A 137,424-nucleotide genomic window follows, 5' to 3' on the forward strand; every position below is an offset into this window, starting at 1 on the left:
TACCATGTGGACGCTTCCGCGGGCAGATGCGAACGAATCTGGATGGCTCCATGTCATTTCTATACACCAAGAAACGAAAGGAGCAAAATATAGACACATTCAGAAAAACATATGGATGAATATATAATGGAGAGGGAAAGCATAAAGAACAGAGGCACGAGCTACTATAGAAATATGGAAGAAAGATAGATGCATATAAGCAAGCACTGAATAACTGGACATAATATGATATATCTAACAGCAACAAAGTGGGAAATCATCAAGAGCTGAACCAGGAGCTCTCGGATGCTTAGACTGGAACATACAAATATTTGAAAATGCGTTTACGAAAATGGTAAAACACCAAAGACATAACCACATTGAAAGGCTAACCCAAACATATAACTGTATAAGGTCCAGCAAAGGAAGAAACAGATGGGCGCCGAACGAAATCAACTGGCAACAACACAAGCGATTGAAAAACAGCCAAGAATATATATCACAGTGGAACAATGTAAAACAAAGTAATCGGTAATTGAAGGAGGGAAAAAAAGAGGAGCGAATATATATCATAGCGGAACAATGTAAAACAAAGCAATTGGTAACTGAAGGAGGGAAAAAAGAGGAGCACCATATATACGAAATCCACCGAGCAGCTATACTGGAGACAAAAGCATCTCAGTTTATACATATCGCAGCATCGTATATGTAAAATGAACTAAACATGTATCCCACATAAGCGATAAAAAAACCAACCTATAAAAGAATATATAACATAGCAGGACAATAGAAAAATGAAATAATGTAAATATATGCCAAAGCACAGCTAATTAGCAATCCAAGGGAAAAAAAACAGAGGAGCACCATATATGCGAAATCAAGCAAACAGGTATTTGCTGACATAATCATCTCAGTTTATCCATATACCACAGCTCCACACATATGTAATGAACTCAATACCCATCCCAGTGATAAAACAATGTGATCTTGTACTAAATACCTTAGCGAGCAGTAGCTGACGAAGGCAAAGATGCCCCCCTCCCTCCCCCCAAAAGAAGATGCGATGTGTGGGAGAGACGCCAATTGGAGCCCGCAACCTGGAAGGCAGAGAAAAAAAACACACTGAGCACACGCATGGATGGAACAATGTCGGCATCGCAATGGGGAAATCGACAGCGAGACACGGCAGGAAAGATGAAAAACGAAATAACATAAATATATGCCAAATCGTAGCTAATCAGGAATCCAATGAAAAAAAACAGAGGGGAACCATATATGCGAAATGAAGTGAACAAACATCCAGTGACATAATCATCTCAGTTTACCCATATACCACAGCACCACACATACGTACTGAACTGAACAGGCATCCCCGTGATAAAACCAGGTGATCTTATACTAAATACCTTAGCGAAAAGTAGCTGAGGGAGGCAAAGATGCCCCCCTCCCTCCCCCCAAAGCAAGACGTGATGTGGGAGAGACACCAATCCGAGAGCGCAGCCTGGAAGGCATAAAATAGGGAAAAAACAGTGAGCACAAGTATGGCTGGCACAACATCGGCACTGCAATGGGGAAATCGAGAGCGAGCATAGCAGGAACGGTCGGACCACATGAGACGATGCGGTGAGGGAAACCACCGAGCTGGAAATCCCCAAGAACTAAGCGGGAGGAGCAGCAAATAGAACCAGCTCCATATATGGAAGAAAAAAGGGAGTGGAAGAAAGAAGGAGCGATGCAGATTACCTCCCCTAGTCCTCATAGGGCTCTCCGCGTAGTGGAGCAGCAGCTGTAGCCAACCCCGTCGTCGCCGTACGCCCATGGCAGAGCACTATCGTTGCTCCGTCGCTAATGGTCAGATAGGGGATGGAGAAGGGGCACGCTTCGAGAGGATAGCGGCGACCGACGGATGATCCAGCGCACAGGAAAACCAGGACGGAGCAAGGTCACGGCACCGATGCCGCGATGGGCCGCTGAGCACTAAAAGGCTGCCGTGCATTGGGCCAAAAAATCAGCTGGCCCATAGAAGCGCTAACCTGGCTTGGCAGCTGATCAACTATAACAAAACAACGTGTCACGATTGTATTGGATAACGGCTGGCTCAATCGCCCGGAAGGCAGCTAATCCAGCACCTTTAAGATATTTAATATTAGGGAAGCGTTATATCTGTTTTGTAATTTTGTAATATTAGGGAAGCGTTATATCTAGAATTGCAGTTTAGTGATGATTTTAAAATTCGAGGACAAGAAAAAGGGACCTCAAGTGAACTTTTTTCCTTCTTCATCAAATTTAGGATTCCTGCATAGGCCGATTTATTCCTTGAAAACTCAACAATTCACAAGAAGGGCTTTTAGGGCCAAATCACCACATAATTTGCTCGTGGCCCATAAATAAATCTACATCTATATACCTAATTAAAAATATGTAAGGCTTCGAGAAGGATTTTCATCCGTCCCTCCTCACGTCGGTCAAGGCGGCACGACTCCTCCTTCCCTCCCGCGTGCACCTCCCCCTCCCCCTCCCCCACTCCCTCCCTCCTAACGGACTTCATCTCTCCCTCACGATCCTGACAATCCCCCTTTCCCTCGCAGCCCCTCTCCTATGTCGTTACCATTTCTCTCTCTGCCAGGACCACTTGTTGTTGTTCCCGCTATTCTGGTTTTCTTCATTACCAACCGCCACCATTTATGGACGAGTCACGTCGTGGGATACGTCCGGCCACCTTACTCACCACCGTTTGGTTCCCATATGACCGATGCTCATCTTCCCTTCTCTTTTGTTTCTTGTTTCGGCTAGGGAAGGCGATGGAAAATGTTAGTCTTTTTTTCCATCTTTCATTCTTAATGCGTATTCAAGGAAGACGGAACCCTCTTGTTAGGGAATACGTTTTGACACACTCATCCAGACATCCAGTCATGTTCACCACCAGAGCTCGCCATTGTCATTTCTCTTTCTATCGTACCACATTGTTGCTAGTCGCATGCATGTTTATTGATTTTCTTCTTAGCCAACCCCCACCATCTATGGACCACTCATATAATATTGAAACCATAGGAATATGAATAAAACATGAAAATTCGAATTTATGTTAATAAAACAGGACCTATTCAGAACTAATAGATCGGATTTTCATCTATATGTTAAAATAAGCTTTTTTTAAAAAAAAATTCTAGTTAATTTCAGTTGTTTTTCCATTTCCATTTTTAATTTTAGCACTATTTGATCCACTAAAAATTGTTGTAACTTATAATATTGAATTGTTTGTAGCTAAATAAAAAAGTAATTTATTGATATATTTTTTTGATATTAAGTTATCGTTCCGGCCAAAGTTATTTGTAGTTTCATGTTGATATTTCTATGATTATATTTTCTTCAGTCCAATTGTGATATATGGTTTAAGATTTTAGTTTAATCATATTTCTTTCATTCCAATTGTGTTATATGGTTTGTAATTTTAATTATGTCAGTGTTATTTAGAATTCGTTGCAACGCATGAGTATTATGCTAGTTAATTAGTAATGAGTAAATTTCATTAGCGGTACATAAACTTGTCAGGTGGGTGCAATTTAGTGTATAAACTTGTAAATTACTCGTTTTGGTGTATGAACTTGTCTGGTATGTGCAAACTAATACTAAAATGGCACGACAATACCGATTTTTCTACGATGAACATAATAAATTACATATTAGTAGATGTCGTGCTTATACATAGTAGAAATGTTATATTTATAAACTTAGGTTCCAATTTATCTTTCTTTGTTTCTGTGCCATGCATCATTGCTCGGATGTTTTTTTTTTTATGCAATCATTATACCTTATTATATATTTATCCTTCTTAGACACATGTTTACATAGAATTTAACCTTGCCGTGCGGTTTTGACCTTGTTCACACTCACCAAACAAGTTTTTTACTAAAACGAGTGTTTTACAAGTTCATGTATTAGATTGCACCCACCTAACAAGTTTGTGTACCGCTGATGCAATTTACTTATTAGTCATTTATAAGAGAGGAATTAACTAATATATTTCCACGTGGGTGATTTGACTATACGGAAGCAAAGGCCAACTAATTAAACATTTTCTTGTATAAGAATGATTTCTCTCGTATTCCAGGAATGCGAATCGGTGAATTTGAAGACTAATAAAGAGAGAAGACGACTTATGCATGGCTTCTAAATTTTGCTAACCGTGACTTTGTGGACTAATAATTTCGTCACATGGTTATTCTTTAAATATATCGTCTCTGTGCCCCAGCTGTTTTACTTTATTTTGTTGGAGTCGATCCGTGGAAATAACTGTGGCTTGAAGTTATAGTAAACCTTTACCCTCGTGCATGGTTCATGATTGAAGTCTCACCGAACGTTTTGTCACAACGTTATAGAAATCGACCCCAGAACGGCTCAGCAGGAAAGAGGCACGTCCAAATGCGCACGACCGAGACAGAAACACCATAGTTCTGCCACCGAACCCAAACAGTGCGTCTGTGCGTGCAGCGACACCAGTGTTGCCACCGTATGCGGAATCGCAGTTACCTGTACCGTGGAAATCCCTTCGTGTAGCCATGAATAGTACTGGCATAGGTACGTAATTTCAGTACTAGGCTCTCATCGGTTGCCCATTTGATCTAAAATGGCTTATTTGACTTATTAGAAAATTAAAATTAATTTATAAGTAAAACTTTTATAGATTTGTTCATAGCGACTTAAAAGCCAACATTAACAAAAAAAAAAAATACGTTAAAAGTATTTTAAAATCAACTTTAAAATTAAGTTCAAAAATTCAAATTTTAGCTTATTTTTTAGTTGTCTAGACCAAACGATGGGGCTACTAGTGTTTCCGGCCCGATCTGCTCTGACTTTCTGGAGCGAGCCATCGTGCTTGTGATCACGTCGTCTCCGGCGAGTCACCTCACTCGTGGTTAGTACTGCCACTATCTGAGGTAACCACCAGCACAGTACATCCACTGATCGAGAGAACGGAAAGGGCCTATTCATTCATCCCCAGCGGTCGGCGCCGCGGAAGTCCGTGCCAAATTCTCCCCCACGCTGATCGAGATCTGAACGGTGGTGACGACTCACGCCTCGTCAGTCGTCAGTGCCCGCCTCGGCGCCTCGGCTGCCCGCACTTTCGGCGCGTGCGTACGCCGGCGCAGACGCCAGATGCAATTCACCTCTCCGGGTCCGGGCGGCAACGCAGCGTGCGCGGGCGTGACGAGCCCGAGGGGGGGCGGCGGCGGCAGATCTCGTCTCGGCATGGTGCCACGGCGCCACGCACCCTCGTCTTTCCGCATAGCTTTTCTCCAGGTTCACCTCCCCTTGCTGCCCCCACCAACGTGGCCACGCCAGCGCCCAACCACCGCCCCCGCCCGCCCGCCCGTCCGGCCGCCTGCCCCCACGGCCCCACCCACGCAAGCGCCCCTTCCACGCGTCACGCCGTGCGGCGACCGACCACCCTCCCACTGATTGCGACCGCCCCCTCACCACGTGTCCCTCCCACGTCGTCCCCACGCCCGCCCTCACACACCCCGCGCCACTGTAGACACTGTCGTGTGGAGCCCATTGGCTCTGTCCCCACCGGTCAGTGAGGGGTTGGTGGACGACTATCCAGTCGTGACTCGTAAGGGCCCAGGGTAAATAGGTAGGCCTGATATTTGTGGGTCGCCCATGAGAGAGACCCCATGTGGGGTGGGCCCCACCAGGCATCAATAAATAACCTGTCTGAAGGCGGGCTGGCGCCACGTGTTGGCAGCACGGGGTTAGGCGATAACACCGGCGTCGTGATCGCCGTTAACATCAACCGCCTGGTGGACCCTACCGCGGGTGGGCCCCGGCGCACGGATACCTTCCACGTGTTGCGGGCCGGGCCGGGGCGTGGCCACGCGTCGAGATCAGGTGGAGATGGACGGCTCAGATTCCCCGGAACGGGAGCACGTCACAACAACTGGACCTGTCGGGCGCTGCCCGTGACGGCGACGGGCACCTGCCCTCCTTCCCCTCCTCCTCCTCTCCTCCCCCCTACCTTCTCTTCTACTCCCCCCACCACCCCCGCCTTCGTGCTTGCGTGTCGTCGCCTCACCTCGCGCCTCCGCTACTACTGCTTGTCTGCTGCTGCAGCTGCTGTTATTACCATACCGCGGGAGAAGGGGGGCCGAACCCGAAGGCGTGCGAGAGGGAGGGGAGGTGAGGTGGAGCCGTGGAGGCGCTTGTTTCGCGTGCGAGACGGTGCTTCGTTTCGCCTCACGTTTTCCGAGGGCTACGGCGACTTGGTGGGAGCGCGGAGAAAATCTAGCGAGCCGTCGGAGTTGGGTGGCGCGCGGCCGGCTGTGCTTCTGAAGGAGGAGTAATTGGAGTAGTTGCTTGCCATGGCCGAGATCTGCTGCGAGGAGGCCATGTCGCCGCCGGCCACTGCCACGGCTGCTGTCGCGGCAGCGGTCTCCGCCTCGGCCGCCGCAGCCGTCTCCTCGGCGATAGACAGGCGGCGCCGCAGGATGGAGATGAGGCGCATCCGCATCGCAAGTGATCTCGAGCTGCAGGCCGGAGAGGATGGGCGCCCTGGAAAGCGGCAGAGGCTGGCGCGCACGGCGTCTGGCGCCCCGCGTCCTGACGAGGATTCGGCGTCTGAGCGGCCGAGTTGGGGCCGTACGGAGGAGTTCCCGAGGTATGGGGTCACCGCTGTGTGCGGCCGCCGTCGCGAGATGGAAGATGCCGTGTCCATCAGACCGGACTTCTTGCCGGCATCCGGCAAGTTCCATTTTTACGGCGTCTTCGACGGCCATGGCTGCTCCCATGTAAGTGTTTGCTGATGTCTAAATGTGCGAACCGGATAGTGATCTGTGCACATGTAATTCAGCGTGCTAATTCGAGTTCTATGAATATTAGGTTGCGACGACGTGCCAGGACAGGATGCACGAGATTGTCGCCGAGGAGCACAACAAGGGGGCCTCCGGCGAAGTGGCGCCTTGGAGGGATGTGATGGAGAAGAGCTTCGCGCGGATGGATGGGGAGGTCGGTAACCGGGCGTCCACCCGCAGCGACGACGAGCCCGCCTGCCCGTGCGAGCAGCAGACGCCTTCGCGTCGCGACCACGCGGGTTCCACCGCCGTCGTCGCCGTCGTTAGCCCAACACAGGTCGTCGTCGCCAACGCCGGCGACTCCCGCGCCGTCATCTCCCGTGCCGGCGTCCCCGTCGCACTATCCGTTGACCACAAAGTACGTATATGCTCGCATCACAGGGCCGGCTGAGCCTTTCCCGTCCATCTGCAAAAAATCGTTAGTTTCTTGTCCATGAGCGTGTGCCTGACATGGTTGCTACTTGCTACCTCGGAACGGTTCAGCCCGATCGGCCCGACGAGCTGGAACGAATCGAGGCGGCGGGCGGCCGCGTCATTTACTGGGACGGCGCCCGGGTGCTCGGCGTCCTCGCCATGTCTCGAGCCATCGGTGAGCTGATCTAGTTTTACCTTCTTCTCTCGTCGTCTCAAGAATTTTGATTTGGCACCCGGATCCGAAACTCACCTGCGTATGGGCGCGCAGGGGATGGGTACCTTAAGCCGTACGTGACGTCGGAGCCGGAGGTGACCGTGACGGAGCGCACCGACGACGATGAATGCCTGATCCTGGCCAGCGACGGGCTATGGGACGTCGTGACCAACGAGATGGCGTGTGAGGTCGTGAGGGCGTGCTTCCACAACAACGGTCCGCCGGCACCGGCCGCGCGGCCGAGCGGCGTGCCCTCCTCGGCCGAGGCGGCGGAAACCGAGAACGGAGGAGCCGCATCGGTGAAGGGGATAAGCAAGGCGGAGTCCTCCGACAAGGCGTGCTCCGACGCGGCCATGCTGCTGACGAAGTTGGCGCTGGCGCGGCGGAGCGCGGACAATGTCAGCGTCGTCGTCGTAGATCTCCGCCGGGGATTGTGATTCTTGGCGCAATATTCTATGCTCCATGATTGCTTTCTTTCTTCTTCTTTTTTTTTATTCTAAGTTAATTTTTCCCTTCAAATTTCTTCCTTATTTCTCTGTTTAGTTTTAGTTTTACTACTAGCTCCTACCAAGATAAATGAATATAATAGCCTTTTTTTTTCGCACAAACACGAACCAGACAGATATAACAGGAGAGTGATCGTAGGCGTAAGATTTCGGAATCAAGAATCAATGCGCACATCTTTAATCCTGCCGTAGTTAATCGTTATTCGATCCTAATGTCTCTGCAAGTCTGCATCCATACGGGTAAAATTGGATCCATGGGATGCTAGGTTCCGTTGACACTACCAAAATTAGAGCATCTTCATGAAGGAAGCATGAAAAAGCTCACCACTCGTGTGAGTGCTAGCAACACGTCCATCGTGCATCCTAGAAAAGGAGAAAAGGAGAGGAAAAAAATAGGGAAACCCAAAAAAAAAACGTCCCATCGTGTGAGGCTATTTCGGTGGCCATCCTAGGATGAGGACAGACAGCAGAGCATAGAAATTGATGCTGATCCATGCGTGGGGGCCGCCCCCATGGTGGTGAGCTGAACTCGGACGAGATTCTCCTGCTCCACCGCTTTCTGTGTGGAAATGTATGGTGTTTCTTGTGATAAAGTTTTGAGCCCCAATGATGCGACCCACGAGCAAATAGCTGGGGTCCGCGTGTCCAGCCTCGTCCCCCTTTCCCTTTCTCCCCGTCCTCGATGCCCCTTTGCGTTGGCGACGGAGCACCGAGCCACCGAGAGGCGGGAGAGCACTGTCCCTTCGCCGCGAGTTAGGCGCCGCAACATTATTGGGGGCTGCACGCTCTCGACGCACCCCGGGGCGTTTCCGCAACAGAACATGACACGACGCGACCGGGAGCAAAAGGGAACCAGCTGTCGCGATACAGCAGGTGGGAGGAGTAGCGACCACCAAAATTTAAGGCAGCGTCGTGGTGGTGACTCCGTGCTGACTCGACCGTGCGTGCCGAATCGTTCGACTGGATTCCCGGCCAACCCCTCCTAAAAATAGGCGTCGGGGGGCAACGTGGCGCAACGCGCGCCGAGAGGTGGGGTGTGTGTCACTCACGCCGCGCGCTGGGGACGACGGGACGATGAGGCGTGTGCGTGTTTCCCCCGATGTGCCCGGCAGGACACCTCGCCCCGCGTAGAGTTGACACACGGGAGGGCGCGTCGCCGTCGCGGATCCAGCAAAGGAAGATATGGCGCGATCCATCGGCGGCAAGGCCGGGGGAGGCAACAGACGAAAGGCGTGCGCGATCGCGATGGGACGCCATGCGTTTTTTTGTGCGATGGGAGATGAGGACGACGGGACAGGTTACGGAGCACGGGAGCAGCGGCGAGTCGTGATCCGGCTGCAATCCAACGTCGGTGGCATACTGACATCAGAGGAAGGGCGGGGAAGCAACGGCCAGTCCAGCTCCAGGGCTCCAATCGTGCATGATCTGATTGACGATAGGCGTATCCGCATAGGATGCTTGCTGTTTCTGTGTTCTGCCGACTGACGTCGCATGCGTGAAATAGCCAAACAGGGAACTATACTTGCAACAGAAAGAGAGGGGCATGTAGCTGCGCCACATCTACCTATTTGGAACTCATCCCTTATTACTACTCACTACTACAAAATCTATTTTTCATGGCATCACTTTTTTTTTCTTTGGCGGTTATACGCAGAAACCGCCAGAAAAAAATAGGGGGGGGGGGGGGGGCTATGGGCCGCCAGCGAAAATGAATCTTCGCTAGCAGCTCACTTAGATAACCACCAGCAATTTTCGCCAGCGGGTGCTTAGGAGCACCATCTGAGAAAATAAATTCGAGATATAAATCCTATCCACCTCTCTCCGCGCTTTCGTGGCCTCTCCCACCCAACCCAACTTTCTCCGCCTCTCTCCCACCTTTCTCGATACCTCTGGCCTCCCCCCTCTCTCTCCACCTTTCTCGATCTTCCTCCAGCCTCCCTCCTCTCTCCATCGTCGTCGACTGCCGTCGCTTTCACCGCCGCCGCATCCGTCCTGGGGAAGGCGAGAGCGAGGAGGACGGATCCGCCGCCTCTCGTGGCCTCTCCACCCAACCCAACTTTCTCCGCTCTCTCCCACCTTTCTCGATACCTCCGGCATCCCTCCTCTCTCCGCCTCCGGGCCTCCCTCCTCTCTGCACCGCCGTCGGCTGCCGTCGCTTCCACCGCCGCCGGTTGCCTTCACTTCCATCGTCGCCACGGCATCCGTCCTCGGGAACACGAGGGCGAGGAGGAGGGATCCGTCGTGGCCTGGCTGTGGGAGCATGCATCCGCCGCCGTCAGGCCGCGGGGAGGATGGATCCGCTGCCGCCAGCACGCGGGGAGCACAAAGCTGTCGGCGGTATCTGCGGGGCCTCGTCGTGTCGCGGATCTCATCGTCATGGTTGCCGCCATCGGGCCGTGGGGAGCGCGGTTCCGCCGCCTCCGGCCGTGGGGCCTCGTTGTCGGTTGCGGCGCAGATCTCGTCGTCATGACCGTTGCCGCCGGGCGCGGGGAGCGCGGAGCTGACGCTGGTGGGCCGCGGGTAGGGATGGCAATCGGGCGCGACGGGCACAGGTAGTGCCTACCCATACCCGTGCCCATGAGATTATTTGTGCCCGTGGGTATACCCATTACTACATGACGGGTAAGGATGGTTGCCCATGCCCATTGCCCACGGGCGCCTTGTGCCCGCGGGTGTGTGCCCGTTTACCCGCTACAACAAAAGCAGTGGAACAAAAAGTCTACAAGCTTCTAAGTTCGAATCGAACTTTAAACATCAAATATTCTTCGCCTCGATGTGGTGTCTCTCCTCTGGCGGCGATAGAGTAAGGGGAAGAGAAATAATAAGGGAAATAAAAGGGAAACCGTAGAAAACAAAGAACGTGGCTAATGTATTCTAGTGGATTTTGCTCCTCGCCTACATGTAAATTAGACTTTACGGGTAAATGGGCAAAGCGGGCATGGGTAGTGATTACCCATACCCATACCCATTTACCCATCGGGCATAGCTTTTGACCCAATAAGATACCCATGGGTATAAAATGGAGAACAAACCCAACCCTAATAGAGTTTTTACCCACGGATAAACGGGCAAACGGGCACAATTGCCATCCCTAGCCGCGGGCGGTGGTGCTCGGCCGGTGGTCGTTCGACGACAGCGACAACAAGCGGTAGCGGCTTAAAGTTTCTTTGGATTTGTGCAACGATCCGATCCGGTTAATGTGTTTGGAGATGGGAATGGAAATTGGTGTGATTCTGAATGAAAATTTTTTTACCATAAATTATTGATGCAAATTGCTGTGGATTTGTGAATCGAGTGGATTTGGGAATAATTTGAACTGGTGTTGACGAAGGTGGACAGAGCGATGTTGCTCCGTCATTTTTTTTTAGCCTTGGCCAGTATTAACACTGGCGGCTGGTATAGTGTACCGCCTATGAAAAATGGATCGTGTGGTATTCAAGTTTCGCAGGCGGTTAGCTTACGAAAACCGTCAGAGAAAATGGATCTACGCTGGCGGTCAGCTACCGCCGGCAAAAATACTGTATTACCATTGGCCTTTAGTCACTGGCGGTGCTGTCAGCCACCAGCAAAATTTTATTTTGGCAAAAAAAATAATGATTTTTCTAGCCGTGACTGCATTTAATTTGTTCCAAAATGGTACGGCGGTGATTCCAAATTTATGATGTGTTTAGTTCACACTAAAATTAAAAGTTTGATTGAAATTGGAACGATGTGACGGAAAAGTTGGAAGTTTATATGTGTAGAAAAGTTTTGATTTGATGAAAAAGTTAAAAGTTTAAAGAAAAAGTTGGGAACTAAACCAGGCCTTATAGTCTATAGCTATATTTTGAGATGGGTAGCTACGTTAATAGCTTGTCAACAATATATGTTAGTGTAGAATGTCAGTTAGCACTTGGAAGATTTGTTTATAATCTTCCCAGTTTAACACTATCAATCTTCCGCGCACAGTTGTTGTGATGATGGTCGAAACAAGTCGGTCGAACAAACGCATTCCACGTATGATGTAATATAGTAACTGTGCTATAAAATACAGTCTTTTATTCTCTCTGGAGAAGGTAGCATAAAATTAAGTTTTTCTGGAGGGTAACATAAATTCCAGTTGTTTGTGGCGCTCGCTAGTCGCTATCACAGAAATAGGCAATGGCTCGTCGAGTCGTTTTCCGTCTTCCATCCTGTCTTGTCCTAGAAAGGCCTTCAGTCCTTCACCCTTCAAGCCCTGCTTTTGTTTCCACCAAAGTCTCTAACTGGGCCTTCACCAAATACTTTCGCGAACATTGTACTACGATGGGGCTATTTTTCTGGGTCCACCAAAGAGGAAAATCTATTGTGTGGCCCGCGCAATACAAAAAGGGCTTGGGACACCCATGATCTGACTGGGCCGGGAGATCTGCCTTGGATCTGACTGTTTGAGAGTCTCTTCTTTCTTTCGCTAAAAAAAGGTCTCACCTTTCTTAGTCTCCCCTGCAAGAGATGTCATGACCAATATGCAATGAACATACTCGAGAGTAACGCATAGTCTAATATGATTGCAATCAACGATGCACTGTATTATTAGAGCAAGTTTTATGGAGGGGTGCTTGCTAGCCTTTAGTTTTGTTCACATCATCAACTAATTAATTAAGCGATAGTATATAAAATAGATTACCTCTAATACACTAGCTCCAGTATAATATAATTTTTTATTTGCATCCAATTTACACCGGTCTCTCGAGTCTCAATTTTCTCCCTTAGAGTTTGTTAAGAGGTTACCTTTTGTATGAGGAGTGGCCTTTTCTCTTTTTTCTTTGTCCTCTCCTTCAATTCACCTCATAATTTAGTCTTAGTATATGGCATCATGGGATCTGGCTTAGGTGTCCTTAATACTTAGGTGGTGTTTAGTCCCTCCCACCCAAACACCACCTTACTCTTATACTGGCATAATGCTCGCCAGGTTCTGAATGTGGTCTCCAATAGATATCTTTTATAATAAAGTAGAATAACACCAAAGTTGAGTGTACCTTTTTTGGAGTGTGTATGTGGTAAGCATATGCTTTTGTATTGTGTTTCTCAAATAATAAAATAAAATAAAGCAGAGTGACGTACATTAGATTGGTAAAACCAAACAAACAAGTCTAACGCGATCGCAATTGGTTTCGTTTGCTCATGTCAATCTATGGGTTTATGATTACGGGCCTGTTTAGACTATTGCCAAAACAACTTTTTCATAATTTAGCATACCCAAATTTTTTATAAGAGGCAACATCGCCATGTTTTGATAGGGTAAAGTTAATTTGGATATGTTTAGTTTGGTGCCCCCATATAGGATACCAAATGTTGGCAATATTCAAAGGATACCGGATTTTGGTATGTTACTATGGTATTGCCAAATTCCTGTAGTCATTGCTATTTGCTAATGTTTCTTAACAAACCGACCTACGTTTTGTATTCCACTTTAAAAAAAATAGCATGGTTTAAATTGTTAGAATCAATCCGAATAGGTCTTATGTCCACTTCACGAAATTCCTGCTGCTCGGGCGACTGGCCGGGGGCGGGGGGGGGGGGGGGGGGGAGAGAAAATCGGGCGCTCTCCATGTTCTACCCCTGGGGCCCCATCATGTGCCCCTGTTACCTGCCACGTGTCTCCACCGCATACTCCATTGCAACAAATCACCCACATATTTTGGAAACCCTCTATTAAGAGAATTCGTTTTATTTTTTTCCACAAAAAATGTTTCACCTAGTATACTCACGATGTTTCACTATGTATAGATCTAATGTTGCAGTAAATTGAAACATTCTTTTGCAACAAATTATCCACATATTATGGAAACCCTCTATTAAGGGAATTCGTTTCATTTTTTATTCCACGAAAAATGTTTCACTTAGTGTACTTATAATGTTTCACTATGTATGGATCAAATGTTGCAGTGAACTGAAACATTCTTTCGCTATTTGCTGAAACATTGTTTTTTATATAAGGTGAAACAACACCCGATTTAAACGATTGAAACATTTTCGATCTACTTAGTGAAACAATTCCAATATACTTGGTGGAACATCGTGCAATATTTAAAAATAATTCAATAATAAGCTAAAAAAGTTTCGCCGGAATATATCCATGTGTGATCTTGTTTTAAAGATTTAATTATAACGAATTTAATGGTGCAATCGGATTATGATTTGGACAAATAATTTAAGAGAAACAAATAGTTTAAAGTGATTTTGCACGTATGCGTCATGCTGACGTCAACGTCCGATTTCCCCCCCTCCCTGTCGGGAGCCCGACGCGTAGTCGTCTTCTCCACTTCATTTATCAAATGGAGCTGATTTTGGATAGGCATGGGATATGCCGGTCCAAATTTTAGGTGTTAGGGTGTGCTTTTAGAGCAATTTTAATAATAATATTGCCAATCACTAGTTTTAAAAATTGAAACATTATTTATAACCAATCTAATAGCTCATTTATATAATAGTTAATTATGGATATATACTGCATCATTAATGCCTAATATATTAATGATTAATACTGTGTGTAACAAGAACTCTCTTCCTTTTAATATATTGACGTACAATCTTTTTACGCACCTTTTATCTCTCCCTTCACATAAGCACAAATATAATGTGGTACTTCCTCCGTTCCACAGTATAAAACCTTCTAACATTATCCAAATTCATATAAATGTTAATGAATCTAGATACATATATAAAATATATATATTGATCAATGGATGAATCTAGATAAGTCCAAAAAGTCTTACGATATAAAACGGAGGGAGTGACTTGGACAATCTGTTACGTCATCTTATTATACTCACTCTTATATGGATAAGTATATAAATGTGTATATGCGTAAATATGTTTACTGTGTTTCTAATAAAATTACTACCACATTGTTTCGATTTTGAAGGGGTGGGTAGGAGAGAGGGGAAAAAGTTTCCTCCTAAAAAAACTAGAAAGAGGAGGTTGAGTCGAGGGACCGATCGAATCAGGGTATGTTTAGTTCCACGCTAAAATTAAAAGTTTGACTAAAATTGAAAATTTGAAGAAAAAAATTATAAGTTTACGTGTGTAGAAAATTTTGTTGTGATAAAAAAGTTAGAAGTTTGAAAAAAAAAAGTTAAAAAGGGTACCGCATAGTGCCAGATAGTACAGTAGCCACCAAAAAGCCCACATATCCGACTAGGAGTACGTTTTTACTTGCTTCCCCCATCGGTCTCCCTCTGGCGCGCCGCTTTGGCTTTTCCGAAAGGAAGCCAGTCATCCATCTCCCCCGATTTAACCCGACGCCGTGCCGCTAGTCTGATCCGCCACCGCCACGGTCTCCTCCTCGCCCCCGTGCCTCCGCCTCCTCCTCCTCCCGTCCAGCCCGTATCGACGAGACCAGCAAGGCGCCGCCGCGCGCGGAGCTCTCGACGCCCGCCGACGACCCGCCCGCCGTCAGATCCGCCTGCTGCATGCTTCCTCCAGGTTTAGATCGTTTCCAAAAATCCTCTGCTTCTCTTCAGTAATTCCACCCGCGTACGGGGTTTCTCGATCAGAGCGGGGGTTCCGTTTATGATCGGGTCAGGGTTTACCTATTCCTTGTGATTTGGGCGGCATGCGATTTTTGGATTATAGGTGACGTTTGGAGGATATGTAATATTATGGGTTTTCAGGAAATCGTTTGGATGCTGTAGTTACCAACCACAGCAGCATGCCTAGCAATTTGTGCAATTACTCGTTACTCTTAACAGCACTCACGCTGTCACGCGCGGTGTGGCACACTGTCAAAATTTGAGATACGTTGACACTTCATCATTGGTGGAATCTCGTGAAGGAATTATTTCAGCGGATGTGCATATGCTATAGTATGAGAACATCTATGGTATTATGTAGATACAACAATCACTAACCAGTCACGAGAAGAAGGTTTTTAGTTGTGATTCTATAATATATTTGAGAATCAAAACTAACTTTACAAGCTTATGTGGGTTTGACCCTTCAAAATTTCTTGGAGTTTTTTATAGTTCAACAAGCGTCAATGATTGCGATTCATATATATACATTGTTTACTAGTAATGGTTTGTGTGAGTTCTTGAGAAAAAAAAATATGTGGTTGACCATGCACCAAATGCATTGTTCCACCACTGCTTTTGGTTGTGATCATTTTCGCATAGATAGCGTCATGTCATGCTGCATTTTGATGGTGATGTTGTGATTCGTGAATGCAAGCAAAATAAACGCAATGGAAACATTTTTTTTGCAAGTCATATTTTTTGTTTGTTTCTAGTTCTCATCGTTATCTTCTTTTAATAAATGTGTCCCTTTGTTCTCTTAGAGCATTTTCCCCTCTCAGAAAATTGGAAACATTTAATAAGCATCAGAGTGATCAATCTTAGTGAATACTTCATAGAGAACATAATTCCATCAATGTTCTGTTCAGAGCAAATTTGTAGAAAAGAAAACCAGGCAAGCATTGACCTTCTGACTTGTGGTTAGAAAAATTATCTGGTTGAATCTCCATTCTCTTTGTTTTTAACAGTATTTTTATTTGTACCCATGTAACATCTTGTTTTTCCTTTTTGGTCCATTATATTTCGTTGTTGAACTGCAGGATTTCAGTATGACTGAACATATAAATTATGATGTGGTGGAGCAGTGTGTTAAAAACATCCTCTCTCTAATCAAACCAGTGGAGGATGACAGACGCAAACGACTATCTGCAATTCAGGAGTTATCAAATTCCATTCCTAAAGTTGCAGCCTTAAGAGGTGAGTTATCTCATATTTGATAATTTTTAAGTTTGTAACAATGTAATTTTTGATAAGCTAAATATGAAATGCAATGGCCACTGTGGACAGTTATGGTCAGTTATCCTTTTGGCACCTACAGCTGAGGCCCTTGGTCACTTCTCTTGTGATTTGTTGCTAGAATGGTGGGAACGGGCAACAAGTAGAATATCTAAGAAACAATGTCTTCCAGTGATAGCAGATAGGCCTGCAGGCTGCAGAAGGTGGTCACAAGTTGTCGGCGAATACAGATCTAGGCGACTTAAGTTTAGTCTCACGCATTGCATTCTTTTCAGTAGCTGTCAGTTTCGTATTAGGGAGAATCCTCCAGTCGTTTGTTGCCTTTTTTTTCCTTTTTGCTTCTAATTATCTGCATCATTTGATCTCTCAAGCCTTTTTGCATGCTGCTAAAAAGAAAATAAAGGCAATGGTGACCAGTGTTCAGTTTATTTTTTCACTACAGTCCTAATGCTGCATAATGTGGAACTATTAGGTGTTTGTTTTGCTATAATGGGGTCATGATCTCTTCAAATGGTATAGATTGTTCAATAACTTATTTTCCTTCATATACTTGCTTAGTCAATGCACAGGTTCTCTAATAAGTTTCCATGATGGCAAAATGAAATGTCAAAGGATTTAATGATGATATGATGGTGGTGATTTAGTGTTGCCTTATCTGAACTTTTAAATTTCTTTAACAGGTGCTGTTTTCAAACCTTTTGGATCCTTTGTATCAAATCTTTACTCAAATTCAGGTGATTTGGATATATCGGTTCAGCTCCCTAATAACTCAATCATAAGCAAGAAGAAAAAGCAATATGTCTTGAGGGAATTAATGAGAGTGCTACAAAATAGAGGTAAACCTTTTTTTCCATATTACATAATAAAGGAGCATGCAGACTTCTTCTCATTGCATGATCATTGTACCCATGAAATAATAACCATGGCTTTTGCGGTAAAACCGTAAAAGGATTCCATATTATGCAACCACACATTTACGCACATAGGATAGCAAAATCATGTAGGAGTACTAAATATGATGAACCGTGTATCTTTATTTCAAAGGAGAATTGGACTTGAAATTCACAACCTTGTGCTACTATATTGGGCAATTCTTTTTAGTCATACAGGTAGCTCTTATTTATATTATGATTTCGTTGGTTGAATTGTGTCAGGTGTTGCCGGATATGTGCAATTTATTCCTTTTGCAAGAGTTCCAGTTCTTCAGTATGTGAGCAACACCTTCGGAATTTCCTGCGATATATCTGTGAACAACTACCCTGGTCGAATTAAATCCAAAATCTTCTGCTGGATCAGTTCTTTAGATGTGCGTTTTGGTGATATGGTTTTACTGGTAAGACTAGGTAACTAGTAGAGAGTTTCTTGCTGCCCCATCATTTTGTTGGAAAGCCCAAGGTTCAAACTATGTTTTCTTGCAGATCAAAGAATGGGCGAAAGCTCAAAACATTAATGATCCCAAAACTGGGACCTTAAACTCCTATTCACTTTGCCTACTAGTCCTCTTCCATTTTCAGGTAATATTCATCTGTGGTATTTCAAGTTATACTGATACATGATTTTAGGAATATCCTTGTTACTGTCTTTACCTTATTCCAGACATGTGAGCCTGCAATCCTTCCACCTCTTAAGGAGATTTATGAAGGGAACATTGAAGAAGGTATTGCTGGTAAAATGAACTAATATTTTCTTTGATGATGATTGTCTAGCATATCTGTATCTGAATTCATTGCATTTACATACAGAAATGACGGTGTATGATGAGGAACATCTTGATGAGGTTTGCTCTGAAAATTTAGCAAAATTTCAAAGCAAGAACAAGGAACGAAGGAATGAAAGCTCTCTTTGCCATCTGCTTGCAACCTTTTTCCACAAAGTAATTAAACAGTATGCTCCGTTTCATTGGTAAAGTTAGTATGCTTCTTGTAAGGACATATTTGCTGTTCATGTCTTGGCGAAGCATGTCTTCATGTTTCTAGGAATATTTCCTATGCCATATTTTAGTAAGTTATATCGAGGTTGCTGGTGCTCATGTAGTTTAATAAGTTGAGTTATTTCAAAAGTCTTTGGCCCTTGCTTTTGTTCAGCATCGTGGCATCTTGTTAAACTCAAACATACCTTTTCTCTTTGTGTTTTGTATTTTTTAAACTAATTAACACTTGACAGACTCTTCCTTTTAGAGAAGTAAGACGATTTTTGTTATAACTCAACTCACCTTCCATGCTAGCCTTTGTTTTGCTCATTTTGTTATAAGTCCAATAAGATGATTTGTGTTCAAATCTAAGCTAAGTGAAATAGCTACTTATCTTCCTTTCATTAAACATAATTAAACAAATGAGCTAATCCCTCCTTTTTGTGGGGCTACTTAATTACTTTGCTCCATTAAACTATATTTTATCCCCATTAAAATAATGCTACTGTCACTGAAAGCATATTTAAGATTTAGATGCCATGCACATTTTTCATTCGTTACTTTTTGTAACTCATGAGATACGAGCTTTACCAGTAATCTTACATTGATTGCAGTTTTCCTCTATCGGCACCCTTTCGGGTGATGTGATATCCACTTACACGGGCCAGTTCAAACGAATAGAGGAGAACCCAAGTTGGATGGCCAGATCATACAGCTTATTTGTAAGGATTTCCTTTTATGGTTGCATTCAGCAGTCTTATTGAAATTTGGACTATTTACTAACACAATCTCGTTCGTTCATTATCTCCTTTTCAGGTCGAAGATCCAATTGAGAGACCTGATAATGCCGCTAGAGCGGTTGGTTTGAAAGGCCTTGAGCGGATTGCTGGGGCCTTCACCGCTGCTAATCGTAAGTTTGCATCTCTCCAACACGCCAAACGAAATGACTTACTGGAGATGCTGTGTACGCCTGCTGTTGGCTCAAAGCTTGGCATAAGAGTTAGCCAAGAAGTTATGGCTAACTCTTGCACAAATACTCCACGGAGGAACCGTCATCATGGTAGACCAACAGAACAAGTCTCAGCGAGGCCATCTGATAATCAAAATCACCGCGGGGCCAGAGAATTTACAGTTGGGAGACAAGTTCATAATCCCCCACGGGCGCGCCAATCAACTGGAGCGTACCATGCTCTTAACAGTCAGCATGTAATTCCTGCATTGAGCCAACCAGCAGGAATTTATCAAACAGTTGGCCCATACCAGAGTAATGGTCATCCACAGGTGTATACTAGAGATGTCCAAACAGTAGGGCACCAAAATTATAGGCATCCAATGGGACACACCACACAGCTCCAAACAGTGGAACCATATCAGAGTAATAATAGTCAACCACAGGTTCATGCTACCAGCATCCAAGCACCAAGACAATACCAGAATTATACTCGACAACGCCCGGCCAGAAACTACAATCACCAAGTGTTACATGCTACAGCGACCGAGACAACGGCCAGAAACTACAATCACCAATTGTTACATGCTGCAGCAACCGAGACAACGGCCAGAAACTATAATCACCAATCGTTACATGCTACAGCAACCGAGACAGAAGGATCATACCGGAATCAGCAGCAGAGACAACACACATCTGGCCGTCAAACAAATAGGAACGCTGTGAACACAAGGTACGTGCCTGTTGTTGGAAGGCCACAAAATGTAGCATGTGAATCACGAGCTCAAGACTCCTCAGGCAGGGGAACATGGCAACAAAGGGAGCCGCGAGCAGGATCAACCTACCAAAATAGATAGCAACGGATTATCTTCAGCTTTTGCATCGCAGTGTGTATGAGTTTTTGGTAGTTTGTGATAGCTTTCGTCAGCCAGCAGTTTGATCTCAGTGCCGCTGCAATGCAGCGAACTGTATTGGGTAAAATGCAGTTACAAGATTTTCTTTTGTGCAGATGTTGTCATGTTGCTACACGCGTGGCTACGATTGATTGCGCTGTAGCTGAGAACTGTTTAAAAAAAATGAAGAAAACACAGTTTTATTTTTATATGTATGATAAACTAATAAACGAGGTAATCTGCAGTATCAGCCGTTTAAAAGATTAAGGCTTTTGTAGTAGTTGGGAACTCATCCTTATTTACGAAAAAGAAGCAACAAATTAATATATAATTAATTAAGTATTAGCTATTTTTTAAAAAAAAGTTAATATGATTTTTAAAGTAACTTTCCTATTTTTTTTTTCAAAAAATGTACTGTAGCGTGCGAACCCAGCCTAAGGCCGAGAAAAGAAACCAACAACTTACATTTAAAGTAACTTTCAATACTTACGTTTTGGTTGTGGCTGATAACCCAACAAGCAGACAATTTTACTGAATATTTTTGCATCTGGCTATTCTAATTGTCTAGTTGTGAAGGAATAGGTAAATATAGGGTAGAAACTAAGTCAAAACTCATGTCACACCCCCAATCCCCCGAAAAAAAACATAAAAATCATATATAAGTTCCATATAAATTCATATAAAAAATCTCACGCGTAGATGATATGATGGTGGGCAACGTTTAGGTTCGACTTTCTTTGTGAGATGTGATTTTTCATAACTTATAAACAAAGTTCAATTTGGACAATATATCTCGGTGTCCACCATCATCTCATATATGGCCTTGTTTGGCATAGGTTTGGATCCAAGATTTTATGAAATTGGGTATCCCTAGCTTCACAAATTTATAGAAATGGATCTAAGATTTTATGAAATTGGGTATCCTAGCTGCATCAAACACTCTCATCTATGTTGGGGTTTTCACGATATATAGGAGAGGCTTGGATGCCAAATAGAGTGCATATCAGTTCTTGCTACCATACCCTCTTTTTTTTTCTCACAAAATCTATATGTTGCATTTGGAACACTACCGTTTCAAAAAAAAAAAATCAAAACTCATAAGGGAAAAAAAAACCACGTTTCAAACGGCTTCCTCTGTGGTTTCCCCAGAAACTGGATAAGCGTTCCCCTCGGGCCGGCTCCGACGTGCTACGGACTGGGCCTTCGCGCGCCGTCCCGTCCCCGCTCCCGAAGCGAAACCAACGCAACGCACGACTCCCTCCCACTCTACCCTCGTCTCGTGCGCGTGGACGACTCCCTTTGCCTAGCTTGACTCGTGCGCCGCCTACTTTCGCCAATCGCCATGGTGCAAGCCGCCTCAACCTCCTCGCGCTTTCTCCGCACAACCCGTCTCCACGGCTCCTCCACCTCCACCACGCCAGCGGAGCCCGCAGCCTCCGCGTAGCCGGCGGCGGCTCCTCCTCCTCTCATCGCGCTATCTCTCTCTCTCGGTAAACCCCTGGCCTCGGTTAGTATCTGAAGTGGATTTCTCGCTTGGTCTACTGGCGGGGTTCGCTCGATACTCCTCGAGTTAGGGTTTGGCGAATACGACCAACCCCGCGGATCGCGGTTGGATGGCGACTAGAGCGGCCGCGCTGCTCTGAGAATGCAATGTACCTTTCAAGGGTTCGGTATTTTAGTTCCTTGCTTGCTAGTTGCTACTACTGCGACAATCTCGCGGTTCGTTTGCGAAGAAATATAAAGAGGGTGCCTTGCTGTGGCTGTGCACTTCTCTCTCCTTTGTTTTCACCCGAAAGTTGTGATTTTGGTGTGGGGTTTTGATGTAGAGAAATTGATGAGTACCACGGGTATTGCCAGCCAAATATTAATTGCGGAATGTGGGGAATGGGGAAAGGGTGTTGCCTTCGACGTGGATTCGCCTGCTGCGACACATAAGCATGCATATATTCGTAGAGTGGAGCGGAATTCTGCTAGCATTCTGTAGTTACCCAGTTACGTTAACTACTGTAGTGCTAATGTTAGAGTTAAATGATTTATATGATGAAGTGATGAAGTATACTTTTGGCCTGCCGACTTCGTCTGGGGTTTAATTTACACAAAACTTCAATACCTTGTAAACTACACACCCAAATATCATGCATGCAAATCACATCCTAGGGGTGGTATTGCGGGTGTTTTGGTTGATGTGGCATGCAGGTGAACGTGGGGGCATGATGATTTAGGGAAAGAAAATTATGTGGGCCTTTTTCTCTTTCCTAGATGGGGTGTGGTATGGGTGGGAGTACTGCCATGTGTTAAAGAAATTGATGATGTGGTAGCCACATGACCCAATGGCCAACACCTCTAGTAACCTCTTTGGGTGTATTCTGCGCTGGAAACTGGTGGAGGGATGAAAATATATTAAATTGCAGGGTGTACATTAAACTAGAGCAAAGTTAAGAAACAATTGTAGGGTGTACGTAGGTCGTTGCACTGTTGGTTTGGACTTATGGAGCAAATATTTTACAATTTACATTAGAAAACCAGGACAACCATTATTCTTGTAACTGTAATGGGTTTGAATGCGGTTATATCTGGTTATGGTGCTTAGCGACGCCACTGTGTACCCATATAATCTCTTTTGATCATACGTCTATATCATTTGTTGCCCAGGATTTCAGGATGTCGATTTGGCGTGTCCCTAATTATGATGTGTTGGAGAAGTGTACAGAAGATATCCTCTCTCTAATCAAACCAGTGGAGGGTGACCGAAACAAACGAATATATGCAATTCAGGAGCTGGCAGATACAATCTATTCAGCTGGGGCCTTGAGAGGTAACTCACACCTAAAGTTACCACATAACCCCTGTATTATTTGAAAATCTTCCGTTGGGTTCCTTGTATTTATTGACGGTATGGTGTTGTGATGTTTCTACATCAAGCTTGGTTAGACTTATCTATGATCTTGAAGAGAAAATGTGTTTTCCACTTTATTGCTGTGAATGCTAGCTTGGGCATGGATTTCTGATAGATCTCTGAAAGAAAAGACCCAGTCTTATAGGTGTAAGGTGCCTCTGCGGTGCCTATCGTATTTCTTGTTATATTCATAAGGAACCTTAAGTTTTAAAGTTATCATCACACTTTGTCTGGGCAATAGTTTGAAAATACAATGAGTGACATATTTATGCAATCCATAGTACTTAAAAGTGATGTGTTTGTTTTGTGATCGATGCTAGAAAATGGTCTTCATGCTGCGATTGCTGTATGGCAATGGGAACTCTACGGCAGACCCATGAGGTTGCTAGCAGGCAACTGTTGACCTATGACAGTTCACAGTACACAGTAACCGTTAACCAACAATTTGTCATATCATGCCTGACAAATGACAATCACGATAAGCTTGTGTTGCTAGAATTAAGGGTGGGCATAATTACCTGAAACCAAAGAACCAATCCAAACTAACTGAGACCAAATACTTATGTCAGAGTTTCTAACTAACCGAATTTAATTTGGTTATAGGCCTTGGTTAACCGAATTGACCGAAATATAGTTAATAAGCGCAAAATCAACCTGTTAAGCCTATTAAGTATCATGTTTGAACAGTTGAATTTTGATGTTAAGTTGCAAGTGCTATCTTTGTGTTCTATATCATTTGTTGTTTATTTTGTGACTTTTTACTGTCAAACATGTCCTGAAACTGGGGAATTGCTGCCAAATTTTTTACTACCAAAACATGTCCTGAAATTGATCAATCAGTTCGGTCATGACCTAGGACCGAACCAAAATGACCAAAACCAAATAGCTTGGCCTTTATGATTTTGCATTGAATTTCGGTCTTGATTTTCGGATGGCCAAAATTCGAGAAGACCAAAGAATCAATCCGAATTAATTGTTCAAACCGAATGGTTACCCATAGCCAGAATGGAGCTGCTCAAATGTCACATAATGTTTTTACTGGATTTTTTTTTTTGGTTACATTCTCTTGTTATACAATGGATAGTGTCTTCCTCAATGCATATATTATTTATGAAGTTTGCATGTTGGAAAAGGGTAACTGTTAGAGAAGTCAGCAGTGCAATTATTTTAGTGTTTCTTTTTCTGAGTTCTTAACTTTCCTTTATAGGTGCTTCTGTAAAACCTTTTGGATCCTTCGTATCACAACTTTATGCAAAATCAGGTGATTTGGATGTGTCAGTTGAGCTGTTCAATGCCTTGAATCTCCCTATAAGTAAGAGAAAGAAGCAAGATACCCTGAGAGAAGTAAGGAGAGCTTTGCAAAAGCGAGGTAAACTTTCTTTTCGATTAATGAAAACAGCTTTAACCGAAATGATAGAAGTTTTGGTTGTGTGTTCTTTGTGATCAAACAAATAGTCACTATATGCATATACATGCACCAAGGAAAGCAATAAGTGGGCTTTGCGCGTCTTTGATGCAGCGGCCAGGTTATCCATTATCTAAAAAAAAAAGGAAAGCAATATATCTTGTGAGAGGTGAAGTCACTGTAATGAATAAGTTTTGATCAAGCTATTCACGATCTTCTTTTTGTTCCGTACTTCATTCAATGCAACCCTTTTTGTTGAATTTACAGGATATTCTTATCTGTTTTCATTCCTTATTTAGGTATTGCTAGACATATGGAGTTCATTCCTAATGCAAGAGTTCCAGTCCTTCAGTATGTGAGCAACCAATATGGTATTTCCTGTGATATATCCATTAGCAATTACCCTGGTCGAATTAAATCGAAAATCTTCTACTGGATCAATACTTTGGATGATCGCTTTGGTGATATGGTTTTATTGGTAAGCTCTGTGTAACCAAGAGAATTCTCTTTTTGCTACAATCTTCCTTTTTGTTAAGCCATGTTTTTTGGCAGGTCAAGGAATGGGCCAAAGCTCAAAACATTAATGATCCAAAAAATGGAACCCTGAATTCCTATTCACTTTGTCTACTTGTTCTCTTTCATTTTCAGGTGTTATTTCTTACTTTACAAGTTACCTCTATTTCTTATTTATTGTTCCATTAAAGTTATCTATATGCGTTCTTTATTCTGAGCCTTCCAGACATGTGAACCTGCAATATTACCACCGCTGAAGGAGATTTATGAAGGGAACATCATGGAGGACATTTCAGATAAGATTTCATTATGGGAATATGGCTTACCTGTGATGGATAGTGACTATCTATTTGTCAGTGCCTTGCTGTTTAACTGCTGCATTCACATACAGGGAGGGCGTACTATAATGAGAAACATCTTGATGAGGTTTGCTCCATAAATATAGAAAGATTCCGGCGCCAAAATATGGGGCAAAGAAATCAGAGCTCTCTTTCTCATCTACTTGCATCATTCTTTCACAAGGTAATTGAACTTATGGCCACTATATTGGCTAGTCAACCTTGTCTAAGAGAGTATGACTTCCTTCTAAGTACTGTAGTTCTGTTGTTCAAATACAGGTGTATGTTTTATTCTTGTCTTTAGGCATGTATCTCCACATTTTGTTCTTAACTATGTTAATGAATCAACACTGGCATTTTTAGGCCATATATGGTCTCTCTTGAGCTTGTTCAAACAAATTTGGTCTGCTTAATCTAACTCACTGGGGGTGTAAATCCAATGACGACGACTCATATGTAACCTTTTTAGTAACTAGTAGCTATCAAATTGTCAGTACATGAGCTAATCTCATCAGTGATTTCATGTTGCTTAACTCAAGATAGTCAGTAAAATACATTTAAAAGTTATCTGCAATTCAGCATTTGTAGTATGTCTACGCAATGAAATTTGGCCTGAAACTTCCCCAATACCAAGGTTCAAGGGCTAGTGTCAAAATTGTAGCCTTTAGTTTTCTTGCTTTGTATCTGGGATTATTGCATCTTTCTTTAGTTCTTTAACCTGAAGAGCTAGATGGGCTTAACCAGCAATTTATATTGCCTGCAGTTTTTCCGCATCGATGCCCTTTCGGATAAGGTTATATCGACTTACACTGGTCGGTTGGAGAGAATCCAGGACAATCCAAGATGGATGGACAAGTCATACAGCTTGTTTGTAAGGCTTTCCTTTTTGATGCTTTTGGTGGTTATGATGATTGATGTTGCTAAAAGTTTTAGCCCAAGTGCTGATATTCTATCTACTTGCTATTTATTATGTAGGTTGAAGATCCATTTGAGAAACCTGATAATGCTGCTAGAGCAGTCGGTTCCTTTGAGTTCCAAGATATTGTCAATGCCTTCAGCAACGCGAGCAATAAGTTTGTTTCTGATGCGCATGCGCTTACTGACCGAAATGGATTATTGTCACTGCTTTGCACACCTGATGTTGGATCAAAACTTGGTGGAAGAGCCAGTGCCAGCCGTTATACAAATACCTTAGTGAGTCCTCATGACAGATTTTTATGATATCTTGACTATGTGGCACCTAACCCATACGATGATCATCATCACCAGCCAGCCAGAGGAGGAAGCAGGTCAGGTCAGGTCAGAGTCCACATGGGTATACTACCAACCGGCAAACTGCAGTGCATTACCAGAACAATAATCATCCACAGGCATATAACACGCAGCGGCAAACAACAGTTCATCACCAGAACCAGAACAATCAACAGGTGTATGCTGCAGGGAGGCAAACAGGAGGTCAGTACCAGAATACCCAGCGTAGCAAGGAGAACACATCATATCGTCATTCAAATTGGCGAGCAGCAACTACATGGCACGAGCCAGTTTGTGGATGATTCTACAATGGAGAATGGCAGTAACACTCTCAGACCGGCCTCACCATCAGCATCAGTTGATCATAACTGATGGTCCTAGGACAGCAACAGATTATCTTTAGCTCTTGCCTGACAATATGTCAATATGCATCACATTTCGATTCCCTTAGGTCTCGACAAACAATATGTATGAGCTCATGAAATTTAGCGCAAGTTATTGCCAGCCAGCTCGTATGGTTGAGCGAGCCTGGGGCTTATGTGCATTTTGAGATCTAGAAGATGTATTGCTGAACATGCAGCTCTATCACTTCTGATGTTCAATATATAACTTTAGGCCATCTTCCTTCTCCATCTATCTCCCATGAGAAAGATTGCAATGGAATGTGTATTTCTGGAGCTCTCTTGATAGAATGCATGGTCATGTATGTACCAGTTGTGCTTCGCGTCTATGCATGCATGCCTCCATGGCCGCAGACGGAAACAAGAAATTGAATCAAGCAGGAACATCAACAATGCGCTCAACTTTAGCTGCAAATTTGACCATCACAGAACATCGGAACATGCATGTAACACGTCGACGAAACCGTGCGCTCTGAATGTTGAGCACAAACAGATCAGATAGAAACCGGAACTATATGACTTGCAACTTATATATGACTTATATGACTTGCAACTTACAAACCGTTCTTTCTCATTGCACTGAATTATATGACTTGCAACTTACGGAACTTGCATTTTCCACTTTCCAAATTTGCAATAGAGCTGTGCCAAATGTTCGCAGTGATCAGAGAAAACATTAGAGACACAACAACGCTGATCATGGACGATTGATCTATCTCATTACACACCTGCTCTGCAAGGTATGCCCACACGAGTACAGAACATAAGAGCAGATGTTGGGCATTGCATGCCGTGCCGAACTGCCGATGCAAGGTGACATGCTATGTACTCGTCGCCCAGTCGCCCCCACGCATATCGATCAATCTATCATGCAACGCATGTGTAAAACTTGTAAAACTTTTTTTAGAAATTTCACTATAATTAGTGCAAACCCGAGTTGAAACTTGTAAAACTTGTTAGAAATTAGAAGGGGCCGCGCGAACGCATACCACCCTACTCTCTCACTTGTGGGGAGATGGTAGGTTAACACTCCCTCCCATGTGCAATGGAGGCCGTTAAACTAGGCCATGAGCTTTCTTGATCGCTCATCGACCTCGTCCAGGTAAGAATTTCTCAACGTTGTACCCAGCCTTTGTTTTATACCTTCTCTCTGGCCCCTTCAACTCAAAAGGAGTGATGTGGTACTAAACTGAATCGTTAGGATTCAGTTCGGTTCACCTGTTGGGCTCTCAGGGGGCCGTTCCGTGTAAATTCAACCCAAATAAGTAGCTGGCTCCTATCATAGACAAGTACAAAATGATCTTACCCATCTGGCATACTGAATTATAATGTTTACAAGCTCATCGTATTCGTTCCTTTTACTACAAGGACGTTTGAGTCTTTGAGGTCTACAATTTGACGTGGATGGTACATGATAGCTGAACATAAAAGAAACGATGCACATACTAGTACAAGTCAAATAGAATTGAATTTAGTAAAGCCCTTTGGTTAAAAAAAAACTGAAATTAGTGTATCAATAAAATCATAAGTATTTCTTTGAGTATGGGGATTGTCTATCTATTTGTCAGGTGATTTCTAAGAAAAAATCACCCAGATTTGTTCTACCCTTAAATTTACATCCAACGGACTACAAAAGAAAATAAAAATGCATATTTAGTTACACAATACTTTTATCAAAATTACAATGCACTTACATGCCATATCAACTGAATTTACAAATGTAATTTTAGTTATATAGGATTGTAATTATATATATTAAAGAAAATAACAAATAGATATTTACTTACACAACATTGTTATCAAAATTACAGTGCACTTACATGTCATATCAATTGAATTTACAAATATAATTTTAGTTATATAGGACTGTAATTTTATATTTTAAAGAAAATAATAAATAGATATTTACTTATACAACATTGTTATCAAAATTACAATGCACTTACATGTCATATCAACTGAATTTACAAATGTAATTTTAGTTATATAAGACTGTAATTTTATATATTAAAAAAATAACAAATAAAAATTTACTTACACAACATTGTTATCAAAATTACAGTGCACTTACATGTCATATCAACTGAATTTACAAATGTAATTTTAGTTATATAGGACTGTAATTTTGTATTTTATTTTTATTTTAGTTTCAATTGAGAGAGAACGAGAGAGAACAGCGTGCATATCAATTTTTTAGGGGTGTAGCTATATTTATGGCGCCATATTTTTCATCAAAAAGTAGTTGGCATGTATTTACATTGTAAGTCCCTAAATTACATATGTAATTTTAGTGTATTTACAATGTAAGTCTCAAAATTACATATGTAAGTACTAAAATTACATATGTAAATTCGAAAATTACATACTAATTATATATGTAAGTGGGGTGTAAATGAAGTGTAACTACTGTGCAAGTGGCTAAAAAAAATCAACTGTAGCATATGGCGTCATATTTCTAGCAACTCCATTTTTTAGAGCGCAAAAAAAGAAATTAGCGCCTCTAACCGTCCGACTGAATCCTATGCGGATTCCCAGCGCACGCCTCTAACCGTCCGACTGAATCCTATGCGGATTCCCAGCGCTATATGTGCACGAATCTTGGTACTTATCGAACAGCCTAAAAAACGACAAATCCGAGAGAAAAAATCACACGACAAATCTATAGCAAAATTGTTGCTTTAAGTAATCTAGTTTTCCTCCTATTGTACCAAGTTCGTTCATCCTATACATTTCTACAATCAAACAGGGGTTATCAGTTGGACAATACAAGCGACATAATTCAGAATACAAAATCAATTTTTCTATCAAAGTTTAAAAAACGTTTTAAAATTTTAAATATTGGTAGGGGCCGCGCGAACGCGTACCCCCTCTGCCACATTATGACGTCCACTCTCCCACTTGGGGAGATGGTAGACGAGCGTTCCTCCTAAGTGCAATGGAGGCCACTAATCTAGGCCATGAGCCTTCTTGATCGCCCATTAACCCCGTCCAGGTAAGTATGTTCAAACGTAGCACCCAACCTTCGTTTTATACCCTTCTCCCAGGTACCTCCAACCCAAAAGAAGCGATGTGGTACTAATAAAACGTACTTCTATTAGTTCTCCTGTTTAGCCCACGAAAGGGGGCCAGACACCACCCTAACCACTCGACCACAGCGTCTACGATTCGGTTCAGTTCTCCTGTTGGGTTTTCTGAGAACCCATTGCCTCTCGAGTCCGTATATTTGGCCCATACAAGTAACAGCTTTCGCTTCAGCAGAAGCTCCGATCTGCAAGATGGAAGAAAGAAAGAGACAGTTGCCCGCTTTCATCAGACTATAGATGTCACTCAAAAACCTTCCTAACTCCTATTCATAATTACTGTTGTGTGGATGATACAACAAAAACAAGCCAATCGTTAGGGGCTACATCAGTCGTTGTACAAACGAATGACGAATCAAATTGATTAGTTACAACTTTGGCATTCACCTATCCCTATGTATTGAAACAGATGTCAATCTCCAGTCCGTAGTAGCTGTGGTAGTCAGTTCAAAAGGCTCCGGAAAACAAAACCAGGGCTCGCATCATTGCTCTGGACCAGCCTGATCGGCTAACGCACCATCGGCTTGTCGCACATCAAAACCTTCCTGCTAGCATACGGGCCTTCTGCGGTGTCACGCATGATGGATCGCCATCCCATGGCGGTTGTTATCTCTTTGACATCCTGTACAACTTGTTTTAGGTCACGAATGTAAGCCCTACCGCCTGGTCTGAGTATTCGATCCATCTCCAGCAAGATACTTGAGATGTTACATCTGGTAACAACAGAGATACTACAGTTAGACGCACTGTTTATCCAGAACTCAGTGGTATCTTTAGCAGCATAGTCAAGAACGTAGAAAGGAATGAGCATGAATACTATTTTTGTATCTTGCAATGTATCGATAAAGCATGAGATCACCTGTTCAGCTATTTTTATAGTCACATTGTTGGGGCACATAAGTGTGGATATTTCTTTAGGCACACAGGTGTTTGGGAGAAAAATAAACAGGAACATAACTCGAATTTAATTATCAAAAGAACTGTTACCTTTTCTGTTCCTTCGAGAATAGGCTAAACGCATGGAGCAGATCATATGTCCTTGGATATGTATCAAATGGTTCACACCTGTCGATAAGGAAGGCACAAAAATGGCAGCATGAGCAATATTTAAAGGTAAAATTTTGTAGATTTAGTTTAATAACACCAAGTATCTAATCACCACTGCTTAGAAACAAACAAGAAACTGATATCTAAATAAACAAGAAACACGTCAATGAGAAGCATTATAATCAAACTGTTGACCACTGGAGTTCAAGTTCGACAAGAACACGGGGCAAGGAGAAAGAAGATGCAAGTGACCACTATTCACTAGTATGCTCTATTAAGAACATTACGGGTTGCAGTACAATATAATTCAGGAGGAACATTTATAAATTATAAATAGAACAAAAACCCTAATAAGAGAGCCACAGAATATACAAATGCATACCAGTCATGAGCCACTCCAAGAAGTCCCCGGTCATAGATTACAGGTAGTGTGTTTGGCTCACTAACAGGAACAACATTCATCACCCAGCAATCAAGTTTACGATTAATCAATGCAGCTGCAAACCTGCATAAAAAATTAGCAAGCAAAATGAGATATTGCGCAAAACAGAATATATCACGCACCAAACAGAAAATAAGTCCAATTTATTTTGTCTTTGTGAGAACCTCTGTAACCTAGTATAGTAGTGTCAGAGCAGAAGGTTACTACGGTTGAAATAACTAAGTGGCATAGAATCTATGTACAATAAGTGTCCAAAGAAAACAGATGACATATTACTAATATCAACTTATCAACGACATAAGCAGATTTGTGATCCACTAGACCTCCAAGTCATTGTATATATTTTATCAACATCTGTACTTAAAGGCATGGAAATCGGATACTAATCAATGTCTGAGGTAATTTGAAATGGAAAGAGAATGGACAGAGTGAAGAAAAGGCCTTAAAGAAAGATAAAATACCCTCCAAATCCAGCCCTCATGTCCAATACATTCCGGAGTTTGAACTTTCTCCACTTAAAAACACGAATATAACCTTCAACAATGTCATCCCAAAATTTGGTTTCTGCTTTGAAAAGCTCCTTCTTTGATGAGTGTGCATCCATTTCAACACCTTCAAGCCTTTTTGGTGGCTCCATTAAACGTGCAGGCCATGGAAAGGGAGTCGGCCCATCACCGTTTTCAGGAAGCCGGCTGATACATGCTTTCAGATTGACATACCTGAAAGAGAAATAGAACATAAAGAATAGCACAAAAAAGATTAGTGCCAAATAAAACATAACAGCAGTACAACAGTCCAATCAAACAGTAGCTAAGGCCTCTGAATGATGTAGTATAATCTACATAACCAGAAAAATGAATAGCCATTATCACAGATTTTGTTGATAATATGCTTTGCATTTATGAGGTTTTAATGGTGAATGGTTTAACAGATCTAACCAATGATGATGCAAAAAGAAAACATTATTGCCATCTAGCCCATCATAAATCAATGATATTAAAATATTATATAGACAAACTGTAGTGAATGGTGATGTATTTTTATGGTCCAATAGCACATGTGACTGTTAAAATTTTATCCAATACGATTGCAGCCAGAAAGACATAGATTTAGAATGGTACATTGAGGTTTCATCAATAAAAACAGGACAAAATGAGGTCGAAACATACCAGACATCATCTGGATTATCATCAGGATCACAAAGTGCAGGTTTGACCCCAGGGTCACGGTTCATGTAGCATGAGCTATTTAATGGTTTCCTCCACATAGCAATATATCCCTCTTTCTTCACAAGCTCCCAACAGAGTCTTGCAGTGAGGTCTTCCATCTCTACACATAATTTTGTTCACAAGCAATTCTTTCAAAACAAACCAAAAAAAGCACTTCATTCAAAGTAAGCCTGTCAAACCAATATATTATGTAATCCTGATAAAAACCATGCAATACATTCATATTTCTAGACATGATACATCATAACAAGGAACTGTACAGTACATGCATATTTCTAGACATGATACATCATAACAAAAATCTGCAGCTTTAGTTGGTTTCTAGAAATGAAAAGAATTTGTAGTTTAGCTTTGCATTTACTTTACTTCACGTGGAAGAATGCCTCGGGCTTGCCATGGATTTAATCTGGAGATCCATGCATATTAAACATTTTGCATTATTTTTTTTCTTCAAATTACTGTGTATACATAACCATATGAATCACTCCAGATATCGTAAAATTTGACATATGTCATTCCAGACCATAATAGGAGGTTGATTCAAACTTCAAAGCATATGAAACATAATGCTGATACACAACACAATAAACAAGGAAAGAACGGCAATGCATGAATGAGGAATAAAAGAGCAGCTGTCATAAATCTAAAAATGCAAACGACAAGAACAAATATGAATTCGTCATGTGGGAAAATACCAACAGAATAAATGAAAGACTAGTGTGTTTCCCCCACAATGGAACAAAAATTACTAGGGGTACATAGGAAATAATGCATACCTTTCCATGCTTCTTGCTGAGCCTCTTCATGCTTATAAACAGGCTGTGCTGCCCAAGCAAAATAACCGCCGGCTCTGAGCATTCTATTAACCTCCAGAAGCAGGATTCCATCTTTAAAGTGGCAAATCATGGCAACAAAAGTTAAGCAAATTGGAAGTCAGGGTGCTAGAAAAAACAGTTATCTTTGTGTTGATATTTTGTTGAAAACAATCATTGGATGAAAAAGCGTCTTCACGTGCTAAAAATAACACACTATCTTTGCAATGTTTGAGTGCCTTGAGCATGTCTATTTTTCTAATAAAGGAACTTCCAGTCATTATTTGAATAAAATATTTTTCTTATGCCGTAGGAATGAATTCAGACTAGCTCCTTAAATACTCCTTAAATATGTTGCCTTTGCTCAAACGCATAACTAAGAAAAAAAAAGGTAGAACTTTACATCAAAGTGAGTGCTCACCATCGTGGGTCCAATTTATTCGGCAGCGTGAACAATGGATTAAGTCAAATGCTTGACTGGGATATAGTAATCGGTGTGTCGCAAATGCTGCTGCCATTGCAGGCACACCACGCTCAAGAGCAAACTGTATCTGATTCTCATGAACGTCTTTGGGAGCTATGGATAATGTCAACACATCACGTGAAAGTAAGTATGCACCAAAACTTGCTACTCCACAGCCAACATCCAGGGCAACTCTAGTGTGAGAGCCAAATGCAATATCTGGTACCATCTGGATGAACAGAGAGACAGGTGGTGCTACTGAGAGTCAGCAACATGATAAAATTTTCATCAGATAAAAGTACAATCAGCATACTTGAGAAATCTGATCCAGGTATTGATTTGCTCCATGGATAAATTGAGTTCCTCCTCCAGGAAATCTAAATTTATCCTTAGCTTTACTAATCCAATTCTGCCCTCCTTTGTCATCAACCAACCGCGTGTGAGGTACATTGCTAAACCATACCTGCAATTCATCAAAGTGTGTTATAGAAACTCCTTTACCTGAACCCAGAGGTCTTTGAAAAATTAAACCAAATCAGTTGGTTATACTCCCTCTATTTCATAATATAAGGCACAACTACTTTTTTCAGATATTTCATAATATGAGGTGTGCATGCATGCATGCAATTAAATAGCACCTCCTCTCTATTCAATTATTATATTTAAATCCTCCACACTCAAGATCTCTAATTCTATTGGGTGCATGCATTGCATTTGTTACGGTGATCCAAACTAGGAGGTGATCGTAATTGTTTCTTGGTCTTTGGGTTAAGGGTGGTTATGCCTTATATTTTGGAATTTTGGAATGGAGGGAGTATTTAATTTTGCATTAAATAAAATGCTGTACTTCAAATGCTGCTTCATCATGCTCTAGTTAATTTGAATTCATACTTCATACTGATGGCAGAATCAGAAGACATCTCCTCTACTTAGCAAACAGAAAACCCAGTATGAGCTTGCTACAATGCTAGTAATAACCCACAAAATCAAACACTACCCCATGTTCCACGTTCGGAAAATCCAAAGGCAATCCATCAATTTTTGAATACCTTGCATGTTATACTCGATGCCTAGTACTATAGGGCATAGAGTTATACACTGAAGAATTGTATGCATCACACTATCAAAACTTTTGTTTACAGCACACTGTCAAAATGTGAAAGAGAGAACACCAATGCGCACCTCATCTCTGCTCCGAGGCCAAGGAATGGGTGCCTTATACCCCTTGGGTGCCGGCACGAGGCAGCTCAGACCCTTGTCCTTGGCAGGGCAGTGCCGCTCGAACCGCTCGCCACGCTCCGTCGAGGGCAGCCTCCTGATCTCTTCCTCGTTGTCGAGGCAGGGTATGTACTCCCTCATGCTCTCAGGACAAACCGGGAACCTCCCAATCCGAACCCTGCTCCCGACGGCGGGGCCCGCGTCGGTCGGCTCCTGCGGCAGGGCCTCGTCGGTGGCGGCCAGATCGGTGTCGTTGGCGCCGCCGCCGCCGACGTCGAAGTCGTCGCGCATCGCGCCGTCCTCGCCGACGATGCCGAGGCGGGCGGGAGGGGGAGGGGGGCGGAGGGGAGGAGGAGGCGGCGGCAGCGAAGGTGGGGGCGAGGCATTGGCAGTAGGAGAAGCAGGCGGCGCGGAGGCGGCAGGGGTGGGGATCAGGGAGGGGTCGAAGGAGAGGTTGGCGTTGGGGGAGACGGCGACGGAAGGGGAGCCGGTGGAGAGGAGCGGCGAGGAGGAGGAGGAGGCGGTGGAGGAGAAGAAGAGCAGGCGCGGGGAGGAGTCGGACCAGTGGTAGCCGACGAGGAAGGCGGCGGCGCAGGCGAAGGCGAGGGCCGCAGCGCGGAGGACGCGCGGGCCGCAGAGCAGGTCGGCGCCGTGCGCGCCCAGGGGCTTCATGCTCGCCTCGCCTCGCCTCGCGTCGCGTCGCGTCGCGGTGCGGAGAGCGGTCGGCGCGGCGGTGCCTTGCCGATGCGGGAGGGATGGGATCGTGCACTGCCGGGGACTGAACTGAACTGAGGGGCACTGCTCTGTTATTTTTCACTTGAAAAATCTATCCCCTTCTTGGAGTACTACTGTATAATAATAATTCTTCCAAGTGGGTCCTCTTTGTCAGTGGACGCCCGGGACACCGGCGAATTGAAGTCGGCTTTGCCGTCGCTTCTACCGACCTCGCCGCCGTCGATCGTCGCCTCGTCGGTGAAGGATGGGAAAATGGGTATTTTGGGATCTGGGCTATGAAATTCTCGTTTTCTGCGAGAGAGAGTATTGCTCCTGAAATGGGTGAGCAGGCCTAGAAATGTTGGGCTGGGCAATGAGCAAGAATTTGGAAAAAGTAAACTGAAGGTCCCTCAACTTGTCATCGAGTTACAAAATTATCCTTGAACCACAAAATCGAATATAACGCATCCCTCAACTTACAAAACCAGTGCAAACTAGATCTCTCGATAGTTTTGACTCTGTGTTGTCCGACATGCGCTGACTCAGTGTGGGACCCACATCGGTCTCTTCTTCCCCTCCTCTCCAACTCGCTTCCTCTCCTCTCCTCATCCTCTCTCTTCTCTGTATCTATCCACTCTCTCCCATGGGAGCAGCCGAGCAGAGGGGAGCGGAGTAGGTGGAGCAGCGACGCACGAAGCCGGCAGGCGGAGTGGGGCGACGGTGGTGCGTGAAGCCGACGAGGCGGCGACGGGCGAAGAAGGCAGGTGAAATAGGGTGACGGCAGGCGGGTTAGGGCGGAGCGGGATGGCGGCAAGCGGAGCAGCCAGGCGAAGTGGGACAACGGCACACGAAGCTGACAGGGTGACGGTGGGCGAAGCAGGCAGGCGAAGTGGAGCAATCTGTCGCCGGTGCCGATCTCCACAGCTTCGGCACCCCCCCAACTCCCTCTGTCGTCATCATCGTGCCTCCTCCACCGAGCTCCACTCTCGCTGCGGCTGCCGTTCCCGCTTTCCCACCTGCTTCCCGCCGCCGCCAGACGACGACGATGGGTTCGACGAGGAAGAGGATGTGCACCACTTCTTCCTCTTTCCTGTCTCCTCCATCTTCGTGCCACCGTCTCTCGCCACATCCGCCGCTGCCGTATCATGCGGGCCCCTCCTCTTCTCCTCACTCCCGCCGCACGCCAAGCTCCTCACCCTCCCCTCCCCCCTTCCAACCGCTACACCCCTCCCGGCACGGCCTCTTCCACTTCGTCGACCTCGACTCCTTCTCGGGAGCGTTGCTCGTCGCGTCGTCCCCGCCCTTCTTGGCACCCTCCAACCTGCTCGCTGTCCTCTGCACCCCGTCTCTGCCGTCCTCCGCACCGCCCTCTGACCTCGACGGCGTCCTCACCAAGGGCAGCGGCTCGCCGTGCTATCCCCTCGCCATGGGCAGAGGAAATGGGACCCACTACCCGCGCCCAGCTGCTCCCCCGCTACTTGTGCCCGCCGGCCCCCACTCGCACGCAGCTGCTCCCTTCCCTCCCTCCCCCCAACCGCCCGTGGAGAGAAGAGGAGAGAGGAAGAGAGGTGGAGAGGGGAGGGGAAGAAGAGGCTAACATGCGGGGCCCACGCTGGGTGAGCTGCCACATCGGACAAAACCTGAGTCAAAACCGCAGAGGGATCTAGTTTGCACTGGTTTCGTAAGTTAGGGGACACGTTGTATCTGGTTTTACGGTTTAAGGATGATTTTGTAACTTGATGGCAAGTTGAGAGACCTTGGGTGTACTTTTTCCCAAGAATTTTGTGTTCCTTTGATCATACTGGACCTGAGTAAAGCTAAGCCTGCATGGACGTTTTTATGTTTGGGCTGTCCTTGAGGTTGGGTTTGGCCCGTTAAAAGAGCGGTATAATGGGCTTCCAGCTATGCAGTGACCACAATGCGAGTTCTGAATTCTGGATTGCTCCGTGAACTGAAGTACTACTGAACTGTGACTTGTCCTTGTGAGTTGTGAGAGATGCCTCCCACCGATTCCGATTATGTACATTGCTAACTTAACAATCCCTTGGTTTGAAGCGAAGAATATGGACAACACCGCTGATTTGCCAATTGTCATATACTATATTTTGCTGGTGGCAAACAACAGTTTTACGTGTTCCCTTTGTTACAACGCATCTTACTGAAAAGAGTGAACGCAGTCTTATTTTATGGCGGTCCTAATATCTTCCATTTTCTTGCCAAACATGCTTCTAAAGGAAGGCCTTTTTCCTATGTTATTGCAGTATTGCTACCTGAAGGATGGACACGTTTCCACGGTACATGAAGCACCACCCCATGTAGCATTCTAAAGGGAAAAGTTGCGATTTCTACGAGCAGTCTATCGGAAATTAAACAATCTCATGTAGCAAGAGTGCATGACGCATGTGGATGGTTACAAGAAATCAATAATGCGTCGTCGCATCCCGGGTCTCGCTATCGCGCGATGAATGAGAAAATCACAGGTGGTTGGTTGGTTGGTCGAGAAGCACGATACTAACAAACACAGCAACTCGACCACGGTGCGCCGTACGCTCACCACAGGAGAGGTATCACACGAACGATTTCATTCAGACACCGTGCGTGCACAACGGCTCATGATGGTTAGGCTCCCATATGGCGGGTGCGGGAGGCGAGTCAAGTCAAGTGCTCGAGCGAAAGCAAACGCGAACGGAGGAGGCAGTACACTGGCAGTGGCAGCAGAAGAACATCGTACGCCGGTCGCTTTCCCCTCCTCCCCCACCCGTCGCCGTCGCAGGAGAGGACAAGTGTGACCAACTGGTGACACCCACAGGCACGTTTACCTGTTACCGCAAGAGAGACGTTTTTTCCTCGCACGGCACGCGTGCGCGTGACGTTTTTCTCCCACAACTGCTCGACTCGATCAAGATGACGGGGCTGCTTGCTGCTACAGTGTTGTTGACGCGGCCCCCTTTTTTTCGCTGCTGATTGATGCTTGCGCGGGGCGGGAAACTGAGGCTTCGTGAAGCTTCGAGACGTTGGCCACAAAGCGTCGCATCGCACGCAACCTGGCCCCCGCCACGAAGTGGGCCGATGGCGTCTTGGCGCATCGGCTGGCTGGCGGCCGCCGCTCGTGAGTCTCGTGGCCCCTCGAGCGGTCAAGCCACGGAGGGAGATAAGAAACTCATGATGCGTAGACGAGGTTCGTCACCGGAGCGTGCAGGGCCGAATAATAAACGAGCGCGCACCAAAGCCAGTGCACGGCTGCACGCTGGTCACACGTTCTCACCGCGAGCCTGTGTGTTTACCATTCGATCGGGTCATGTGTGGAGCCAAAAAATGGTTTCGATATTTAGAATATTATTTTAAGGATTAGTTTTACATAAGCAGCTATCTTTTACATTCTAACCCTTTCGAAAAACATATTTCAGAAATGGACGCAAAACTCTACACTAGATATTGTTGACGCCGAAGTTAAACCGCCCACGAGACAACCCAACCTAGTCTGATTGGCATGGGTGAAAAATGTTGTGCGCATAACGAACTACAGTATCGTGTGGATTTCTATTAAAAATATCATGAAATTTATGTATTCCATACATATAAATCGCACATTAGTGCATATGCCTTTCAGATAAAACATGGTGTTATCAATCGGTGAATCTACTGCACGCCACAATTACGCTACTAAAAGTACTCTTTTATGTATTCTTTTTTTTTTTTTGCAACTGGATATAGTTGAACTATTTAAGTTTTTTTATGACAAAACCTACTTTCTCCGTTTCATATTATAAGACTTTATAGTATTTTTCACATTCATATATATATATGTTAATAAACCTAGACATATATGTATGTCAGATTCATTAACATCTATATAAATATGGATAATGCTAAAAAGTCTTATAACCTGAAACAGAGGTAGTACTAACTAGATCTAAATTTTAGGCTTAGCACGAATGCTCATGTATACATCAGTAGAGAGACAGTTATGGTAACTTCTTCAGTCTTAAGATATCCCAACCGTCTTCCTCGTACGGGTAAGGTAAGGTGGACGTACGTGCGTCTATAGGGATGAGAGGTAACTCTGTTAATTTCAATCATTTTTAAAATATGTTGGTCCAATTTTCAGAGATGCTCATATGCGTAGAACGTGTGTGCATGTTTATAGAGATGAGTGTGTACATGTGTGTCCGTATATAGGCCTGGTTTAGTTCTCAATTTTTTCTTCAAACTTTCAACTTTTCTACTACATCAAAACTTTCATACACACACAAATTTCCAACTTTTCCATCACATCATTTCAATTTCAATCAAACTTCCAATTTTAGCGTGTAATAAACACGCCCTCTCCCTTATGCCTTTTGTTTTTTTTTTCGTACGGTGTTTAAAATCACGATGGTCCAATGGTCCAGGATGTTCGAGCTACCAACATATTACATATAAGCATTTACTCCATTCAATAACCAGCTTTAGATGATATTGCATTCTTAAAAACTGCGAAATAAAACTCCCTACTAAAACTATCCTTATAATTATTTTCAACATTTATTCTATTATATACTCAACCAATCACAATAATTTTGTATTTGATTTATGTATATAACTTTTAACCTCAAATTAATCACTATTATTTATTATTTATAATTTTTTACCTCAAACAATCACAACTACTCGTATGTTTTTCTTATTTTAATTTTTTTTGAAAATTGATAAAAGTAGCTAGTATAATATACTCCCACCGTTTCATAGTGTAAGTCATTCTAACATTTCCCACATTCATATTGATGGAAGTAGACATACAGTTGTACTCCATCATATAGGAAAACAAATTGCCATTCCATCGGGAAGGCGGTTTAGAGCATGTACAATAGTCGGCTATAAGCCAGCTATAAACATATTTTAAAGAGATAAAGGAAGAGAGAGAAGAGCAGCGGGCTGCAGCACGGACTCCAAATCGTACAATGTGTATGACAGGTAGGACCATGTATTAATAGTGTAGTAAGCACTATTATATGAATTGGCTATAAATGATATGGAGTTAGTTGTTGGCTATACTATTAAACTTGCTCTTAGAGCAGGTACAATAGCAGGCTATAAGCTAGCTATAAACATATTTTAAAGAGATAAAGGAAGAGACAGAAGAGCAACGGGCTACAGATCTGTAGCCGGCTGTAGCACGGACTCCAAGACGTAATGTGTATATGACACAGGTGGGACCAGATATTAATATTATAGTAAGCAACTATTATATGAATTGGCTATTACATTGGCTATATATGATTTGAAGATATAGTGGCCTATACTATTAAACTTGAGCAATTCTACGGTCCTTAAAAATGTACCATGAGGTATCATTTTTTTCTAAAGTAAATTTGATACCTCTTGGTACCTAGATACTATGAGATACCAAAAATTTAGTATAAAATTTGATATCTCATAGTACCTCCCTAAGAACTGTGGAATTGCTCATTAAACTTACTCTTAGGCAGGCTACCAGCAAATTTAATTGGTGGATGCGGCGCCGGGGAGTCAAATTGCAGCCGGCCACGTTTTCCCTGGCCGCGTCTCCTGGCTCCGACCCGCACGACGTGGCCTCTCCCACGGGCCGACACGTAGCCCCTCCAAGCCCTGGGCCTCAAACCTTTCCAGAAGCTTCCGGCCGTTTCCTGGCCAGGAATTCGCCGTCCCGATCCAGCGGCCCGCCGAGCGCCACGTGTCCGGGGCCCAGCCACGTCGGCATCCGACGTGGCGCCCCCGGCCCCGGAGAAACTGATACGCCCAAATCTCGCGGCTCACAGCCTCACGCTCGGAAAGCAAGTGGCCGCCGCTTCCCCACCCCAACCAAACCAACGCCTTCTCCTCCTCCTCCCCCCCGTGGCCGCCGCGAGGCGAGAGCGATCGAGACGGAGGCGGCGACGACGGCGACGGAGAAGGTAGCGGAGGAATCGGCGGCGGATACGCGGAGGACGGGTGCTCCCGAGGAGATGAACGGCCGCGGCGGCGGCGGAGGCGGAGGCGTGGGGGTGGTGGGAGCGGGAGGCGAGGAGCAGATGGAGATGGAGGAGGACGGCGCCGGGCTTCGCGCGCGGGTTGCTGCGGGGAGGAAGGAGCGGGTGGTGCTTATGTGGGGGTACCTCCCCGGCGTCTCGCCGCAGCGCTCCCCGCTGCTCGGGCCCGTACCCGTGAGGCTACCGGCCGCGGCGGGCGGCGATGGGTGGAGGGACGTATGCGGAGGCGGCTGCCGCTTCGCCATGGCCATCTCAGGTGACGTCCCGTGACTCTCCTTCTCATTGCTGTTCCGCTCGTGCTCCGTTGCTCTCGATTCGTTGGGTTTTTCGGGGTGGGCTGTGGTAGATCTACTGGAGTTGTCGACTCTTACAATTACCGTGGTGGATTGATGATAGTAATAGGTAGTGAATTTGGCGAAAATTTGCGAACAGATAGTATAGGACGGGTTTACGGGGCATTAATACTCGTGACGATTTTTTTTTACAGCTTGCATTTATTGGGCACATTTGAATTAGTTGATTGTGATGTACTTACATTTCAAGTGGAGGTCCAGTTTTGCACGACTTGGTGCGGCAAGTTTGAGCTCGGACTTGTCCTCTTGTTCCGATTGTGCTTTAGTTACAACCATTTCATAGCTGTGGGTGAATGTGTGAAATGGGGATTTGTTTGTCGAGAGCTATATAGTGAAAGAAGATGAATACACAGCTGAAATTTGTTAAATTAAGTGTATTTCTGAATTTTCTGAGACCTTATTCGTGTGATACCCAGAAACAACGATAAAAAATCGTGTGATCGAGGAGAGGTGAAAGAAGAACGTCATATCATGTTCTTAGTTGCCTCTAACATGATCACACGAGGACCTTTTAATTCATTTTGTTCGGTTGACCGTGATGGGGAATTTGCATTCTTGTTGGCCGGCCCCACGAATTAATTTGATGTACCAAATCAGAGTGTTCGAATTAAAACTATTAGTTCAGGAGATTGTATGTGCTCAGACTCAACAATATGCCAATAGAAACGAGCTTTCTCTGAAAATTTCTGTAATCGGTTGCTCACCATGTTCAAGATAAATTTGATACTAAACTGGGGTTTTTATTTGGATCAGAGTCTGGTAAACTCCTCACTTGGGGTTCTGCTGATGATATGGGCCAAAGCTATGTGACTGCCGGGAAGCATGAGGTAAAAATGCTACCCGTATCTGTATTGATGCTTTATGCTCTCATCACTCGGAGATATTTCTAAGGACAATTTTGTACTTCTCAGGAAACTCCAGAAGCTTTTCCACTTCCTAGTGACGTGGCAATAGTGAGAGCTGATGCTGGATGGGCTCATTGTGTTGCAATAACTGGTATACTACTAGTTGAACACACATAGCGTACTTTAGGACAGCAAGAGCTCATAATTTTTGTGTTACTAGTAATTTTGTAAATGTTATACTGGACCAGATGAAGGGGATGTCTATACATGGGGTTGGAAAGAATGTGTTCCAACAGGAAGGGTCATTTCTGACCAATCTTCAGGTGGAACTTTGGAAAAAGATGAAAGACAGAGTGCGATTGCCGCTGACCAAGGTGGTGATGATTACTGCCTACCTTGTTTCATTTGCGCCTAAAAAGTATAAGCTTCTCTACATCAATTGTTTTCAGATATAACAAAGGCAACTCCATTACAGTGAGCCCCAGGTCGCAGGTGTCTAGGACAAGTAGCGGAGCAGCATCTGGTCCTTCTGAAAGTAGAGGTACTGATGATAGCACGAAGAGACGAAGGTTGTCTTCAACCAAACATGCACCCGAAAGTTCAACGTCCAGTGATGAAAACCTTTCAGCACCCCCTTGTGTAGTGACATTTAATACAGGAGTTAAAATAATGGCAGTAGCTGCTGGTGGTCGTCATACATTAGCACTATCAGGTAGCCTACATTTTGCACTAACACTATGGCACTACATTTGCTGGGCTAGGGAACTTTGCTGATTAAAACTAAATGTTTTCTCGAAAGCTTCAGATTTAGGCCAAGTATGGGGTTGGGGCTATGGAGGAGAAGGGCAACTAGGCCTGGGTTCTAGAATCCGGACTGTTTCCTCTCCACATCCTATCCCGTGCATTGAATCAGCATTGTACAGCAAAGATCGGCCAGCAGCTATGAAAGGAAACAAAAGTGCTGAAGCGCAGATTAGCAAAGTCATGGGAAATTGCGTGAAGGCCATTGCATGTGGGGGTCGCCACAGTGCTGTAGTAACAGGTAAGCCCTTTCTTTCAAGCTCACTCTGGGAACCTTTTATCCTACTTATTTAAAGTTGATGTCGATCATATATGATCTTAAGGTGGTATGTGTGAATACCTCAGTTGGGTCGGTTTTTTTCTTGTGGATGACAATACATACTTTCAAATTGGCAGTTCAGTTTGCTTTGGTACAGTATAAAGTAATGTTTTGTGATGTAGTATTACGAATTTACAAGAATGGACAACATGCTTTTTTTCATGTTTGTTTTCACATAGAAAATAGTTGGTGATTAGAGGCAACAAGGTGCATTGCTTGATTGGACCATATATTGTAGTTAACTTTTAAGTAACTACGATATTATGTATATGAGATTTTCTGTGTAAAATCACCAAAGAACATGTTCCAAAGAAGTTACTTTAAATCCAAGGATGTGCACAAAAGTCTAATAATCAAAACTGCAGATCTAGACGAGTTACTTCTAGGAGGAATTTCAATTCAAACCAAAATATTAGCAACTGTTCAGCTCTGTTCATATCTTCTAGTGAATTCCAACCTGCTTTTACAACACAACATGGAACCCTAAATTCTAGTAAAAATTTTGGCCCTGCACTTTTAACAGCTAGTTCTTTTGCAGATTCAGGAGCACTACTTACATTTGGATGGGGACTGTACGGACAGGTTAGTGCTTCTACCATAGCATATCAGTTGGACCAAGCTTGTGTGAGATTTCAAAGCATCATTTGCATGACTAAACACATCCAAGTAGCTAGGAAAAGAAATATGTATTCAAGGGATGGAGAAGTGTATGATTTGTTTTGGGTAATCCATCTATGTATTCAACAAGATTAGGCATTGAAGAGTTGTTTGTACTTGCTTTCCGACTGAACAAGTACACAGCAAACTTATGCTACAATTTAATTTGGTTTACATGTGATATGTAGTTTCATTGAAAGTCTCTCTCTCTCTCTCTCTGTTTTCAACTTTGACATCTTCCATAACAATGGTGATGACAGTTCTTGCTCACTCACTTGACACTATTTTGGCATGGTATATATTAGATTTTTCCCCCATTTTGAAACCTATGAGTAGGAGCAACAAAAGTTCTGTTGCACTAGTGCTCTTAATTATTGTATAATTTATTCTTCAGTGTGGACAAGGAAACACAGATGATGTTTTAAGTCCAACGTGTGTATCGTCTATCCTGGGAGTCAAGATGCAAGACATTGGTGCAGGGCTGTGGCACACTGTATGCACATCTGTAGATGGCGATGTCTATTCCTTCGGGGGAAACCAGTTTGGGCAGCTGGGCACTGGTTCTGATCAAGCTGAGGTACAAATTCTATTGAGTAAAGTGCATTGGCGGTCCTTAAACTTATAGGGTTGTGTCATATAGGTCCCTAAACTCTCAAAATGCATATCTAGGTCCCAGAACTTGTCAAAGTGTCCCAAATCGACACATCCCCTCTAAGATCTACGTGGCGCTGATGTGGCATGCCATATGGACGTGACATATCCTTTTCTTTTTTTCCTTTTCTTTTTTGTTTTCTTCTCATTCTTCTTTTTTTTCCCTTTCTTCTACTCGGGTCACAGAGAAAGGAGAAGAAAGGGAAAAAAGAGAAGAAAAAATAAAAAGGAAAAATTTTAAATGGGTCTCATTTGTCAATCAAAATGATGCCATGTCATGTTCGTGTGGCATGTCACATCAACGCCACGTAGGATACTGAAGAGTTTGTGGCGATTTGGGACCTAGATAACACACTATGACAAGTTCTGGGACTTGGATATGCATTTTGAGAGTTTAGGGACCTAGATGACACACCCCTACAAGTTTAAGGATCGTCCGTACACTTTACTCAATTCTATTCTTTTCGATGTTAATGGAGGTTAATTACATAAAGTAAGTTTAGGGAAAATAACTACAGTTAACATAATGATTGCCTCCCAAAATGGAGTTAGCTGTATGTGAGGTGCATGTTTACTCAGTAAGTGATAACCATAAGTATATTGCTTTTTTTTTTTATGCAGACTGTACCAAAACTGGTAGATGCCTCAAGCTTGGAGAATAAGAATGCACGAGCTGTTTCTTGTGGAGCTCGTCATAGTGCAATAATAACTGGTACCTTTGACTGTACTAGTATTTTTGCCCTAGAAGGAATTTGCTATCCTATCTGTCTAATATAACTGCATATTAATAAAATGCTCTTCTCATGCTCATTTAAATCAAGGAAATATTTCTGGCAAGGGTTTGTTGAATAAACCCAATTATCCAAACAAGACCTTTATGGTTTGTTGAAGAGGTAGAGATTATACTCGATCCCTTAGAAAGCCATGAGTATTTTAGTTTAATCTGTCTGCCAACCGAACGTACTGAGCCTAATCCCCATATAAGCAAGCCCTATTGAATCTTCCTAGATATTCTGATGTGTAATCATATTATGAGTCACTGTAGTTATTAGCGTATTATCAGTAACTTGTGCTTGGAAAGTTGGAATTCTACAATAAGCTGTTCCATGTGTGATTGAAGTACTTAAATTCTTGTTAATCTTTGGCCTCCCTGACAATTTGTTTAAACATGCCCGTAGAAAGTGGTGTTCCTGGTCTAACATCTACTGACAAAATGTGGTGACATTTATGCAGATGAAGGCGAGGTCTTCTGCTGGGGATGGAACAAGTACGGACAGGTGCGTATTTCAGCTCTGCACTTGGAGAAGAAAAACATTCACCGTTGCAGTTCTTTTTATAACTTTTGAGTTGCGCGTGCAGCTCGGTCTCGGCGATTCCATGGACAGAAACGTGCCTTGCAGTGTTCCTGTCGACGCATACCACCCACTGAATGTGTCGTGCGGTTGGTGGCACACCTTGGTGCTCGCGGAGTCCCCTACTTAAAACCTGACGGCGAACAAACTTCCCTAGTTGACAATTTTGTTAGGAGTTTGGTAGGCTTTCATCAAGGTGCGGCCGTGTTGCATTTCGTGTATATACATGGCAGTGCATGCAGATATGGTGTATTCATTCTTTCCGGTGCGCTCTTCAACGGGCAACGTACACAAGCTTGTATCGCACCGCGTATACAGTTGGGTAGGAATGGCTGTAAGGCCTGTGCTTGAAAGTGCATGCGGTGATGACTGTGTCCATGCTTCGTCTTCCATTTTCCAGTTGCTATATGCAGACGAAATTAACCGGTTGCTATATGCAGACGAAATTAACCGGAACGCTGATTACGCTAGAACAGGGACGATCATGTATGGGGCTGATGAGCTATACATTTCTGCTCCCGCCTCTGAAATCCTTCAGAATTTGACGGTCACTTCGTGTTAATTTTCCCTCAATCCTAAAATACAAGACAGACTTTATATAAGGCAGCTACTACTGACGCAAAGACTTTTCATTTGAATCACCTCAATAAATACAATATACAATGTACACATTTAAGATTAGAGACCCTCATTTAGATCATCCTTATAAACAATGTACACACCAGAATTAGAGATCTTCAGGATGACGGATTTAAAAAAACGAGCGCAATGGTACAGTTTAGGACCGCAAAGGCTGAATTGTATTGTGATCGGAGACATGCAAGACGCCCAATGACACGATATAATGACATTTTTTTTCTGATCTTTTAGATCAACTTATGAGTTGTAGCAAATACACGATACCATAATATGGGTTCTACATCTATATAGGAACAACAAGAACGAAAAGGGCTGCCCCGTTCGCAAAAAAACATTTATGTACAACGAGAGGGGTCAGCTACAGCGATCAACGAATACTTCTAATAAGGTTACACAAGAGCTCCTGGATGAGGCTGTCGCGAACAATCTGTCAGTCAGCAACTTCTTTCCTTTAAAGAACACAAGCATCCCACTTTTGCCCGTAGATGCTCATACATTTATTGTGCTTCCATTTGCTAGCAATCCTCAAGTTAGATACTAATTAATACCAAGCTGTATGTGAAATGTCCTAGAACCTGTACTGAAAACTTCAGATGATTAGAACGAGGATGTATTGTGGTATGAAAGAGTGAAAGATGAGAGCAACCATATTTTGTTTCAAAGTTCCATTTATATGGGAGGCGAGTATGTAATAGCTGATAATGATTATAATGGAAAAATGGCTTCACCATGGACGGGCAAAGCCTGATAGCTCGAGTGCCCGTAAATAATGCCCGGTTTACATAATCACTGTCAGCTGACTGAAGGGTATACCAGAAAGTTGACTAAGGTCTATGCATTGTTAATAAACATCCCAAGGCAATTGTGCAAAACTATTATTATGTTTATTACTAAAAGACATGCAAATTCCAACTGTAGTATCATCACAATTCTGATGAAGCAATGTTAAAGTAAGAAAAGGAATGATTCTATCTGCTGAACAGACTTACATGTAATTTCCCTTTTCCCTTGCACTGATGAGGAGGCATGATGCTTAGAAACGGGGCACTTTTGACAGAGGCCCCATTGTGGGCATTGGTGAAGGCTCAGCAACCGGAGGTCTTGTTTGATGGTTGGCAACTGAATTGTTAATTACCAATTTATTTCCTGTGCTTCTAATACCAGCAGCATCACATTCTGGTTGTTGAGGGTCCCCTGATACCTTTACCTGTTGCAGTTTATTGTTTTAAATAATCCAATCAAACTTTTGTTTGAGCTTATTGCTGAATAGCACAGCAGCAGTACATGCAATGCAAGATGCCCAGATGATGAGAATAAAGGCAATGGCAAAAATATAAGTGCTAGTTCTATTTCAAAATAACAAACAGACAACATTGCATTCTAAACTTTTATAACCAAACAAACAAAGGAAACAGGGAAAATTGCTGAATTAATGTTCCCTTTACTAAGTAAATTCTACTAGAAAGCACTAGACTATGGTACTTTGATAGCGATTACCCCCATACATTCAAAGTCATAAAACCTAAAACCCAAAAACAACAAAATGGCTACAATAGCCAGGTCAATTCCCTCAGAAGTTGGGTCCAGATGTCCAGTTGGCATATTGCATAACATGAGTGCACATGAACGAAGATTAAGAAAAACAGTTTCACAAAATATAATAAGTAATAGAATGGCATTTCTTAGTCTTACAGGATGTCTTTGCGGATTCTTGTCCTCCCTTAAGAAACCAGGAACAGATAAGTGCCAATTTTTTTCTGCATGAAAATATATTCAGATTTAATAAGAAAATAAAGTTGATTCTACCACATCAGAGAGGAGGGTTATCAACCTAGGTGCAGCAATACATCCTTGGCTTCCAGGACTGATGATTTCCTATGCTTCGCAAGGGTACACGCAAATGCAGTCACCTAGTAACAAATAAAAAAGGTCAGTTGATACAAGTTTTGTCCATCAGATAAAAGAAGCAAAATCAGAAGCTCAAGGTACTCAGATTCTGAATCACACGGAATCACATTTTTCAACCAAATAGAAATTCACTAAGAGCAAGTGTGCTGTAAAAGCATGATTTACAAACAACAAACACATTACCGAATCAATGAAGTCATCAGCAATCTCCAAAAGCAAATCTTCCACTTCTGGATCAACCTTGCCCAGGGGATCTACCTGTAAATAGGAGTTCACAATTCAAAGACAAAGCAAATTATTATTCAACCAAAAGAGTAAAGTATTATTCGACCAAAAGAGCAAAATATTATTATTCAACCAACAAAGAGAATATGCTTCTGAAAAATGGGAATGCGATTCTAATATTTCAAGAAAAATCTCAAAGATCATGATACGATCACATCATACCAGTGGTACAGAAGCTCATAAGAATGAACCCAGAAGGAGGTTATTTGTTACCTGTGAAACCAAATCTTGTATTTTTCTCTTCCCAAGAAGTTGATTAGTTACTTCTGCTCCTTGACTTGCACTTCCACCAGTCATAGTTCCACCTGATAAAGGAGTGCCCGGTTGTGATCCTGTCAGGTTCATGGACTTCTGGGAACCAGATGCTGATATCCTTGGAGATTGTTGTTGTTGCTGAAGTTGCTGTAGAATGTGTTGCTGCTGTAAAAGCTGGGTATTGAGATGAGGATGCTGTTGTTGGGTTTGTGCGATTTGGTGTTGATTCAATCCTGACTGCTGTTGAAGTTGATGTATTAATAGCATCCTTTGTTGATGCTGAAATTGTTGTGGAGAAACAGGCGATCCCAGCGATGATTGCATTTGTTTTAACCATGCTGCCTGCTGCTGTTTCTGAGGAAGGGACATTTGTGCCATCGGCCCATTTGTCGACGATCCAGGTAGCTGTGGATTTAATGCAGCAATCGATGCTGTTCTTGTCAAGCCTTGACCCACAACCTTCTGATAAATAAACCAAGATAGAAGTTATCCGCATAAACATGAGAGGTGCTAGAAAAATTGATGCACGCAACTGTCACAAGTTAAAAATAGAATATCCATGGTGCAAAGTTAATAAGCATAGTTCTGATTAATCCTAAAAGAAAAAGGGAAAAGGACACACAAATGCTTAACTCTCATGCAGTTTTAGTGGGTAAAAGCATAATTTTAGTAACTGTGTGTAAAGATACATCAGAAAGCTGCCAAGAGATTAATATTAGCTTCTTTGATCAGTACCTGTTAATATATGTTCTTTAAAAAGGACCTTGGCTATTTGCTGCGGCATGCATTCACATATAATAACAATAAGGCCATGAAAGATACATATGGTAAGGTAAGGACTAAGCAGGTGGGTGCTTGATAACCAAAGATAATTCTTTTGCTTACGGAAGTCAAGTACCTGTGGAGACAGTGTGCTTTGCTGTGATGTCTGCTGCGGCCTCAATTGTGCTTGTGCATGGGCAAAACGTTGCTGATTATATGGAATAGTTCCATTTCCTCTCATACCACCCATGACTCCCATGGACTGCATACCTTGTAATGCTTGAGCTGCATTGGCAGTATTAAATTGTGCACCTTGCACCATACCCTTCTGCCTTGGCTGCAGCAACAAGAAAAACCAATTATGCTAGTAATACAATCAGATGGTGATAGTTACTAGTTACCTTCAACTGAATTATTTTCCCCAATAATAATAATTTCTTAACATAGGCAAAACTAGTACGAATCACTCCTCTTAATGTGGTTTCCAATAAAAAAAAGCAGAGGGTGTTTCATTAAGCAATTCTAAATATAATACAGATATTCGAACAATTGTGGTTGCGCCTGCAAAGATTCCAACAACAGAAGGCTTCTTATCAGAGCTTATATTTGATTCTAAAAGAAATCACAAATATTTTACCAATGGAACATAGTACGAGAAATGTAGATTTCTAGTTTTTCTTTCTTGTGGTATGTACCATCACACCCAAGGAGTTATCTCCACTACTTAAATACCATGATGCTACAAGAAAAAAAAGTCAAAACTGTTTAAGAAATTTCAAGATTCTGGATCCACGATTCATTTCCTTTTGATTCACAATCAACTGGTAAATGCAAAGTTTCAGCCGGACCTGGCATTCTGATCAAATTGATCTAATTTTGTGTGTGTACCCTCCTAAAAATATTCAGCATAGATATTTGAGTCACCAATTCACTAAGCCATGTTACAAAACTGTTACCATATACGATACGCTACCCTGTTAAGCTGATAGAAAAACTCTAACCACAAGTAAACAAGTCTACAATCAAAAGAGTCTGTGTTTCCCACTTCCGTTAAAAGTGGAATTCATGATGATTAGATGCAAAATTCAGCTAACTCAAAGCGTGCCTGAGACCCCAAATTTACCTGCGCCATCATCTGTGACTGGAGACCATAGTGCGCCGCAGATGCTGCGTTCCCCTGCCCTTGCAGCATCCCAATCTGGCCTTGACTAAGCATGGCCGCGCGAGCAGCCAGCTGCTGCTGCTGCTGCTGCTGTTGTCCCACCTGTCCTCCACCTCCCGAGAAGTTCACCTGACTGCCGTACATCCTGGCCGCAGCAGCAGCGTACTGTGGAAGCTGGCCGACAGCGGCGAGGCGGGAGCCCGAGCCCGAGCGGTGGATCTGGCCGAAGCCTCCAGCCCCGGCCGCCGCCTGGCCGGGCGAAGGAGCCTGCATCTGCGGCGGCCGCGGGGGGTAGTCCATGGCCCCGCCGCCCGCCGCGGACGGGTCGAGCTGCGGGGACGAGATGGCGGAGAGGTCGGAGACGGTGGGCGACGGTGGGATTTGGGGGGAGAGGAGGGGGTTAGGGTTGGGGTTTTGCGGGGTGGAGACGGCGGCGGCGGCGAGCTGATCGGGCTGCGGCGAGGCGGTGGCGGCCGCGGACGGCGGATCCGCCATGGCGGGCTGGGGGCGGCGGGGCTCCGGCGGCGGTGGGCGGCGGCCGGAGACGACGCGGGGTGGACGATTGCGTCGGGGGGTGCGGGGGCAGGTACGGGTCCTGTGGGGTAGTTTGACGTGTGCGCGTAGTCTTTTCGTGGTTGAGTCAGGAGGGGGGTGGTTGCTGTCTTTAGGGTCACTGCCAGGTTGGCCCCACGGGATCATTTAGCGGATAAGAAGAATCCGCTCAGAGTTTGCTTCTCGTTGCCATCACTATGCTTGCTTGTACTCTCCTGGGTTGATCTAGGAACATGTTCGAGGCATTTGAGGTGTAACAATCATATTCAGGTTCCCTGCAAAAAAAAAAAACAATCATATTCAGGTGCAGTGACCGTCGAAAAAATAAGCCCAGACGCAGGAGAAACCAATGCTGTCTGGGCGATTGGAGACTAAATTAACAAGAGACGGTAATCACTCGCCGTTACACGTGCCTGCTGGCCGCTGCCAACGAGCAAAGCACGGCACGCTCGCATGGCCGTGTCTCAGCAGCTTACCTCCTGGAGACCGGCAGTCTCCCCTTCGATTTCTCTTTGATCCTTTCCGTGACCCGACCGGCTCCGAGTCGACGCGCTCCGCCCAGCTAGCGCTTGCCGTCTTTCTTGCTCTTTGCCGAGGCAGCGACGCCCGCTTGCCGAAACTCTCGCGGCTCGCGCTGACATCAACAGCAGCGGGGGGCAACGCGCATGCGCGATTGCGCGTGGCCGTGGGAGACAAGCCAAACACCGCCCGGCTCCGACTCGACGGGGCAACCGTCTCACTCGCGCGCGCGCGCGTCTTGGCGTTCGCAGTCGCCGCGCGCTTATCCTATGGGTCGCGAGGAGCCGAAATATTTCGCGTTCCAGTGGCTGCGAGTCTGCAACCTGCGACTACGCCTTTCTCCATTCCACTCCCGCTGGCCAAACTCGTCCGCACATACGCCAACAGAGAACACCCTTCTGCCTACGAATTACCCGCGCCCGCACGCGGGATATCTCTATGCTTTCCGCGGTCAGTTCTTGCTGCTATACACCTATATTCCTACGCTGCTGTCAAGTTCAAAAGCACATGATCAGTTTCAGACTTTCAGTTCCAGTGGACGAATGGCACCTAGGCACGCAGACGCAGAGAAGAAACGTCCATTCCTGTGCTGATCAACAGGGTTAGGCTGCGGGAGTGTGTGGGGTGTCTACATAGCGCTGATCGATCAGGTTGATTGCTTTATATTTTCCAGTGGATTAGTGCAATAATACTACAGTGAACGAAGCTGAAAGTTTCAACGGGACAACGACGTACCGGCATTGTCAAGATCAAGGTTTAAAAACGCTGTCTTATTTCTCCTCCCGTAGCAGGTACGCTAGATTATAGCATCATCAACTTCAAGAGCTGAAAAGGTCATCCACAGGTTTGCATCCTGATATGATTGCCGTCCAATCGGGAACGCGCCTTGTAAGACTGGCTAACCCCTCATTCCCTCCAAGTCTTCATGGATTACACTGGATTAATTATCCAAAAATTAATCCGCTGGCTGAAGAGAAAAACCACGGGGCTAGCTGCCGGTATATGATACATCCACGTCAGAGTAAAGCCGATCAAGATTGCCATTTCAACCTAATACAGTTAACTAGTAGTATTTGGGATTCCGATCGATCTTGTTTCAACGTCATTTTGCTGCGTCTGTTACAGTAGCTCGTGTCACTTTCTCGGCAACTTTACCTGCTCTTTTTATAGCCCCCATCAGTTCAAGCCTCACTCATCCTAATCCAGCATCAGTCCCAGCTCGATCTCCCTACAACTCGCAAGGAAAATCCTCTGAATCTCTCCCATGGAAGGCATCATCCCGTTCATCTTCAAGGTGGTAGCGCAGTACAAGGAGGGAGGGCACGTATCCCTCAGCGACATGATCTCCGACAAGCCGTCGCCGGCGTCGTACGTGCTCCTGCCGGGGGACTCTGACGGCCGACACGCCGATGACAAGACCCAGCCACTTCGTCTTCAGGCTTCCACCGGCTCCGAGGAGGAGGTCACCACCTGCACCGCCCGGGCGTCGCACCTCCGGTGCTCCACGCTGCGCCGGCGAGCTTAGGATGCCGTGAACTGCTACGCCGATCAAACTGCAGGTGCCAGTCGTTCAGACAATTTGAGGTTTGTGGTGCTTTGCTTGTGCAGTGCAGACAGTGAGAGATGTAAGGAGCCTAGTACTTTAGCTAGTTTGGGCTTTTCAGCCTATAGCATCTATAAGCGACCTTTACTTTTTTTTTTTTTTAGCTGTTTATGCTCTGTAACGAGGTGCAGGTCTCCAAAGGGAGGATTTGTGCGTCGAAGGGCGAAACGCTTTGTATCTTGAGAAAAACGAATTTGTAAAACAATACTGTGCGTGTAACTGTATAAATTTGGTGATAGGTTCTGTATGCAGAGAGGTACGCATATGCAAGTGCTATCTCGGTCACTGTGATTGATTTGCCTCTGAAGAAAAAATTCTCCTGTTACCTGATGCAGGACTGCCGTTTTTTTGGGTTGGGCTTTGCTGGGCGTAATTAGACAGTGGAAAAAGTACACTAAAAGTCCTTTGTCTTGTCGTTGAATTACAAAATCGTCGCTCAACCGAAAAACCAAACTATGTAACATCTCTCAACTTAAAAAAGGGATTACTTTAGATCCTTAGACGGTTTTGACCCCGATTTTATCCAACGTAGCAGTTGAATCAACATGGGACTCACATGGGCCCCACATGTCAGCGACTATTTCCCCTCCTCTCTTTCTCTTCATATTTCCCTCTCTACTCTTTCTCCTCGACACGAAGCATTTGACTAAGATGGAGGAGATGACCCCACCGCCGAGGAGTATCTTCAAGAGCACGTCAACTATGAAGACTTTTAGGGTTCCGAGCCTAGTTCCAAAACCGTGCCTATGGAATAAGTTAGTCGCTTAGGCGCTTAGCCTAGCGCTTAGTCGTTAAGTCGCCTTCCGTCGTTAGCTCCCGCTATGTTGTTTTCGCGTTATGTTGCTGTCTTTTGTGTTGCAGTGTTGTCTATATGGGATCTGTCCACGATGGCAAACTATGTAAGGACTACCCTAGTGATGTAATAATATTAGACTGCTTTGGATCACCGATGTTCCGTGTGTACCAGCTTGTGTATCCTAGGACTGGTACATGTTACACAAGTACAGTATCGTGGCCTCCGGACTTGCAAGGTTCGGGGCACTATAGTTGCCGGCGTTGCGGAGACGGTGCGCGGCAGCTGTTGGCAAGTGCCACTGCCCACCTGCCATTGCAGGCTTTCCGCTAATGAGCTGGCATGGGCGGCTGCGGCGTCACCGATGCGGCGGGAAGGAGGGCCAGCGCGACATGGGAGGAGTGCGGCGGAGAGGAGGGCCGGCGCGACAGACGGCGGCCGGCAAACGAGAGCAGGGCGGTGGCGTCAACGATGTAGCAGGAAGGAGGGGCTGATAGAGAGAAGTTGGGCATTGGCAGTGGTGGTGTCACCGACACGGCAGGGAGGAGGGCCGGCGAGCAGGCGCAGCTGGTGGCTGGCGGGGGAAGAGCGCGGCGGTGGCTCCCTGCCGACCGGCTCTCGAGCTCCTGATTCACGAGCTCAGCGACGCCGCCGCCGCGGAGCTCATCTACGCCGGCAGCCACTCTTCCCCAATGCCGCGCTGCCGCCGCACAGCCTTCGAGCTTCCTCCACTCTCTCTCTCTCTCTCTTTCCACTGTCACCGCCGCCAGCATTCTTGGGAGCCACCCGCCGCCGACCGCACTCGAATCTCCAGTGCCACCGCATCCTAGGACACCTCCGTCGCCGTCGAGGTCGCCCATAGCCATTGGAGTCGTGCGCCCTCCTCTGGCCTTCCTCCCTGTGCAGGAAAGAGAGGAAGAAGAGAGAAAGAGGGATCTGACATGCGGGTCCTACCTTTTATTATTTTATTATTTCCCCAGAAACTGCCACTTAAGCCCCACGTCAATCCCACGTGGGGTGAAGAACTAGTCAAAGAAGCTACGTAGGTGTCACGTCAATCAAAACTGGGGACAATACCACTGGGGGACCTCGTTTGCACTGTTTTTGTAAGTTGATGGATGAGTTGTAACTGGGTTTTTTTTTTAGGGACGATTTATAATTCGGTTACAAGACGAGGGATCTCTGGTGTACTTTTTCCTTAGACAGCCAGTAGCTTTTCCAAGATTCTGTTTTTTCAGGCCCAGTTCATCTGGCCACAGAGAGGCCCATCATCACGTAACGAAATGTAACCCGACTAGGCCTTATGGCCCAAAAAGTCGTAAGAACGGCTAAGCCTTATCCAAAATTCCGAAGCTTATCACGAAACGGACAATAAGGTATACACCCTAATCCCAAAAACCATTGAACTCAAAAGGGGAATAAAATATCGACTGGGAAGTTTTTTCTGACGGTTGTATCACAGGATCACACAGTATTACTAGTGTATTACTGCAGCGTTTTCAGATCATAAACAGATTCTGGCGGCACCATACACGAGAATACGAGATTAAGTAATCACAAGATCAGCTTGGAAGCAAGGAAGAAAAAGAAAAAGAGCACCGACACGGCATTTCTCTCGCATGCGCGTTTGCGTATCAGTGAGTGCGCATTTGGGTCCCGTCACTCGCAACCAAAGAAAGATTAGTCGAAGCAAGGTGCAGATATCTTGGATACCGGAGAGCCGGTTGACCCTAGAAAGAGGAGCCAAGATCATCAGATCTGCCGGGTTTCCGGACGCATCAGGATTAGCACATGGAATATCCTATGTTATGCGTGATTACAATGGGCAGCGCAATGCCTCGCCTTGGTTGGTTGCCTGCATCTACAGTCTGGACAGATGACAGTCCGAAGCTGCTTCATTGTGACAAAAAAGAAGCAATCTTTGGTTTCTTGGATCAGGGAAAGTGGAAAGCATAAACTGGAACAGAAGGCCAGGCGGAAATAAACTGGACAAGAAGAAAAGGCGTATGTAACGTACTAACGTGCATGTTTTTTTCCTCATTCAAAGATTTCCCCTCGACTTCTCATTCAAACAAAGCAAACATAGCGTTTTCTAAAATTTATTTATTTTAATAATATTCTCCCATGATTAGAAGGGGATTAAAAGAAAATCTCTTCCGTTGACAGAAACCACATCTCTACTGTAGTTATCTGAATTCTGAAAGCCTGAACCTCTCGTCGTGTCTCGTACTCTCGTTCCCCTCCCCTCGCGTCGCCTCTCCACTTCGTCTCTATAAAGTCCCACTCAATTCTCGATTCCCAATCCAGCGCAGCACAAAGCCCTCCTCCTTCCACCGCAGCTGCGCTACCTACCTCCAAGGGGGCTGGTCCGCTGGTCGTGGAGAAGGAAGAGAGATCTTCCAGGCTGATCCCTCCTATTGGTACGGAAGCCCTAAACTCATCGGAGCTTTGCCGCGGCCGCGAGCGATCAAATCGAAATCTTTCTTTCTTTGTTCTTTGATGCTCCAACCTAGTTTCGGATTTGATTTTGACTGTTGCAATGGCAGCTTTCCCCTTCCCGAGCCCGCTTGAGGATCCCCGCCGGAGTAGGGATTAGGGAGGGGAGAACAGGAGGCGGCGATTCACCATGAAGGCGCTCATTCTTGTTGGAGGCTTCGGCACTCGCCTTCGGCCTTTGACGCTCAGTTTCCCAAAGCCTCTTGTTGATTTCGCGAACAAGCCCATGATTCTGCATCAGGTAATAAGTGGTTTCGCTAGTACTCTGATGGAGTAATAAGAGTACTTATTTGCAGTGCCAATGGATGAATTGGGCACAAGTTAATTATAGTACAGTATTCTTTACCAACAGTCCAACAATTGCACTGGCCTCTCCATGAAAGGAGGGAGAGGGTGTTAAACTGGTCAGAGAACATTAATACTATTTGATTTGTTTATTACTCCCACATAAACATGGTGTAACAACTAAAAATCCATGGTAGGTGGCACTTGGATGTGATTGAATGCACATTTTTACTATTCAATTGTTTCTTTCCTTAGTTATCAATTTGGTTACATGATTTTGGAAAACTCTTTTGGTATCACACCAAATTTTCTCTGTCCTCGAAAATTCCAATCGGTTATCAAGAGTACTTGATTTATATCCAAAATGTTGGCTCCAGCAAACATGAGCATGAGGATTGAGGAGAGTAATGAGCTCTGAATTAAAAGTTTTCCGATTTATGCAGATTGAGGCCTTGAAAGAAGTTGGAGTAACAGAAGTTGTTTTAGCCATCAACTACCGCCCGGAGGTAAAAAGGAGATAATCTTTTACTGTTGTCTCATGGTATAAGTATAACTAACTTCACATTCTAATTGGTTTGCTCTGATCCGTCTTTTAGGTAATGCTCAATTTCCTGAAGGACTTTGAGGATAAGCTTGGCATCACAATCACGTGTTCCCAAGAGACTGAGCCCTTGGGAACTGCTGGCCCTCTTGCTCTAGCAAGGGACAAGCTTGTGGATGGATCTGGTGAGCCATTCTTTGTCCTCAACAGTGACGTCATAAGTGAATACCCTTTTGCTGAGCTCATAAAATTTCATAAGAGCCATGGTGGTGAGGCAACGATTATGGTCACCAAGGTAGATCCTTTCTTTGACCACTCTCTTGAATTGTAAACTTGTGTACTGTGTATACTGACTATTATTTCAATATAGGTGGACGAACCATCAAAATATGGTGTTGTGGTTATGGAGGAGGTCACTGGAATGGTGGAAAAATTTGTTGAGAAACCAAAAATATTTGTAGGCAACAAGATCAATGCGGGAATTTACTTGTTGAATCCATCTGTCCTGGACCGCATCGAGCTGAAGCCAACTTCAATTGAGAAAGAGGTCTTTCCTCGAATTGCATCTGATGCAAAGCTCTTTGCTCTGGTCCTTCCAGGTTTTTGGATGGATGTTGGCCAACCAAGGGATTACATTACAGGCTTGCGCCTTTATCTGGATTCACTTAGGAAGAGATCAACCAACAGGTTAGCCACTGGAGCACACATTGTTGGGAATGTGCTAGTTCACAAGAGTGCCAAGATTGGCGAAGGCTGTCTGATTGGTCCTGATGTTGCTATCGGTCCTGGATGCGTCGTGGAGGATGGTGTGAGGCTTTCCCGTTGCACCGTGATGCGTGGCGTGCACATTAAGAAGCATGCTTGCATATCAAACAGCATTATTGGATGGCACTCAACTGTTGGACAATGGGCACGGATAGAAAATATGACTATCCTGGGAGAGGACGTACATGTAGGTGATGAGGTCTATACCAACGGCGGTGTTGTTCTCCCGCACAAAGAGATCAAGTCAAGCATCCTGAAGCCTGAGATTGTCATGTGAACTAACCCTCCTTTTATGTTATGGTATACTCAAGTTCTTTTAATGCAGTATCTTTAGTTTATACCTGTGATCCTTCCAAGATGTTGACCTAGCATGTGTGTTACTCACATTCTGAAAACTGCTTCTCAATGAGAATTCAGTGTGCCATATTTGATTGTACCTTCATTTGGACCATCCAGTAAAGTTCTCAACCCTGCACCAAGAGGACCAGAAGAAACTCTTTTTCCTATAAAAGAAGAGGATCAGCCTTGTACTTTGTTCTTTTTGAAACAAATATATACTGCTATATGGAACAGACCCATGATGTATTGCACAATTTGTAGCAAATGATGCAAAGTGGATAATAATAAGGATCAGGCAGATCCATATAAACTATAGGCCAATTATTTGTACAAGCTCATCGCAAAAACTAGAAAAAGAAAAATAAAAGTAGAACTACTGGTATGTAAGTATGAAACGGCAATTTGCTCATGCTGCTGTGCTGAGCTTCGCAGTTGCGGTTGTGATTTGTGGTGGTGATTTCGATCTGTACTGGCAATTGAAGCCTTGTCATTTTCTGTATACCGATGAGTGATGGTTTATGGATCTGAAGTTCTTCAGTATCTCAATCAATAAACCAAATGAGCTAGTGGAGCAACTGAAGCCAACGAGATGAGAAACCATCCTAGGCCATGCTTCTTGTTCTTCCATCAGCCTCAGTCTTGCAAGCCATTGTGAGGACGAGAGTGTTCCATATTATTTTCTACTCCACAAAATAGCTCCCTGAAATGGGTAGCCATATACATATGGCCAAGAGAAACGTTGGAAGCGAATATGCATCGGACTTTTTCTTGGTTGGGACAAGACACAAGTGCCTATCATGTTGTCCTCTCAAAAAGAAAGAAAAAAAACTATCATGTGTTGCAATAAGGGCTGGGATGACTCAAAATCATGTGGACTGGAGGCTTAGTGAATTAAAAACCACGTCACTCTCGGATACAGTCCTTGTCGTTGGGTCATTTAGATAGAACATGTTTCATCTCAATGCGCCTATCTGATGACATTACAAGTTTACCCGTCCTTAATTCAGTTAACCATTGTTTCGGTAGAGAAAATTTCGTTTGTTTGGTGAAAATTATGCAGTAAAAAGCTCCATCTGTATCGTTTAGTAATTAATGTAGAAGTACAAGTTTAAGAGGTTATAGTGCCTCATTGCATTAAATTCAGAGAGGGGTTGGAAACAATCGACGATAACTTTGCACCAATGGAAACAAAAAAAAAAAAACAAACCCAAAAGAAAAATGACGATGAGAAGGAAACGTGCTTGAGCATATGGAACATAAATTTTCTGCAGATGTTCCATTCAATTAGTTTCTCGGAAATAGAGTTCATGGAGCTTGTATGACATTTCAGAACTTCTGTTGTGTTGTCGTCTTCAAAAATTAGTTCGTATACAGAGAAGGGATCAAACAGAGGGGAGCTACAGACAGAGGTTGTACAAATTTATTCACAATGAAGCGAGGAGCCAAAACATTACGAGAGCAGATGTGGCACTAAACGCCCAAGAAAGAAAAGCACATGCTATGGCTAGTTCAAATCTTCCACAAGGGAGTTGGGGATTCCTGCAAGCGTATATGTCCCTATCGAAGAGAACAACTACACCTGCTGCTGAGCATGATGCCGCGAACGACAGGATTGCTGTTACCTGCATCATGTACAACTGTTGCTTTAGTACATCAGAAAACACACTTTAAATGTTTAGATATGGCACAAAATGTTTTATGTTCTTTATGCCCCAAATTCAAATTGTGCGGTAAGATGGATTGGAAACTGTATAGTAATGCGAACGATTCGCAAGTCATGGAAATATTTATGTGCTTAAGCTAAGATTTTCGCATGAAATTGCCCATTTCCTGTAGGAATAGCGAAACCTCTTGTGTTTGAAACTTTATTTTCCAGTTTGTTAACTAACCATCCCAATTTATTGATGTTCCAGTCCTCACATAATTGGCGGTCCAAATTGCATACATTTATTTGATTTAGTTGGTAAGTGGAGAACTAGGACAAGTCAAGAGTTGGTCTCGCCCCACCTGGATCCTAATTCTACCTACAATCAGAATGTACTAAATGAAAATTAAGACAAATTCGATCTCAACAACATCCAGCTAATATTAATATTTGATACCATGTAGCTCAAGCTTTACTAGCCTGCATCATGCGAACGGAAGTCGATTAATTCTGTTGCCTGTCTCTTAACATGTGATGCAATTACAAATCCTAAAACAGAATGATCCAGGAATGCTAAATGTGGTTCAAAATACTGCAGAATATGGTTTTGATGTGCTAAAGCAAATCATTTCTAAGTGGATATTTTTATAAGGAGTTCTATCTGAGTATAATACTTATGTTTTGACAGGCCTGGCAGAGAAATTTTCAGAAATTTAAATTTTTACTTGATTTGTTTCTAAATATTTATCCATTTCAATGGTTGTGGGAACTACTGAGGTGAATAATACATGAGATGAAAAAAAATCATAAATAATTACCCAGTCGCCAACAACAAATAAGCTCAGGAGAACAGCACTGTGGAGATCTTTCTTGAATTTCAAGGCATAGCAATCAAGGCAAGCAAGTCCCAAGCTCCAGAGTGCCTGTAGTCCCATCGATGCAATCAAGTAACTGAAATTGAGAGTTCACCAAAAACTGGTTACTTAACAGGATACTATTCAATCTGCAAGTTCTGTCATAGTGCAGATCAAATGGTTTTGCTTTGATGGATGCATAGACGAATGTTCACATATGCAAACGACTGCCAGATTCCTTCCACAAAATGAACACACCAATCTTAACAGCACAGACAACACTGAGACTTCCTATGTCACTCATCAAATTAAATAGAGTAATAAATAGGACAAACAAACAAAGAACAGATTATCATGAATGATTGGCATGCCTACCCTACTTAAACAATGAATGTTGGATATGAGTAAAGCTGCTCAATGTTCCAGCAACATAAAAATTTTAAATTTCATTATATTGACTACCTTTGGTCTCTCCTAGTGCTTCAAACATTTAGATAACGGAATAACAACATCCCCGGCTGCTGCACCCGAAGATGAACAAAGCCATTCTACTGCTTGAAACAGATGCCTCAGTGACTGAATAGTTTTAACTGATTGTCAATTCTGAAGGAGTGTCTATTCAAATCTTACAGCTATCAGTGGCTACAAACTTAGACCAAAAGCCTAAGGCCAACTTATATTCAAAGCAACAGTGACAATATATTTACTTTGATGATCCAAATTGCACAAACTTGAATTACGAAATGAATCGTTCTGTCAATGAAATTGTGAATAATATAATGCACAAAGGAAACCTCATTGCCACAAAACTTCCATCCCCAATTACAGTAGCAGACGGCTCCAGGAAGCAAGCAGTCGGATATAGAATAAAGCCACAACAATGATTATCCAGCAACAAAGCTGCATATCAATCAGCAAATTGCAGGGCGGCGTGACATGCCGGCCAAATTTTAATAAGCTACTCTATCAATCAGTAAATTGGCCGACTCAATCATGATTGTTCAAGCGTGTATGATACTATGATGCCTATGATCCGCACTAAATCACTCTGCCCAAGCACGCGAAACGCCGTCACCAGAGCATCCCCAATCGATTTGCAAACGCATAAGGCACGCAGCGAGGGTTGCTCGTAGCAATCGAGCGACAGACTACTCGTCTACTCGTACGGGATGACGTCGAGACAAGGGCGGGGAGAAGAGGGGGCGGGACGGCACGCACCAGAAGGCGGTGTATGCGGCGAAGCCGAGGGCGGAGGCCGTGGCGCAGACGGACGCGGCGGCGAAGACGAGCTGCCCCACCCGCAGCGAGAGGCCGCTCCACGTCCCGGGGCTGCCGGCGAGCTCCCTCATCTCGATCGCCCTCCTCCGCTTCCGACCCGCGCCGCGCGCCGCGCGGGCGCCCTCTCAGACGCCGCCCCGGCGACCGGCGGCCATGCGGCGAAAGTTGGTGGGCGGTTTCCGTGCTGGGAGTTGAACTGGCGTTTCGGTTTTTCAAAGAAGCGTTGGGGGCTAAGCCGCTAGGGGGGAGACTTTTCGCGATGGGTGGACGGCGAAAGGTGGCGCGCGCTCTCTGACGAGAGAATTTTTGGTGGAATTGGTGCGCGGTGACGACGCCGGGTTGGGGTTGGGGTCGCGTTGCGCGGCGTCGGGTGCGGTGGGGCAAGCCAGGACGCGGTCGCTTGCGTGCGTTTGCTTGCAAAGACGGCGAAAATTGGTGGGCTTTGGTGTTGGTGGGCACTGCACACAGAAATTTGTGATTATTGATTAAGGCCAAGTTTTTTTTTCTCAACTCCAAATTTTAACTTTCTCTTTTTTTTCATTAGCATGATTTTTAAGCGGTACGTTTTCTAAAAATAATAATAGAAGTTGTTTGAAAAATTCAAATAAACTATTTTTAAAATTTTAATTATTAATGCTTAATTAATCATATGTTAATGAGGTTTCTCGTTTTAGGTGTATTAAAAATATGCCTTCAAAATTGACGATCGATCGCAGCGAGTCGTGCTTCTATGCTTCTAAAGAAAAGAACGCACGAAAATTGAAGTGCATAAATGGCTCGGATTAAAAGTTACTCCAGTTTACATGACAAACATCATTAGAGAGGGGCATTTTCGTCCATGGAAAATTTTTTCGCGAACACAAATGAGACCAATCTAGAAAGGACTAGATTGATTTTGAATTAAGAAGGGGGTGAGGCTCAAACCCGGACCGGCTAGCTCGCAGCTTGTGTTGTTAGTCGGGAAGACCCCGGACCTTTCTCCATGGGAAAATTCAGTCCATCTCTAGCCATGCCCGTCCTGGCGCCAGGAGCTCGCGTTGCTCGAGGCGAGGCGAGCGGCGGTGGGAGCTCGAGGCGAGGCGAGGTGGCAGTGGCGGCGGAGGAGGCAAGCGCGACGGGCGACGCCATGCGCGACAACCAGTCCCAGCCCGCGGCCGCACCCGCGATGAAGCGGAGGAACAGATGGGACCAATCGCGTCGCTTGTCGTCGTCGCTCGCGCCGCGCGCCGTCGCCATCTCCCCTCGAGCCCCGCCCGTGCCGCGCGCCGTCGTTCGTCGCCCGTCGCCGTCGTCGCCGTCGTCGCCTCGAGCCTCGTTCGTGCGCCGTCGCCCTGCGCCGCCGCCTCGCCTCGCCTCGCCTCGAGCAACGCGAACTCCCGCCGCCGCTCACCTCCTCCACTGCCCTGCCCCGCCGCCCTACCACCTAGTCCTCGCGCGCCGCCGGCCACCGCGCGCCCACGACGAGGAGGAGCCCGCGGTGGCGGTGGTGTCCCACCACGTGTCCCCATGCGCCCACGATGAGGAGGCGCCCGCCGCGTGTCCCCGCACGCCCGGTCAGCCTCCGCCTCCGTCGCCACTCCCCTCCGTCGCCTCTGCCGCCTCCGTCTCCGCGTCGACATTCGAGCCGTCCTCGCTAACCATCCTCGCCGTGCACGCTGCATGAGCCGCGAGAGAGAAAAGAACAAGAGAGAGAGAATAGAAAGAGAGAGGAAGAGGAGTATGGCAGGCGGGTCTCACAATTTTTTATTAAAAAAACGCTGACTGGATTGTCACGTGTGCGCCACGTTGGACAAAACCCCTCTGAATTGGTTCGAAGGGGATAATTCGCCCGGTTTGCATAGTTGGGGGTGAAGAATATCCATTTTTTTGGTTTAGGGGTAATTCGAACGACCGCAAAAGTTTGGGGAGGTAATTCGTGCTTTTTTTTCCCTACAAACTATGCCCCGTCCACTCGACACAACCTGCCACCATCACGGTGAACCTGAAGCCTCCCGTGGTCTCGTGGCCGCGCCGGACTGCCGGGACAACCTAGCCGAGCGCTCCCGCTGGCCGCTGCCTACAGTAAAGCAGCGCGCTGCGCCCGCCTCGCCGCCGCCTCCGCAGGGTCCCCGTGCCTTCTCGCACCGGCGGCACCGCTCGATCTCTGCGTGACGGCGTGTGAGGCTGTGGGGTGGTAGTAGGGGCGGGCGGAGATGGCGAAGCATTTCGTGCTCAACACCGGCGCCAAGATCCCCTCGGTGGGGCTCGGCACCTGGCAGTCCGACCCGGGCGTCGTCGGCGACGCCGTCTACGCCGCTGTCAAGGTCCCCCACTCGCGGCGTCTCCTCCTCTCCTCTTCATCACCTTTTTCGTTTCGTTTTTTTTTCTCTCTCTACTTTGTGATGGATGATGATGGCAAACCGATATAAGGTTGTTTTCGGATTGTGCAGGCGGGGTACCGGCACATCGATTGCGCCAGAATGTACAAAAATGAAAATGAGGTAACTTGGTTGGTCCAAAACTTTGAATCATTCCCGCATTACTGGGGTATCACTGCAGAATTCTGTAGGCATGGTCCTCCTAGTTCTCGTCTATGTTTTTGTTTGAAACGATTCGTGTATCAATTTTGCATTAACAGCATTAGTGAAAACAGATCAGCGGCACAAAACAGATGATTTCCGTTCTTGATTCAATTGGGCAACCTACTGTTATGGAAACTTGTATGATATTCCTCCATTTTATATGGACTGATAGTGAACTACTCGTTTAGATAATAAGTTGATGATCTTCCACCTTCTCAAAAAAAGAAAAAAGAAAAAAAGTTTACATAGTAAAAGACAAATCTGCACTACTCAGGGCCATGCGCTGGCAATCAGAACTCAAAACTAGCACTTACCTGTCTTTCTTACTACTATATGCTTTACACTAGACCCCAATTTTATCTTGTTTCAAGATGAGTAACAATTAATAAACGCATTTTGGGTTTTCAGGTGGGGATAGCTCTGAAGAAGCTATTTGAAGAAGGTGTTGTCAAGCGTGAAGATTTATTTATCACATCTAAGCTATGGTAACCTTTTGCGTGATTGTCCTGTAAATATGTCTTGTCTTTGCAGTTGAATTGGATTACCTAGTGCCTGCTTGAGCTTTTACTTAAACTGATTGGTGCTGATGGGTATGTTTGTCAGGTGTGATTGTCATGCCCCAGAGGATGTGCCTGAGTCACTAGACAAAACTCTGAGTGACTTACAGCTTGAGTACCTGGATCTTTACCTTGTATTTATCTTATTTTCTTAAGAATTTGGATCAATACGTGACTTGCTAGATTCTGTACTTTCCATCGTCAAAGTCTTGCTTTGGAACCATTGGCATCAATCTATACAACTATCTCTACATGCTGCAGAATAAGCCTCCTGATCAGTTGATGCACATTGATAAACTGTTACATTATCCAGCAAAATTTCTGCGAGCTTTTATGGATTAGCCCTGAGACATCCAATCATAATCATCATGTGCTAGACTGTAGTCCATTGCACGAGAACTTCCTTTTATCATTCATTGGGTCTGTAGGAAGATATTCCTTTAGTCCTGCCACGCAACCACAATAAATAAATTAATATAGAATTATGTTGTTCATATCAGTTCACCTTCTTTCCTTGAATTATGGTGGATTTTTTTTTCATCCTAAGGTTTCTTCTGGGATCATTACATATACCTATATGGTTAATGACTTTGATAACCTTGACAATATTATTCAGACAAATTTGCAATAGTAACATAATATATTGAACTTGAAGAAGTCTTTTCTCCACATAAATGGGAGGATACCTATGGTTAACCTTTGACTTAATAGGTTCCTTGTTAAAATAGTTTCAGCATGTTGTTACACTAATAATAAAAAATTCCTGATCACCATTACGTTTATGCAGATTCATTGGCCATTCAGAGTCAAGAAGGGCTCAGGCATTAGTAACACTGAAGACTACATACCACCTGACATCCCATCTACCTGGGGAGCAATGGAGAAGCTATATGATTCTGGTAAATCTCGTGCCATTGGTGTAAGTAACTTCTCATCAAAAAAACTGGGTGACCTGCTTGCTGTAGCCCATGTACCTCCAGCTGTTGATCAGGTAGAATGCCATCCTGGTTGGCAGCAAACGAAGCTACATAACTTCTGCCAGTCAACTGGCGTTCATCTTTCTGTAAGTCTGTGGTACTTATATAATTACTCTGAGTCAATGCTCTTGTTAATGAGTCCCGTGGTTTTTAATTTTCTGAATACTGCTAATCCTTTTCTTCCTCTTCTTTTTAGGCATACTCGCCTCTAGGTTCACCTGGTTCAACATGGATGAACAGTAACGTCCTTAAGGAATCCGTCATCATCTCAATTGCAGAGAAGCTCGGCAAAACTCCTGCGCAAGTGGCACTGCACTGGAACATTCAGATGGGTCACAGTGTACTCCCAAAAAGTGTGACCGAAGAAAGGATAAAGCAGAACATAGATGTTTATGACTGGTCTATTCCAGAGGACTTGCTTGTTAAGTTCTCTGAGATTAAGCAGGTTAGTTCAACATCCTTTGATCACCTATATTTAATTGCCAATGTTTTCAAACATCTCTACAGACTTTTTCTTAACAACCAGTATCTGCATATGATTTGGACAAACTTACATTGATACCTGCTAACAATTGGTAGAAGGCTATATAGAGGAAATTAAAGTTGCAAAGGTCATCCATAAAATGTTTCTAATTTCCATATGGCGACCTTTACTTTTGGAAAATAAATCGTTTGCGAATACTCTCAAAGAAATTTGTTTTCCTTGAAGCATGCTACATTTGGCGGTAATTAAGTAAATGAGGCGGTATACTGTATGTAGCTTCTACTCCCTCCGTCCCAAAATATAAGGGATTTTGGACGGTTGGGACACTTTCTAGTACAATGAATCTGGACTACAATGAATCTGGACATGAGTGTCCAGATTCATTGTACTAGAAAGTGGATTTTGGACGGATGGGACACTTTCTAGCATCCAGATTCATTGTACTAGAAAGTGTCCCATCCGTCCAAAATCCCTTATATTTTGGGACGGAGGGAGTACTTGGTTTGGAACGTCAATACCAGGATACTCATAGAAACATTATTTTATCCCTTATTAGACCTGTTCAGGGAAGCACGTGCGCAGCAACAAACATCCATTATATAGGTCAAGAATATAACATCACACTTTGTGGTTGTATACACCCCCGTTGGTGTAGAAACCGGGTTTTATAAATTCCCATTATCTAAAATAATAATAATATAACAACACACAATATAATGAAATGGATATGTAGGTTCAAGGCTATTGTAATTTGTAATATCTCAGCAATGCTATTATTCACCTTTGATCTCTGGTTATTATGTTGCCTGTCTCATTTCTCATTACATGTGCTATAATTATATTCATCTATTGTCACGTGATCTTGTTTGGTTTTTATGTCGCAACCACTGGCCTTATCAGGACAATTTTGTACATCTTATGCCATGAGCTATTTTATTTGCCATCAAGGCATCAATCAAGTATCTCATTATCTTGAACCCCTTCTACTAACTCATAACAGTGCACCAGTTATTTCTGATGTTCTTGTTTTATGATGTTCAGGTTAGGCTTCTCAGGGGCGACGTCATTGTTAATCCCCACAGCGTTTATAAGACCCATGAGGAGCTCTGGGACGGCGAAATTTAGATGCAGTCAGCTTACGTTAGTGCCAGTCACTCTCACTGAACATTATTTTTTCACGAATTTACGCTTATCTAATGTATGGTGTTTGAGTCTCTTGAGCTCCTATTCAATGTAATGAACCTGCTTGATCAGCAGCATCATGTTCCCTTAGAATTCGTATTAGCGCTCCTCTGAATAATACTGGATCATGTCATTTGTATGCTTCGCCTCTGGCATCATTTATCCCATGCTACTTGTTTGTCTATTTGTCCTTTGGCATCATCATTTTTTCTTGTACCGAGGCGTTAGTTTGATACTCATGTTCCTCACTGAAATTAGTCAAATTACTTAGCAGGCTAACAGACATTTGATAGTCACCCTGAATTATTGTTGGTAGTAGGTATTCAGCCATGCCTTTTGCTTTGATTTGCACCTTATTCACGAAAGATTTCTTGAAACATTTTTTCTCTGTGAGAAACAGTTCAATTCTAGCTCTGTTCAGGAATACTATTTTTTTCCATAGCACCAAAGGCGTGCCACAGGCATAGTATGATTGTGCTATTTCCTTTTCTTTTGAGCCATGATATGGATGTCCGTATGCTCTACAAACATGGCGAGAATCGTTACCCATCGCTTGTGTTTGTGTTGCGGGGCATTCCTGCAGAAATTGATACCAGCAACTAATTAATGGTACTCCTGTGGAGTCCTGGTTCAGTAAGTGTTTAACTGGCACTCCTGTTAAGTCCTGGTTCAGTAATTGTTTAACTGCTAAGGGTATGACTTTAAGTACACAGGGAGATTAAGTGATTAACACCGACTAGTTTCAGCTGAGGTGATGGTGGAGGTAGGATCTATCCAATGGGATCAATTATGACTTGTTATTTACTTGACGCTATTTTTCTATTTTGTTTATAGTTTCCCATAAAATTGAAGATCTATAGATTGTTTGTCCCTTCAGATAAGCGATGATGCTACTGGAATTCTACATTTGCCTCGACGCCGGTGACTCTCGAACTCTGGCAGAGAACCCATGAATTAATGTTTTAGGGGTTGGAGGGGATGGGAGGCTGTGGGTGGCGGTAAGAGCAACTTTAGAAGAATGACTGGAGTGACGAAAGACCGACGTTGAGCGACAGAGATGGACGGATGGTGAGACGCTGACGGCAACATCAAAGGGATGAAAGAAAGCGGTGGTCGGGATCAACGACGGGAGCTAGGGAGGCCTACTCCCTCCGTCCCATAAAAAATAAATAAACTAGATATGGCATATTATACTAAAACAAATCTGGACAAACGTATATTTAGATTTATAGTAGTAGGATATGTTACATCCAGTACTAGGTTGGTTTTTTATGGGACGGAGGGGGTATGTGGTTAGGAAGTTGGGACAATGATAAGATAGAAGAGTGGAGGCGTGGCGAGGGGAAATAACGTTAGACTGAAAGACGTACTCCCTCCGTCAAAAAAAGCTAACCTAGGCAAGGATGTGACGTCCAGTTTTCGTTATACCATGTGCTCGATTTGTTACACCATGTAGTATCCCATTCTTACTTAGGATGGTTTTTTTGGATGGAGGGAGTAGTAGAAGTAGACAAGCTACTATGTATCTAGCTAGGGAAAAAGGAGGAATAAGTTAGGGGACGAAAGATGTAGAGGGCGACGACAACGATGTGGTTGGTCAGAAGAAGTGAGGAGGGGTAAGGATTAGAATTATAAAGGGTAGCACAGATCTTGGAGTAATCTCAACCGTTAAAACAAGTGGCTACATTTTTTAAGAAAATCAGGTGATCAATAAAGAACAAGAAGCCCCTTAGAATCCGGTATGAGAATTTACTATTTATCATTCTCCCAAATATACATGTCTAAATAACACTCTCTTAAAATTTTATTCTCATTTACCATCCGACTCGAGTGGCGAATGAGAATGAAAATAGTAAATTTGGCATTGCAAGGAATGCCAATGGACGGGTGGAGTCATTATTTTCAGCTGCTGCCCAGCCTACGGTTCCAGCTTCCAACAGCTCGAGAAGAGTGAAGAGATGGCAACACAGACACAGGAAACGGTCGCGCGCGCCACAGCGACAGCGATAGAGCCGCTCCGCGTCACGGCTTACGCTTCCGTTGCGACAAGCTCGCAGCCTCGCACGGACACAACGCTATCGACGTGGTGTCGCGTCGGCCTCAGCCTCGACCCGAACTCGTGGAGCGCGGAGCGGAAGCGCGGGCAGTGACACCACGGGGCGGCCGGCGGCGGATGCTGAGAGTGTGTCCCCATGCGTTCGGCATCTCGCGCTGCGCGGGGCGGCGGGGGTCAAAACTACATCGTGTGCGATGTGGACAAAAAAGGTTTCTCCGTTTTCTCCTTTAGGCCGGAGATTCCCCCGGCCGAATCCGGCGAATCGGCAAAAGCGGCCACATGCGGCCAACAGTTGGTGCACGTTATTGTCAAAAACCAGTCCTTACGCAAGACGCCACGAGGTCTCAACCCGGAGAGGAACTACATGAATGAATAACAAAGACGTGATTGAAACAAATACGGAGTAGTACGTGGTTAGGACCTCTATTATCGAGTAATGATACTCGTTAGGACAAGAGACAATTGAAGCCAGTAGACGCAAAAACGTACTCCTCGTAGAGGTCACACTAGTACTCCCTCCATTCCATAATATAAGGCCCCCTTTAATTCAAAAGAAATTCATAAGAATTTTAAAGAATTTTATTTCTATAGGAATTTTTACTATATATTCCTTTGAATCAAATGAATGAATGAATCCTATAGAATCCTATGAAATTCCTACGGAATGCCTCTTCCCATACAAGTTTTGGAGGAAATTTAGCATGAGGTAAAACCTCATGTTAAGAATCCTTTGAGTCTTTATATCTCCTCAAATTCCTGTGTTTTTTCTACAGCTCAATCAAATGGTCATTCCTATGTTTTTCAAATGGTTATTCCTATGTTTTTTCTGTGTTTTGTAATCCTCTGTTTTACACTTGTATTCCTATGAGAATCCTATGTTTTTCCTATTCCTCCGTTTTTTCATTCCTATGATTCAAAGAGGGCACAACCACTTTTTTTAAAAATGTTTCTAATATAAGACATGCATGTAAGCATGCAATTAACTATGACATCTAATCCTATTAGATGCATATATTATATTTATTAGGATAATCCAAATTACAAGATGATAATAATTATTTCTTGGTCTTTGGGTTAAGGGTAGTTGTGCTTTATATTTTGGAATGGAGGAAGTATCTACTACCTCTGTCCCAAAATAAACACAACCATGAGTTTCTGCGCCCAATTTTGATCGTCCGTCTTATTTAAATTTTTTTATGATTAGTATTTTTATTGTTATGAGATGATAAAACATGAATACTACTTTACTCGTGGCATATTTTTTTAGTTTTTTTTTAAAATTAAATGAGATAAACGATTAAAGTTGGACACGGAAAGTCATGGCTGTTAGACGGAGGGAGTACTAATAATGCGCCCATAATGGGCTGTCCTTGTCACGGGCTAAGCTATCCACACGATGGCACATCTAAGCCAAAGCCCCCGCTATTAATTTGCCAAACCACGACCACCTGGCGCAGACACCACACCACCACCGCAACGGAAACACGGTGAACGCCTCGTCCCGAAACCCCGGAAAGCCGGCGAGAGCTCGAGAAGTCAAGACCAACCTCGCCGAGCGGATCACTCGCACTACTCCCACCTCGCCGCCCGCCGCCGCCGCCGCCGGGTTCCCGTGCTGCGCGCGCTTCGATCTCCTTCTCCTTCTCCTTCTCGCGGCCGTTCTTGTGCGTGAGTGAGAGACAGTGAGGTGGTGGGAGACCCGTGGGAAGGGAGAGGGGGGCGGAAATGGCGAAGCACTTCGTGCTCAACACCGGCGCCAAGATCCCCTCCGTGGGCCTCGGCACCTGGCAGTCCGACCCCGGCGTCGTCGGCAACGCCGTCTACGCCGCCGTCAAGGTTTCCCCCATTCACCCGCGCTTCCTCCTCCTCCTCCCCTTTTTCGTTTCTTCCCCCATTTGGCTTATTATGTCTGGCAAATCAATGTAATACTGTTCTCGGATCGTGCAGGCGGGGTATCGGCACATCGATTGCGCCAGTGCGTACAACAACGAAAAGGAGGTAACTTGGTTTCTCCAAAGCTCTGAATCGTTCACGAATTACTGGGGCATCACTCTGCGTGTTCTTGTTTGAAACGATTGGCGTATGAATTTTGCATTAGTAACATGGGTGATAATAACAGAAGAAAGGCACAAAAAAAAGTATTTGGAAACTTCTACTCCTTCATTTTTATATTTGGCAAAGAAGATTCATCCATTTTATATATATGGACAGTGAATTATTAGTACTTTAGAAAGGTTGATGACACCTTCACAAAAAAGAAGGAAGAAAGTAGGGGCAGATCCGCTCTACTTTTAGGGCATGTATAATCCGCACTACTCAAAACTAAGTAGCACTTACCCTTCTTGCTTACTACCACGTGCTTTACACCTGGTCCAATGTTATCTCGTTTCAAGACAAGTAATATAACAAACAATTAACAAACACATTTTGGGTTTTCAGGTAGGGTTGGCTCTGAAGAAGCTATTTGAAGAGGGTGTGGTCAAACGCGAAGATCTGTTTATCACGTCTAAGCTATGGTAACCTCAAATTTATGTGTGATTGGCCTGTAATTATGTCTTTGCAGTTGAATTGGAATTCCAGTGCTTGCTTGGAGCTTTACTTCAACTGATCAGAGGTGATGGGTATGTTTGTCAGGTGTGATCATCATTCCCCAGAGGATGTGCCTGAGGCACTAGATGCTACCTTGAATGACTTACAGCTTGAGTACCTGGATCTTTACCTCGTACGTATCTTCTTTTATTAAGAATTTGGTTCAATATGTGACTTGCTTGATTCTGTTCTCTCTACCATCAAGGTCTTGCTTTGGAACCATTGGCATCATCAACCTATAGCAACTAGCTCTATTTCTATATGCTGCAGAATAGGTCTCCCCATTTGTCAGTGCGCGTTGATAGCTAATGTTACATTGTCCAGAAAAATTTCTGCAATCTGCTATGGAATACACCTGAGCCATCCATATCAGAATCATCAGCATTCTGTTATATGTGCTAGACTGCTAGTCCATTGCATATTTGCATGACAATTTCCTTTTATCATTCATCCATGCAACCACAATAAACAAAGTACTCCTTGTTTTGGTATCAGTTCGATTGTTCACCTTGAATGACTTACATTGAAGTATACTCTCCACATAAATTGGGGCATATACCTGTGGTTAACTTTTAATTTAGCAGATTCCTTTGTTAAAATGTTTCAGCATCTTGTTACACTAATCAGAATTTCTAATCACCATTATATTTATGCAGATTCATTGGCCATTCAGAACCAAGAAGGGATCCAGCATTGGCAAACCTGAAAGCTACTTACCACCTGACATCCCATCTACCTGGGCAGCAATGGAGAAGTTATATGATTCTGGCAAAAGTCGTGCCATTGGTGTGAGTAACTTCTCATCGAAAAAATTGGGTGACCTGCTTGCTGCAGCCCGTGTACCTCCAGCTGTTGACCAGGTGGAGTGCCATCCTGGTTGGCAGCAGATGAAGCTGCATAACTTTTGCCAGTCAACGGGCATTCATCTTTCTGTAAGTCTACATACTAAAAAACTGAGTCAATCCTCTGACTGATATTAGTAATGAACAAATGACACCTGTGGTTTTTCCTTTTCTGAAACCTACTGATCCTTTTCTTCCTCCTTTTTTAGGCATACTCGCCGCTAGGTTCACCTGGTTCAACATTTATGAACGGCAATGTCCTTAAGGAACCCATCATTATCTCGATTGCAGAGAAGCTTGGCAAAACTCCTGCACAAGTGGCGCTGCGCTGGAACATTCAGATGGGTCACAGTGTACTCCCAAAAAGTGTGAGTGAAGAAAGGATAAAGCAGAACTTAGATGTTTATGACTGGTCTATTCCAGAGGACTTGCTTGCTAAGTTCTCGGAGATTAAGCAGGTTAGTTCAACTTTCTTTGAGCACCTATATTTGTCATCTATGTTTTCACTTTTCATACATGTGAACAGACTGTTTCTTAACAGCGAGTGTTTGCTTCATATGATTGGGATAAAATTACATTGATACTTGGTAACAATTGATACCGGGCTATATATAGAGAGCAAACTGATGTTGCAAAAGTTCTCCATAAAATGTTTCTTAATTCTATATGACAACCTTTATCCTTGGAAACAAATTTGCTTGTAAATACTCTCCAAAGAAATTTGTTTACCTTGAAGCATACTAGATTGTAGAAACTTAGTGTATTGTTTGTTAGCATCTGCTTGTTTTGGAACATCAGTGCCAGGATACTCTTAGGAACATTCTTTTATCCCTTATTACACCTGTTCAGGGAAACATATGCGCAGCAACAAGCATCAATTATATAGTTCAGAGATCACACATGATAATGCAGTGACGTGTATGCTCAAGGCTACTCTTTGTAATTTGTAATATCTGAGCAATTTTTTACTCAGCTTCGATCTCTGATGATTATGTTACTTGTTTCATTTCTCATTATATTTGCTGCTTTTCTATTGTAATGTCATGTGACATGACAAACTGTCTGTTCAGGTTTGGCTTTATGTTGCCAGTACTCACTAGTGGCCGCAGGACAATTTTGTAGGTCTTGCGCAGTGTGCTAGTATTTTGTTTGCCATCAATCTAGTACAGCTCACTCATTAATTCAATATCTTGCACCCCTTCCACTAACTCATATAGCAGTACACCAGTTATTTCTGACGTTAATTGTTTTATGGTGTTCAGGTTAGGCTGCTCAGGGGCAACTTCATTGTCAATCCACAGAGCGTTTACAAGACCCATGAGGAGCTCTGGGACGGGGAAATTTAGGAGTTCCGTCAGTGCCAATCACGCTTATTGAACATTGATTTTATTAGCAAATTTACGCATATTTAATGTTTGGTGGTTCAGTGCTCTCGAGCTCCTCTGTCCTATGTAATGAAGTGCTTGATCAGCAGCATCATGTTCCCTTGGAAATCCTTTTTACTGCTCCTCTGAATAAAACTGGAATGCCATTTTGGTGCTTGTGCTTCGCATCTGGCATCATTTATCCCGTTATTCCCGTGCTACTTGTTTGACTATGTCCTTGGATCATCAAATTCCCTCGCTGAAATTACTTAGCAGCCTAGCAGGCTAATCAACAAAAAGAAATTATATATGTACCCTGAATTGCTGCTGGTAGCTGGTATTCAGCCATGCCTCACCAACGATTCTAGCTTCTTTCTGTTTTTATTCTTAGCACCGAAGGTGTGCCGTCGTTTGTGCACTTCCCTTTTCTATTGAGCCATGATATTGACTGTATTTCTTCCGTCTCATAAAAAACAAATCTAAGATAGAATATGACTATATTAATACTACAAATCTAAACAGCTCCTAAAACTATGAATTTGAATCTGGTTGCCTAGATTCGTAATAATAGAATATGTTCCATCATATCTAGGTTTATTTTTAAGAGTACATTTATTAAATTCCCATGTTTTAGGTGTAATTGTGATTTTACCCCTACTTAAGTAGACTTTACGATTTTACCCTTAATTTTCTCGAACTGAATAATCCGTTTACCCTTGGTTTAGATGTCCAGTCCCACATAAAGTGAGTTCAAGAAATTAGAAAATTGACTAAGAAAATATAAATACTCTACTAACCCTCACCTATTCAAACAAATCCACTGCCCCCACTCTAAATCCCCTCACAACCAAAATCGACATCCCGATCCCCTCCCGTACTTGGCGGTGGCCCGTGGGCCATGGCGGAGCAAGCGGTGATGGCGGAAGCAGCGCACGGGAGCGGGGCGGAGCAGGCCGAAGAGGGGCACTTCACATCTTCTAACCTGTTCCCCCCTCCAAAACCATAACCAAGGGGTGGTGCTGCCGTGATGCGTTGCCCTGGGGCGACGGGAGTTGTATGTCATAAAGGAAAAAGCTTAAGGGCTTATTCGTTTTAAAGGATTTTTTCATTCATAGGATTAGGAAAAATGAAGGAATAGAGATGGTTGTGGAGTTCAATCCTATGGGAAGCTAAACCTCAGGAATTGAAAAAAAATGTGCATTCGGATACACCACAGGAGAAGTGTAGGAAATCTGCCATTTGAAATATATTTTTTTAAGTTTGCATCAACTGACATCGGCCCTCAACTAGCCGTTAGCTTTGAAGTGCATAAATAGCCCTCGTTAGCCTTGTGCACCATTCTCCCCTGTTCTTTCTATTTGCTCATCAACTGTGGAAGAAGCTTGCTGATCCTTTGTTCTTCTCTTCACTATCTGCATAATTTTTCCAGAAGCTTTACTCATCGTCTAGCCACCATAGCTAGACGTTACTTGCTCGTGTAACAACAAGGTACTACTTGTTCATCTGGTGCACCAAAATTGTTTTTTCCTCAGCAAAAGTCTTGATTTTTAGCTCTCTTCTATTTGAGTTTACAGCATCAGTTTGGTAGCATCTGCACACCATGAATCCAAGCTACCGACGTATATCAGAAAGTGATGATGAGTTCATTCATTTTGTTCTGCCTACTTTAGGAGATTCATCACAATCATCTTGTATTAGGAGACCAATGCACACGTCAAAACTTATAGGGGGTTGCCGTGTACATGAGATTTTAACAGGACATGAAAGATTATGCAAAGGAAACTTCCGTATGGAGGTCGACATTTTTCATGCACTAGTCAATAAGTTACGTGAGAAAGAGTACCTAACTGACACAATATATGTTTCAGTAGAAGAGCAGATTGCTATATTCTTATATACAGTGGCAAAAAATGCAACCAATGAAACACTTCAAGATTGGTTTCAGCATAGTCCAGATACAATACATAGATATTTCAAAGCAGTGCTGGAAGCAATCACAAATCTCACATCTGTCTACATTCGTGCACCATCCCTACACCCACATCCAATCTTGAGGAAACCACAATTTTACCCCTTTTTTCAGGTATGGCCACTTGTTAAGTTGTTCTGATTTCATATTTTGAATATCCTATTTTTTCATGAACTGGACAAAAATAACTTTGATATGTCTTGTGTAGAATTGTATTGGTGCTATAGATGGTACTCATATCCCTATGAAACTTCCATTGGATGAGCAAGAGCCATATAGAAATAGGAAGCAAACAATCTCTCAAAATTGTATGGTTGCTTGTGATTTTGATTTGAAGTTTGTGCATATACATCCTGGATGGGAGGGATCAGCTTCAGATGCAAGAGTTTTACATGATGCACTTAATCATGGTTTTCAAGTTCCTGGTGGTAAATTTTATCTCGTAGATGCTGGTTATGCAAATACACTGCAATTTCTAGCTCCATATCGTGGTACTAGGTATCATTTAAAAGAACAAGGAAGAGCTCGTCAAAAGCCACAAAATTACAAGGAATTATTTAATCTTCGACATGCTCAACTTCGGAATCATGTTGAGAGAATTATTGGCATATGGAAAATGAGATTTCCTATACTGAAAGTTGCTTCACATTTTCCAAAAGAAAAACAGGTTGACATATCTGTTGCATGTGCTATTCTACAGAACTTTATACGCCTACAAAATGGAAATATGACTTGGCCTAGTAATGCTACCATGGATATTGATCAAGACAAGATTGTTGATGTGCCAGATGGAGACGATGACTACCAAGCTAATATACAAGAATTTAATAACTCTAGGGAAGCAGGAAATCAAATGCGAGATAACATAGCACGACAAATGTGGGATCAGTACGTATCACGGAGAACTTTAAGATAGGAACACAGTGATGAGGCTTGCAAGTTGTATTACCATCCCATGTACTTGGAATATTAATGTTGTACTGCATTAATATATCTATTCATAAGTTTTTCCTACTCAGTATATTAGCATTGATGTAGTCTGAATAAATATGGTAACCACCACATAACCAAAATACGCTAACCTGGGCTCCTGCAGTCTGACCAAAATGTGCTAACCACCACATAACCAAAATATGCTAACCTGGGCTCCTGCGGTCCGACCAATATATTCTAACCACCGCAACCAAAATATGCTATACCGGGTTGCTGCAAGCTGACCAAAATATTAACATTCCTGCAATCTGACCAAAGGTACTAGTTCTATAACTGATAATTTGGGTTGGTACGTGCAATCTCCCTTGTAATCCAAGCCAACCGTAGTGCATCACTAGAATATGATAGGAAAATTTCCCTGTTATCCTTTGATTGGAATATATCTGATGCCATTAGAATGTCACTCGTTTGTAGACCATCTAACCCTTCAAGAGCTGTGATGCACTTGTTAATGCTGTACGGATCCTCTAGTTTCTTCTCCTCAATAGCTGCAAAGCGGTCTATTTCTTCCTTCTTCAATTGTAGGTATTTCTCATGAAATCCATCAACAGGTTCAGTAGTTATCTTCTGTTTTTTTGGACGTTTATTGCTAGGCTTCTCGTGAAAAGATTGTGTGGGCATTGGTGTTGATTTAATGTGTTGCACAGGTGTTGATGGCTGCTGGGCAGAATCCAATTTTTTGTCCTCAACCTCTTCTTCAACAGAGAAACACAAACCAGATTCACCTGGACCTTGTAAACTAGGTGATGCCGTCTGATAAGAATCAACCTTCTCATCAACAGAAATAAAAGCATTATGTGCCTTGCTTGCATAATAGTCCATGCCACGGCGAGTCCTTCTTTCAGCATAACGACCTATATTTCAAGACAAAAGAGCAGGTCAACAAAAATATAAATAAAGTATGTTGTTCAATTGACAAAGCACTAAGTCTATTTCACTAACCATCGTAAAGTGCAGCCAATTCATCATAGTATGGGAAAGACTTGTCTCGCCATTGGAGGGCGTCCTTACTCTTCTTGCGAGCAGCAAATGTGTCCCAAACACTATCTGGTGCATCTACCATCATTCTCTCGTTATCCCATCCAAAGCCACTTTCAGTTACCAAATATTTTACACTTCGATAATCTTTCTTCAAATCTTGCTCTTTTTGCTTGACTTGGTTAACAGTTAACGATACACCAAACTTACAATTTAATTGGGAAACAATACTTGTCCATGCATCCTTGCTCCATGCATTGTGTGTTCGAAAACCAGGCACATCATGATCTTTCAACTGCTGAATAAGAAACAACTTCATTTGGTGACTCCATTTAGCTCTAGAACAAGCCCTTATGGTACCTAAAGCAGACAAAACATGCTCAATTTTAGTTACAGTGATCCTTCTAAGAAAGTAGCAGAACAAGCTAATTGAACTAACTAAAAAATATAGCAATACCTGTTTGTTGAGAAAGCTGTGAGGTTGAAATATCAGCTTCAACATTACTGACTCCTTGTGATTGTGAACGATGGCCTTGTTGCTCATAGTTCCGACGATTAGACATCTGTAATAAATCATAAATAGTACAGGGAGGATAAAACAGAACAAAAATTAAAGTTGGATGCTATTAAAAAATTGTGAACTGATAACTGATGTGCTCATTCTGCTCATCAAGATGCTAGCTAAGTAGCTAGAAGAAGGACCTTAATTTTACATGCATAAACATATATAGAATATGGATGAAAGAACCATATCATCCAATCGTCACCGTTAGGTGATTCATCAAACACAAACCACAAATACAGGGCTAGCTCGCCTACTACTTGTTGCTGCTCATCGCCGCCGCCCGCCGGCAACAACTTCTCTGAACCAAACAAGATTGCCATTGGGCAGACACTATGAACCCTTGTGTGTTACAGCTACGACCCCATCCGCGGCGACCCAAATGCTAAGGTGTATGCAAGGAAGCAGCAGGGGGCATCAGATCTACGCATAACAACGCAAAAGGAGGCACCAAACCTGCGATCAACGCGTCCTTGCCGATCTCTGTCGTGGCTCTTCCCGTTGTTGCCGTTGCGTCCTGTCACCTGGGCGGCGAAGGTGTATCCGGTGCCGGCGATCGATGTGGGAGAGGAGGTCCAGTACCCAATCGTGGAGACAGGAGAGGAAGTGGTATAGGAGATGGGATCAAAGGCGATGGCTTCTATGTGAGTCTGTTTGCCTCCTGTGATTTTTTTTTTATTTTCCTTTCAGCGGTACCTACCTTTTTTGTCGTGAGAGCGAAAAGATTACGCGCGCGGTGCGCTCGTGGCGCACTCTTTTCGCGCCAGGAAAATTTCCAAGAGGTCGTACTGGATGCAAAAATTCCTGTGTTTTACCGATACAGCTGGCACAAAAGGAAATTTCCCTTCAAATTTCCTATAGCTCAATCCTGTAAACCGAATGCTGTATACAGGATTCAAATCCTCTGTTTTGGAAATCCTTTGGTTTTCCTTAGAAACGAATAAGCCCTAATAGTAAGATAGCAAGTAAGATGTAAAATGTGGTGAAGAAGACACCATATAAAGATAAGAATCGACTTTGCTACAATTACCGATCAAAAATACATATTGGTAAAAAATCTATTATATAATAAAAGTCCATGAAACTTCCTACAAACGCTCTCAAGCCGCCACGTGGCGCTCTAATAAAATAGAGAAAATCCTAGAAATTCTAAGAAAAAAACAAAACATCTATCCCTTGATTTTCACTTAAATTGGTGGGTCCAATATTACACACCGTTAGATAAAATTGATCTTAAAACAAACTAAATACCATGGGTCCCACCTATCCTCCTCCCGCGCATTGGCAGGTGGAGTATATACGTACGTACTGTACTTACGCTTCCTCCCCTTTTTTTCCTTTTTTCTTCTTTTTTCAATTTATATATATAATGGATATATTTTTTAAATAATAATAATTTTACAAACAAAGAATCTACCATCATATAATTTAAACCGGTGTACTCTTTACTTTGTACTATTATTTTCAAATAATGCACTATTTTAAAATAAATTTTACACAATTATATTGTGTACCTATCAAATAAACAATATCTATATTAACAAATTTATACGTGCACTTAAACTGATGGCCCCATTATATAAATTATCGGATCTAGTTTTTACATTGGTCTATTATTCTCAGGTAATGCACTGTTTCAAAATAAGGTCTACACCATTATATTGTGTATCCATTATATTAACAATTTAAAATCTATATTAACTAATTTACACTTACACTAGAACTGGTGGACATATTATTATAATCATTGGATCTATTGTTTGCTAATAAATAAAGCGTCCGAAATTCTCTTTTTGCCTGCTGCACAACGCACGTCTGCACCTTGGCCTTTCGCACGTGTGACAAAGCATAGTGTCTGAGACATCTAAGGTGATCACAACCGCTGTAGCGCTACCGCTTTGCCACATATCAAATCATATATGAAGATGATTAATTTTGTTAATAACATGAAAATAAAATTAAAGGTGATGCAGCGAGAGAATAATTAAGCACCATGGGTTGTGTTTTTCTCAACACTAATTAGCTCTGTTTAAGTTGAAACCGAGAGTTGATTACATAATAATTATAATGTATTTGTGTTATGTCGTATTTGGATTTTGTACTATTTATCCGTACAGGTGAAAGGAATCATTATGTTATAAATGTGAGTGCAATATTGACGAATATCAATAGAACTCTTAGTACGACAAGGGTGATAAAGGGAGTTTGAGGCCCTCTCTTTTTTTCCCGATTCCATATTTTGGGTTTTTTTTTGCACGCTTTCCAAGTTTCTAAATGATGTCTTCTTTAAACAACATTCTAACTTTTTAGAAGTCAATTCATTCGTTTATACCCTCAAATAGCTATCACATAAATTATATAATTCATCAATTTCAGCTATCCTAAACCTTAAGTACTACATATTTTTTTCATGCGAGTCATGGTGATCAGTAAATTGGTGATCAACGGATCATCGAAGTCGTAAGATGAATATGTAAGAGTTACTCTGAACAATTGTAAATAGGTGTCAAAATTAATTGCTATTAATTAGACATCTAATGGCTTGCTAGCCACAAAATTAATTTCTCTCTACATATATATAAACATGGACGAAGTTGGAACAAATATTACCATACGTCCCATACATATATATTGCGCAGTTAATATTCTAATTAGTCATTTAAAATTCCTTAAAATGCTCTCAAGCTACCACGTGATGCTCTAATAAATTAGGGCAAATATTAGAAATTCTAAGAAAAAAACAAAGTATCTGTTACTTGATTTTCACTTAAATCGGTAGGTCCAATATTATAAACCGTTAGATTAAATTGATCTTAGAACAAACTAAATACTACGAGGTCCCACCTCAGCATAGGTATGCACCTACGTGCATGGGTACGTATGCCTCCCCTCCCTTTTTTATTTTTCTCTTTCTTCTTTTTTTTCCCATGAATATGCTTCCCTCCCTTTATTACTATATCATGCGTCTTCATGAGACGATTTAATCAAAAGAATTTTGAGTATCATGCACTCACATTTTTTATTTGCGGCCATACTACACGTATGTATATAGATGGACTGTATGATAATTAACTAGCAATACTTTTTTATTTACTCGAGAAAAAAAACATGATTCAAAAGTTGTAAGTACTTAATCCATCCCCTATTCAAAAGTTTGTGAATGGTTTTCTAAGATACCTCAAGAAAAACAGAACCTTTAATTTAATTTATTATAAAATAACATTATCTAAACTTTAGTTTGCCCTAAATCTATGAGACAAAATTTCTGAACAAACAATAATCTTACCTTTTAAAAATATAAGTGCACGCGCGGACCACATTCCTAGTTATCCTAATAGTAACATTCTCAAGCCGAACCTTTCATTTGATAATTGTCACTTGTTCTTGATTGCAATTTTAGCATCGCAGAAAGCAATTCTCTTGCAGGTGGCAGGTGGGATCCGCCGGCTGACATACGATGTCACTGACATGCGGGACCCCTGGTTGAGCACCTCAATGTGCTTCGGATTTCATTTCACACTATAATCGCGACAGGTCCTCGCCTCCTCGGTCGTTTGCGCAGCCTCTGTTGAATAGCTTGTTCCGTTTTTTAAAAGACATGGCATCTCAACAATACTCCTGATTTTCTACTACTGATTTTCCCTTCGTCAAGCGACTCCAAAACGTGCCCCATATCTAATCTGTCTCGCACGCGGCCGGCGGCGGAAGAGCAGAGCATCAGGCGCGTGTGGATAGCCGGAGGACATGGCCACCCACTTCACGCTCAACACCGGAGCACGCATCCCCTCGGTGGGCCTCGGCACCTACAAGGCCGGCACCGGCGTCGTCGCCGACGTGGTCTCCGCCGCCGTCAAGGTCGGTCTCTCTGAACACTTGCTGTTTACTTGTACGCCCGTATCCATATGCATATATTGTTCTAAGTTTACTTGCTGAGTTGCTGTGGCAGGCAGGGTACCGGCACATAGACTGCGCGCCGCTGTACAAGAACGAGCAGGAGGTAGTAAGGCTATTCCCTGCAAATCTTTGAAGTGTTGAGTGTTCTATCCTCGATTGGCATGAATTGCACCGGTTTAACTTGTGAGAGTGATTTTTGTGTGTGCTCCTAGATTGGTGGTGCTCTGAAGAAGCTCTTCGATGATGGGGTTGTCAAGCGGGAAGACCTCTTCATCACCTCCAAGATATGGTGCTGACTGCTGCTGTCTTGTTCCTTCTATTGACCGACCTCAACTTCTGAACGCTACTAGTAGTGCAAGTTTATTCTGCTATTTCGAATTATGTTCTATCCCTTCCTCTTGAAGACGTCCCAAACTCTGCAGGTGCAGCGACCTCGCACCTGAAGATGTCCCACTCGCAATGGATAGTACACTGAAAGATCTGCAGCTGGATTACGTTGATCTGTATCTGGTAAGCTCATCATGATCAGCGTAAACGTAGACAGTGAAAGGTTTGCCATTTTGCTCTGCTTCTGACAGGTGCCCAACGGTGCAATCTCTGCAGATTCATTGGCCGTTTCAGATCAAGAAAGGCACGGAGCTCAGTCCAGAGAACTTCGTCAAGCCTGACATACCCAGCACCTGGCGAGCGATGGAGCAGCTGTACGATTCAGGCAAAGCTCGCGCGATCGGCGTGAGCAATTTCTCCTCCAAGAAGCTTGGCGATCTGCTCTGCGTCGCCCGCGTCCCTCCGGCCGTTGATCAGGTCGAGTGCCACCCGGGCTGGCAGCAGGCGAAGCTCAGAGCGTTCTGCCACACCAGTGGCGTTCATCTCTCTGTAAGTCCTGCATGTTTCTGAGCTCATCGATCACTTGATATGTAGTAGTAGCATTGTGCTGTGGTTCACTGCTCACATGATTCTTGCAGGCGTATGCTCCATTGGGCAGGATGAAGGGCATCGCCGTTGATTCGGTGTTGCCATCGGTAGCCGAGATGCTAGGAAGAACTCCGGCTCAGGTTGCTCTGCGCTGGGGTCTTCAGCAGGGTCAGAGTGTGCTTCCCAAGAGCGTCAGTGAGGCGAGGTTGAAGGAGAACATGGATCTGTTTGGTTGGTCTATTCCTGAGGAACTGTGTGCCAAGCTCTCTGAAATCGAACAGGCAAGTGCATCCAACCTTTCAGCTGTCTCAAGTGCAGAAAACAGTTTCACTTCTGTCTTCATATCTTATGCAATTCCGGATGAATAAATTTCATACAGTTCTGAACTTCCGATAAGTTAGTAACCAGTACAGAAAAAAGTACTATTGAACAAAATGCAAGTATAGTGGATACGCCAAGGGTTTCTTGTAGTTGTAGGCCTTGTATTGGAATTGTAATAACTGAAAATGCATTGTTCATGTTGGACAGGTTAAGCAAATCAGAGGAGATGGATTTGCTCACCCCGAGAGTGTCTACAAAACCTACGAGGAGCTTTTTGATGGAGAAATCTAAAAGAATGGAAATCACCTATGTGAAACAAAATGTGCCATTACTGTAAAAGAACGATGAAAAATAACAGGCATTTCACAACAATATCTTTTTTCTTCTCTTCAGGATAGCTGTCTCTTTTACATGCTGTTCCTTCCCCAATGTATCAAAATACAGTAGAAGTTTTGGACCAGAAGCTAAAACTATGGAGGTCCATGTGGTGGGGGACTAGAATAATCCACAATCTAAAGCCAAATCCATAAACTGGAGAAAATAGCATGCCTATTTTTAATCTCCCACAATTAAAGAGTCGCAAGAGGCAGCAGAGATATGGAACTTGGTAACATTTTTACCACATAAATCTGCAGAGAAAATCAAGAAATTCGAAAGCACACTGAAGTAGGTCCTTCTACATTGCACCACCGCAGAGACATCCAATAAGCAGCTCCACAATGATGCACTGACAGAACAGGTAGCACTTTAAGCCCTTCGCTAGATTCAATTTTCGACCATAAGACAGCGATGAAGGCACTCACATGGGGTAGACAAAAAGGGCGTTTAAAACTCGCTATAATTCCGCCATACTGCTCGAAATTCCTCCCTGAATGTGTTCAGGCGTGCTTTCAGATTAGGTGTTCTGAAACTGGCGTGAAGCAAGGTTGCTGCAAGGCACAAACTTATATATTAGGCACAGTGTGATACATGCACAATTTTAAAATTTTAAACCTCAAGTTTGGCCTTACCAAGCAGACCAACAATTAGTGCCCACAGAACCGTAAGGAGACTACATGAGGTCATCCAGAGGAAGCAGCTTACTGCAAAAATAAAATAAATTATATGTTGAGTTCATTATTTATTTAGTTGTTTTTTTTAAAAAAAAAAAACTATGGTCTAGAATAGTATGTATGGAGGTCAGTGCTTTATACTAACCAACAGAAAATAATACAACAAAAACCCATCGAGGCCGGCCACAAATATGAATTGATCTTTTTGAGCTTGGTCGGCCACGAATGACAGGTCTGCAAATATCAGCAATGTTGTTAGCCCGTTCTTCTGAGACTCTTTAAAAAAAGAAGAATGTTATAGAAGAAATAGGGGGAGAGGATCCCCACCTTAAGGGTGGCCTCATCTTTGCTGCTAAATGTGGTGAAAATTGTCTGACTGTCCTTGTGACTTTCTCATTGAATGTAACTGCAAAACTGCATATCAAACATGAATCATTTGAAAAAGCAGTTCTAGTGGGAGTATCACTATTTCTAGTGGAGTGGACAAACATAGGAATTGACTACAGAAATACACATATGAGCATAAAATCTGTCAGTTATCTAATGAGTGTTAAGTTTTTTTTCTCAAAAACATAGAAGAACAGCGTATCATTTCATTAAGGGGAAGAAAAAACAAAGTGTTAAGTTGTTAACATATAACTGGTGCAAGAGTGCTGATATGAGCCCTTAAGCTAAAATATGAAATGCAGATGTCTCCCAATCTATACCCATTGATAATAATAACAGCAGATGCTTAGCAGATTCAAAATCAAACAACATTTATGTGTTGGAAGGAATGCGACATGCGAAATAGGGGTTAATGTCACATTTGCAGGTTAAAGGAAGAACAGCTTGTAAAGTGCAAAATATCTTTCTTCACAAGAGCACTAACGGTGCCTTCAATTGAATCCAAACTTACCTGTCATTGAGAAATGCAATGCTGAGGCCTGTTGAAAAAGCTGCAAGGATGGAAACTGGTTTCCGGAGAAAGCCCATCCCTGCAAAAAGAGAGACACAAGATGACTATGTGAAAGTCAAAAAAATAGTAGGGATGGGGAGGTTGGGGGAGTACAGCACATAGAGGTCTCTCTGCCTACCAAGAATGAACATGATCAAGATGAAGTAGTTCGTCCTGTAGCTGCAAACCAGCAAAAACGTTGGAAATTAACTTTGTTGAAAGATGTAACATGGTACAAAACAAATATGTATTTACAATATAAGTTCTAATGTAAAATGGTAGAGGAACTTCCAGGTTCTATTCCTAAATAATATCGATATGCTGCCTTCCTATGTACACGTTAAAATCAAAGTACCTGTTCACATATTCTATGATTATAGGTTACTGTTGATCATCGGTTCCATACAAAATATTGTATCACACTCAGAGGATAACCGTGTGGTTTACTATAATATGGAAACATCACGGAAGTTTTGATTATGCACCTTTTATACTCCCCTAAGTCTCACATATAAAATTCCATGATGTAGCCAAGCTACCAATAAATTTCAAGTCACGATTTAGTGAGCTACACCTAACTAGAATTATCAGCAAACGCACACCTCACAGAACAAGTTATAATCAAATCTAGATTCCTCGTTTAACTCCAAAAGTAGAATTCAGATCGATGCCCTACACACATTACATGTGAAACATCTCTGCAGCAGCTAACGTATCGTTCCAAATGAATCTAAACAGTTGGCACCTCATGCATCGCCCCCTATTCCAACCCGATTTAACCCAAATCACAGTGGGCCAACCAATCTAGCTCACTCATTCTTCGATTCGTGAGGAGAGGCACAGAGGTGGGAGGTAGATTCGAGATAGAAGCCGTACTACTTACTAGTAGAGGTTGCACTTGAGGCGGCTGGTCCACTTGGAGTAGGATCGCGGGGCGGTGAAGCGGGAGAAGAACTCGGAGACGGGGCGCGGCGGCGTCGACCAGTCCACCTCCCGCAGCGCGTCCACCAGATCCTCCGCAGTCACGGAGCTCCAGTCCATCGCCGCCGCCGCCGCCGCCGCCTGAGCCGACGAGCTCGCCGCCGGCTAGGAAATCCGGTGACCTAGAGAGGAGATGGCGAGTCGGCGGCGACGCTTCTAGATGGTTCGAAACCGACGAGGAGAGGGCGTGAGGAGGGGCAAGTGGTTCGTGGAAGAGCTGTTCGGATTCGGCGACGTGTGGCTTGGTCGGATCGGAACCGATCGGACAGGCGCGGTTGGCACTTGGGACGAAGGGTTGGTACATGACTGGAGTACTGGACCCGTTTTTTGACCGCCCATTCTATAGATCAACGGGTCAGATCGAGTAATATGATCACCCGAGATGATAGCCATTTTTTGGTTGATTCCCGCAATCCAGCATTGGTTCCTGGCAGCGGGGAACTGGAGATTGTCTGTAGCACTACTGATGTATTGTGAGACACTGACACGCAAGTTTAGATGTAAGGGTTTAATTCAATCCATGTCATTGAAAATATAACATTTTAGATAAATATTATTACAATGCGTCTATTTGTAGCCATGTCACTGAAATTTTACAAAATTATAATCGTGCCACTGCCGTTATGTTTTCTATCTTCTTTCTGTATAAGTGAGACCCACCCGTCAAATACATTTTTTTTTCTTCATCATCTCTTTCTCTTCTTTTTTTTTTCATCAATCTCCACCACTTGTTGAGCCAAATTCGACGGATGGCAAGGAGGGCGCCTGCGAGGGAGGCGACGCCGGACAGCAGCGGGCAGCAGGTGTCGCTGGCCTTGGCGCCGACTACCGTGTGCACCAGCCCGTTCAGCATGTTCACTTACGCCAACTGTTGTATTTGTCTTTTACACAAGTCATGTACGTGTCTCAATTTTTTGGAGAGGCAGATGAAAGCATGAATTATGCTGTCGTTATCCTTGACAACTTTACACGATCAAGATATATTTTTTTTCCACTTTACTAAGTCATTGTACTTAGTATCTTGCTAAATACTTATATTTTAAGGATTAGGCGGCATCGGAGGCTTAGGCGTCGGGCAGTAGGAGAAAGCAACAGCCGGTGCTGTGATTTCGATCGGGCCTAACAGGTGCGAGCTGCGCGGACAGGGCCAACGCCATAATGAGGAGGATGATGACGTCAATGCAGCTGTTCTTGGCAGCGGTGCCCATGGCGCCGATGAGTGAGGAGCTATCGCCACCTCCCTTACCAGCGGTGAAGGGAGATAGGAAAATAAGGGCATGTTTAGATTGTAGCCAAAATAAACCTTACCAAATTTTGGCATTGTCAATTTTAGCAGGATTTCTTATGGACAAAGTATTTGTTAAATTTAGCTGCAAACTAAATGTAGACATTTTTTTAGTAACTTTGACAAAAAAAAATGGTATGGTTGAAAATGACATCAATCTGGACAGACCCCAAGAAAAGAGGGGAGAAAGAAGATTAATCTAACGGGTGGGTCCCACTTATAGGTTCTAATTTTATAAAATTTCAATGACATGACTACGATTTGAATAAACGAATTGTAATGACATTTATCTGAAATAACATATTTGTAAGGGAAAAGTCTGAATTACCCCCTGAACTATTGTGTGCGTATGAATTACTCTCTTAGATCCGAAAACTAGAAATCTTTCACCCTCAAGTATTAATACCAGACGAATTACCCACTAACTCAATATGGAGTGGTTTTGGTCCTACGTGGTAGTCCAGTCAGCATTTTTTTCTTAAAAAAGGGTGACACCCATATGTCATATTCTCTTCCTCGCCCCTCGCCCCGCTCTCTTCTCCCTCCGATTCTCTCCCAAATTGGTGGCTGGGGGCGGTGAGCTAGGAGTGGCGGGGTGGAGGCGGCTCCACAAGCAGCGAGCCGGAGGTGGAGGGTGACGAGGAACGGCGTGGGGTCCTAGGCGGTCAACGGCATGGCCCACCAGATCGACAACGAGGGATACCTCCGCCACTCGCTGCCTGAAGCCGCATCCGCCGCTCGTCGTGTCCCCTTTCCATCCGCCGATGAGGAACGCCGCCTGGCGGTGTCCCCTCTCCATCCTTTCAGTCGTCTCCGCTGGAGGCCGAGGAGGAGGCGCCTCCACCGCTTGCCACTTGCCACCGGCGGTGGTTCGACTGGAAAAAAACGGAACCAGAGCCCCCGCCAGTCCAGTCCCCTTAAAAGATCGGGCATGCAATCAGGCCGGAGAAAACCAGTTAACTTGGGTAGTTTTTATATAAACCGGGGATTAAAATATCAAGAAAATTGGTGGAGAAATCGGTTAACTTGGGCGATTTTTATATAAACCAGGGATTAAAATAGGAGAAAACCGATTAACATGGGCAGTTTTTATATAAACCGGGGATTAAAATCCCAAGAAAATTGGTGGAGAAACCGGTTAACTTGGGCGGGTTTTATATAAACCGAGGATTAAAATCCCAAGAAAATTGACTGATTAACTTGGGCAGTTTTTATATAAACCAGGGATTAAAATCGGAGAAAACGTTAACTTGGGCGGTTTTTATATAAACCGGAGATTAAAATCCCAAGAAAATTGGTGGAGATGAGGATTCAACCTCAAGTCATGGGATTGAGAGCACCACGCGGTAGCCATGCCACCATCGTACCGCTTGTGCTATTATATAAACATTTACTCTATATTACTAATCAAACCGTGGTTGGACCGGACAAACCAGTGGTCCGACCACTAAACCAGTGAACCGAGAGCTCAATCAGTTCCCTCCCACCGCTCACCGCTCGCTACCCCAGTAGCCAATTTGGATGAGAATCAGAGGGAGAAGAGAGAGGGTGAGGGAGAGAATATGACAGGTGGTCCCACCTTTTTTTAGAAAAAAAATGCCAACTAAACTACCATGTATAACCAAAACCACTCCGGATTGAATTAGGAGAGTAGTTCGTCCGGTATATATTAATAGTTGAGGGTGAAAGATATATGTTTTTTGAGTCTAAGGGGGTAATTCGTACTCACCCAATATTTAATGGGGTAATTTAGACTTTTCCCTATTTGTAATGGTATGGATCGAATTAACCTATCAGTTATGGGCTTATGGATACTGTATCTACGGCAGCGGATCCAAATTCTGGTTCCTGGGTTCTTAGTAGAATAACTTCGTAGCCATTTCTTCAATGAGGCTCCTTTCTGTTGCATTTTGGTTTAGCTAGACTATTGCACGTTGAGTAGCATCACCATCTACCACATGCTCCTACTCCCTCATGTCAATATATTTAAAGTTTGAGACAACAAAATCATATTAAATCACTCACTAATTTTATGTCCTAAAAGCTATGTAAAAGTGACCATAGGGAGCATCTGTTAGGCGGAGCTGTGTGGCACATTGATTCTAGGCTTCTAGCATATCTATTGTCGTCAGATTATGCTAAGTGCCCCAACCACTGATTAGGAGGAAAAAAATATGCGGAAGTTTTAAAATTTTGATTGGGATAACAACCGTCACAAAAGATAAACAAGTCTCTTGAATTGATAATGGGGAATACCCACTGAAAAAACATCAAATATGTGAATACCCATGAAAACCGGATTTAAAAGTTCTCTAAATTCATGAAAAAAAAATTACTAGAAATAGTTGTAGGCGTAAAATACATTCACACCAAATCAAAGTTCAAACTCAACTTTGTTTAGGAGTAACAAAAGAGACAAAATTTGGATGAATGACAATGTAGAAAAGATTAAGAAAAATGAATTTGCTTGAGAAAAGAAATAAATGAATTGCCAATGTATAAAAGAGAAAAACACACTGGCAATTTGGTGAAGAGAGACAATTGGTAATATACAAAACTCATAGCTATAGAGAGGAAAGAAGAAAAAAAATCATTTTTTTTTGCCAATGTACTTGAACTCACCCTCCGTCGAGCAAAGAATGTAATTCTAAAATTTGTCCAACAAAGAGTGCAGAAACTCGTATGAGAAAATTTGTCAGTTTTGCCAACGTACAAAACTCACGAAAAAACAATTACAAAACTCAGCAAAAAAAAAGTTATCAATTTTGCCCGTGCACAAAACTCAATCAGTAAAATATTTATCAGTTTTGCCAATAAACTCGCCCTATGTCCAACAAAGAATGCAATTCTAAAATTTAAAATTTGTCCTACAAAGCAGTGGCGAAGCCACCGCCCAGATACCACAGGCAGCCGCCCCGCTCGCTGTCAAACGTTCCATTGAATTTTTAGCTCTTGAAAGGATTGACCATAGAACTGGATATAGTTTGAGTTTTGCTCAGGGTTAAAAATCTTTCTGGCTCAGCTATACTATAGAGACTGCAGAAACTTATAGGAGAATTTTAACTCAGCAATAAATTTTGAAAGAGTGAAAAAACTCATAGCAAAATTTCAACTTAGCAAAAAAAAAAAAGAATTGTCAATGTCTCACCCTCTGTCCAACAAAGAATGCAATTCTAAAATTTAAAATTAGTCCTACAAAGCAACGGCAAAGCCACCATCCGGCTACCACGGGCAGCTGCCCATGCTCGCCGTCAAATGTTCCATTGAATTTTCAGCTCTTGAAAGGATTGACCATATTTGAAAGAGCTCAAAAACTCATAGCAAAATTTCAACTCAGCAAAAAAAAATTGTCAATGTAAAAAACTGCAATGTCTGAGCGTGCAAAAACTCATGGGAGAAGTTTTAACTCAGTGAAAAAAATGTCAATGCAAAAAATAAGAGAAATTTTGCAAATACAAAGAAGAGAATTTTTGCAAAAACTCATAGGATAAATTTTAACTCAGCAAAAAAAAATTGTCAATGCCAGAAGAGAAATTTTGCAAAAACTCATAGGATAAATTTTAACTCAGTAAAAAAAAAAGTCAATGCCAAAAAACTCATAGGCTAAATTTTAACTCGAGAAAACTCATCTCATTGGATAAATTTTAAATCTCAACTCAAAAAAAAAATCATAGGCTGAATTTTAACTCGAGAAAACTCATAACTCTTCTCATAGGATAAATTTTAAAGTTTAACTCAACAAAAAAATAATGTAATTGCAATGTCTGAGCCCATAGGATAAATTTTATAAAGTTTAACTCAATAAATAATTGCAATGTCTGAGCCAATAGGATGAATTTTTTAATTGTGTCTGAGCCAATAGGATGAATTTTATAAAGTTTAACTAAAAAAACATTGTAATTGTGTCTGAGCCCAGGTTCGAACTGGAGACCTTTAGTGTGTGAGACTAACGTGATCACCAACTACACCACCCAAACCTTTTTGTTTATAAAAGCATGCACATTTTAAATCAATGTTAAATCAACAAATTGCAGAAAGCAAAGATCACGGATACAACGCAGACGCTGTCAACTGTCAAAATCTGTTTTCATCGTTCATCTAACAGCCGCACTTTTGCCGGAGTGCATCGGCCAGTTGCTTACCTTTTCTTTGAGACCCAGCGGAGAGCATGCTCCATCCATAAATATCTGGATTGCAACAGTAATTGAAGTCTGCAACTTCCTCCCAACCATGCATGTGCATCGATCTCTGCACGATCTGCGCGCCGCGACCTGACAAGCAATCGGTGCATGCATGCGCACGCATCTCGGTAAGAGCAGACCTAAATACAAGGCCACAATAGAAGAAAACAAACGGGAATGCGTCTTTTGTGCATCTGAGGCTGGTCCGTGCATGTTAGGGGCTTGCTATTGGTGCAGTAGCTATTTTGCCTATTTGATGTGTTATCACACACGTCTCTATAACTGTCATGTAGTAGTAGTAGTAGTAGTATTCATTTTTATACAGATCGACTGGGCAAATACAGTGCAGAAAAGTTCGAATCAAGCAGCGAAAGTATGGTACTCCGGCCGTATACATACTACTGAAACTGACTCAACACTTTGGACACAGATCGCCTACCTTCACCCTGCACATGTTGCAGCGTGCAAACGCAATATCCATTGTGCTGAACTGCTGATCTCCGTTGTCTCAGCTAAGATGCCATACATACTAGTAGGAACTACTGTATCAATCTGAAGTGCATAGGGGGCAACATCATTTACATCTGGTGAACACAAGGCGACAACTCAATCACATGAAAACTTATCAGGTCTTTAAAAAACTTGGCGATACTGTGACGGTGTGACCGGAGTAGGAGTACCACCTGGAGTACATAGCTATACATGTATTCCCGTACCAAAAGAACACAGCTGTAGCTTTTCTTTTTTGGCAAAAAAAACATGCCATGTATAAAGCGATACTTGTCACAACTTCATATACAATTTTTAAATCTAGTATCTTTAGCTCAAATTTTGTTTTTTTTAAAAAAGAAATAATCGGGAATATACTAGGTTACCCTATTTTATGCAAGAATCTAATAATCCCATCATTTCACTTATGTTTATACTTATATAAGCCAAATTTTGATTTTTTTTACTTAATTTTGTGATATTTTTGTTTCATCGTAGTTTATTTTATAACATCTACTTTTGAATCGCTAAGAACATGTCTGTAAAACATTTAGCTATAGATTATTATTTTTAGTTAATGATAAGCCAAGTAAATAAGCATAAACATAAATAAAATGATGGGGATGTTATTATTGGAGATTTAAAGCCATGCCAAACAGATCATTAAAAATTGTTGATTGTTGAAATGCCCAGACTTCAAACTATGTATGCGCTACCATTTATTTTTCTATCAAGAGGGTAAACACTAATGCACTTTACACGCTCATGAACTTCTGGCCCATACTAACCTTACACTTCGTACCACGATGGTCTTAATCCAATTCTTTCAAATTACTCATCTGGTTAGTAAAATGGATTATTTATTTTATTCTTTAAAAAAATGCATTTTTAAAAAAACCTTTATTTTATCGCAATGCTAAGATTATTGTTTTACACTATTTATCAAGTTTATTTCTTAAAATATTTAACATAACTTATAATCAAATCGAGCAATATAATCCACTCAAATCAAAATCAATAAAACTATAGTATTTTCCCTATTTCTCTTGGGATTCATCTCGGGATTAATCTCAGACGTAGATCGAAATGCTATGCAAGCTAGGACGTGTGTGATTTTAGTGCGACCGTGTGTTAACCGTGTATTGGAGGTCGATCTGCGGCTATCCAATTTTCTTACCGTGGAGCACGTGTGCTATGAAACGACTGGCTGTACACGTTTCAACATTTTGTCTTCTACCCTGAAAATGTCCCAAGTATTACAGTATTTGATATTGATTTTTTTGTGGGAAGTGCGTGTTATGGACTAATGATTGCATTGTGGAGACAACAAGCACCACCCGTCGTCCCCGTCCATGGCTGATCAGATAGGACACACCTACGTGACACGTATGGTTCCAATGATAGACGGCAGCGGCAAGTCAGGAACGTTTGATCCTCTGCACGCAGAGGGTCTTACGAATGGTACGGTGTACGTGTGTGTGGGAGAAACAGAGAGGAGACGAGGACAGACTGGAGCAATGGAGTGGATGAATGGAGGGTAGACAAGTGTGTATTTATGTGGAACACACGATTTGTCAATATCCACGTTAGCTAGCAAAAGCACCACGAAATAAACACCTTAAAATCTGTCATCGTCGTATCATGCATGTCGAATGTTTTGGTTGCAACCGATTGAAGTAAATGAATTTAGGAATTTGTACGTGAAAACGGTAGGAATAATCTTGTTAAGTATATCTCCATGAAACATTCTTTATGTCCACTATCTCGAAAATAAGTATATTTTTCATTCGTGCTATACATATCAAATAAAAAATATTATCATCATTTTATCAAATTTCAATATAATTATTTCATATTTTATCTACTCCCAATGCTTTGCCCCATGCTTTTATAAACTCTAATGCAACGATTGCTTAAAAATAAACTTATTTTAGAATAAACAGGAGCGAATAAAAATAATCTTATTTCGAAACAGTGATGTACTAGTTTTTAGGAATTTGGTCAGTATTTCAGTTCACAGTTTATCCACAATTAAAATAAGTGGTTACTGTGGCTGGGCCTGCGTGAGCTGGGCTGACTAGAGAGAGGGAGAGACCGCAACACAGAAGATGGCGATATTTTTGGGAGCAAACCGCTGATTCCACAGATCCGGGAGCCCATGTGGAAAGCGCCCGTTGGCGGTTCGGCGATGGTTACGGGCCATCACGGGGTCCGCTCGCCGCAGACGATCGCGGCGGCGGGCGGGATCTCGCCACACACGTAATCCGACGCCCGCGCGACGGGACGGGACGCGGCTACGGGCTACCACCACCACCACCTCCCTTCCTCTCCCCCTTTTAAAGCCGTCGCGCCCTGGCGGTGTGTAAGCCTCCGCCCCTCCCCGTATCTCTCGCGTTTCTGGTCTAAGTTCCACGCCACTTGTTGCCGCATTCCTTCTCCCTCCCTGCAAATCCAATCCAATCCAATCCCACCCCAAGCTCGCGGAGGAGGAGGAGGAGGAGATGGGGAGAGGAGGGATCAGCGGCGCGGGGCTGGTGGCGGCGGTCGCGAAGGCGGACGTGGAGAACACCGACTCCACCCGCGGCTTCGTCAAGGACGTGAAGCGCATCATCATCAAGGTGAGTGAACGAGGGCGACGTGATGCGCGGGTTGACGATCCCGTCAGCGGCGTCCGGCATGCGACTGTGTCCTCCCTTCCTGTGAAACCTGTCGTTCTGCCGTTGTTGTTGTTTGTTGTTTTCTTTTTTTTTCAGTGACGATAGTTTGTTTGCGCGATCTGTGATCGGTGAAACTCGAGGCTCTCTCGATCTGATTTGCGAAGGATCGGAGAACCTGACAAAAAAAATGGCCTTACAAACTGCAATAGATTTATTTCATTTTTTGTTTTTGGGAGCTGCAGCATGCGTTCCAAAGGAGTGGTTCTAATCTACTCTTGTGTGCTGTTCATGTTCGTACTTACGTTTGATAGATTCATACAACGCGTGACCATAAGAAGAACAGCAGTAGTAGGTAATTTTTAGTGAATTTTTATGAGCTCCATTATGACAGCATATGCTGTCACCTGTGATTTGTCCTTTTTTTTCTATTTTTTTTAATTTAAAATCACTATGGCTATATTTTTATGTTTAACTCTTTACCATTCATACGTTTTTAGGTTTAACTATTTACCATAAATATGTTTTTAGGTTTAACTATTTACCACTCATTAATTAGTACCATTCTCTAATGAAGGATGTTATTTTTTTTCCCTCTAAATATATGTTCTGTTGGCTGGCTTAATTCGACAGGTCGGCACCGCTGTTGTGACTGGGCCGAATGGCCGGTTGGCTATGGGCAGGCTCGGTGCTCTGTGTGAACAGGTAAACTTTCCCCCCAAATTTTTTTACCAGAGGTTAATGCTCTGACCAACCGAGCTTGTGCTAATCAGTGTCAGTTAACCGGTCTGATAAATTTCCCAGGTGAAGCAGCTAAATTTTGAGGGGTACGAGGTGATTCTGGTCACCTCTGGTGCTGTTGGTGTTGGGAGGCAGAGGCTCAAGTACCGGAAGCTCGTCAATAGCAGGTTGCAGAGAGTTAATTGGCTCTGAACAGTAAACAGTGTTCTGCTGTAGCATTCATTTCTGATCTCTCTCTTGCTTGCAGTTTCGCTGATCTGCAGAACCCACAGATGGACATGGACGGGAAGGCCTGCGCTGCCGTCGGTCAGAGTGTGCTGATGGCGATCTATGACACGTTATTTAGCCAGGTTGGCGTGCCATTCCTGATGGATTTTTGTGTAAAAAATATGATTTTTTTGCATATATTTTGACACGTTAAACTTCCTTCGCTGCAGCTTGACGTAACATCATCTCAGCTTCTTGTTACGGATCGTGATTTTATGGATCCAAGTTTTGGGAACCAGCTCCGCGAGACTGTTAATTCTCTGTTAGATCTCAAGGTTATACCAGTATTTAATGAGAATGACGCCATCAGTACCAGGAGGCAACCATACGAGGTGTGTTTCCTAATGTGATTTGTGTGCACTGGGAGCTTCACTGATATATACGTATTCCAAATTCCATTAACAACAAACACTAACCTTTTACACTTTACTGATTGTAATGATCAACCGTGTGTAGGATTCATCTGGCATATTCTGGGATAACGATAGTTTGGCCAGACTGTTAGCGCAAGAACTTAAAGCTGATCTCCTTATCATGCTCAGTGATGTGGAGGGGCTCTATAGCGGTCCACCTAGCGATCCACAATCGAAGATTATCCACACATACGTCCATGAACAACATGGGAAGTTAATTAGCTTTGGGGAGAAATCTCGTGTGGGAAGAGGTGGAATGCAAGCTAAAGTAGCAGCTGCTTTTACTGCTTCATCAAAAGGAATACCTGTTGTAATTGCCAGGTGAGTAAAGCTTGTTTTCTTCTATCGTTGCATGAATTGTAGCACAAATGTTAACCAATAAATATATGTCTAAAAGATAATATACTGCAACTGCAACAACGATTTATATTATTTTTCATTGTATAAGAACTATATGTTCTACTTATGATGGTTAGTTACACTGTCACGTGGTGTTGTATTTGTACACAAGTGTTTACACATTGACTAAGACGGTAATATTTTGATATTTTGGAAGCACTTTCCTGATAATAATAGTTGAGAATGGAGAGCAGCTGCATGCCTGCATCACAATTTTGTTTTAGAAAACTCGTGGACTGCTTTAGTTGCTACTATTAACCACCTGTACGAGGCTCTGGTAGAGACAGCATTCAATAGTATCAAAGTGCTGCATCTTAATTCCTACATTTGGTGTGTTATTATGAAACTAGCTGGGTAGCCCGCGCAATTGCGCGGCTAGCACCCAAATAAAATCATATATTTTTTAGTATGATTTTACTTAAAATTTATTTAATAGCTATCTCATGTCTTAAGAGTTTGAAAGATTAAACCTTATCATCCCCGTGTTTCTAATTATATATTTTTTAAAAGTCACACCAGTTGCTACCTCTTATGACATCTCCTTCTTTATTTGCTTGCTCGATATACCACTATTTCTATTCATTCTCCTTGAAACCTTTAAAAATTGGATCTTGTAGTTTTTAGAGTTTATTGTTACGTTGGGTTTCATTTTTATAATTTCTAGACGTCCCGTCAAACGTTGCCATTATACTCCTCTATGGCCCGTCCACTGTCTCTTTTCTTTATTGTCATTAAGATTTTAAAAATCGAACATAATTATCGTTTCGGTTCATTTTTACTTTCTAGAAATCCCGCCAAACCGTCAGCGGCTTTGCCATTGTACTTCTCTACGGCTCGCCCGCTGAGTCCCTTCTTTATTGTCATTGAGATTTTAAAATCGAACATGATTATCATTGTTTTTTTTTTTACTTTTTCGAAGTTCGGAACCTTTAAAAATTGAACCTTGTAGTTTTTAGAGTTTATTGTCTTGTTGGGTTTCATTTTTTATAATTTTTAGAAGTCTCGTCAAACAATGCCACTATGCTCCTTTATGGCCCGTCCGCCGCCTACTCTTTCTTTATTATCATTGTGATTCTAAAAATTGAGCACAACTATCGTTGCAATCCATTTTTTATTTTCTAGAAGTCACGTCAAACATCACCGGCTCTGAAACTATACTACTATACACCCCGCTCACTGCTTCTCCTTTTTATTGTCATTGAGATTTTAAAAATTGAATATGATTATCAATGGGTTTTTTTTTTACTTTCTAGTAGTCCCGGCAATCACATTGCTCGTTTGCTTCACGGCCTGCCTATCGTCCCTCCTTTTAATCGTCATTAGGATTCTATTTGGTGTTTTATTAACAGTTTTTATATGTCGTATCAACCGCCACCACTCTACTCCTTTATAGGCCTCTTACTTAATTTATCTCGTCATGTGTTTTAGATGGTCTTTCTTTCAATAGTCTTTATTTTTATCACAAATTTTAGTTATTTATAAATTGTATTCCTAATTGAAATCTTATTTTTCTTTTTCTAATTTCAGAATTTATTTTTTTCAAATTTTAATTAATATTGTATTGTGTTATTTTAGTATTTTTATTTTTTATTTTCAATTTCAGTTGTTTCAAAATTGTATTCCTACTTGAACTCTCTTTTAGTTTTTCTAATTTTGAATATTATTTTATTTTTTATTCTGAATTTTAATTAATCTCGTATTGGGTTCTTATATGGATTCTTATTTCAATATTGCTTATTTTTAATTCCAAATTTTAGCTAATTTTAAATTGTATTCCTACTTGAACTCTTCTTTTTTTTTTTGCTAATTTCGGATTTTATTTTTTATTCCTAATTTTAATTAATCTCGTAATTGGGTTCTTATATGGACTCTTTTTTTAATATTCCTTATTTTAATTCCGATTTTCAGCTATTTTAAAATTGTATTCCTACTTGGACTATCCTTTTATTTTCTAATTTTATTTTATTTTATTTTTATTTTGAATTTTGATTAATCTCGTATTGGGTTCTTATATGGAAACTTCTTTCAATATTGCTTATTTTTAATTTCGAATGTCAGCTATTTTAAAATTGTATTTCTACTTGGGTCTCTTTTTTTCTTTCTAATTTTGGATTTTATTTTATTTTTATTTTGAATTTTGATTAATCTTGTATTGGGTTCTTATATGGAAACTTCTTTCAATATTGCTTATTTTTAATTCCGAATTTCAGCTATTTTTAGATTGTATTTCTACTTGGACTCTTCTTTTCTTTTTTTTCTTTTTCTCCGATTAATGTGGGAATTTCTAGCCTCTACAGCGAACGTGGTGCCTTCTTTCAAAGCTGTATTTTATTATAAATTAAATTTTAGTTGTTAAAAATAATATCATTGGATATTCATTTAAATTTAATTTTATATGATTATGATTTTGTTGCTACAATGAAAAATTTAAAGTTAAAGTTTAGTTTTTAAGACCGTACTAAATTTGAACACGCCTTAGCGAGTTGGACGGAGAGATGTATCTCTACCAATGCATAAGTTTTCTGGTCTATTTACTCTTTTTTTCATCCATAGGTAAAAAAAATCACATTTTAATTCTAATTATACCGGCTCCAAAATATATATGCACGCACTGTGTTTGAATCCTAATCACCTGATTTGTTGATTGATCCTTAGTATCCATCTAGGATAAGGAAAGAATCAAAGCAGGAGTACGTCCACCTATTTGGACTTGTATTATAGTACTTGATCAGTGTCGTCCGTTTGATCTAGCAGTTGTTTTCTATTCAGACTTCTATTATCAAAGTTAATCTACACCATCAAATTCTAGTCCCAGTATAATCTAACGGTCTAGATTTTTCTTTTTTCTCCGATTAACGTGGGAATTTCTAGCCCCCACAGCGAACGTGGTGTCTCCTTTCAAAGCTGTTTTAATAATATAATAGATAAATAGATAGATAGATTTCAAGTTGTCAGTAAGACAGTAAGTAGGAAAGCTTGTGTGTATTTTCCCAACAGCAGTCTTGTGATTCAACTCTGCTTTCTAACTATTTTTATTATCCATGAAGTGGATTTGCAATCGATAGCATTATTAAGGTCATGCGAGGAGAGAAAATCGGTACGCTTTTCCATAGGGAAGCAAACCAGTGGGGTTGTTCCAAGGAAGCAACAGCGCGTGAGATGGCCGTTGCTGCAAGAGATTGCTCCAGACATCTACAGGTATTCTTTCCTTTCACTTCCTTTTGTGAAGGAATCAGGCAATGCAATTTTCAAGCTATAACTTCAAAAAACAATCAAATAATTGCGTGTTTTCTTCATGTCATATTAAATTATTACAAAGGCATGTCGTCGTCTTTAAGTAGTATAAATATCAATATTGTTTATTTTCTTGCTGCCTTTGCTAACTACTTGTGTTGCATGTGGTCACCTAAACAGAAATTGTCGTCTGAGGAGCGTAAGAAGATTTTGCTAGACATCGCCGATGCTCTAGAAGCAAATGAAGATCTAATTACATCCGAGAACCAAGCTGATCTGGATTTGGCGCAAGATATTGGTTACGATAAATCATTGGTTGCTCGGATGACCATAAAGCCAGGAAAGGTAGGCCAGATACATGTGCCATCTTCTGAGCGGTGTCATCTTTAAGTTCATTATTTGTTGAAGTGATTCTTGGCTGTTGTATGAAATGTCCTCACTATATTTAATATCTATTCGAAGATAAAAAGCCTCGCAGGATCAATTCGTGAAATCGCTGATATGGAGGACCCTATTTCCCATACACTGAAAAGAACAGAGGTGAATGCATATATCCTATTCTAAAATCCAAACACGATGTGATAAGTACTACAATCAATCAATGTGATAAGTACTACAATCAATCATAGCTTCATGTGATTTGTAACCAATGAAGGACTTGTTTTGTAGGTTGCTAAAGATCTTGTTTTTGAGAAAACATATTGCCCATTGGGTGTTCTCCTAATTATTTTTGAGTCCCGTCCTGATGCCTTGGTACAGGTAAAATGATTTTTTTAGTTGGAAAGAAACTGTATCAGTTAACTACAAAGCAACGTTATTTATCATATTAACATAACATTGTACAGATTGCATCTTTAGCAATCCGAAGTGGAAATGGTCTTCTCTTGAAAGGAGGAAAAGAAGCTATGAGATCAAACACAATACTGCATAAGGTATTATGTACTTAACTAACTGATTTAGTAGTAATGATTAATGAAGCAATAGTAGGCTTCAGTAATACCAACATGCTGTCTTTTATTAGGTCATAACTGGTGCAATTCCAGATGTTGTTGGTAAAAAACTTATTGGCCTAGTGAAAAACAAAGATGAAATTGCTGATTTGCTCAAGGTGAGTATGTAAAGTGATTCTTTGGGTGATAAATTTAAGAATTTAATCTAAACCAGAAGTACTCTGTGCAGCTTGATGATGTGATTGATCTTGTAATACCAAGAGGTAGCAATAAGCTCGTTTCCCAGATCAAAGCAGCAACCAAGATTCCTGTTCTTGGTCATGCTGGTAAGCTTGTTTTTGTTATTGAATTCTTGTCACTAAATATTACTAGTATGATAATGGTTATTTATTTTGCATAAACTAAGCATAATACATTTCCTTTTTTTATTATGATATACATTGAATGAATGTTTTTTTTCTTCTACAGACGGTATCTGCCATGTTTATATTGACAAATCAGCTGACATGGACATGGCAAAACGTATTGTATTGGACGCAAAGGTTGATTATCCAGCAGCGTGTAATGCCATGGTACTTCTCTAATTTACAAATTTATTAGCGTGTGCCCATATGGTGATACCTCTCTATTTATTGTACTTTTTTTAAAAAAAATGTATATTACGAATTGTATGTGTGTTCTACATCGTTGCTGGCCACTCATGCTAACTTACAAGTATTGTTGTCGAACTTCTGGCTAAAAGCAATAGTTCACTGTGGAAGATGCCATTCTATTCAAGTCTAACTTTCTATATTTGTCCACTTAATTTATTTCTTGGAAAATTTTATCATTTGAGCACAGATATCTAAATATTTTTTATATTCTGTGCAGGAAACGTTACTTGTTCATAAAGATCTGAACAGGACAGAAGGCCTTGACGATTTATTGGTGGAGCTTGAAAAGGAAGGTAAAATCCACACCCTTGTAGTTGAAGTATTGCAGCCATTTGTATCTTGACATGTGTTCTGCAAAAAGTGCTACTTCCTCCGTTTCACAATGTAAGTCATTCTAGCATTTCCCACATTCATATTGATGTTAATGAATCTAGACATATATATCTATCTAGATTCATTAATATTAATATGAATGTGGAAAATACTATAATGACTTACATTGTGAAACGGAGGGAGTATTTTATTTTATTATGAGAAATGATGAACAGTTATGTAGCTCAACATCAAAGATTTGATGTTCCTAATTACTTTCAATGCTTCTCAAGGGAGCATATTACAGATTTTACTTATTATATTGCAGTCAATCCAAAATTGCTTTGCAACACGAGTTCTTGTGCAAATCAGCAAAAGGGGATCAGAAGAGCACTAATGGATTTTAATTGATGTCATGTTGCAGGGGTAGTTATCTATGGCGGGCCTGTTGCACATGACACTTTGAAACTACCAAAGGTAGATTCATTTCATCATGAGTATAACTCAATGGCATGCACCCTCGAATTTGTTGATGATGTGCAGTCAGCAATTGACCATATAAATCGCTATGGAAGGTATGCAGTTTTTCTCCATACTATATCCTCATCACTTTTTTTTTTGGAAGTATGCAGTTTTTTTCCTTACTATATCCCCATCATTTCTTTATTTTTTTTGGAACTAAACTTGATTGTGTTAAATATATGTTCATTTCAGTGCACACACAGATTGCATTATCACTACTGATGGAAAGGCAGCAGAGACTTTTCTACAGCAAGTTGATAGGTGTTTAACTAATTTCCTTTGCACAACTATTATGTTTGCCGCTTTTAGTACATACCTTAATTAATGGAGTTATTCTTCTATAAATTGCAACAGTGCTGCGGTATTCCATAATGCAAGCACACGGTTCTGTGATGGGGCTCGCTTTGGTCTAGGTGCTGAGGTATGTCCTTTAAATTTGTATCACTTTATAACTTGAACATTTTCGTTAACTAGTTATCAAAAAAAAATAGTTATCGAAAATATATGTTGTTACTATTGAATGGTCAGCGTTTCATTCAGTCCCCTATTTTCTTTCCTTTATCAAATATAGGTTGGCATAAGCACAGGGCGCATACATGCTCGGGGGCCTGTTGGCGTTGATGGACTCCTAACAACTCGATGGTAGGGTTATCATGCCATATTGTCTTCATGTCCAAACATTAAGGACAATACTATTGTGCAAGATGTTTTCTGCATCTAGCATTTTATCATCATACAATATTTTTTTCAGCTAAATGTTATTATCATACTAAACAGATGGAAAAAATCAGTAATTTTGTATTTACTACTAGTATCTTCATGTAATATGTGTGCATTGGTTTTTCGTTATATATAGCATTTTACGAGGAAGTGGACAAGTAGTGAACGGCGACAAGGGAGTTGTTTACACCCACAGGGAGCTCCCTTTGCAGTGAGGTAGGTAGTGTTCTTCTTTTATTTTGAAAGATGGCATACTACTGATTACTAACCTTCAACATCTCTGGTTTCAGGTGAAGTGGCTTGTGAAGGAGCTGTTGTAGAGCAATTTTTTGCAGACGCTCACCGTGCTCCTCCTTGAGAGCTTCTTCTCTTCATGACATGCAATGGGAGCACGAAAGCATGTCAAAGCAGGAAGTAATGAAGGGCGAAGTAGGTCAGAAACTTATAGTACTATGTACTATGGTGTTGCTACGTAGTTGTGTGGTATTCCTTATTATTCATTGTACCATGAATAATTTATGCCAATGTCGTAGGAGCTACATGTAACTATATTGGCTTTCATGGACACGTCTATGGTACTAGATGTAAAACTGCTAGATGGCTTTAGATGAACATCTCAGATTTATTTTCCATAGAATGCACATATGAAAGTACCTGAGCGTGGCGACGCTGGTGCTTTCCATGATAAAGATCTGGCTGGTGTAGGGCGGTCTGCTGCTGAAGCCGGAGACATGCACATCGCAGAAGCCTAATCATCAGACTGGAGCCTCAACTGAACCATCCCGTATCTGATCTGTTTAGATAAAGACAGTTATATTAGAAATCGCCAATAAGTCTCGGACGAAAATTCCCAGCATTTCACAACTTAAGAAGTTCAGAATTCTAGCAGCTATTCGTAATGCATCCCATTGCAGTATTGCATAACAAATTACAGAGATGAATATCAATCTCCCAGCTCAGGGCCTCTAACCATGACAGATGGTAGATACTCTCGTATCAGTGTCAACATTAGGTGGGGATATTACAATATTACATCCATGTCTGGTATCCACAGTACCATCACCATTCCAAATGTGTCAGGACACCGTTACTACTACTGATGTGTTAAACAGGGATCCATCACAAATGTATCAAAATTGTCTGGCAGAGATTCCAATTCTCTCCAAACAAACAACTCAGCGATCATTTGAGGTACCTCCTGAAAGACTGAGTCATGATGGCTAGTCTAATCAATATGTTAGGCTATACAACAATTCCTACGTCTTCAGTGGTTATTCTGTATAAATCAGTAAAGCTCCCAAAAAACATTAATAGAGTCCGCAGCATCTTCACCAATAATCCCCACATGAACAAATTCCATCCCTGAAGTGGTGAAACCGATTCACATCCCTCACAATAATCTCTCGCTCTGCATATTTGGAGATGAACTTGGTGACGGAATGACAGTCCTCACATAGCCTGAGATTCTTGGTGATCCTGATGACTTCTCCCCTGCCAGTGTTGATAAGCCCGAAGGCAACAGCTAGCTTCTCACTGTGCCCAAGCAAAATCTTCTCCTTCTCTTCTTCTTCAATATCATACAAAACAGCTCCTGTGTCAGGCACATAGCCATCATTCTTCATCTGTGTCACAAACTCACCTATCAGAGCTTGGAGCTCCTCAATCTGAGGATTCTTGTTGTCCACAGAGACAAACATGTGCAATCTCTTCTTCACCTCTATCCAGCTGCATCCAGGCACCTTCTCCAACGCATGCTCCTCAAGAAGATCCTTTAGCACACCAACTTCACTATGCAACTTAGCTCGAGCATAGATATCAGCAAGGAGTACATAATTTCCAGCATTTCTAGGCTCAAGATCAAAGAGTTGTGAGCAAGCCATCTCCGCATACTCCACATGGCGATGAATCCTGCAAGCACCAAGAAGTGAGCCCCACACTTGAGGACTCGGCCTAATGTGCATTCCCTGTATGAGCTCAACGGCTTCGTCCAAATGCCCGGCACGACCAAGGAGATCTACCATGCAGGCATAGTGCTCTGCACGAGGGGTGACATTATAATCCACCATCGACTCAAACAGCCTCTTCCCCTCATCCACGAGTCCAGCATGGCTACAAGCCCCAAGGACACTGATAAATGTGATGATATTGGGTGAAACGCCCATTTGGGTCATGTCTTCAAACACCTGAACCGCTTCATGGCCAAATCCATGCATCCCATATCCAGATATGAGTGTATTCCATGACACAACATCCTTCCGGTGTCCTATTAAATCAAAGATATGCCGCCCAGCTTCAAGACATCCACATTTCATGTACATCGCCATCAATGCGTTCAGAACTGAAACAAGTGAGTCAAAACCCCTCCGGAGGATATACGCATGCAACAATTTGCCCTGCCCGAGAGCGTTAACTCCAGCAAAAGCATGCAAGATGCATACTATTGTGACTGAATTGGGTACAAGGTCTTCATCAGAAGCCACCATCTCCTGGAATAGCAAAATGGCATCACCTGGTCTCTCGTTCTTGGCATAGCACCCAATCATGGCAGTCCACGACACAATATTCCTCTCTGGCATTGTAGCAAACACACTCTCAGCATAGCTGACGATTCCAAGCTTTGCGTAGCAGTCAATAAGAGTGGTGGCGACATGTGTGTGCAATCCGTAGCCACGACGGACAGCATGCGCATGTATCTCGCGTACGAGGGCCGACGCCGGCACATGAGACGTTGATGCGGCAATGCAGGCCTTGAGTCCGTGCGCGTAGCTGTAGCTGTCGACCGGAACGCGGAGCCGCCCCATGTCAGCCAGGCGCGCGAGGGCCTCCTCGCCATGGTCGGCGAGCGCGAGCGCCTTGAGCAGCGCGTTCCACACGAAGATGCTCTTCACGGGCGCCTCGTCGAACACCTGGCGTGCGGCCGGGAGCTCGCCGAGCGACGCGTAGGCGTCGATGAGGCGGGTGGAGAGGAACGGGTCGGAGCGGAAGACGGGGTCCGCCTTGAGCCGCCGGTGCACGGCCGCGGCGAGCGCCGCGTCCCCGGCCCGCGCGGCGGCGAGGAGGACCGACTTGTAGGTGCGCTGCGTGGGCGCGGGGAGGCCCTGGAGGAGCGCCGCGGCGCGCGCGAGGCGGCCGCTGGCGCACAGCGTCTGCACGAGGTGGTTCGCGTTCGCGGGCGGCGGCGTCGGCGGCTGGGACGCGAGCGACGCCACGCACCTGGACCGCGACACCCTCGGGCGCGCCCTGGGCCCGGCCGCCGGGCGGGAGAGGTGGAAGAGGGAGGCGGGCGGCGAGGCGGGCGCGGGGGCGGACATGGGGTGGAGGAGGCGGAAGCGGAGCGTGCGCGGCGCGAGTGGCTTCACCGTGTTCGGGATATTTTTCCGGTGCGGTGTGGTCGGAGTTCGGGCAGCGGATGGGGAGAGAGGCGGAGGCGCGCCGCGGCGGTGGAGAAGCGTGGGGATTTTTGCTGTGGTAGTGACAGGCCGACCGTTGATGGGCTACGCAATCTTTTGCAGTTTGTTGGGCTGACGGATTGTGGCATGGGCCGGAATGGTGATAGGCCGCTTTTGCACCGTGTTTTCCAAATAAACAGGTCCAAACAGAAAACACCTCGGCAATGATAGGATAGGATCATAGTAGTAGGAGAGAAGAAGTCTGGACCGCTGGTGATTAGGCAAGTACTATAACGATGCCGATAGCTTTTGCCACTGTCATCGATTAATCATTATTCCTATTTACAGGTTCTCACGGGTGGGTGCTAGTTTTGGTGGCTGGCTGTCTCTTGTACAAGAGGTACTGTCTACGGATTTTTTTTTTTAGTGCCATGTCAATGCTAGTAGTAACAGAAACTGTACTGAACATGGGCATAGAGCAGCATGAATTGATAAAAAGGGTTGTGCCTGACGGGAAAGCCAGGGTGCCGCTTCCCATGACCAACCCCCTTTGATGCTCTCGCACTGCGCTGTGTGTCATTTCCGAGAAAAGCAATTATTCTATGCAGCAAACAGTATGTACATGTCATTTCCGAGACAAAAGCAGCAGATGTGCCACTGCCACTGCCACTGCCACTGCCCCTGCAATTGTTGGATAGTGGTGGGAGCAGCTGCAGCTGAGAGAGAGCCACCGGATTGGGCGAGATATCGACAAAACCAAACAAGCATTTTGAAAAGCGTTCCAAATCCAATGAGGGATCAAATCAGCCGTATCTTAGAGTGGAAAGAACATATGCTTAACGAGAATCCATCATCACAGATTAGATTAAGGAAAGGTCTCTAGTAGTCCACTGCCTCAACTTTTGCTCATGTGCCCCCTGTGCCCATCCTCACAAGAAAAAAGTAAAGTTAGAAACAAAATTGAAGCTTTGCTTTCAACAGGCATGTACCTGGAGAAGGAAGCAAGCAAAAGGCCTGTGTACCGAAGCTTTCTACAGTGCCAGGGTGAGAACTCAGAAGAGGCCATACTATCTACAGAGCTTATTGAATTGGGATACCATAGCTAATTTTATATAAAAAAAAAACAGTAGTACTATATAGTTGTATTTTTGTCATGAAGTAGTAACAGTGAGTAAATTAGCAGGAGCAAAGTTGCAGCATAACAGGAGGAACAAAGTAGATATTACTATTCCGTAATGCATTCTTTGTCCAAAACATATATTCCGAAATTGACTTGTGCTGATCTAAAGTTAACACGCACACACATTCCGGGCTTTTCCGGCTTGCTTTGATTTCGTTGCGAGATGAGAAGTGTAATACTCTCTCCTGTTTCATAAATTTTGACGTTTTAGATAAGATTAAGATAAAACTTTTATTTGATCATCAATATCTTTAAAAATATTTAGTTTAAAAGCACTATAACATCATAGATAGATCTGTCTTAAAAAAAATGTAATTTTTTTGTTGTATATATATTGTAACAAAAAGGTAAAAAAAACATAATCAAGGACATACTTCTAAAACCGTATTATATATTGTCCAAAAATATCAAAAGTTAATTGGAGGGATACTAGTACGAGTACTGGTAGCTTTGAGTTACTCCATGGCTCACACGCCACACATGTGTAGTTACAGTGGTCATCGCATGACATATCGAAAGAACAATTATGCGCCTCATCCACCGCCTGACGCCCAAGAAAAGAAGCAGCAGTGCCTCTTTTCAAAACATGAACAGTGCTTGCAGTACCTGCTACACCTTCTTTTTTTAGGGAGTTGTTGTTTGTTACAGTACCCTGTGACGTGCATGGATTCCCCTCCAAACGAAAACAACGTGCATGGAGCCATGGAAGATGGGTCCCCCCCCCCCCCCCCCCCCCCCCCCCCCCCTCGAGCTGCCTATCTCCAGGTAACAACGCTGGATACACATACAAAATTCATCCATTCACATAATAATCAAATGATGCTGCAGAACCAAAGATGCATGGAGCCAAGACAGCCAGGCTCCATTGGAGAGCTTCTGCCTGCAGATCCAGACAAATTGTTTACTACGTACTAATGCATCGATCGAAAAAGATGAGCCAATCTACTGCACAGACCCCAACGAAAATTATTAGTGTAACAGAGGCCAGTTAGAGGTTAACAAATGGTCAAATCATGGTTTGTCCAAGCTTTAGGAGGCTACCCCCGTCTAAGGATACAAGACATACTTAGAAAAAAGTCTACTAACTTAGTTTAATACTGCTCACCCAAAGAAAGCAGAAAGGCTAACAAAACAGGCTGAAAGATAAATCCTAGCAGGTCTTATTCTACAGCGACAAATTGAAGCTTCAGCTACTGTAGTACATTTGGTAGGATCACCTCACTTTTTGGCCATAACATCAGCTTCTTTTTCTCTGCCAGCTAAGCCCATTTCGTCATCACAGTACAAAGATTAATCTAAGCATATAACAAATGGTACACAACTTTACTGCCTTGGCAAGGTATTGTCAATCTCTCTATAGCCCGCAAGGTGTCAAATATTTGACAGCATACCTGGATCTACATGAAGGGAAGATCAATGTTTTTTCACCCTCCGAACAAATTGATTCAGACTGATCATCAAGCCATGTCGCCAAGTGATTGACTTATATACCATCCTAACATCATACTAGCAGTACATTACAAGTGCATCACCAGCAACCTGAGGCAGCAGCCACAATCACCCGACAAAATCATGCAGCAAGTGACCACCAATCTCCTTCCCGAAATGCCGGTCCTGACCTCCAAATGAGCTCATCACATAGGCGTCACTGACTTCCTCCAGTCCGAAACGGTGAGCTAGGTTGGCCGGGAGAGCAGCCGGGAGAGGCTCGGCGATGCAGACCCTGTTGTTCTGGTGAAGACCAAGGGTGAGGGAGACACCGCCATTGCCGCCTCCGATACCAACACCGCCGACCTGCTGGTGCTGATGATGTGGTGATGCAATGTTGTGCTGCGAGGTCAGCCCGTTGTATGCGAAGCTCACCTGTCCCTGGATGGACTGGGACATCTGGGAGAGCTCATCCGGGAAGCCCTGGGAGGCAGCGGTGTTGTGGTTCCGGGTTATGCTGCTGCTCTGTCCAGGATGGGAGTCCGAAGGAACGGAGGGATTCCCGCTGCACTGCGAAGAATGCTGGGCCTGATGATGCACGCTATGCTGGCCCTTGTCAACCACCGAGTGCTTGTGCATTTGCCTCATCTCTAGGTTGTGAATTTCTTCCACCATTGGCTTCCACAACCTAACCCTCGCGTTGATAAACCAGTTTGATACCTGCACCAGCATCACAAATTCAATCAAAATGTCCTGAAAACAAAACAATCTAGCCTGATATACTGTGCAATCTATTCTTGAACACACCTATAAGCATTTCTATTTACCTGGTTGCGTGTCAAGCCTGTTTGTTTTGCTAGCATTTGCTTATCACCATCGGTAGGATACCTGCACGATTGGAATCTGAAAATGTCACTGATGCAAAATTATAGTGTTTTCTAAAAGAACAAAGTACCAGATATAGCGCAAAATCAAATAATCAAGAAATTTCCGCTATTACAAAAGACACTTGTGATGTGCATGCTTAACGATGGTTTACAGGATCACAACAAATATTTTACATGGCGAATATCCAAGCAAAGATGTAGGCAAACGCATCTTCCAAGTCGAAGCTTACAAAGGATTTGATCAATACGGGAACTAATAACACTAGGACCAACATCTGACAAATAATGGATTTCAGTGACTTTTTTTAAAGATGATGACTGATCCTTTTTTTAAAGTAATAAACAGACAGACAAACCCCTTACTGGATGAAAATGGCTAGCACTAAACTACTGTACTAATTATCTCAAACTGAATATCTCGAGCACATGTCAATCAACTTGATGTAACCACCAGTAGGGCTTAGCTATAGCCTTTAGATCATATATATAATGCAAAATGATCATACTACAAAAACTAAAAAGAATATGCCAAACAAACTACATTATGATGATGCTTATTATAGCCTAAGGTATGTACTTCTAAGATTTAGTTCGAAGTAATGCCCATCTGGCAAGTTAATTCCAGCATTAACGTGTTCTAAAAGCCACTCTACTTATGAGAAGCCGGGCCACCACATTCATACATTACAGCCAGAAACAACAAATCCAGGAAGTTAATACGTGATTAAGAATGCATCAAACAAGCAGCAGGAATGCCACTATTTAGATCACCAAGTCGAGAGTCTGATCTCTAGTAGTACAGCTCAACACACAGTTAGGTACAGGTTTAAAAGTTATGTTAATGATGGATTGGAAGCCATGCCTGCATGAGGCCATAGCCTTCTATCAGACAGGCAGGGTCGCTTGCTATCACCAAACCATCAACGGATCAACCCCACGGTTCCAGTGTCACGTACTACTGATCATATCAAAAAGGAACAACCACACTCACCACAAATGCTTAGGGACTACTGTTATCCTCATCTAAAGCAAGCAACTGTAGCATCATCATCATTGTCTTGGAATGCGTGCAGCTAATGAACCCAGAGTTAACCATAAAGCAATAAGATCAAAGGGCTTACGGGTGCAGGAAGTGTTCGAACAGCCACGCGCGTAGAACGGACACAGCGCGCTCGGGGAGCCCCCTCTGTGGGCGCCAAATATTGTGCGGCTGGCCGAACGCGCTCGCGCTGTTCGCTCGCTGGAGGCCGGCGCCGCCGCTGCTACCCCCGGCGAGCCCGAACACGGCGATCTCCTTGTTTAGCCCGTCCTTCACAGCGACCTTGTTGCTCGTGTTGCGCAGCTGGTTCAGAATCATGCTCTTCAAGCACTTGAAGTGCTTCGCCATCGCCCTCAGCGCCAATGCCGCGAACGGCGCGGCGTTGCTGAACCCGGCGACGGTCTCGAACGAGGCCATCACAGCCTGAACCTGCTGGTAGTACTGCCGGTACCTCTTGCAAACCTAAAAAAAGATATTGCTGTTGGGTTAGAATTCGATGAGAGATAATCTACCAACAAAGAATGATTAGATAAAAAGATATCCATGTTAGGAAAAGGAAGCAGTGTGCTTTTGTTTTCATGTGGATATGACACGAACAAAGCAAGCGTAGCTCCCAATTATGGGAGAGAGATGCTATTAAAGAACACAGGCAAACAAAATTGCCTTACAGAGGGTTCCAAAAATAGAAGCTTTCTACATTGTACTCCTACGTAGATGCTCATGTAGTATACTCCTAATTGCCATGCTCCGACATCGTAGAGGAGAGCGCATTTCAAAGCTCGAAGCTTTTAGCAGCGCCACTATTCTCACCAGAGGACACCAACAAGAGAGAATTAATGGCATCTGGCATCGCCCATGGGTCATGTCTCAAGACTTTGAAAGGACGGTTAGTTCTAATTTCATGTGGAGGACTATCTTTTCAAGCACTCACAGTAGTGCTAAACAGCCGATCAAAATACAATCTTTGGTGATAAGACGCGGAGGAACACCACTATTCATCATGAACAGTGCAGAACTGTACAAGCTCAAACCACTCGAGGAAAAAGGAGAGAGAACAAATCAAAAGATGTATCAGCAGCAAAGGAAATCATCATCAAATCAAAAGCACATGCAACCACAGTAAATAAAAGCAATCCGCAACTGCATCGGTGACATGACCACTATGTGCAAGATTCTTCTCCACCCAGGAGTAGCGATAATTGTAACGCCGAAACAAGGTGAAAAAGATGGTCGCCACAAGAAACCTGGAAGGAGGAATTGAGGCGGCTAGCGGAGCTCACTCACCTCTTCCATCATGGAGATGAGCTTCGTCTTCTTCCACTGCTGCTCGGCCCCCGAGATGGGGCCAGCGTCGGCCGCTGCGCGGTCAGCGCCGCCGAGGTCGTGATCAACGACGTCATGATCGACGCCGTCCATCGGATCCGCGTCGAGCAGGCCCTCGTCGGAGATGGTGCGGTCGACGTGCGAAGCAGCGCCGCCGACGTCGCAGATCTCCTCGAACAGCTTCTCTGCCGGGCCGAGGAAACGGGACCGGCCGAGCACGGCGGCGTAGCCGGTGAAGGGACCGAACGGCCCCGTGGCCTGCGCGAGGCCGCCGAGCTGCCTCCTCGGCTGCGCCTGCGGTGGTGGAGGATTCGACGACGCGGAGGAGAGCGACAGCGAGAAGTTCTGCGGTGGGATCTGCGGGAGCGGCGGCGCCAGCCCGTGCGCCACCAGCTGCGCCTGCGCTAGAGTAGGGCTGTGCGGGGAGTACGACGACGACGAGGACGCGTACGAGTAGAACGCCGGGGGCGGAGGCCACGACCCGTGCTGCTGCTGCTGCTGCGGGGCATGACCATGACCATGACCATGAGGCGGTGGCGAGTCCCCGGCGTCCGGCGGGAACCGGAGCTTCTCGCGCCGGCTGTGCTGGGGCACGTGGTACATCTGCCCGCCCGCCGCCGCGGCCGCTGCCGCAACGGCCGCGCCGGCCACGTGCTGCGGATGGTGGTGGAGCAGGAGGTGACCGGCGTGCCCGTGGTGGTGGTGGTGGTGCTCCGCGCCTCCACCCTGGCCGCCGCCGTACCCGCCGCCCCCAGCGGCGGACGACATGGCGCACACGCACGTACGGTCGTGGGTCTCTTCTCCTCGGCGCGCGCGCGGGTGGGCACGTAGTACGGGTGGTGCGTGCGAAGAGGCGCAGCGCAGTGAGCACCTGGCCCTGGAGAGAGTGGAGATAGAGGGGAAACGGCTCCGCACTTTCCGAGCGCCCGGGCCTGGCTTGGCTGGCCTGGTCTCACTCCCTCATCACTCTCCCGCTCTGCTTCTGCTGCTGCTGTAGTGTAGCCTCCCTCTCCCACCCCGACCCCTCGCGTCCTCTTGTTGTTTTCCTCCTCTTTTTCCCCGTTTCGCCTTTGGGCTGGGTGTTGTTGCTGGGTTCGTGGCGCCTTTCTTTCTGCAAAGGCGAGACACGGAGGGGGAGAAAGAGGGGGATGGCGGGAGGGAGAGATGGGAAGGAAATGGTAAGCCGTGAAACTGTGAAAGCGAAAGCAGAAAGGCCGAGCGCGACGGGGGAGAGGAGTGGAGACTGGAGAGCGCGCATCGCGTGTAAAAATAGGTGCAGCCGCGCTTGTCATCCGAGTGGGTGGGTGGGCTGTTTGGCTGCCAGGACGTGTCCGGGCCTGCAGCGTACTTGCCCTTGGCGCGGCGCGATCAGCCCTTGGCTGGCTCGTTACGAGGGAAAAAAAAATTATTTTCATCTTCCCTTGTTTTACTGCGGCTGCCCGCGGTTGGTACTCCCACCTGTGGGGGTTTGACCATTCCAAGCTACGAGTAGAAAACATTCCATGTGCAGTGCGATTAAGTCCCCCATTATAAATGTTGTCCTAACTGGCTTTCGTACAAATACCCATCTCCCTTCTTTCGAATTCCACCTCTGCTGCAGCAACAATTTTTGCGTGTTAACCCCAGTACTCTGTACAGGGCTGTCAAACGACACCAAAATACGGTTTTTATCGCAAGCGTGTCCACATCACTACATCTACATGACCCAATCCCTTGGCTGCTTGTGTATAGTGTAGTAGTGGGGTAGTACAATACTGCTCGACCCGCACTAGTAGAAGCGGCAAATCATACGCGCCCTTTAATGCGCTGCCCTCCCCAGAGCAAGCCCTCCATTGGGCGAGTCCTGACGCCCGGGCCCACGACTGGTCACCACCCGTAACTGGGCCCGCAAGTAAGCAATCACCCCTCTGGGCCCCACCCATGACAAGACCTAACATAGCACACCCTCTGGCCCACGGCCCGTCTCTTCCTCCCTCCGCTCCGAGTCCCCCACGCGCAGCTCCACACCGTCGTCGACGCACCACCGACAAGCGGGACCCACGTCCCCTACCCGGTTTTCCATACAGCGGCGCGCAACCAGGGATACGGGGGAGAGAATCCCACCTCTCTTTCGCCGCGGCTGTTGGCTGTTGCGTCGCGTGGGACGTCACCGGGGGACACGTGCCGGCTCCTCCTTGGGCGCGGCATGATTAGCAAAGCTACGCTACGGCGGAGCCCGTGACGTGGCTGCCGCTGCCATTAACTTCAAATCCACCCGTCCATTCATCTAGCCGTAGTGCACAGAGAGAGAATAAGTGAGCAAAAGATACGAGGAGTACGAGCAGAGTACTGGGGTGTGAGGGAACTACACCTCCGGGCTTATGCCTTTGTTGTTACTGCAGGGACCCCCTCTGTAGACTATAGTGCAGCTAAGCACGGCTAAGCTACTGCCTAGTGACCTCTCTCTACATGGATCAACAGAACAGGTGAAAGTGATTCTCACTTGGTCAGAACAGTGGCAGGACAGTGCCGCCCTATCGCCGCGGGTCCCACCTCGCAGTGTCGACGCGCACTGCTTTGCTCAACATTTCGTGCATGTGAGCACATGAACAGGTGAACCGAGGCAGCTGCTAAGCTTTGGCTACCTATCCCCACGTTAAATATCTTCACGTTTCCACCGCTTCCGCCTCTTCTGCAAACGCGATCTCACAGCGTTGCATGCGACCGAGCGGGGCTCACGCTAAGCCAACGTGTGCACAGCGAACCCACGAAGCACTGCTAGCACGTACTACTACTACGCTCCGCCCGCGCGGTGTTTGCCACAGACCGTCCTATACCACTACACATATTTTCCCATCGCCGCAGCGCGTTGGAAATCGTTTCACGGGGGCAGACGCTGTGTATTGGCAGCGGCGCAGCGCTGTGGCGCTGTGCTAATCAGGCAGGCAAAGACACAGAACAGAGGCAGTAGTACGCACACCGTGCCGATGACACGCCGCATGCACGCGTGGGCAAGGGCCACGGGCGCATGCACACCGCAACGTGTATCTTCTCCCCAGCTCGTGCATTAGGCCGTCGCCCAAGCTGGATGGACCAGCTTATCAACTTGTTTATCCGAGCTTTCCGCCTTGCCGCGAGAGTCGAGACGAAGCTGGCCTTGGCGCCTTGGCCCCTCGCCGTCCTCACCTTTTCGCGTGTCGATGGTACGCACAAGTGTGCGACCGGCTGGAGTGGCTGGACCGGGGACCCGCCTGTGTTTTCGCGCAGTTCCTGTTTCGCTGGATCGCATGTGGACACGCCGCGTTTTCCCTGTTTCTCGCAGCGCACGTGTTGGCTGCTGCCTGCCATGGCTGCCGCACACGCCAAAAACGTACGTGCGTTTCGTTTCGTGCGACCCTGCTGCTAGCTCATGTGTCCCGCCCGGGCTCCCGGGTGCGTTCTAAAGCCAAAAGCAATTATTTTTGACGTAAAAAGAAGGGGTAGAACCAGGGAATTACACGGAGCGAGCTTCCAGCTGCTGTACCATAGCATATTTACAGTGGAGTGAAATGAGGAGACCGAACTTTTACCAGTGAACTGTGTGACCTTGAGATTCTTTAGCATTAATCAACAACGGATAACACTACTTAAAAAATCTTCATAGGGACCGGTATTATAAGAGCCAATTTATTTAAAATCGACATCTATGATCTTTTTCTCACCTTTCCACGATGAAAAAAATATAAAACGGCATATTTAAGCACTATAGATATCGATTCTGTTTAAAAAAAAACTCAATACATGCACTATAGATGCATATTTTTAATAGAACTGACATCTATAAAATGAATATGGATGCTGATTCTTTTAAAAAAAACTGACACCTGTTAAAAAAAAACTTCATCCGTATATGTTTGACCACCCACAGCACCCTTATCTTATCTATCCATCCCGCTTGCCATCCATGCATCTCTCGTCCCTCCTCTCCCTTTGCCTTCCTCTCTCTGGTGGAGCAGCGATGGCCCTCCCCCCTCCTCTCCTCCTCCAGGGCAGCGTGGCGATGGAGAAAGCTGACCGGTCGGGCAGGGTGCGGCCGGTGCGGTGGCTGACAGATAGATCTTATCAGCCCCGTCCTCAAGTACGGCGAGATGGCGGTGGTGGTGGAGGAGGCCTAGATCTCGCTAGCCCTCTCTCTCCTAGGGGACCTCCCCCCTTCCCCTTCTCCTCCTCTAGCATGGCGTGGGGTGGCGGCCGGGTGGCAAGGTGGCGGCGTGGTCATCAGATCTCGTCGGCTCCCTCTTGCCCAAGGGACCTCCGCCCCCCTCCCCCCTCCACCAATGCGGCATTGGGTGGCGGCCACCGGCGTGGAAGCCGGCGTTACGTTTTTTTTTAATAAACCGACACGTATAGGATTGGAGCAAACGTACCGACCATAGCTAGTTCATAACCGTTACTTATGGGGTTTTCTGTCTTAGTGTAAAAGGCTCGTTTTACCGTCCAATTCTAGCTGGGCTATGCCAAATTTTCAATAAAACTAGAAAGACTTAATTAAAAAGAGATTATTAATTAAATTATTACTCCTAATTACGTATCATCTTGATAATTGAATATTTACTAATTAATTTTAATAGATACTAAATTAAAAAACTACTTCCTTTTACATTTATTCTACTCCCTCTGTCCCATAATATAAAGAATTTTAGTTGGATGTGATACATCTTAATACAATAAATCTTAACAAACGGTCTATCCTAGATTTATTGCATGTGTCATATCCACCTAAAATTTCTTATATTATAATGGAGGGAATATATAACGATAATGTAAAAGAAAGTCCCTTTTACATTTCAACATCATAATGTCGAAGCAAGAAAAAAAAAGAAACTGGTTTACTTCCTCTATCTCATAAAAAAACCAATACTTAGATGTGGCACATTTTATTACTATGAATCTGGACAGAGAATCTATCTCTATCCAGATTCATTGTATTAAAATGTGTCACATCCAATATTAGATTCTTTTTGTATTGGACGAAGGAGTACCGCGAGGTACTGTAGAACTTGGGAGTATGTTTGAATGACACTTCGACAGCATCCGTGCCAACGTATACGATGATGCGTATACACGAGGTTTTTGCCCTTTTGGACATCCATGATATACTACGCGCCTCGTAGTCCGCAAGAAATGAGTGCGGAGTAGATCGCTGATCGCGTCTTCCCGTCGAAATTTTTTCTCATCATACGGCCACTCGACGACCAGCTGCAGTACCAGGTACCGAATCACTCTACTCCTACTAGCAACGACAGTAAGGTCAATTCAGAGAAGCCTGCATGCCACCGTTTCTTTTCCTCTCTCTATCTTTTCTGACTGATCGATGCTTGTCGTTGTACGTATCTGTCCGGTTCCTTCTCTCTTCAAAGACGTTGGCTAATCACGCCCTGCTTAGGGGTGTTTAGATCCACGGGCATAAAGTGGATACTATTAGGATATTGCATGAGGTGTTCGGTACTAGAAAAAAATTAATTATATAATCTATTAGTAAACCATGAGACGAATTTATTAAGTCTAATTAATTCATCATTAGCAAATATTTACTGTAGCCCAAATTGCCAAACCATGGAGCAATTAGGCTTAAAAGATTCGTCTCGTAAATTAGTCGCGGTCTATGCAATTAGTTATTTTTTAGTATTTATTTAATACTTTATGCAGGTGTTTAAACATTCGATGTGATATGGTGTAAAATTTTAGGGTGGGATCTAAATACCCCTTTACCAGATTCCATCAAAAACTTTACACCCTGTCACATTGAACGTTTGAATTCCTGCATTAAGTATTAAATATAGGCTAAAAAAAGAAATTACATAAATTGTGACTGTCGACGTTTGATGTCGCGATTGCGGTATTTGCATAGTATGGGGATCGTTGGTACTAGGATATACGCGAGACCGAGGTAAAAGAGACGGAGACGAGGATTTTATACAGGTTCGGGCCCTTGAATCGTCAGGTAATAACCCTACATCATGTTGGTCGAAGCCGGTCGTTGCTCTTATTCATCATAATCACACGGTCGTTATCGACATGGCGGTTTGAAAGTATGACTCGTAGTCGACAACAGGGTAGTCTTCCTCCTCGAGTTCGTGCCCGGCGAAATCAGAGACAGCGCTAGATCCCTATGGCCGGCCTTTGTAGGTACCAGATAGGGCCGATCCAGGCATATCTCTGATGTCGATATCCGGCGGCTTGTCTTGGCGTATGTTGGCTTGTATGTTGTGCCTTCTATTGTTCCGTGTTGTCTATCGTGGGTGTCTTCCATGGTGGGTGTGTCCCCTCTCCTCTTAGGAGGTCTTGTATTTATACCCATAGGTGTCTCCTTGTCCAAGTAGAAATAGGGAAACCAATATGGATACAATCTGAGTAGTCATTGTCGTTTCCATATAGAACTCTGGTTGTCTTTCCTTATTCGGAACTCCTCCTATATCCGCAGGTTGTTTCCGTATAGAACATGGTATATGGTGAGTCCTGCCAAGATTTAGTTAACAAATATTATGTATGTGGTATCCATAACCCTGACAGTGACTAATTTGCGAGACAAATCTTTTGAGCTTAGGCCCTGTTTAGGCTGTGTTTAGTTCACACTGAAGTTTAGAAGTTTGGTTGAAATTGGTACGATGTGATAGAAAAGTTGTGTATATGAAAGGTTTGATGTGATGGAAAGTTGGAAGTTTGGGAAAAAAAGCTTTGGAACAGGCCTCCAAACTTCAACCAATTTTAATTAAACTTCCAAACTTCAGTGTGAACTAAACACAACCTTAATTGCTCCATGATTTGACAGTGCTACAGTAAACATTTGCTAATGATGGATTAATTAGTCTTAATAAATTTGTCTCGTATTTTGCTAACGAATTCTGTAATTAGTTTTTTTATTAGTATACGTACACTCTATACGACACCCTATATAATATTCGATATTACACGCTAAAACTTTACATCTGAATTTAAACACCCCTCAGTCTCATCCATGTTAAGAGTATAGGATTAGGAATTTAGGAGTACTCCACGTACCTGTATGTAATTGGAGTGTACTGTAGTATCTCCGGATACGGTGGATGGCGTGGCTCTCAGTCAGCTGGGACTACTGGCATTCAAAGCACAAAGCGACTCCCAAGTCTGAACCCTCTCAGATCAGAGTATCAGACGCTAGCTGCTCCTACCCGTACTCCTAGATTACGTGAAGTACTTCTACGTCGGCCTCCTCTGGAGCTAGCCGACGCAGCGGTAGTAGTAGCATCTGATTGACGTGCGTCAGGGAGCACCAGATAGCTTGGGTTAACGTGGAGTACAGGCTCCAAGATCTCTTTGCTTACTGCCTCACTCCTTCCGCATCATCCCCTTGTCATTAGACCAGTGATTTGACACCGCCCTGCATGAATTCTCGTTCTCCCTCCGATTTGAACAACATCGGTTTCAGCAATCGGTGCATACAGATACAATAGGACACGGCACATACTGTAGGGGTACGCAATTGCAGTATCCGAAACGGATGCATATACACCGATACCGCGATACTATCTTCGTACTGAAATATACTCCCTCCGTCACATGATATAAGCGATTTTAAGTTTTTTTATAACATTTGACCACTCGTCTTATTCAAATTCTTTTTACAAATATAAAAAACAAAAAGTTATACTTAAAGTATTGTAGATAATAAAGTAAGTCACAAATAAAATAAATAATATTTTTAAAATTTTTTGAATAAGATGAGTGTGCAACCGTTGCAAGCAAAAACTCAAAATCCTTTATATTATGGGACGAAGGGAGTAGCTATTTCTAGCACATTACTTTATCCCAAAATTAAGCTATTTTTCTACCTACTTTCTCCTCTCAACCAATCACAACCATTCTTTTTTACCTACTTTCTCTTTTCAACCAATCATACACCTTCTTCAATCATTCTCACCTACTTTCTTAATACCCATGCCAACATAAAAAATGCTTACATTTTGGGACGAAGGAAGTATGTCATATTTTCAGAATATGGGATATGATACAGACGTATTGTCGACGAGTGATACTCGTGGACTGGATGAGTTGAGTACTGGGGTATGTTGGTAGGAGGGTCTACGTAATACGACATCAAGCAGACAAAGGACAACGATTATACTGGTTTAGGCCCCTATCAGGTAATAGCCATAGTCCAGTTTATATGGAATTTATGACGAGAACATATTACAAAGAGAGTAGTTGAAATAGATGATACCGACGAGACCGTAGTCGAAGGTTTCGACGAGATCTCCCGACGACTTGACTCCGCGTACTCCGACTTCGTAAACTATGGTGGGTGTGTTGGTGATTGAATTGGATGATCCTTCAGCCCTCCCTCAAGGGTTCCTTTTATATCGTGGATTAGCTCAGCTTGACCTCCAAGAAAGGTTTGAATATGTTGGATCTGGTACGGTATAACAGAAACTCTATCCCTTCCGAGTAGGATTTTGAAAATCACTTGACTCGTAGTCAAACAATGCAAGCAAAATTTTAAAATCGACGGAGGGAGTATTATAAAAAATTGAAGATGTTTTTGTCGGTATTTTGATACGTCATCCGTGTATGAGTCAGTTTTTAAGTTTGTTTGTTTTTGAAAAATACAAATTTGTATTTGAGTCGATTTTTAAGATCGTTAACTTTCGGTAATACAGAAGCAATCATATAAGAAATCTGTTTAAAAAACTCGCATGCTAACTTGAGATGATCGGACTCCAAAGTGCAGCTCATGATTTTTTAAAAATATATATATCTAAGCGAACACCCACAGTGAATTTCATCTTAACTAAAGTATATAACAATAATAAGATTAAAATAGACTTCATCCGTTGTAACGCACGGGTATTTTTTCTAGTAAAAATAAAAGGCTGAGGTTTTACATATAAAGGAGACTCGGCTACTGATCAATTCGATCAATAAGACGTTAGCATATTATTTCCATCGTAAAAATAATTTTCTCGCTCCATATCTAAATAAAGCAACCTACAGTATCGGATGCGACATATCATAGAACATGTACGAATTCGTTGTACTAGGATATGTTGTATCCGGTATAGGTTCTTATATCGTGGGGACGGGCCGGGTTAGTCCGTCATAAAAATATAAATTATATTAGTTTTTGCATGATCTACTTTGAAAATCTTTTTTTTCATAATATAACATTAACAACTACACTCTCCGTTTAAAAATATACTAACCTAAAACCGGATTAAACCTAACCTAATACTAACGAATCTAGCTTTGTGATGAATCTAGACAATCCATGTATAGAATCGTGGTACTAGATCAGATCTAATCTTAATCCTAGATTTCTATATTTTGAGTCGTGTGTTGCTGAGGAGTATATTCATAGTACTAGCATCACTTGAAGGTATTTTCGAATATGAATTTATGCCATTACTTGTGTCTCATTAAACAAATGCTCTTACATTAGCAGCTCAATAATTAGTCAAAATTACAAATATTAATTAATCGAAATACAAACCTATGATAGAATGTGATATATTCTAGTAATACAAATTTGGACAGATGGCCGTCTAAATTCGTATAACTAAAATATATCATATACTATTTTAAGTTTTTTTGGACGAAGGAAGTACATCTCTTCTATATATACTATTATAAAAATTAAGGATGTTTTTGCCGGTATTTTCGTACGTCATCCGTTTTTAAGTCGGTTCGCTTTTGGGAATATTTATTCGTGTTTGAGTTGGATTTTAAGCTTGTTTACTTTTGAAAATACAAAAGAGTCGTATAAGAATCTATTTAAAAAAAGCTCGCATGCTAACTTGAGATGAAATACAGACTCCTAATTACAACTTATGATTTTATAAAAAAAATATCCAAGCGAATTTCCACGGTGAATTTTACCCTACCTAAACCCTATAACAATAATAAAATTAATATAGCATTTACCTGTTATAATGTACGGGCATTTTTCTAGTGATTTAATAAATTTGTGCTCACATGGTGAGAAACCCGACCTTTTAAATTCTTACCAATTCTCTCTCAAAAAGTCCGGTTTCCCAAACAGTAGTAAACCATCTCTGCTGTTGTTTTCTTGATTTAATTTACTCCGGTACCCAAGATAGCACTTACCCCGTTTTAAAATATAGTAAATTAGTATCGATACGGACATAGGAGTATTATACTATCACGAATATGGACGGACAAGGTTAAGGTTATGTCAAATTAGTACAGGTTGCTACTCCCTTCAATTAGTTCCAGAATTTCACTCATCTCACACATACTAAAACAAAAATAGAAAAAAGACAAATACATCTAGTGCATCAAATCCTAAAAAAAATATTCTTTATTTTACCTATTTCGAATGCAATTATTTTCTCATTCACAAACTTGATACAACTATTACTTAAAAATAAACTTATTATAGGATAAATGAGAAGCAGGAAAACTTGTCAAAATTGAATATTTTTTTACATAAAGGTATATTTTACTTCTTTGTCCGTCTTAAAATATAATAACCTTTAAACGGTAAAATACGTTCTAATATTATAAATTTTGATAGATGTTATATTTTGGGATGAAAAGAGTACGAGTGTGCAAGTGTTCCTTCCATCTTATTTTAAACGCAGTCACGAGTTTGTGTCTAACTTTAATCGTCCATTTTATTTTAAAAAATAAAAGCTAAAAAACATAAAATAATGTATAAGTTAATATTTATATTTTATCATTTAATAAGAAAAATATATTAATCATAATTTTTTTAAATAAGACGATAATAAAAAATAAACACAGAAACTCGTTACCTCTTTTAAAATAGGAGGGAGGGAGTATATATAAGTCAAGGAGTAATTGCTGTTGGTGACGTTAACCTACGCGGTAGTACGTGCGTGTGAGCAGCTGGAGCATTCAAGTAGTTTTGGCTTGTGGCAGCGCCTCTCGAGCCCATGCAACGCGGAGACAGCAAGCTGCCGCGCGACACGGCACGCCGAGCGAGAACTCGAGTCTATTCAATGCGCTAGCTGCAGCGTCCGTCCGTTGCATTGGCTACGAGTAAAAATTTACCTCTTTCCTTGACTTCGCCAATAGAGAGAAAGGAAAAAAAAAAGGCGAGAGATGGTCCGGGAGCGGCGAGCTATCGGCGCGCGCTGTAGCGGCACAGGGCGAGCAGTAGTCGTCGTATGCGCGGTGGTAGTGATGGCCCTGAATCTGAGCATGCTTGTTGGTCGCGTCACGCACGCTCGCTCGCTGCCTACATACATGGGCTCTCATCATGCCGCACGCCCCCGATCAATTGGCTACAGGCTCCTACTATACACAGCGTCCTCGTGACGGCTCGTCACACACGTACGCTAGGCCAAGCAGCACATGCACGTGCCATGTTTGACATGGGCGCCCGCATGCATTTTGGTACCATATCTAGCGGACGGCGTCGTGTCCGCGCTGCTACAGTCGTCGGTGCAGGAGCTGCTTTGCAATATGTGTAGTTTTCTAGCGAATCCGATCAATATATGCATGGATGCGTACAGATTTAGTGGTTCATCTTTTTTTTTTCTTTTCCTCTGCTCGACTCGACCATGGCTTTACTACATGTGATAGGCTTTTTAGTTCGTGCATGTAGCAGCGGTAGCACACTAGCATGACATGTCTGGATAACCACCGGTCGGGAGTGGCCCACCGGGTTAGGCCGCCGGCCGGCATGGGGCGTACATGCATGCATGGCTTTTCTCGGGAATTATAATCGTGTGATGGTCCGCTGATCGGATGGATCGGGCCGTGCGCGCGTGAGCCTATTATGGTTGGATTGGGACGATGCGTACTACTACTACGTACACTACGTACGGGTAGGGTTCGGCGATGATGGTATTGATGTATACTGGACATTGCATGATACACGTACCACCAAATGCTAAGGATCTTTGGACGAGATGGCTAGTGTTTGGTGCAAAGATCTAGTGACTGATCCGGCCGGTATTTAGGACCGTGGATACTTCAAAGCCGCCAAGTAACAGGAGGGGCGCCTATCCGTGACAGGAGCTGTCTCCACATTTCGATTGATTATTGCATGGCGAAGGCGTGATCAGCAGGGATTGACAGGATGCGAGTAGCGCGTGCTATGCCAGGAAAGGTTACACAAGTTCCCCGCACAAAAAAAAAAAAAAAGAAAAAAAAAAGAGAGAAGGGTTACACAAGTTGTCCGCGCCGGGTCCTACACACATATGGAAAAATGAAACAGTATGTATTGTTTCACAAATGTTCCTGGCTTAAGTTAGATATAGTATATAGGAACAAATTAATGTCGTGCCCCTTAAAATACATGATAAAAAAACACAGAGAATATGAAATAAACCACATAAATGAAAGTAACATGTTTTTTTAATCCAGTAATAGTTAAAAGCACAGGTAATAGGAATATACTCGCTCCGTCTCATTTTAAGTGCAATCATAAATTTTTACGTCCAACTTTGATCATCCGTTTTATTTGAATTTTTTTATTTAGTATTTTTATTATTATGAGATGATAATACATGAATTATGTAACTCATGTTTTTAATTTGTCCAGAAATTTTTCAAATAAAACGAACAGTAAAAATTGTGCACGGAAAATCATGGTTGTACTTCAAATGAGACAGAGGGGGTATGTTCTTCGATTGCACCATAGGACGGAATTGACCATAGGAATACAATCCTATAAAAATTCACATCCTTTTCATAGGAAAAATCCGTGTCCTTTTCAAATGAATCAAAGGAGCATATGAGAAAAAAATATTAAGGGAATTGAATTATCAAAAATTCTTTGTCAATCCTCCATTTTAAAGGGACCCTCATTGTAGAGATGTGCATGTGTTCAATATACACAGGGAGCACATATATATAGCCTTTCATAGTCTACTTGCAGATTTATCGCTCGTAGCCAAAATTTAAATTTTGGAAAATAAATTTTAGAGTTGATTTCTTTTACCCGTACTCTATATTTTAATTTTCTTTTAAACTGTAAGTAAACATATATAAATAAATTGTTTCTCCTACTTTGTTTGTTTTTCTATGGCATATCAACTACTTCGTACAGCTCAAGCGACAAGAGGCATAAAGCAAATTAACCATAAGTGTTTCCCACAATATACCCCTAATAGACGACATGCATGATAAAATTTATGAAAAAATTTATGATGATCTCTACGGTAATATAATCAATATATACTACCACCAACAATCTTAAACTATCTTTCATTGATAGTATAAGTCATAAATCAATGGGTTATATTATTTAACTAATAAATATCAGTAGATATCACCGTAAAAATACTTTTCAGATATTTTTTTACGAATTACACGTGTGTAAATACATGCGTGAATTTTAATGGGTAGAATTACACAATAAAAATATACAAATTACTGAATCTGTCTCGGAAAAAAAAAAACAAGCCCATCAGAGCTACTCCCTTTATCTTAAAATAAACTAACATATGAATGGATTTGACACAATCTAGTATAACAATTTAGACAACAATCGTCTTCTAAGTTGGTTTATTCTGATTCGGATGGAGTGCAACCTTTTTGTCATGGGAAAGGCCATGTTTACCCCTCCAGCTGAAGTTAATTAAATATCATCCCAAACATTAAAGAGTAAAATACAGTTACTCCTATTTGCTAGCCATTACAAATTCATATGAATATAATATCCTGATCTTTATTAAATGCTGGCCCGTTGACATGACAGCGCTTTCACGAACAGCGGTTTCTCATTGGCGCTCAGAAACCTTTGGCTGATCTAACGTGAACTTTCGGTGAAAACCATTGGCATCAGTAAATTCACGCTGTGTTTAGATGCAAAGTTTGGATCCAAACTTCAGTCCTTTTCCATCACATCAACCTGTCATACACACACAACTTTTTAGTCACATCATCTCCAATTTCAACCAAAATCTAAACTTTACGCTGAACTCTAGGTCCAAAGTTAATCTACAGGGTGATCCCAACAGTTTTGGGCTAGGTGGGCCTGAGTCCCTGTTCCGTTGGCTAAACCCTTTATAAAATGTTGAGTTAATAGAGGAAAAAAGCACTAGTTTGATAGAAGAAAAACGATGAATAATTGAAAGGTAATTACTTTTACTTCTTTTTTAAATAGGTAGTTGTATAAAAATATAATAATGTTTGTTTTTTTTCCTTATATTTAGTCTTGTCATGTTACGCACTATATTATTCTACGTTCACCGTCACTGTTAATATATCCCCATGTAGAAATTAAGGATGAAAAATATATACTTTTTACTATCTTTATAAAGGAATTATAACCCTGGCCTCTAAACTACAAATGCACATCATTATTTGAACTTGGAGTAAACCTCTAGAGGAAAATTTGCAAAAAATAAATAGACCAAGACTCGTATTGGTTGAGCTATATATCCTAGAAATAGGAATGGAGCAACAATAAATAATTTGTCAGCAAAACCTTTTGTGGTTTAAAAACCAATGTTGAAACAAATCAGGATACCCCCCCCCCCCCTACAAAATTTAGTACTCCCTCCGTCCTATAATATATGGATTTTGATAATTTGCTTATACTGTTTGACCACTCGTCTTATTAAAAAATCTGTGCAAATATAAAAAACGAAAATTTGTGCTTAAAGTACTTTGGATAATAAAGTAAGTCAAAAAAATAATAATTCTAATTTTTTTTAATAAGACAAATGGTTAAACAGTGCAAGTAAAATATCAAAATCCCTTATATTAAGAGACGGATGGAGTAGGCAACAAGCAAACAACAAGACACTAAAATATCTATATAACCTAAAAGCATAGTAATTAAGTGCACAACCATCACCGGTTAGTTTGAAAATATAGAGAAAACCAAGCGATTATATATATACTTTATAAAACCGGTCGGTTCTGATCAATACTTCATCCCCGGTAGTATGATGCCGTGCAGTCTATCCCCAGTTGTAGGAGCGTTAAGTACCAGCATGTCAACGGTAAAAGGAACAACGATACAAAGAGCTCAAGATTTTGAGAAATAGTTTGGTAGCTATGTTTTCTAAGTTTTGGTTTTTATTTCATCTTCTAGATTCTATAACTACAAATTTTAAATCTGGTTAAAAATCTACTAAACTGTTGGTAGAATCTAAGGACCCCTTTGAATCACGTGAATGGAAAAATAAAGCAATAGAAAAATATAAGATTATGATAGGATTGTAAATCCAAAACCGAGGATCATAGAACGCAAGAAAAACACATCAATGATCGTTTGATTGGATCGTATAAAAACGCAGGATTCATATAAAAAAGATAGGCTCCAAGTAAATTTTCCAAGATGTTAGTTCTTATTAAATTTCCTCTAAAATCTCTATAGGATCGTTTATTTCATAGAAATTTCAAATAATATGATATGATTTAATCTATTATTTCAAAGGCCTTCATAGGAAACTTTTAAATAGAATTGAAATCCTCCAAAGTTTCCATGTTTTTCTTCCAAAAGTTGTTGCTGATAGAATCTCTCTCGAACAGGACATCTCGCGAAGTGTATACTGGCCCACTCCACCCGTTTCGGCCCTAGTTACATCAACGATAGGTACGTGCTAATAAGATCAGTACGGAAAATAGTTGCGGAGGCAGGTAATCTTACATACTGCCCTCTATTAGTTGAAAACGGAGAACATGTACTAATGGCACCCAATCATCAAATTCGCTATTAGCTGCTCTTATCCTCTTTTGCCTACCTACAAGTACTCCACAACAGGAACAATCTCCCCGCTGTTACCAGCTGTGTTGCTTTTGTTACTACTGCTAGTTTTTTAGAGTAGCTAGGGAGAGTGCAGGCAGAGGCAGGGCAGGGGTGGTGAATCGGTAGAGGTCGGCAGCGTGGTAGGCCACGGAGCAGCTGCTCATAGTCACATCTGCATTTCCAATCCAAAAGCAGGAAGCGTGAACGACCGTGCAAAAATGAATGGAGTCAGGAGGCTTGGCGTCCCGTAGATGCAGAACGCCTTTGATGGATGGTTGCAGCGAAGGTGCGTAGTTTGCACTTTGCAGGTGGTTGCTGGGAGGCCATCAGCTGATGTGAAGTCCATTAGTATGACACGGCTGGGGCTTCATGTATGCCATGCATGTCAAGCAACAGAGGGCTGGGGCTCATGTATGCCATGCATTTCAAGCAAGCAACAGAGGCCGAGCCAAACAGCCAATGGTAGCCAAACAGCCATTTTATTGACAACAAGGGTAATGGAGCGATCAATAAAATTGGAACAGAAGGAGCATGGCACTCAGGCTGATGGAGTCATGAATGGATCAGAAAGCAACCAACCAAAGAAAATTTGTTTGGTGATAGAGTGGAACGGATGGGCTGTTTCAGAGTTCGCTGTAACTCCGGACCAGAATACAAGAACGGCTCCCATCAATTATTTCTTCACCAGACAGAAGAACACTGCAAATATGGTTGTTAGTTCCCGCTACTAACAGAAAGATCAATAACAGCCCGCTGTTGGCTCTTAAAAAATAGCCACATCATTTATAGCAGGCAGTATAACTCATGCTTACAATAGAACTACTATAACACAATTATTTTATTATCTTTGTGGGACCCGCCATCTTGCCTTATCTCATTCTCTTTCTTCCTCCTACCCCTTCTGTTTCTGTGTTCGTCTTGCCTGTGGCCTGAGCGTGCGGTAGTTGGAGATGGGCACTTGGGCTTGGGCAGATGGCCATGCGACGGATACGGAACTACGGGAGACGCCGGTGGCCGTGTAGAACGAGGGCATCATGCGACGGACGCGGGAGACGACGACGGCTCAACGACCGCGGCGGCGCGGCCACGGTCGTGGCTGGTGAGGGCCACGACCAAGGCTGAAGCAAGTGATGGTGACAACGTGATGGCAGTGGCCGGATGATGGTCACAGCTGCGGCGAACGCAGCGACGACGACTGCTGCGGCCGCGATGGACGAGAGCCACGGTTGAGGATGCAAGCGATGGCAACGGCGACGGCCGGGGTAGACGAGGGCCACAGTTGCGGCGGACGCGGCGACGACGACGGCTGCGGCCGCGGTGGACGAGAGCCACGGCAGAGGATGCAAGCGATGGCGGCGGCACGACGGCGACGGAGGCGGCCACAGGGGGATGAGGACGCCTGCGGACGCAGGTGAGGGTGGCGGCGTCGGCGGACGCAGGCGGACGACAGCGGCGGCGCCGACGGACGCAGGTGAGGGCGACGGCGCCGAGAGATGCATTTGACGGTGGCGGCGCCGGCAGATGTTGGCGGATGACAGCGGCGACGCCGAGAGACGCAGGCGGACGACAGTGGCGGCGTCGGCGGACGCAGGTGAGGCGGCGACGTCGAGAGACGCAGGTGAGGGCGGCGGCGCCAGCGGACGACATCGACGGACGCAGGCAACAGCTGTGGCAACGAGGGCGGCATATCCCGACGGATGCGGTCCCACGACCTTGGGCCGTGCGTAGAGCCGGGCGACTAATTAGTCACCCGTTCGTTCTCTCTCTTCCCCCTCTCTCCTCCACGTCACCGAAAAATCCGATGTGGACATCCTATCGTCGTTTATTGTACCCGCTCTAAGGGCATCCACAGTCCATAGGAAATAAACTATTCCATTCAGCCATCTAATAACATTGTGCAACTAGTCCATATAAAGGAAATAGCAAAAGATATTCATATACATATGGACTACCCATATGACATAAATAATATTATCTATCTCTACTTCTCTCTCTTCTCCTAATGTTACATTGTATCCATATACATTGTGAGGATTGCTATAGTTAAAGTTTATTATATGGGTCCCATCTATATAGATCACTTTTGTCATATACATTGGTGATGCCCCTAAGTGCATCCAAAATATACTACAAAAGTAGTCCATAGGGAATAAACTATTCCATTCAGCCATCTAGTAACATTGTGCAACTAGTCCATTAAAGAAAATAGCAAAAGATATCCATATGCATATGGACTACCCATATGACATAAATATTATTATCTATCTCTACCTCTCTCTCTTCTCCTAATGTTACATTGTATCCATATACATTGTGAGGATTGCTATAGTTAAAGTTTATTTATATGGGTCCTATCTATATAGACTACTTTTGTCATATATATTGGTGATGCCCTAACACCGGCAATGCTGATATGTTGCGGCTTGTAGCTAGCCTAGGCTTCTAGACTACCCATCTAACAGCACATCTAGACTGTAGTATAAATGAGTACAATGAATACCGACGAAACTAGTGCTGTTCCATTCGGACGGAACTGGAAAGCAAAATTGTGCTGGAAAGAATATTTTGTTACTAGGAAAGAATCAGTGTTACATAGTACAATGCTCTTCAGTTCCCCCAAAGTATACAAGCGGATGCCATGGTAAGTTAATTCATAAATACAAAATGGAAATGTTTTGATTCAGGCAGGTTATAGTGTACGGTAGAAATGTTCCTTGTGATAAGGAGTACCAGTCATGGGCTTCGGTATGAGAAGACAGATTATGTGAAACCAGTATTAGCCTATTTGGTTCTGCAGTTCTGCAAAAACAAACGCTTCGAAAGATCTTTTCCTTTAGAAAAGTCTTTTTTAACTAGAACAGCAAGAACCTTTTGTGGCGGCTGGAGCTTCAGCAACGTTGATCGTAGTTCCTTGCATGGAACGCCCATTTGTAGACGCGGATTCCTGAGCTGCAAGTGCTTTCTTGCTTACAATCTGGTGAATTTCACTCAATACAGTATGGAATGCTTTCTCCACATTAATCGCTTCCAGAGCAGACGTCTCAAGGAAGGAGAGACCTTCTTTCTCAGAGAACGCATGGCCATCTTCCTCGGGGACTGATCGTAGATGGTTTAAGTCAGACTTGTTTCCGACCATCATGACAACAATGTTGGCGTCTGCATGGTCCCGGAGCTCCCGCAGCCACCTCTGAACATTGTCGAAGGTTTGCCTCTTTGTTACGTCGAATACAAGAAGTGCTCCAACTGCACCCCTGTAATAAGCACTCGTGATTGCACGGTATCTCTCTTGACCTGCCGTGTCCCATATCTGAGCCTTGATAGTCTTCCCTTCTATCTGTCTCAAGACAATAGTAGACTTTTACTGAGATGAACTGTAGACACGTATGGCTTCAGCATAATCATAAACAGAGAAAAATGGATAGCATTCCAGATCTATGATTGGCAATAACAATTATGGTGACTTTAACATGATGAAAATGTCTTCATGACAATATACAAACAAATCAGTACTAAGAACAATATATTTTTTTCTTTGATTGGACATGGGAAGATCTATGGTTGAAGGGTATATATCAATTGATTAATCAACAAATATAGTTATACCACACTAACATTGGTGGCAACTACAAACTGCACTGCAATCCCAATTACTGAATGCTGATTGAAGAATTGTGTCACAGGCTTACAAGATTCTTTAAAAATTTGGGTTAAAGTTTAACCATGTTATTCTTTTCCATTTACTGATGTATATGTATTAAAAGCTGAAATGCTGCAAAAAGAAAGTGATGGCGTGCTAGAAACAAAAAAAAAATCACTTAAAATGTTTGATCAAACAAAAAGTAATAGATATTACCTTCTTTGTCTAATTGATACTCTCAGAAGAGGATCAGGAAGGACAAAACAGAGCATAATGACATGGTTGTGCTCAAGGAATGTAAGGACTGAGAAAAAAAAACAAAAAAGACATTTCCAGCCTTATAATAACTGCACATAAATGGTATGGAAGTGATGAAGTCATCTGAATGCAATTAATTCAGAGACAATACAATGATCAGTGCTATGCCAACCAAACGGAGAAGATGGTCATACTAGTCAATCTATGTTGCCCACAACAGCTATTATGCATTAGGATTATGAATCCGGCAGGGATTGACATAACCTCTTTGACGAAATTGACGTTGGAAGGCCAGCATATTGGTGCGGTAGCATTTTTCCTCCAATGTAGTATATAAGTATGATGAATCTACTCGTATTTTTGGCATTTCTTAACATAATGTACTTTTGGCATATAATCTACTCTCGTATTTGCATTGCAAGGAAGGACCAAGAGGGAACAAAATGCCTGCATGAATAGGATTGCTCGAAAGAATTGACAATCTAGTGTAAACCTAGAAATGACACGTATATCCGTTCTCTAATCTCTATCATCTCCAACACAAGGAACTCGCGAAAACATAAAAGAAATATGCGCGGCATTACCACCGGTATCATCACCGCGATATCATGCAAACAAACAAAGTGCCGTATTGCCATTGTCAGCCCAATCACGCGACCATAAAAATCCTGTGGGTGTCCGAGTCTGCAGTCATGGATCCGGGATCTCAATTCCTAACGCACAAGAACCCGACGCGACATCACGACGCGCGCCAATCGCAAAATTGTACAAGCAAGCAAGGGGATCAGGGGGGGCGGGTGGGCGTCGCGTACGCGGGTACCTGCAGGGTGCGGGTGGCGAACTCGACGCCGATGGTGGACTTGGACTCGAGGAAGAACTCGTTGCGGGTGAAGCGGGAGAGGATGTTGGACTTGCCGACGCCGGAATCGCCGATGAGGACGATCTTGAACAGGTAGTCGTACTCGTTGTCCACCCGGTGCGCCATGATCTCCCCCTCCCGCCTCCCCTCACGTCCCAAATCTGGAACGAACGAAAATCTCCCCTCCGATCCTCGCCTCCTGACCCTCTCGGTTCGTGCGCCTGGGGGAATGGAGGTTTGAAACGGTGGGGGCAGAGGGCAGGCAGATCCGAGGGGGAGGAGAGAGAGAGAGAAGGGGGGGGGGGGGGGGGGGGGGGGGGACGAGGCTCGCGCTCGCTCTGCGCTGGCGCGGCTTGTTGTTGTTGGTGGTCGCGTCTCGGCCAGCCAATCGACGGCTGGCGCGGCGTTTTGTCCCTGGCTGGGGCGGGCTTGCCAGATCTGGGGAATGTGGCCATGTGGTGTGCGTGGTCGCCGTGGTCGGTGGCCGCGTGTATCACCTGCCTCGTCGGTTTGGTTCGTGGGCTTGATGAGTTGGTTATGTGGACTTATCTATGGGTCACCACCTCGGCCTCGACGGCCTGCTCGTGCGGAAAGTATGGGGTCGGGGCGGCTTCACGGCTCGGCCCAATGCAAGCATTTCACACCATACAGATATATACAGTTTCGTTTTTTTCGATACATGAATACTTTCTGGAACACAATATTTTCTTTCCCACATATGCAAGCATTCACACATACTGACATGCAAACACTATTACACTGTCACCACTAACGTTACATACACGTGGCCACGTGGGTGCAACCTAGCAGTAGCAACACGTCTAAACGTGAGAGGTTAGCCTCATGCATGTAGCAAATAGCATAGGTACCCTCTTTTTTCACCAACACGCTAAAAGAAATACACGTCAATATAATAGAAGAAGACGGAGTTTAGTTACACAATGCAAAACGTCTAGAAGGGTATTGCAGGGGGGACAGGGGAAGAAAAAATCGAAAAAGGAAAAAAGTGATAAGGGGAAAGGTTACTTAAAAACAAAAAACTCCTATAGCGAGGGATGGTAGAGGAGTAGCCCCACTATACTCCTAGAAAGCCCCCAAAAGCAGTACCACTAGCAGATGATCACAGACGGCCTTCCTAAAAGACAGACTCCAACGCTACTGAAACCAACGAGAGAGAGAGAGAGAAATCGAACACCCCAGAGTTTCACTCCTTCCATAGCTGCCAAGATATCGGGAGTACAAGGGAGCTGAAACCCTTATGAGGTGCTCTGACAAGCATGCCCTAGTAGTCGGCCACCAGACCTAGAGTGAGCAACCACAGGAGGGGACAAGGTCAGGCTAGCCAGGAGGAGACAGAACATGGTGCCAGACCTGGCGAGCGAAAACACAATCAAGTAGGATGTGATTCACCGTCTCCATTTCTTGGGCACGGAGGGGACAGACTGAGTGGCTGTCAATACTACGCTTTAGAAGAAGGTTGGTCATCCAGCGGCACTTTTGGAACGCAAGCTATAGGAAAAACTTACACTTAGCAGGGCCTTTAGCCTACCAAAGTAGATTGGCGCAAGCAAAGGAGTGTTGGCCGAGGAAAAATGTCTGGTAAGCCAAGTAACACCAATCGCTCGTCCAACGCTGAGAGCTGGACACAAAACACCGTGTCCCAGATCACGAGGAATTGGGAAATGATAGGGACCGTGAGAACGCCATGGATGTCCCCCACCCATAAGTTGTTAGAGAGAGCAGAGGTGATTGTGCGCGATGCTCGGAGAT

General features: G+C 43.3%; 18 protein-coding genes and 2 non-coding genes across 25 annotated transcripts; 10 read left to right on the forward strand and 10 right to left on the reverse strand.

Moving 5' to 3' along the window:
* The first annotated feature begins 5,986 nt into the window (after positions 1–5,986).
* LOC127754255 (probable protein phosphatase 2C 9) lies at positions 5,987–8,063 on the forward strand. The gene is made up of 4 exons (XM_052279740.1): positions 5,987–6,764; positions 6,856–7,185; positions 7,311–7,416; positions 7,510–8,063. Exons 1-4 carry the CDS (start codon positions 6,339–6,341, stop codon positions 7,890–7,892), a joined length of 1,245 nt encoding a protein of 414 aa, XP_052135700.1. The 5' UTR covers positions 5,987–6,338; the 3' UTR covers positions 7,893–8,063.
* Positions 8,064–15,164: 7,101 nt separating this feature from the next.
* LOC127756876 (protein HESO1-like) lies at positions 15,165–20,741 on the forward strand. 2 transcript variants are annotated; one of them, XM_052282261.1, is made up of 9 exons: positions 15,165–15,407; positions 16,534–16,690; positions 17,410–17,565; positions 17,884–18,062; positions 18,148–18,243; positions 18,326–18,386; positions 18,472–18,602; positions 19,253–19,360; positions 19,455–20,741. In XM_052282261.1, exons 2-9 carry the CDS (start codon positions 16,543–16,545, stop codon positions 20,442–20,444), a joined length of 1,869 nt encoding a protein of 622 aa, XP_052138221.1. In that variant the 5' UTR covers positions 15,165–15,407; positions 16,534–16,542; the 3' UTR covers positions 20,445–20,741. The 2 variants fall into 2 exon arrangements, 1 of the variants encoding a protein (XP_052138221.1); XR_008013324.1 differs by having other exon boundaries at positions 15,273–15,407; positions 18,472–18,613; positions 19,455–19,601.
* A 1,009-nt stretch (positions 20,742–21,750) lies between these two features.
* LOC127756885 (protein HESO1-like) lies at positions 21,751–27,496 on the forward strand. Its single transcript, XM_052282276.1, has 10 exons — positions 21,751–21,970; positions 23,133–23,295; positions 24,584–24,745; positions 25,081–25,259; positions 25,334–25,429; positions 25,521–25,591; positions 25,687–25,816; positions 26,396–26,503; positions 26,608–26,826; positions 26,902–27,496. The coding sequence occupies exons 2-10, from the start codon at positions 23,142–23,144 to the stop codon at positions 27,253–27,255; spliced, it is 1,473 nt and encodes a 490-aa protein (XP_052138236.1). The 5' UTR covers positions 21,751–21,970; positions 23,133–23,141; the 3' UTR covers positions 27,256–27,496.
* A 2,630-nt stretch (positions 27,497–30,126) lies between these two features.
* Positions 30,127–30,284, reverse strand: LOC127760885 (U1 spliceosomal RNA). Its single transcript, XR_008015162.1, has one exon. It is a non-coding gene; the product is annotated as a U1 spliceosomal RNA (small nuclear RNA).
* Positions 30,285–30,605: 321 nt separating this feature from the next.
* On the reverse strand, positions 30,606–36,362 carry LOC127760671 (probable methyltransferase PMT11). Its single transcript, XM_052284960.1, has 9 exons — positions 35,540–36,362; positions 34,671–34,820; positions 34,316–34,586; positions 33,859–33,969; positions 33,023–33,182; positions 32,315–32,572; positions 31,794–31,916; positions 31,352–31,429; positions 30,606–31,077 (listed from the first exon to the last, which is right to left on the reverse strand). Exons 1-9 carry the CDS (start codon positions 36,245–36,247, stop codon positions 30,873–30,875), a joined length of 2,064 nt encoding a protein of 687 aa, XP_052140920.1. The 5' UTR covers positions 36,248–36,362; the 3' UTR covers positions 30,606–30,872.
* Positions 36,363–42,077: 5,715 nt separating this feature from the next.
* LOC127774070 (ultraviolet-B receptor UVR8) lies at positions 42,078–47,653 on the forward strand. 2 transcript variants are annotated; one of them, XM_052300344.1, is made up of 11 exons: positions 42,078–42,532; positions 43,383–43,456; positions 43,541–43,625; positions 43,723–43,848; positions 43,950–44,186; positions 44,274–44,516; positions 45,133–45,176; positions 45,646–45,828; positions 46,524–46,614; positions 47,136–47,179; positions 47,262–47,653. In XM_052300344.1, exons 1-11 carry the CDS (start codon positions 42,253–42,255, stop codon positions 47,382–47,384), a joined length of 1,530 nt encoding a protein of 509 aa, XP_052156304.1. In that variant the 5' UTR covers positions 42,078–42,252; the 3' UTR covers positions 47,385–47,653. The 2 variants fall into 2 exon arrangements, with proteins under 2 accessions (XP_052156304.1, XP_052156312.1); XM_052300352.1 differs by having other exon boundaries at positions 44,280–44,516.
* A 433-nt stretch (positions 47,654–48,086) lies between these two features.
* LOC127774047 (transcription initiation factor TFIID subunit 12b) lies at positions 48,087–53,433 on the reverse strand. 3 transcript variants are annotated; one of them, XM_052300321.1, is made up of 9 exons: positions 53,294–53,433; positions 52,227–53,092; positions 51,240–51,440; positions 50,300–50,803; positions 49,985–50,059; positions 49,725–49,803; positions 49,586–49,650; positions 48,883–49,100; positions 48,087–48,468 (listed from the first exon to the last, which is right to left on the reverse strand). In XM_052300321.1, the coding sequence occupies exons 2-8, from the start codon at positions 52,962–52,964 to the stop codon at positions 48,927–48,929; spliced, it is 1,836 nt and encodes a 611-aa protein (XP_052156281.1). In that variant the 5' UTR covers positions 52,965–53,092; positions 53,294–53,433; the 3' UTR covers positions 48,087–48,468; positions 48,883–48,926. The 3 variants fall into 3 exon arrangements, with proteins under 3 accessions (XP_052156281.1, XP_052156288.1, XP_052156293.1); XM_052300328.1 differs by having other exon boundaries at positions 48,087–48,473; positions 53,294–53,428; XM_052300333.1 differs by having other exon boundaries at positions 50,300–50,800; positions 53,294–53,426.
* Positions 53,434–54,436: 1,003 nt separating this feature from the next.
* LOC127760011 (uncharacterized) lies at positions 54,437–55,190 on the forward strand. The gene has a single exon (XM_052284219.1). It carries the CDS (start codon positions 54,601–54,603, stop codon positions 54,859–54,861), a length of 261 nt encoding a protein of 86 aa, XP_052140179.1. The 5' UTR covers positions 54,437–54,600; the 3' UTR covers positions 54,862–55,190.
* Positions 55,191–57,942: 2,752 nt separating this feature from the next.
* Positions 57,943–60,471, forward strand: LOC127784787 (probable mannose-1-phosphate guanylyltransferase 2). The gene is made up of 5 exons (XM_052312163.1): positions 57,943–58,152; positions 58,279–58,469; positions 58,957–59,019; positions 59,110–59,349; positions 59,425–60,471. Exons 2-5 carry the CDS (start codon positions 58,359–58,361, stop codon positions 60,094–60,096), a joined length of 1,086 nt encoding a protein of 361 aa, XP_052168123.1. The 5' UTR covers positions 57,943–58,152; positions 58,279–58,358; the 3' UTR covers positions 60,097–60,471.
* Positions 60,472–61,396: 925 nt separating this feature from the next.
* LOC127784794 (CASP-like protein 5B1) lies at positions 61,397–64,197 on the reverse strand. The gene is made up of 3 exons (XM_052312173.1): positions 63,876–64,197; positions 62,622–62,754; positions 61,397–61,780 (listed from the first exon to the last, which is right to left on the reverse strand). The coding sequence occupies exons 1-3, from the start codon at positions 64,004–64,006 to the stop codon at positions 61,583–61,585; spliced, it is 462 nt and encodes a 153-aa protein (XP_052168133.1). The 5' UTR covers positions 64,007–64,197; the 3' UTR covers positions 61,397–61,582.
* Positions 64,198–65,888: 1,691 nt separating this feature from the next.
* LOC127776708 (aldo-keto reductase family 4 member C10-like) lies at positions 65,889–69,880 on the forward strand. Of its 2 annotated transcripts, XM_052303240.1 has the most exons (8): positions 65,889–66,238; positions 66,365–66,415; positions 66,905–66,981; positions 67,100–67,187; positions 67,841–67,952; positions 68,019–68,116; positions 68,227–68,475; positions 69,556–69,880. In XM_052303240.1, exons 1-8 carry the CDS (start codon positions 66,128–66,130, stop codon positions 69,637–69,639), a joined length of 870 nt encoding a protein of 289 aa, XP_052159200.1. In that variant the 5' UTR covers positions 65,889–66,127; the 3' UTR covers positions 69,640–69,880. The 2 variants fall into 2 exon arrangements, with proteins under 2 accessions (XP_052159200.1, XP_052159193.1); XM_052303233.1 differs by having other exon boundaries at positions 67,841–68,116.
* Positions 69,881–73,195: 3,315 nt separating this feature from the next.
* On the forward strand, positions 73,196–76,724 carry LOC127776700 (aldo-keto reductase family 4 member C10-like). The gene is made up of 7 exons (XM_052303224.1): positions 73,196–73,588; positions 73,700–73,750; positions 74,192–74,268; positions 74,387–74,474; positions 74,998–75,273; positions 75,393–75,641; positions 76,446–76,724. The coding sequence occupies exons 1-7, from the start codon at positions 73,478–73,480 to the stop codon at positions 76,527–76,529; spliced, it is 936 nt and encodes a 311-aa protein (XP_052159184.1). The 5' UTR covers positions 73,196–73,477; the 3' UTR covers positions 76,530–76,724.
* Positions 76,725–84,641: 7,917 nt separating this feature from the next.
* Positions 84,642–86,553, forward strand: LOC127756716 (aldo-keto reductase family 4 member C10-like). The gene is made up of 7 exons (XM_052282091.1): positions 84,642–84,904; positions 84,996–85,046; positions 85,156–85,232; positions 85,366–85,453; positions 85,547–85,819; positions 85,909–86,139; positions 86,387–86,553. Exons 1-7 carry the CDS (start codon positions 84,794–84,796, stop codon positions 86,468–86,470), a joined length of 915 nt encoding a protein of 304 aa, XP_052138051.1. The 5' UTR covers positions 84,642–84,793; the 3' UTR covers positions 86,471–86,553.
* A 114-nt stretch (positions 86,554–86,667) lies between these two features.
* LOC127756724 (PRA1 family protein A1-like) lies at positions 86,668–89,405 on the reverse strand. Its single transcript, XM_052282103.1, has 8 exons — positions 89,052–89,405; positions 88,308–88,348; positions 88,130–88,208; positions 87,559–87,645; positions 87,377–87,465; positions 87,190–87,261; positions 86,983–87,108; positions 86,668–86,906 (listed from the first exon to the last, which is right to left on the reverse strand). Exons 1-7 carry the CDS (start codon positions 89,207–89,209, stop codon positions 87,005–87,007), a joined length of 630 nt encoding a protein of 209 aa, XP_052138063.1. The 5' UTR covers positions 89,210–89,405; the 3' UTR covers positions 86,668–86,906; positions 86,983–87,004.
* Positions 89,406–94,337: 4,932 nt separating this feature from the next.
* On the reverse strand, positions 94,338–94,411 carry TRNAV-CAC (transfer RNA valine (anticodon CAC)). The gene has a single exon. It is a non-coding gene; the product is annotated as a tRNA-Val (tRNA).
* Positions 94,412–97,389: 2,978 nt separating this feature from the next.
* Positions 97,390–106,621, forward strand: LOC127775818 (delta-1-pyrroline-5-carboxylate synthase 2). Its single transcript, XM_052302127.1, has 21 exons — positions 97,390–97,722; positions 98,392–98,463; positions 98,563–98,666; positions 98,747–98,849; positions 98,937–99,098; positions 99,223–99,500; positions 102,626–102,776; positions 102,993–103,157; positions 103,275–103,352; positions 103,482–103,571; positions 103,658–103,744; positions 103,834–103,920; positions 103,992–104,088; positions 104,231–104,334; positions 104,633–104,708; positions 105,152–105,302; positions 105,442–105,510; positions 105,604–105,670; positions 105,821–105,891; positions 106,106–106,185; positions 106,260–106,621. The coding sequence occupies exons 1-20, from the start codon at positions 97,606–97,608 to the stop codon at positions 106,182–106,184; spliced, it is 2,208 nt and encodes a 735-aa protein (XP_052158087.1). The 5' UTR covers positions 97,390–97,605; the 3' UTR covers position 106,185; positions 106,260–106,621.
* A 662-nt stretch (positions 106,622–107,283) lies between these two features.
* LOC127775829 (pentatricopeptide repeat-containing protein At3g46790, chloroplastic) lies at positions 107,284–109,589 on the reverse strand. Its single transcript, XM_052302138.1, has one exon. It carries the CDS (start codon positions 109,278–109,280, stop codon positions 107,298–107,300), a length of 1,983 nt encoding a protein of 660 aa, XP_052158098.1. The 5' UTR covers positions 109,281–109,589; the 3' UTR covers positions 107,284–107,297.
* A 2,245-nt stretch (positions 109,590–111,834) lies between these two features.
* On the reverse strand, positions 111,835–116,463 carry LOC127780520 (BEL1-like homeodomain protein 9). Its single transcript, XM_052307443.1, has 4 exons — positions 115,177–116,463; positions 113,975–114,354; positions 112,794–112,854; positions 111,835–112,686 (listed from the first exon to the last, which is right to left on the reverse strand). Exons 1-4 carry the CDS (start codon positions 115,981–115,983, stop codon positions 112,096–112,098), a joined length of 1,839 nt encoding a protein of 612 aa, XP_052163403.1. The 5' UTR covers positions 115,984–116,463; the 3' UTR covers positions 111,835–112,095.
* A 14,942-nt stretch (positions 116,464–131,405) lies between these two features.
* On the reverse strand, positions 131,406–133,240 carry LOC127760210 (uncharacterized). The gene has a single exon (XM_052284430.1). It carries the CDS (start codon positions 132,545–132,547, stop codon positions 131,933–131,935), a length of 615 nt encoding a protein of 204 aa, XP_052140390.1. The 5' UTR covers positions 132,548–133,240; the 3' UTR covers positions 131,406–131,932.
* A 206-nt stretch (positions 133,241–133,446) lies between these two features.
* On the reverse strand, positions 133,447–135,922 carry LOC127760211 (ras-related protein Rab2BV-like). Its single transcript, XM_052284431.1, has 2 exons — positions 135,616–135,922; positions 133,447–134,234 (listed from the first exon to the last, which is right to left on the reverse strand). Exons 1-2 carry the CDS (start codon positions 135,778–135,780, stop codon positions 133,749–133,751), a joined length of 651 nt encoding a protein of 216 aa, XP_052140391.1. The 5' UTR covers positions 135,781–135,922; the 3' UTR covers positions 133,447–133,748.
* Positions 135,923–137,424: the final 1,502 nt, after the last annotated feature.

This window comes from Oryza glaberrima, chromosome 1 (assembly GCF_000147395.1).
Source record: "Oryza glaberrima chromosome 1, OglaRS2, whole genome shotgun sequence".
NCBI lineage: Eukaryota > Viridiplantae > Streptophyta > Magnoliopsida > Poales > Poaceae > Oryza > Oryza glaberrima.

Coding starts and splice junctions, on each gene's coding strand:
- LOC127754255 (XM_052279740.1), top strand. CDS start 6,339: ATGGCCGAGATCTGCTGCGAGGAGGCCATGTCGCCGCCGGCCACTGCC. Junction 7,186..7,310: donor CACTATCCGTTGACCACAAA/GTACGTATATGC, acceptor GGAACGGTTCAG/CCCGATCGGCCCGACGAGCT. Junction 7,417..7,509: donor CGCCATGTCTCGAGCCATCG/GTGAGCTGATCT, acceptor ATGGGCGCGCAG/GGGATGGGTACCTTAAGCCG.
- LOC127756876 (XM_052282261.1), top strand. CDS start 16,543: ATGACTGAACATATAAATTATGATGTGGTGGAGCAGTGTGTTAAAAAC. Junction 18,063..18,147: donor TTGGTGATATGGTTTTACTG/GTAAGACTAGGT, acceptor GTTTTCTTGCAG/ATCAAAGAATGGGCGAAAGC. Junction 18,387..18,471: donor TGAAGGGAACATTGAAGAAG/GTATTGCTGGTA, acceptor ATTTACATACAG/AAATGACGGTGTATGATGAG.
- LOC127756885 (XM_052282276.1), top strand. CDS start 23,142: ATGTCGATTTGGCGTGTCCCTAATTATGATGTGTTGGAGAAGTGTACA. Junction 24,746..25,080: donor GAGAGCTTTGCAAAAGCGAG/GTAAACTTTCTT, acceptor TTCCTTATTTAG/GTATTGCTAGACATATGGAG. Junction 26,504..26,607: donor ACAAGTCATACAGCTTGTTT/GTAAGGCTTTCC, acceptor TTTATTATGTAG/GTTGAAGATCCATTTGAGAA.
- LOC127760671 (XM_052284960.1), bottom strand. CDS start 36,247: ATGAAGCCCCTGGGCGCGCACGGCGCCGACCTGCTCTGCGGCCCGCGC. Junction 33,970..34,315: donor AATAAATTGGACCCACGATG/GTGAGCACTCAC, acceptor GCCACTTTAAAG/ATGGAATCCTGCTTCTGGAG. Junction 33,183..33,858: donor TCAGCAAGAAGCATGGAAAG/GTATGCATTATT, acceptor AATTATGTGTAG/AGATGGAAGACCTCACTGCA.
- LOC127774070 (XM_052300344.1), top strand. CDS start 42,253: ATGAACGGCCGCGGCGGCGGCGGAGGCGGAGGCGTGGGGGTGGTGGGA. Junction 42,533..43,382: donor CTTCGCCATGGCCATCTCAG/GTGACGTCCCGT, acceptor TATTTGGATCAG/AGTCTGGTAAACTCCTCACT. Junction 45,829..46,523: donor CTGGTTCTGATCAAGCTGAG/GTACAAATTCTA, acceptor TTTTTTATGCAG/ACTGTACCAAAACTGGTAGA.
- LOC127774047 (XM_052300321.1), bottom strand. CDS start 52,964: ATGATCCCGTGGGGCCAACCTGGCAGTGACCCTAAAGACAGCAACCAC. Junction 50,804..51,239: donor AAAGCACACTGTCTCCACAG/GTACTTGACTTC, acceptor TTTATTTATCAG/AAGGTTGTGGGTCAAGGCTT. Junction 50,060..50,299: donor TACAAGATTTGGTTTCACAG/GTAACAAATAAC, acceptor TCCTATTTACAG/GTAGATCCCCTGGGCAAGGT.
- LOC127760011 (XM_052284219.1), top strand. CDS start 54,601: ATGGAAGGCATCATCCCGTTCATCTTCAAGGTGGTAGCGCAGTACAAG.
- LOC127784787 (XM_052312163.1), top strand. CDS start 58,359: ATGAAGGCGCTCATTCTTGTTGGAGGCTTCGGCACTCGCCTTCGGCCT. Junction 58,470..58,956: donor AGCCCATGATTCTGCATCAG/GTAATAAGTGGT, acceptor CGATTTATGCAG/ATTGAGGCCTTGAAAGAAGT. Junction 59,350..59,424: donor CAACGATTATGGTCACCAAG/GTAGATCCTTTC, acceptor ATTTCAATATAG/GTGGACGAACCATCAAAATA.
- LOC127784794 (XM_052312173.1), bottom strand. CDS start 64,006: ATGAGGGAGCTCGCCGGCAGCCCCGGGACGTGGAGCGGCCTCTCGCTG. Junction 62,755..63,875: donor GCCGCATACACCGCCTTCTG/GTGCGTGCCGTC, acceptor TCTCAATTTCAG/TTACTTGATTGCATCGATGG. Junction 61,781..62,621: donor TATTTGTTGTTGGCGACTGG/GTAATTATTTAT, acceptor TACATGATGCAG/GTAACAGCAATCCTGTCGTT.
- LOC127776708 (XM_052303233.1), top strand. CDS start 66,128: ATGGCGAAGCATTTCGTGCTCAACACCGGCGCCAAGATCCCCTCGGTG. Junction 66,982..67,099: donor TTTATCACATCTAAGCTATG/GTAACCTTTTGC, acceptor TATGTTTGTCAG/GTGTGATTGTCATGCCCCAG. Junction 68,476..69,555: donor AGTTCTCTGAGATTAAGCAG/GTTAGTTCAACA, acceptor TATGATGTTCAG/GTTAGGCTTCTCAGGGGCGA.
- LOC127776700 (XM_052303224.1), top strand. CDS start 73,478: ATGGCGAAGCACTTCGTGCTCAACACCGGCGCCAAGATCCCCTCCGTG. Junction 74,269..74,386: donor TTTATCACGTCTAAGCTATG/GTAACCTCAAAT, acceptor TATGTTTGTCAG/GTGTGATCATCATTCCCCAG. Junction 74,475..74,997: donor AGTACCTGGATCTTTACCTC/GTACGTATCTTC, acceptor ATATTTATGCAG/ATTCATTGGCCATTCAGAAC.
- LOC127756716 (XM_052282091.1), top strand. CDS start 84,794: ATGGCCACCCACTTCACGCTCAACACCGGAGCACGCATCCCCTCGGTG. Junction 85,454..85,546: donor ATTACGTTGATCTGTATCTG/GTAAGCTCATCA, acceptor CAATCTCTGCAG/ATTCATTGGCCGTTTCAGAT. Junction 86,140..86,386: donor AGCTCTCTGAAATCGAACAG/GCAAGTGCATCC, acceptor CATGTTGGACAG/GTTAAGCAAATCAGAGGAGA.
- LOC127756724 (XM_052282103.1), bottom strand. CDS start 89,209: ATGGACTGGAGCTCCGTGACTGCGGAGGATCTGGTGGACGCGCTGCGG. Junction 88,209..88,307: donor CTTGATCATGTTCATTCTTG/GTAGGCAGAGAG, acceptor CTCTTTTTGCAG/GGATGGGCTTTCTCCGGAAA. Junction 87,109..87,189: donor ACTAATTGTTGGTCTGCTTG/GTAAGGCCAAAC, acceptor TGTGCCTTGCAG/CAACCTTGCTTCACGCCAGT.
- LOC127775818 (XM_052302127.1), top strand. CDS start 97,606: ATGGGGAGAGGAGGGATCAGCGGCGCGGGGCTGGTGGCGGCGGTCGCG. Junction 104,709..105,151: donor GGTGGAGCTTGAAAAGGAAG/GTAAAATCCACA, acceptor GTCATGTTGCAG/GGGTAGTTATCTATGGCGGG. Junction 105,671..105,820: donor GCTTTGGTCTAGGTGCTGAG/GTATGTCCTTTA, acceptor TATCAAATATAG/GTTGGCATAAGCACAGGGCG.
- LOC127775829 (XM_052302138.1), bottom strand. CDS start 109,280: ATGTCCGCCCCCGCGCCCGCCTCGCCGCCCGCCTCCCTCTTCCACCTC.
- LOC127780520 (XM_052307443.1), bottom strand. CDS start 115,983: ATGTCGTCCGCCGCTGGGGGCGGCGGGTACGGCGGCGGCCAGGGTGGA. Junction 114,355..115,176: donor TCATCTCCATGATGGAAGAG/GTGAGTGAGCTC, acceptor ATCTTTTTTTAG/GTTTGCAAGAGGTACCGGCA. Junction 112,855..113,974: donor TTCGAACACTTCCTGCACCC/GTAAGCCCTTTG, acceptor CCAATCGTGCAG/GTATCCTACCGATGGTGATA.
- LOC127760210 (XM_052284430.1), bottom strand. CDS start 132,547: ATGTCGTCCGCTGGCGCCGCCGCCCTCACCTGCGTCTCTCGACGTCGC.
- LOC127760211 (XM_052284431.1), bottom strand. CDS start 135,780: ATGGCGCACCGGGTGGACAACGAGTACGACTACCTGTTCAAGATCGTC. Junction 134,235..135,615: donor TCGCCACCCGCACCCTGCAG/GTACCCGCGTAC, acceptor GTCTTGAGACAG/ATAGAAGGGAAGACTATCAA.